This window comes from Henckelia pumila, chromosome 2 (assembly GCF_033568475.1).
Source record: "Henckelia pumila isolate YLH828 chromosome 2, ASM3356847v2, whole genome shotgun sequence".
Lineage (NCBI taxonomy): Eukaryota > Viridiplantae > Streptophyta > Magnoliopsida > Lamiales > Gesneriaceae > Henckelia > Henckelia pumila.
The window spans coordinates 195,899,885-196,044,063 of record NC_133121.1 but is presented as its reverse complement, the minus strand read 5'-3'; the positions used below and the strand labels follow the sequence as shown (position 1 = coordinate 196,044,063).

Here is a 144,179-nt window from a genome sequence, read left to right as displayed (position 1 = left end):
TTTTTTTTTTTTATTTTATTATTCTTTTTGTTTAGACTTTGATTATTGTCTAACATGGTTTAATAATGATTAATGAGATTAATGAGAGATTAGAACTCGGGTCATCACAAATAACGGCCGGATAAACACCTGGAATGCCTTTAACAAGGTCTTGGGGTTCTAACCCAACTAGAATGATCCTAAAACACGTCATGTGGACCGAGAACGAGCCAATCTCCCAACCTCGCTCAGCCTGCGTGATCTGCTGCGCATCAGAAGATATGGCTTCGGTTCCAGCCCTTTCCAACCCCAAACCCTAACCAGGCTCGACCCTAGGGACCCTAAGACACCCCTTTAACTTCGAGCCAGCAGCCCAGATCCTCACCATGTTAGAAAATGTGAGGTTCATGCAAGGAAACATGCAAACCGTGAGCATCCAAGGAAAATATGCAAGAACTTCATAAAATTTCGTGATGTAACATGCTAGATAAAAAGTTTCTGATGCATAGACAATTATATAGCTTATATGGTGTTAAAGAAGAGAATTCAACATGCCTTTGTTGAAGATTTAAACAAAACTAAAGCCTACGACGCGTGAACGACGCTCCGGAACGAACGGATCACCAAACCGATTTAAAAATCTCCAACTCACGGCTATGGAGGCTGTTTTTTTTATGGAAAACGATGAAGATGATGAAGGAGAGATGGGAGAGGCGGCTAAGGGAATGAAACGTGGGATTAGGGATGGATTTAGGGTAGAAGTTAATTAGAATAATACTAATTAATTAATTTAATTAGCATACCATAAAAATACAATTTAAAACTCATAAATACCATATAAATCTGATGGTAAGATGTAAATCTCGAAATATTGATTTAATGGATTTTTAAAAGCCCTTAAAAGTCAATAAAATGGCTTATTTTAGAGGAAAATGGAATACTATATATATAATTATAAATATTAAAATTTTCATGAAATAATGCCTTAAAATAATATTTTAAGGTCTATAAAAATCTCATAAAATATTTTGGATAAAAATCCAACATCTCGTTCGTCCATGGTCCCGTCTACGCGATAAAATAAGTTATTTCCTCAAAAATCTAAAATTTTCATAACTGCGGGTTAAATGCTGAAATAATTTTAAACTATGCACATAATTCACATAAGATCACATAAATATCATTTAACCCAAATTCTAAATTTTTAAATAATTATTTTTCTAATTATGCATGCGAATTTACGTATGAAAAATACCGGTGCTAAAATTTATTTGTGTATTTATGATTTGATTGCCTTTAAATTACTTGATCACTAATTGAAGTGTTATATTTATTTGAAATCTGGCATTCGGGAGAGACAATGTTGAATAGGATCATAGGAAAACACAACTTGGGATTTTTGTAGAGTTCGAGAGGCTACAATTTCTTTTGAGGTCATTGAAAGAGAACCATAAAACTTGATTAATTATTTTTATGTTTGATTTCGGATAGGGATATCGAAATTGACATCAGAATAATAAATTTACTCAGCACTCAGGAGAGGCAATAAATAACACTTAAAGGTTCTTGGCCTATAAATTGGAATAAGTGATATTATCAACTGATATGATTTACATGAATGAAAATTGAGTGATATCTTGTATCTACAATCCGTCTCAGATCGTGTTCCCTAAGCCGTCCTTGAAATTATGATTTATTTAATTTATTTTATTTTATTGAATTACAAACTTTGATTTTATAAATAAAGTTGAGATTATTTTAATTATAGGATTTGGTGTGAATATAAATTTTCAATTCTCGTGAGAACGATACTCTACTCATCATATATTAAAATTTGAGATCGTGCGCTTGCGAGCGAAATTCACACAACAAGTTTTTGGCACCATTTCCGGGGATTGATTTAATTTATTGTGCACTAAAACTGTTACCAAGTGATCTTGATTTTGATTTAGAATTATTTTTTTATTGTCTATTTATTATTACTATTAATTTTTGGATTAATTTATTTTGTTTTCTCTATATCTGTAGCTGATGCAAAGATCTAAATATTTTGAAAGTGCAGACATACTCGGGCTGAGTACTATAAACTAAGCGTTGTTTGGGAGGCAACAGAAGATTTTATAGTTTTATTTATTTAATTTGATTTTTATGTATTTGGGTCTTAAATTTTTTTCCATTTCCAATTTTTTTTTAGGATATGTGGAGATGAATTTTGGGGGTGTTACCCCTACTATACCCCTAATGCGCTGCAAATGACGATGAAAAGTACGATGATCACTGAAGGTCGTCGCCACAAATACGTGCATTGTCCCCAATTTAGAATAAACCAATAAAAAAACAGAGGAATGCACATACTTGTGGCAACGACCGTCAGTGATCATCGTCATTTGCAGCGCATTAGGGGTACAGTAGGGGTAACACCCCCAAACTTCATCTCCACACATCCTAAAAAGATTTGGAAAGGGACAAAAATTTAAGACGCAAATACATAAAAATCAAATCAAATATATAAAACTAGAAAATTTTGGGTTGCTTCCCAAGCAGCGCTTAGTTTATAGTCCTCAGCCCGACTATGTCTGCACTTTCAAAATATTAAGATTTTTGCATCAACTTGTTGCGTGAATTTCGCTCGCAAGCGCATGATATCAAGTTTTAATATATGATGATTAGAGTATCGTTCCCACTAAAATTGAAAATTTATATTCACACCAAATCTTGTAATTAAAATAATCTCAACTTAATTTAGAAATCAAAGTTTGTAATTCAATAAAATAAATTAAAATTAATAAACCAGAATTTCAAGGACGACTTTGGGTACACGATCTGAGATGGTTTCTAAATACAAGATATCACTCAATTTTTATTCATGTAAATCATATCAGTTGATAATATCACTTATTCCAATTAATAGGCCAAGAACCCTTAAGTGTTATTTACTGCCTCTCCCGAGTGCCGAGTAAATTTATTATTCCGATGTCAATTTCGATATCCTGTCAGAAATCAAACATAAAAATCATTTAATCAATTTTTATGGTTCTCTTTCAATGACCTCAAAGGAAATTGTAGGCCTCTCGAACTCTACAAAAATCCTAGCTTGTGTATTTCTATGATCCTATTCAAAATTTCCTCTTCCGAGTGCCAGATTTCAAATAAATATAACACTTCAATTAGTGATCAAGTAATTATAAGACAATCAAATCAGAAATACACAAATAAATTGTTAAGAAAAAATAATAGTAGGCAAAATAATAGTCAAAACATGAAACTCAAATCAAGATCCGTCAATCTCTAGAAACAACTAATAAGTTTATAATGAAATAATCAAACACATAGACATATCCAAAAATCTCATCATAAATCAAATAAGATAATAAAAATAATAGAGTAGACTTGATTTTCCGTTCCCAGATGAATGTCCTCTGTCTTGTGATTCGATTATCCCTATTTGTTCGCTCCCACATCTCAAATCCGTGTCTCAAGCCTCCTTGAATGCATAGTTGTGTGTGGTTTTGTTGTTTTGGTGTTCTTGGCTGTGCCGCTAATTATCCCTTGTATGCTGTGAGACTCCTCTCCTTTTCTCCCGTTGTGTGCGTTCATCTCCACCAAAATAGGTGAATAAATATTTTTAAAATCAAGAGTCCAACTTTCCAAAAATTCTGCACTCCATGTAGCATTGCGACGCTATGAAAATTGCGTAGGTGCACAGGTCTCCCAGATATTTGCGCGTAAAATGAGATAGAAAAGGCGCTGGGGCGCTGATGTATTGCGTGGGTGCACCTTAATCTCTATTTTGTTTCACGGTGTCAAGAGAAAGAGAAGTGCAGGGGCACGAGATATTGCGTGGGTGCACAGGTCTCTCTGCCAGTTTGGAGTGATCGAGGAATGGCTCGGGGCGCCTCTTTTCTGCGTGGGTGCACCGGAAGTTCTGCCTGGGTTTTTCTCCAGATTCTTTTTCTCCTTTGTTGCACTTTCCACCACCATTTTTGGTACTTTTATGCTCCATAAACACCTCATAATTTCCCTGCCTCCTAAAAACGACAAAAACAACATAAAACACATAATACCGCTCAAGAAGCAACAAAAATCCAATTTAAATATATGCAATAGAAGTGCAATAAATTGCACTAATCAAAGTACGTGTGTGATTTCTCAAAAATTTTCAAGAGATCTGCCCCATTCTCGATGTGCTTTTATGTATACAAGATAACACTCATTGAGCTTTTGTGAGTAAATATTTACAGTTGAATCATTTTTTAAGATTTATATATTTATAGTTTCTGATAAAAAAAATTTTAGTTTGTTTTGAAATTAAGACAAATGTGGCTATGCTAATCCACATCAGATTATGTTAATGATCTCTAACGTTGAAATTTTTACCTTTATATCAATTAGAAGAGGTTGATACTCTAACTTGACTTTAGTGGTAAAATGGTGAGTAATTTGATTTCATTTCAGTTTGAAGGTCGAAATATGCAATCTATGTTATATAATTATGATTAATGTGTTGAATGTCTTATTGTACAGCGAAAGACATATGTTGTTTTTGTTGGACGGAACTCTGGTGTTTATGACACTTGGGAAGAAACTCTTTTACAAGTTAATAGATATGGCGATGCTTCCCACAAATCGCATCAGACCAAGGAGGAAGCAGTGAGAGCTTTTAATGCTTATAAAGAGAAATAACACTCTTCATTCACCCCTACAAGCCAAAAAAGTTCGAGCTCAATGGGGTCAACCTTAGCTGCTACTTCAAGTTCCAGTCAAAAACTAAATAAAAGCAAAGAACTAGCAAAGTTAATAGATGCTTAGCTACATTTAGCTAAGGAGTATCAGAATAATGGGTTAAAGATATCTGAGATTTATGAAGAGATGAAAAAATGGGTTTTCTTCATGTTAATGATTAGTAGACTAGTTTTAGTTGGATGAATGTATTTAATTGAAAGCACTAGTTTTTTTTTTTTTGCTATGCAATTATTTTCATGAAAGTACTAGTTTCTTTTGTTGGATGATGGAGTTTATTTACAATAGTGATGGATTTGTCTTAATTTTAATTTGTTTAGTTGGCATTAGTAGATGTTGATTTGAGTCGGTTAGTGTCATTGAAGTTCTAATATTTTTTCGTTTGGATAAGTATTTCGAAAGGGTTCTTATTTATACCCTTTAGTGTTTTTTTGCGAATTAATAATTTTTTAAACATAACACTATGATTTTTAATTTTGGTAAAGATCCAGTAGAAGGTTAACTCCATGTCTCCTGTTTTTATGCCAACAACTTTCATTAGCTTTAATGATTGATTTGAGAAGTCTCCCCCCTCCATTTCACAAAATGAGAAAAATCATCTTGCTATTGATCTTGCTATGTTTTTTAGGATGACACTGCCCTCCAGCTTTTAGCTCAAAAATACATACCACTATTCTCAAAATGAGGAAAACCATCTTGCTATTGATCTTGCTACAAAATTTCATTATGCCTACTGACTAAAATTCCAGCCCTCTTTTTTCTTACTCTGATTACTTCCATGTATCAAAAAATAAAAATGAAAAATACTAATTCATATCGAAGCAACAATACACATCCATGCCAACAATAAAAACTGAAAAAAAATACAGCAACAATAACATCCATGTTGAAACAGTACTAATTCATATCGAAGCATACATCAATGACAAGTATCTTACACCAAAATTGAAATACAAAAATAATCCAAATATAGTCACATATGACAATCCAATACCATAGTTAATCCAAAAGTAGCCACATGTGCAAAGACATTATGTTATGCCAGAAATTTGCATGTCCAATCAATAAGAAAAAATGTATGCTAAACCAAATTTCAGCTATTCATCGCATCTTGTGAAGTTGATCTTGTACTATTTCTTAGTATTGGAATATCCCTTGCTTTTTCTTGGACTGGATTTGAATGACTCTACTTCCTTTCTATTTATGCTATTAGTTTGGAAACTGTGACAAAGCACAACCCCCCCCCCCCCCCTTTCTCTCTCTTCACGAGTAAAGGATTTTCCATAAGCTGCAAAAAGAAATTATATACATTAAATTTAAATCATTGACAATGTGTGAAATTGTATGATATGGTAAATATGAATAAACCAATGACCGTGTGTGCAAAAACATTAGGTTATGGTAGAAATTGACTAACTATGCAATTAACTTGCATTTATGGTGCTCGACGTGCCTTGTCCTCCAATTTTCACACCATCATGTGAGGCTGACCTTCTCACCTATATTCCACTAAATAAAATTTATAATAATAATAGTAGAAATATGGTAATATAATAAATTCATGAGTTATAGATATATAGAACTTAGTTACCTTAAGTTTTTTTTCCTTTACAATGTTTTAGAAGCAATTGTTGCTCTTGATTGGCTTTGTTGTGTTGTAGTCTCATTCACACTCTCTCTTATTTCTTTGCATGTCATTTTATTATGTCCATCTCCTCCATAATTCCGCACTTAGTATTTCTTCTAGCTCCATAGAGATGTGTTCTGCTAGGCACTTAATCTCTTTCACTCCTTCTCAATTTAGCAGGCCTGCCCACGTTTTCTTTGTACACCGGTGGTAGTGGAGGTATCAACTCACATTCCGGCCATAGATAAGGACCATTAATTGGAAAAATAGCATTCTCATAGCATCTTTTGTATGCCTCGACACCATAATAAGAAATAACATATTGCAGTGGATCTTGATGCTTACACCAAAGGTCACACACCACATGCGCGCAAGGGATGCCAGTTATGTCCCATTTTCTATAGCTGCAAGAGTTTGTACCAAAGTCAACAGTGTGTTGACCAGATGGTCCATCAATCTGAAAGTGCATTTGATCAGCTTGTAGAGGGCTATGTTGTGATGCCTCCATGTAAACATTTGCCTAAAAATTTCTAATTTTAGGACAAATATCCTTGTCCCATTTCTTAGCATTCTCTCTGTTAAGATGAAAACGGACCATCAACAAACTCCTTATATTTTCAAACATCGGAATTATAGGTTTCTCTCGAGCATCCAATATGAGACTATTGAAACATTCTCACATATTATTTAAAAGTATGTCAAACTTGGGAGTAGTGGTGAAATGTGACTTAGACCAATACTCCACTGGTTTCTTGGACAACCAATCATCAGCCTTCTCATCCATCCGTTTCATATCATCCATACTTTGTCGAAAATCAGCAACTGTTGTTGCTCTTGAAGCTGTCCAAAGTGCATTTTTAATAGATGTGCCTTTGAAACCATCTCTTTTCATGTTTGAGCGTAAATGTCTAACACAAAAACGATTCCCGCAGCAAGAAATATACTTTCAAATGCTGGAATTAGATATTTTTGTTTGTCTGACACGAAAGTGCAGCCATATCCATCTCCAAATCCTATGTCAGAGTCCAATATCTGTAGGAACCACATCCAAGTGTACTTTGTCTCTCTTTCTACTATCGCATAACTAATGGGAAATATATTATTGTTGGGATCTAGCCCAACTGATGTTAAAAATTGTTCCCCATAATTAATCTTCAAAAAAGACCCATCAATACCTATTAAAGGTCTACATGCTTTCTTAAAACCTTCTTTGCATGTAGAAAATAGTTATACATGCGCTGAAATCTCGGGCCATCGTCATCCTCGGTCAATTTTAAGATCACTGTGGTACTTGGATAAACATTTTTCAACTAAAGACAGTAACTTCTAATCTTACCAAATTGTTGGGAAATGGTTCCCTGCACTAGCTCAAGAGCTTTTCTCTTAGCCAAATAATATTTCTTCCCTGAAATTTTTAATTTCAAGCTGGAGTAAACTTGTTCTATGAATGCTATGACCCCCAACTTTTCTCTTTAAACTTTTTGAAATTTTTTTTTCCCAACCAACTAGAACTCGCGGTTCTATTACCGATATCCCAAAAACAACCATTGTGTTCCGACTTAAAATTCTTTATCTGCCAAAAATTATCACGACACATTGGCGACATATAAATCACCCAATCACATCCTTCATTTCTGCACCGACCCCTAAGCCTCTTTTTATCAACTTTAACGAACCGAACAGGTCTCCCCGGTCTAATGTAGTTACTTTCAATGGCAAATTTAGCCTCATCTCTTGAGCTAAAAATAATTCCAACCTTCAAATCAGGATTCTTTGCATCCTTAATTGGGTCGAACAAGGGAAATTTATGGGATTTACGATAATCACTATCAGAATCCAAATTACTATCTAATTCACCATTGTCAACACAATTATCATCACCTTCTTCATCCTGCATTTGAGCTAAAACATCATTAGGAATACCTCCATGATCAACAATCATTGCATCATAATTCATTCCAACATCATGATCAACATGAGTATAAAAAATCCTATCATCTTCTTCAAAATCATAATCACTATCATGAAAATTATCTTCTTCCTCATAATCAGCATCCTCATCTGATCCACTTCCCTCTTCATTTGTGCCTGTTTCACCGTTGCTATCATTCTCATCATTACACTCCTATGCTATATAAATCTACACTTTATGGTTAGTTCGGATGTTATCTTTAATTGTTACTAAATGTGCACCAGCCTTCAGATATCTACCCTTGCTTGAATTATACCCCATTGTGTGCCAAAATCTAACCCTCTTCGGCTCTTGGAAGCCTAATTCCTCAGAAAATCCATACAAATAGAGCATTTTGATTTTATTGTTGTCTACCCAGTCATAATAATCAATATTTCCTCCAACATATTCTTTTGATGTACATGTGCCCTTCATTGTTCCATTGTAATACATTTTCAAACTTACAAATGAATCTTCTCCAACATTACCTATAAATAAATAAATAAATTTAGTCCAACAAACATTATACAACAAATTTATTCCCAATAGCAAATTAAACAACAAATCTATGATTTATTTTATCAAAGAAGAAGTAATATCATAGACTGGAGTGTCATTCAAGAAGCATATGCTTCTTCTAGCCATCAGAGGCCAACGCTAGTATCTTTCTTCACGTTACACTGTAATAAATAGAAAATTCAGTATTGAATTATGCTACAACTTAAATTGTAATTCACCTAAGTGTAGATTGTCTGCAAGTAATATATTCGTGAGTACGAGATCGATCCACGGAGATGATGCTGTAAGTTTAATTTTAGCAATGATATATTATAGATGGAAATATTATTATAAAACTTCAAATACACAAATTATAAAATTGTCAAGGCTTCAAAGGTTCATTGTTGGTTTATTTAAGATTGCTTAACAAAAATAAATAAAAGAAACTAAAATAAGAATAAACATAAAAGAACAATTAAATATTTAAACAAATATATCATATAATATAGTTCCCACTATATTAATATCAGATTAACCGTTATTTAATACATGATACCCATAATATATATATAGATGCATAAATATAAACATAAAAGAACAATTAAATATTTAAACAAATATATCATATAATATAGTTCCCACTATATTAATATCAGATTAACCGATAATTAATATATGGTACCCATAATATATATATATAAGTGCATAAATATAAACTGACATAAAATTAAATGTTAGATCAAATTACCATATTTCATTTAGAACAACCGGCAGTGCCACGCTATCGTCTAAATAAAATATATGACTTTTGTTTTATGTTAGTTGCGAGAAAGTAAATGTTAGTTGCGAAAAGTAAATGTTTGTAAGGCCCTGAAAATATGAATATTAATTACGGAATTAGAGATTTAAATTTCGTATTTGGAAAATATTCAATTTGGAATTTATGGAAATTAGAGATTCAATTTCCGAGCCGAAAATATTTAATTTTAGAATTTACGGGTTTTGAGAATTAAAATTCCGAGATTCTTAAATTAAAAGAATAAATATTCTAATTGAATATTTATGGGATTTAAGATTCAAATTCCATGTTCCGAGAATCAAAGGATTTAATTGGAAGAAGAAACTCGAGCAGGGACTGAACTGCAAATATCAAAGTTTCAGGGGCTAAACTGCAAAAATGGGATTTGACTTTTCAACAAGAGATTTATATTACACTTTGCATGTGTATATATTCCCTTCAGCAACAGTAATACCGAGAGAGAGATGGATGAAGGTTCCAAGGACCGATTTGCAATTATTAAGAAATTCAAGGACCAAAGGGCAAAATTCCAGTTGTTGGCAAGTGGATCACACGTGTAACTCCATATGAAATTGCATGTATTCCATCAGAGTTCCAACGAGAGAAGAGGCAGAAAACTTAGAGAATTGATTCCATGGCCGATTCTTGTCTTTCAAAAATTCATAGAAATCGATCCGGCTGGTAGAATTTCAAATTGATCGTATATTTGCGATCACGGCTTCGAGTTCTACACTTTGACGTAAGTTTGGCTAAATTATACCGTATTTTAATTTTAAGATGTTGTTAGAATTAAGATTTGATTGTATAAACGTGTTCTAGTATATACGACGATAACATATCTAAGTCGAATCGTGAAAAGATTGTTGTTCGGGCATGTTAATCATTTTTTGAATATTTTTTGAAATTTTGGAAATATTATGCTGCTGAATTCGTGTATGGCTGATGGGAATTGATATGAATATGTGTTTAGATGATTGAGAAGATGATGTTAATTCTTTTAGAATTTTCGATACCGGTCCGTTGTGCCGTCGGTAGAAGATTTTGAATTGATATGAAATTCTGAAATTATTGGGATGCTATTTTCGAATTATGGCTTATATATTGAGGTTGATATTAGATTTAGATCAATTTTTTTAGATGATGTGTAAGCCTTTGGATTTATCGAATTTGAATCGTTGCGCCGTCGGTTTAAATTCCGTTCAATCGATCAAGAATTGTAGTTGCTTCTTGATGAATTGTAATGATGTTTAGAAGCTGATGTTGAGTTTTAAACAATGTAATTCAGATTTAAGTTGGAAAGTATCGAAGTCGAGTCGACGAGTCCGGAATTGATTTGAAATGTGCTTCAAGTTGGACACAACTAAAGAAGAATGAACAAGAAGTGAAGTGAGAAGAATTTTAAGAAGCTTGTTGTTGTTCTTTAGAAGTTACAAGAGTTTTGAGAAGTAAAGATCAAGATCAAGGTATGATTTGACATTAATTCGACAGGTAGTATAACTTGAAGACGTGGTGGTTTTCGAGTTTATTAAATCACATACATGCATGATTAGGTGTTTTACTTAATCTTATATGATTCTATGAATTACTTGACTTAGTTGATTGAGTTAATTGATATATGAGTTGTTTGCTTTCAACATGATTTCTTGTTGAGATATATGATGGATAATTTATTTGAGATTGTTGGTTTAGATTATTTTAAAGTGTTGAGTTGTGGTAGATTGATTATAGAGTTGAGAGTAAACCCTTTGAGTCACAATTCTTTCGAAACCTTGAAAACAGAATCGAAAAGAAAATATTGGACGTAGTGAACTTATATGCGAGAGGCTAGGGATCTGACTTGATTTCTTTTGCCACGGTTCTCAATATAGTGTTCACAATCCAGGGAATATCAGATTTTACCACCCCGAGCGGGAGCGTAGGTGGGAGGCTGATTTTTTTATGGCCTGATTATATTCCCGGGATCCCAACGATATGAATTTTTAAATTATCGATTCTGTAAGACTTGAATCCTTTAACCTTCAACCGTATTCGAGTCTTTATGATATTGAATGAGTTTATTTGAAAGACATCCGGCAGGTAAGGTATAAGGAAATTGTTGATTGTAATAGTAAATTACTTGATTGAGTTATTTCTATTTGATTTATATAGATGTCTTTCATACTGAGATTTTTTCTCACCGGAGTTATCCGGCTGTTGTTTTGCTTATATGTGTGCATTGCATCAGGTTGAAGAATATTCGAGTCGGACTTGACGTGGAAACAAGATATTGAGAGATTAGGGTGGAGACTCGGGTTAAGAATAGAAGTTGCTGACAATTGATGTTTTGAGCTACCTGAATTTTGTATATATGTTGTCAAACCTTGTATAAGTTAGTTGTTGGAAGTTTAGTTTCAATACTTGTATGCAACTTATGAGTTTGATGTATTGCATTGTAGAAACTTGTACAAGTTAAGTTTTGAGTTTGTATGCATGTTATACTTTGTAGCTTGCCTTTAGATCATTCTAGTATGGAATTGTGATGCTTTGAATATTTCAAGCCCTTTATATCTTGCATAGGACAACAACAACAGATTCTGGATTTCTGCACAAAACCTTCTCGCTCGATCGATGGACTTTAACCGATCGAGTGAGGCCATGTGAATTGCGGGCAGAAAGTTTCTGAATTTGTGCTCGCTCGATCGGTGAACTTTTACCGATCGAGCGAGGCCTTGATTTTTTTTTAAAAAAATATATATTTTTTTATTGCTTTTGCTTTCAAGTTTAATTTGTTTGCTTGTAAGTTATTAGTTTAATTATCAGTGTAATTCTGATTGAATGTCGATAATTGAGATTAGCACCCGAGGTATTCACAACAGGTGGTATCAGAGCGTAAGTTCTTGGAATAAGATAGAAATTGAGCGGGGTAGATCGAGTCGCATGCATTTTTTTTTTAGTATGGCTTGATTGATGCTTTACTGAAATTGATAAAATGTATGTGAGTGTGATTTACTTCTTGGAAAAAAAAAATTATTTGAGTACATGCTTAAATATTTATGTGCTTACTTGATTATGTGAATTCACATGAATTTTGAATTCCTTGTAGGCATGTTTCTTTGAATAGCATGAAGAATTGTAAGCATGTGTATTATGACAAAGCATGAGATTATATGTATTATTTTTTTTAATGATTTGAATAGTATAATCTCTGTGTTGCTTATGAATTTTCTTTTCAAGTAAGTCAGGTTATTTGGGTGATGTAAGCACCCTAGATTGAACCGAACAGTACTCCGCAAGTGAAGGAATTACCTCCGATTGAACAGATCAGTATTGTAGTAACCTATCAGAATCGATGGATGCTACACTCACACCGATGGAGGTGCTATTTGAATGATTTCAGACTTATAATCCGCCAATTCTGAAAGGTACCGAAGATACGAATGTTTGTGAAGGTTGGTTAGAAGAGCTTGATCAATGGTTTGAATCTTTAGAATACTCTGATGAACGAAGAATCAAACTTGTTGTATACCAACTGCAAGATTTAGCAAGAAGCTGGTGGTTTGCGACGAAGCAATGTATGGAAAACAGAGGTATAGTAATTTCTTGGCAGGTATTTAAGACTGAATTTTGTCAACAATTTCTTCCGAGATCTTATAGAGAAGATAGAGCAGGAGAATTTGTTAATTTGCAACAGGGAAATTTGACTATCGATGGGTATGTTGCTAAATTCTCCAATTTGCTCCGATTTGTTCCTCACATAATTCAGGATGAAGAAGTCCAAACGAATTTGTTTATCAATGGACTGAATCCGGAAATTTATGCTTGGATAGATGTTGGGCGACCAAATAGATTGGTTGATGCTACTGACAGGGCTAAAAGAGCTGACGACAGTTTTATGAGACAGAAAGAAAGTTCAATCGTGCCTCAGAATTTTGAACAACCGCACTTTCAGTCACAATTGTCATCACAGAGCTGCTATGAGGCAGGAGGTAGTGTTAGTGGAAGTGAAAAGCGGTTACAGCATTTGAGGCAACAATTCAAGAAGTCTGAAAGTAGCTCTTCTAGCTCTAGCAGATTGAAGCAACTTCGTATAGGTCAGAAAGCAGAATTTGCCGGCGAATACTGTACTCATTGTGGAGGAAAACATGCTAGCGACGAATGCCGAGGAACTTTAGGAAAATGTCATCGTTGCTATGAAGTGGGACATTTTTAGAGAGTGTGTCCTAATCCTTGGGGAACGAGGAAAAACTTGAATGAAGATCCAACTCTGAGACAACAAGCATCTACCGATACTTTGGTTCAATATGCACCAGATGATGACATTACAGGTATATTTGAGTTTTGAGTAATTTTCCTGTATATTGATGAAACTGGGTGCATTGCATATAGATATAGTTGCATAATCTATTATGTTACATTAACGGTATGTTGAACCTTTATCTGAAATAGTTATTATGAACTAATCGTGATGAACGGCTAAGAAAGAAGATATCAGTACTTGTATCAGAAAAGCTGAATTAGAGTTTGATAGAAATCAGATTGAAAGGAAGTTGATTGTGTTACTTGAAATATTGCGAGAATTATCAAATTCAGGTTCCGCTTATTTTGGGTATTGAATAAGTTTTGGATCAATCATGATTATTTGGGAACAATTTAGAAATTTGATAAGATAAGTACAAAAATCAGTTACAGTTGAGTCTTCTTTTTGATTTTGCTGAATCTAGTATATCATGGAATCATGACTCTTGAATTTCTTGATATCGATTATGAGGTTTTGTATTCGACCTCGATTGGTTTTGATTGACTCTTATTCTTTGTTAGAGTCTGATTTGATTCACTCGCTTAAAGTCGAGATGCAAGTGAGTTGTTTTCACTTTGCAAATTTTGTCGTTCAGAATATTTGATCTTTGGATGACCTCTACTTGAGTGAGTTTCTTTGATTATGAATTGCAAGAGTCGTTGATCTTTTGGTATATAAATTCAGTATATTTTGATGATTTTGACTCGTAACAGATAGAAATTTGGAGTCAGAGTACCAGTAAGAATTTTGAATTGATTGTATGATTTTGCCAGAACTGGATATTAAGGCTTGATCGACTGATTAAAGACTTTGTTTGTACTTGAGTTTCTAGAAAAAATACTCAAATATTCAGGATTGTTGCAATCCAAACTATGTTAAATTTGTTTGGAGAGATTAAAGCAACATTGAGTATAAATTAAGCGATTAGAATTTAGAAACAAGAATGGATGTTGAAATGAATATTCGTTTGAGTGTGTCGGGTAATCTAGATATGAGATATCACATCCTGAAAAAGGCATACTACAACAGATTAAATATCCATTTAGCTGTTTGAAAAATGTATGAATTACTCGGAATTTAGTATTGATGAAAGAAAATGGAAACAGATACGACCGAATTGAAGTATCAATATCTAAATTTCCTGTAAAAGAAGCAGAAAAGAGGAGACTGAATGTGCTATGAAACGGTTTTATGATTTTTGAGTTGAAGTAAGATCAAATTTTCGAAATAATTTTAGTTGAAACTACTCGAGTTGTCAAGAGTTTGCGAATGGATTGAAGATAAGTTCCGACCAATTTAATAATATACTGTATTAGATGGAATACAGATATGATTAGATAGTTGTTAAGAAGATATTGATGTTATAAGATTACAAGAATCATTGAAATCTATTGTCGAGATAGAGACTTTAGAGTTATTTGAGAGAGTGTGGCATCGATTTTCAGAGATTCTGAGTGTTTGATTGGAGGTGATTGCACTATACCATCCTCTGATCGATGGATTGTCTGAGGCGACTATCCAGATTTTGTTTTTGAAATGCTCAGAATTATAGTATCTGATTCGGTATTATCTGATTTAATTTTGCCACTTGATGATTCTGATTCTTGTAACAGCTAACTAATGGATATAGAGATAGAGTTTTGATTATGAGATGATAACAGAATCAGGAATTTCTTTATTTTGAGAGAGTATTTCCGAAATATCGGCGATTAGACCGGATATGGTTTGTGAAAATAAAGAAAATGTAAAGATTGATCCGAACAGAATAAGAACAGTGCAGACTGGACCGAGTTGGAAATTGAATGACAGATATAAATTTTGAAGTTTGAACGGAATGATCAGTGAGAACTGTTCTGTTTGAAGCACCATTTGATTCAGAAAGAGAGAGCCCAGAAACGATCTAGATGTTTGTGAATAAATAAGACTTGTTTCTGGTGTATACGCGGAAGAACATCAATTAAACTCTTGTCTATGAATTCCAATTAGAGGAAATAGAACCTGATAAGGTTGTGAAATAATTGGAATGATCAATACAGATTTTGATCAGGAGTAAGAGCAGCTTAGAAGGGAGTTAACTCAGTGACTACGGAAGAATGAAATTGATATGATTGAATAAGTGATCAGAAAGGAAAAGATGAGAAGAGATATCAGAACAGATATCTGAATTCACAGAATAGAAGTAAGAATTACTTCAGGCAGCTTTTCAGTTTATGAGATTTTGTGGTAAGATTGAATGCGATTTCGAGGACGAAATCATTCCTTAGAGGGGAGGAATTGTAAGGCCCTGAAAATATGAATATTAATTACGGAATTAGAGATTTAAATTTCGTATTTGGAAAATATTCAATTTGGAATTTATGGAAATTAGAGATTCAATTTTCGAGCCGAAAATATTTAATTTTAGAATTTATGGGTTTTGAGAATTAAAATTCCGGGATTCTTAAATTAAAAGATTAAATATTCTAATTGAATATTTATGGGATTTAAGATTCAAATTCCATGTTCCAAGAATTAAAGGATTTAATTGGAAGAAGAAACTCGAGCAGGGACTGAACTGCAAATATCGAAGTTTCAAGGGCTAAACTACAAAAATGGGATTTGACTTGTCAACAAGAGATTAATATTACACTTTGCATGTGTATATATTCCCTTCAGCAACAGTAATACCGAGAGAGAGATGGATGAAGGTTCCAAGGACCGATTTGCAATTATTAAGAAATTCAAGGACTAAAGGGAAAAATTCCAATTGTTGGCAAGTGGATCACACATGTAACTCCATATGAAATTGCATGTATTCCATCAGAGTTCCAACGAGAGAAGAGGCAGAAAACTTAGAGAATTGATTCCATGGCCGATTCTTGTCTTTCAAAAATTCATAGAAATCGATCCGGCCGGTAGAATTTCAAATTGATCGTATATTTGCGATCACGGCTTCGAGTTCTACACTTTGACGTAAGTTTGGCTAAATTCTACCGTGTTTGAATTTTAAGATGTTGTTAGAATTAAGATTTGATTGTATAAACATGTTCTAGTATATACGACGATAGCATATCTAAGTCGAATCGTGAAAAGATCGTTGTTCGGGCATATTTATCAATTTTTGAATATTTTCTGAAATTCTGGAAATATTATGCTGCTGAATTCGTGTATGGCTGATGGGAATTGATATGAATATGTGTTTAGATGATTGAGAAGATGATGTTAATGCTTTTAGAATTTTCGATTCCGGTCCGTTGTGCCGTCGGTAGAAGATTTTGAATTGATATGAAATTCTAAAATTATTGGGATGCTATTTTCGAATTATGGATTATATATTGAGGTTGATATTAGATTTAGATCAATTTTTTTAGATGATGTGTAAGCCTTTGGATTTATCGAATTTGAATCGTTGCGCCGTCGGTTTAAATTCCGTTCAATCGATCAAGAATTGTAGTTGCTGCTTGATGAATTGTAATGATGTTTAGAAGCTGATGTTGAGTTTTAAACAATGTAATTCATATTTAATTTGGAAAGTATTGAAGTCGAGTCGACGAGTCCGGAATTGATTTGAAATGAGCTTCAATTTGGACACAACTAAAGAAGAATGAACAAGAAGTGAAGTGAGCAGAATTTTGAGAAGCTTGTTGTTGTTGTTTAGAAGTTACAAGAGTTTTGAGAAGTAAAGATCAAGATCAAGGTATGATTCGACATTAATTCGACAGGTAGTATAACTCAAAGACGTGGTGGTTTTCGAGTTTATTAAATCACATACATGCATGATTAGGTGTTTTACTTAATCTTATATGATTCTATGAATTACTTGACTTTGTTGATTGAGTTAATTGATATATGAGTTGTTTGCTTTCAACATGATTTCTTGTTGAGATATATGATGGATAATTTATTTGAGATTGTTGGTTTCGATTATTTTGAAGTGTTGAGTTGTGGTAGATTGATTATAGAGTTGAGAGTAAACTCTTTGAGCCACAATTCTTTCGAAACCTTGAAAACAGAATCGAAAAGAAAATATTGGACGTGGTGAACTTATATGCGAGAGGCTAGGGATCTGACTTGATTTCTTTTGCCACGGTTCTCAATATAGTGTTCACAGTCCAGGGAATATCAGATTTTACCACCCCGAGCGGGAGCGTAGGTGGGAGGCTGATTTTTTTATGGCCTGATTATATTCCCGGGATCCCAACGATATGAATTTTTAAATTATCGATTCTGTAAGACTTGAATCCTTTAACCTTCAACCGTATTCGAGTCTTTATGATATTGAATGAGTTTATTTGAAAGACATCCGGCAGGTAAGGTATAAGGAAATTGTTGATTGTAATAGTAAATTACTTGATTGATTTATTTCTATTTGATTTATATAGATGTCTTTCATACCGAGATTTATTCTCACCGGAGTTATCCGGCTGTTGTTTTTCTTGTATGTGTGCATTGCATCAGGTTGAAGAATATTCGAGTCGGACTTGACGTGGAAACGAGATATTGAGAGATTAGGGTGGAGACTCGGGTTAAGAATAGAAGTTGCTGTCAATTGATGTTTTGAGCTACCTGAATTTTGTATATATGTTGTCAAACCTTGTATAAGTTAGTTGTTGGAAGTTTAGTTTCAATACTTGTATGCAACTTATGAGTTTGATGTATTGCATTGTAGAAACTTGTACAAGTTAAGGTTTGAGTTTGTATGCATGTTATACTTTGTAGCTTGCCTTTAGATCATTCTAGTATGGAATTGTGATGCTTTGAATATTTCAAGCCCTTTATATATTGCATAGGACAGCAACAGCAGATTCTGGATTTCTGCACCAAACCTTTCGCTCGATCGGTGGACTTTAACCGATCGAGCGAGGCCATTTGAATTGCGGGCAGAAAGTTTCTGAATTTGTGCTCGCTCGATCGGTGAACTTTTACCGATCTAGCGAGGCCTTGATTTTTTTAAAAATAAAAATAAAATTTTTTATTGCTTTTGCTTTCAAGTTTAATTTGTTTGCTTGTAAGTTATTAGTTTAATTATCAGTGTAATTCTGATTGAATGTCGATAATTGAGATTAGCACCCGAGGTCTTCACAATGTTAGTTGCGAAAAAGTAAATGTTAGTTGCGGAAAATTAAATGTTAGTTCAAATCACAATATATTATTTAGAACAACCGGCAGAACCACGCTATTGTCTAAATAATATATATGACTTTATTATAAATTGATACATATATTTATAGTATATAATTATTGTAGTATTTATTGTATCATATTAGACAACAAATCAAGGTAACCACATTCAAAGTACCAAGTATTTGATGTAAATAGATAACAATAAATCATTCAAATTATACCTACAAATAAAGATCAATTAGTAAAAATAAAAATAGAAAAGGAAAGAATATACAAAATATAAAAAATCTTACTTGAACAACAATGAAACCTTTTCACCTTGACATAAAAGGATTTATCTTGCCATGAACATAAGACTCAAGAGTAAGGATAAAAGAAATTTCATACTTAAACTTGGAGAAATATGCACACTCAAACTCTTATTCTTACACACACAATATTTATTTTACAAGTGAGGAATTTCTCTACACTTTTGCACACTACAAAGCTTATACAACACATCTATTTATAGGCCAAATAAGAGCAAGAGTCCAAGGCTCATTAAATGTGGAATAGTAAAGTTGGTGGCTGCTTGTCTCCTTGAATGTCAATACCATAACCCAACATTAATTGGCATGTTTGATACTTTAGACTACCGATTCAGCCTTTTCATTCAACATAGAACACGTATGATATTTTGTGTAGATGTGTTTGGACATATAATTCACCTCTTTTGGGTAAAAGATGAAATAGTTATGATATTTTTACTACAAGCAGATCATAGTAAAAGTAAATCTGTCTTCATTTTGATTTTTGATTATTTTGATCATCTTAATGAGGTTTTTGGAATTTCTTGTATTCTACAAAGTTGAAGATACCTCTTTTTTCATTCTACAGGATTTGAGATTACTCCAATATAACCTTTGTAGCTTGAGTAATTTTATTTTTATCAAACCTGCGCAAAACATAAAATACAACATTTTTAGTAAAATATTTAAATATAAACACATAACAATAAAATAATACTTCATAATTTTAATGAAACTTTAATTTTAAAACACAATTTTTAACAGATAAATAATTACAAATTTTAAGTTTCATCACACCCCCAAACCGGCTAATTACTAGTCCCTTAGTAATAAAATATCATAAAATCACAAGTTAGATTTTTACTCCTTAATATATATATTCAAATTTGCAAACTTTGAAATTTTAAAACACACTTATAAGGTGATTATATGTTTATTTATAAATCTTGTTATCAACTAATATATCAATATATAATTGGATGGGTTATACATATATATTTCACACAATATCAAAATATTAAATATAAATAATTTTTTTATATAAATATTTTCTTAAAATTTTGAGAATAATATAATCAAAATGATAATAGAAATTATTTTCATAATATGTATAATATCAGAAATTTTAATGTAAAAGTCTCAACTTCATATTCTCTCGGGTTATGATATTTCATATATAGCTGTTTTTCACTCATGGAGTTGGAAGAAAATTATACACTCATTGAAAATGGCTAGTAAAGCAGACAATCAAATAACCTAATATTGAAAATAAGATAGGATAATTTACAAAGAATAAACCCATTTTGTTTTTTTTTTCAATTTTTTTTTCTTTTTTTTTTATGCACTTGGCTGCAAATTTGTTTTTACAAAACCAAATAACTACAATAAACTTTGAATATGTAACATTTTTTTTCTTTTTTTCTATTTTCAAAGTTTATTTATTTATTTATTTATGAGGTAAATCTATTAAAAATTTACCATGAGAATTATAATAGTAATATTAATACTCTACATCATTAAAATCAAACTTCAAACAACTTTGCAGCCAATTTTTATATGCACAATTTTTTTTTGTTTTGTTTTTTTTTTCAAAATGGGTTTAATCTAGTAATCAACCATTTCTTAATTATCAATAAAAGCTTATAAGTTTTTTTCTCAATTCTCACCTCTCACTCACAAAATTTATGTGAGTATAGATTGCACTTTTACAATTTAATTCCTTCAATTATACATGTTATTATTCATTCAATCAATATCACTTTAACTATATAATCATAAAAGTTTTAGAAAATATGTTATTTGAAAACACACAATTATATATTATTTATAACTTATATCCCATCAATTATATATTTTCTATTAAATTGATAAAAAGAAGTGTAAACAAACATATATACAAAAAGACTTCGTTTTCTTAGTAGTTTGCAATTTAAATATATACGGAATATTAAAATCTAATCTATTGTGATAATACAATAAATAAAAACTTACTCGTGTCAGGAGTTTTTGACTCCTTACTCTGCCGTTGAAAAAGAAAAATAAATATTATTATAGCAATTTTTTTTTTTTTTAAATTTTAATAATTTTTTTTAGAGATAAACCCTCCCCCAAACATGAATATGACATTGTTTTTAATTTTTTAAGAAAAATAAAGAGTACATGATGAAAGAGATATCACCTGAAATTTATTGAAGATGAGGAACAAACACAAACCATTTTGTGACACGTTAAATCAATGATCCAGATTCCTTTTCTTACTGGTTGTTTGAGACCAATTGATATTTGTTATAGCCGAATCAGGTTGATGAACAAAAGCTTTGAGATCATCAATTAATTGGTCGTCATTCGAAGCATAGATGAGCATCTTTCGTGAATTTTCTGAAATGAAATTTTGTTCCACAGCTACATCAAGAAAAGTCAACAAACCATCATAATAGTTATTGATATTCAACAATCCAACAAGTTTATTATGAATATTAAGTTGTGCCCAAGAAAAAACATGAAAAATTTCTTCTAAAGTACCAAAACCACCTGGTAAGGCAATAAAAGCATCATAACTATCTATCATTTTAGTTATTCTCTCGTGCATTGATGAAACTTTCAACTCTTCCCCAACCGTAACACCTGTAATATTTCCTTCAACTAAAGCTGTAGAAATAATACCCAAAACCTGGCTACCTCCAAGATGAGCTGCTGTTGAAATAGATCCCATTAACCCAATATTGCCTCCTCCGTATACCAAGTGAATTTTTCTCTCTGCTAAATTTTTTCCAAGATTAATTGCTGCATCAACAAATATTTCATTCTTTCCAGTATTAGAACCACAAAATACACAAATATTTTTCAATTTTTGTGAAGCAGATCCTGCCATGTTTTTTTCTTTTCTTAATTTCTCTCTCACACTCTTTTTTTTTTCAATATGTAAAGAAAATTCAAGCATGCATTTATAGAAAAACAATTGTACGAAAAGTCAAAATATGAATAGTAGAAAACATACACACATAAAAAGTGAAATATATACGTTACCATCGGGGGTAGTACCATCTATCTCTTCTCGTTGGAGTTGAAATACCCAATTCTTCTGATAGACGATATACGGATCCACATTAAATGCAAGACAATCTATATAATGATCCCTCTCATAAATAAATTTTGTCCACAGTTTAAGAAGTTCATTTTGCACGTATTCACTGGAATGCGTCTCAAGAGACATTGGAAGTGGATCCAATGGTTCTTTACTCAGCCCATTCCTAATGAATAATATTTTATCTTCTCTGTTTGTGGATGTCATTCCAAATTCCTACAATGTTCGTGACAAGTCCACCTAGCACATTTGTAACATCCACCTATATTTTTAGCTCCACGTTTTTTTGCATAAGTACTTTTTCCAAATCCAGGCATTTGTTTGATAATGATCTTACTTGATTCCCCATCAAGTGGAACCTTTGCTTCAATAGCAAAGCGAATATCATCACGAATATTATACGACATAAGTAAACGTAATCTCTCGCATCTAGCTTTATAAATATTTTTCAACTTATTATCAGCTATACCACGAAAATATTTACGAAGATTAAAAATACAAACATCCATATTAATATATATATATATATATATATATATTCAATTATTTTGGGAAATTGAAATAAAAACCGACTAAAAGTAGTCACGGAGTACCGTTATCCGCCACTTAACCGGGAAGTGAACTCAATTCTGCAAAAATAAAATGAAAATATAAGTAACAATTAATTTGGATCATATAAAGGCATAAACTCATCATTAAGAATTTCATTTTCTAAAAATGGTTTAAGTCTTTGTCCATTAACTTTAAACACATTATTATTTTTAGGATTTTCAACATCAACAGCACCATGAAGATAAACATTTTTTACAACATATGGACCTGTCCATCGTGATCTAAGTTTTCTTGGAAACAAATGCAAGCGAGAATTATAAAGTAAAACTTTTTGTCCAATTTCAAACGATTTTCTCATAATATTTTTATCATGAAAGGCTTTTGTTTTATCTTTATAAATATTTGCATTTTCATATGCATCATTTCTTAATTCTTCTAGTTCATTTAATTGCAATTTTCTTAATTTAGATGCATCATCTAAATTAGTATTAAATGCTTTAATTGCCCAATAAGCTTTATGTTCAATTTCAACAGGTAGACGACAATGCTTACCAAAAACTAATCTATATGGTGACATCCCTAATGATGTTTTAAATGCAATTCTATATGCCCATAATGCATCACTTAATCTTAAAGACCAATCTTTTCGATTTGGATTGACTGTTTTTTCCAAAATTTGTTTTATTTCTTCATTTGCAAGTTTAACCTGACCATTTGTTTGAGAGTGATATGGAGTAGAAACTTTATGTGTAATACCATATTTTCTTAACAACGAAGAAAATGATATATTTATAAAATGACTTCCCCCATCACTGATTATAGCTCTAGGTATTCCAAATCGGCTAAAAATATTTTCTTTCAAAAATTTTCTCACAACTTTATGATCATTAGTTCTACATGCAATTGCTTCAATCCATTTTGAAACATAATCGACAACCACTAAAATATAAGTAAATCCAAAAGATAATGGGAATGGACCCATAAAATCTATTCCCCAATGTCAAATATTTCAATAATCATGATTGGATTTAAAGGCATCATGTTTCGCTTTGAAATTGAACCCATTTTCTGACAATTTTCACAAGATTTGCAAAATGAATGCGTATCTTTGAATAAAGAAGGCCAATAAAATCCACATCGAAAGAATTTTGCAGCTGTTTTCTTTGACGAAAAATGACCTCCACATGCCTCAAAATGACAAAATTTAATGACACTACTTACCTCATTGTCGGATATGCATCGTCGAAAAATTTAATCAGGACAATACTTAAATAAATAAGGATTATCCCAATAAAATTTTTTTACCTCTTTCAAGAATTTATTTTATCTTGTGAACTCCAATGAGAAGATATTTTATTTGTCACAAGAAAATTTACAATATTAGCAAACAAAGGCATAGTAGTAGCATAAAATAGTTGATCATACGGAAAATTTTTATTTATTGGTATTTCATTTTGAGATGATTCACAAATTATTCTTGATAAATGATCGGCTACTACATTTTCTTCTTCAAGTTGATTGTTTTCTTCAAATAGTTTTGATTCAAAAATATTTTTCAAATCAAAATTTTCCACTAAAAAAACATCAGATTGTTGATTTAAGTTTTCTTTTTGACATTCTTCCATGATATTTTCTATTGCATTATCATCTTCATCTTCATTGATACTTGGTTATTTACTTAAATTGAACACATTAAGTTCTAAAGTCATATTTCCAAAAGACAATTTCATTATTCCATTTCGACAATTAATTAAAGCATTTGAAGTTGCTAGAAATGGACGTCCCAATATTATTGGAATTTCATTATTGAAAGAGTTGATGCCTCGCTAGCCAAGTTGTGGCTAAGGGCTTTGAGAGTCTCTTATTGTAAACAATCTTTGTTTAATATAATTTACATTCATTAATGGCATTTTCTTTATCTTTCTTCATAATGTTATATTGTGATATACTATTGTTGTTTTGATAAAGATCTTGAATATACTATAGTGTAAGTAAGATGAGATAGTGAATAAAGAGATATCACTATCATGAAACACATCTTATAGTCACTGTATATTTTAAACAGTTCCTTGTCAATTGAGTCGTCCGCAAATAAGGATAAGGATCGCTCGAGATCGAGACTAGCATTTGCGATGCCAAGTACCACGTTTCATTGGTATGGAACATAGAGATGTTCAAAACATGCAAATGGATATTCATATGATGAATGATCGAACTACCCTATTCGGACTTTCCAAGTGGTTATTATTAATTGAGTGGATAAGTCCGTGGTTTTGGTTGTACACTATTAGTCCTTACTACTTGAAACATCATGGAGACGCTATATGCTAAGTACTATACTTTTTGACTCGTTTACCGACTCTATGAGGGTCATCAGGTGTAACACCCAAAAATTTTAATACGTAAATTTGCATGCATAATTAAGGAAAATAATTATTTAAAATTTATATTTGGGTTAAATGACATTTATGTGTTATTATGTGAATTATATGCATGATTTAATTTATTTTAGCATTTAACCTGCTATTTTAGATTTTTAAGGAATTATTGGTTTTGATCGCGTAGACGGGACCGTGGACGAACGAGATACCAAAATTCTTAGCCAAAAATATTTTATGAGTTTTATTAGTCTTAAAATATTATTTTAAGATATTTTTGTCAAGAAAATTTTAGTATTTAATTATATACTTATTTAAGGGTTGATTTTTAGCCAAAATAAGTCATTTTATTGACTTTTATTAATTTTTAAAAATCCCTTAAGTCTTAATTTCGGGATTTGAGTTTTAGTATCAGATTATTATTATTATTAGGAGATTTAAATAAAGTTTTGTTGGTATATTATCTTTATGTTGATTATTGTTATTTATTTAAACCAATATCTACTCAAATTAAACCTAAAAATCAATCCCTATACCGATTAAAAAATCTTTAGCCGCCTCCCCCATATTTTTTCATCATCTTCCTCACGTTGCATCAGAAAGTTTCACACCATAGCCAAAGCCTTCTAGGTTTTCAAGAAATCAAGAAGATTCGTTCGTCCCGGAGCGCCGTACACGCGATTATTGTCTCGTTTTTTCGTTTATCTTCATCTAAGGCATGTCTATTCTTTCGTTTGAACACCATATAAGCTACTATTCACGCATGATGGTTTTTATTTCAGAATTTATCAGGAACTTTTTGTTTTATGCAAGAATGTATGATTTGATGCATGTTTGTTGATGGTTTCAGTCATGATTCATGTTTTCTTGTTGCATGGCTCGGTCCAGAGGCTAGGGCTTGGTCAAGGGGTGTCCCAGGGTGTCTTAGGATCGAGCAAGGTCAATTGGTTCAGGCTGGTTTGGGCTAAGTTCGAAGCTAGTTCAGTTGGGGGTCTTAGAGGCGCGCAGACTAGGGTTTTTGGAAGAGGGGATCGTCCAGGGCTAGGATCCATGGCTCGGGCTGAGGCATGGTGGGTTAGGACAGCCCAGATGTGGGCTACATCTGGGCGGCGGCGCTCCGGCCAGGGGTGGCCGAAGCTGGCCGGCAGCAGGCCAAGAAGGCCTGCTTCTCTCGGCCGAAGTGAGCTGGGCAAGGGGGATCGGGTTTTTGGGCTGAGCTGGGTTTGGGCCGGGGTATTGGGGTCCGGGTCAGGTCTGGTAGGTCTAGGGTCGGGTCATGTGGTCCGGGTCCGGGTTAGGTGGGCCGGGCTTGGGTATTTTAATTGTTAAGTATTTAATAGTTTTAAGTGTATTTTGGGCTTTAATAATTAGTTAGAAAATTATTTGGGCCTCCAAATAATTTTATTTGGGACTTAAATAATTTATTTATGTTAGCCCAATGATTTTTATGGTCTTGGGAGCCCATGAATATTTTTGGGCCAGTCAGTGATTTTATGGGTCAGTCAATGAATTTTTATGAATTAATTAGTTAATGGGCCAAAATATTTTTATTTAAGCCCAAAAATATTTAAGTATTTTATTTAGTAAAAAATATAATTTTTAAAATTATTTATTTAATTATGGGCTTTAAGTTAGTTAATGGGCTTTAAGTCAGTTATGGGGCTTATTAGAGAGACCAGCAGTCTGGACCAACCCATGAAAAATAAATAAGTCCGGAATATATGTTTAATTATTTTTATGCATGAAGTCTATTTTAAGTATATTATGAAAAATTAATTAAATATATATTACAGACATATTTTCAGTGCATGCATTCATGAAATTTCTTATGTATATAATTATGTAAATGATGAGCAATAAAATATTTTGGTAGAAATTGAAGTATGTGTGACATAGGGGTGGTTTTACACCATATGATTCGGTAGTTTTACTACCATAGGGGTGGTTATCCACCATATGATTCGGTAGTTTACTACCATAGAAGGTGATTTATCACCGCCATCGTACGTTGGTTCAGGAGACTGATCAGTCGACACATGAGCGTCACACTTATGGATAGGACCATCTTCAGGTTTCAAAATCATTGCTCAATTATGTTATATATGATGAAGAAATAATATGTTTATGATTATGGTTATGATTCAGTTTATGATTCAGCAGTTTTATTATGTGATGAAAATATTTCCATGCATGCTCAAGTACATGTATATGTATTAGTAATTATGTGATGCATTATTTTTAACCTTGTTATAAAGGATTAGACATGTTGAGCCCCTAGGCTCACTACGCTTATATGGTGCAGGTGAGCATGATGACGTTTATGTAGCTCCTACCGGTGGTGAGTACTTATGAGCTCACGAAGCAGTGGACCCCGTGACCGTCGCAGCTATTTAGTTTATTATGTTGAGTTTTGAAACATGTTTTATTTTATTATTGTTTCCGCATATGAGATTTTTTTCAACAGCATTGTTTATTATTTTAAATTGATGCATGAAACATTTTTAAGGATTTATTTATTTAATATTTTTTTCAGGTTATTTAAGAAAAAGTATGTTATTTTTATATACATATATGTATGGGCATGTATGTATAGTAGTATAAAAAAAAATTGCATTTATTAGTAGTAAGCGTTTCAATTGGTATCAGAGCGCGGTCCTTGGAGGGTGTCCTACTGCCACGTGAAGCTCAGAAATCCTACTGCCGGTCTGTAAGTTTTAAATGTTTTCTTATGAATTATAAGGAGCACATGTAATGATTTAAGATTTTCATGTTAGAAAAGTTTTAGAACCCTTAAGTTATGCATTGCGATTTACGTAAAGAAATATGTGGTGGTGCAGAATGCCTCCGAGACAGGTTAACAGATGCGGGGGACCTCCACCTCCACCTCCGCAGAATCCGCTTTCGTCATTGGAGCAGGCCAATGAGAATATGATGGTTGGGATTACTGCTCTGTTGGAGCAGCAGGCGGCACGTCCTAGGCTCACACATGATGAGGATGTTGCCTAAGGAGTTTGTCGGCACCAGTGATCCACTCATTGCTGAGGGATGGATTCGATCACTGGAGTCCATATTTGACTACATGGGGATCACTGATGCTGACAGGGTAAAGTGTGCAGTGTATATGATGAGAGGTGATGCAGCCTCTTGGTGGGAAGGTGCGGTTCGAGGTGTGAATCTACCTACATTGACTTGGATAGAGTTCAGACGCATGTTCTATGCCAAGTATTTCACTGAGGATGTGCGCAGTCGCATGATCCGGGAGTTTATGAGTCTCCGCCAGGGAGACAAGTCTGTGGTGGATTACATCACCCAATTCGAGAGAGGGTGTCGTTTCATTCCTCTTATTGCTGACAGTGCGCCGGATAAGTTGAGGCAATTTGTGGATGGTTTGCGGGCTGACATCAAGCATGACGTTCGCATGTTGGATGTCACTACTTATGAGGCGGCAGTTAGCATAGCATTACGTTCTGAGGAAGGGAGGCAAGAGATGCAGCGAGAGCAGCGAGAGCAGCAGAGTAAGAGGCAGTTTCAGCCAGGGTATCAGAGGGCGACTTCGCAGCCTCCTGCGAAGAAGCCGTATACTGGGCCGTCTAAGGGCCCGAATCAGCAGAGACAGCAGCAGAGGCCTCAGGGGCATCAGCCACAGCAGCAGCAGAGGGGCGGGGCCCCTAATACTGGAGGAGTTCCGTTCTGCCCGCAGTGTCAGAAGCCGCACACCGGGAAGTGTCTAGTGGGGTCCAATGTATGCTATGTTTGCAAGGAGCCAGGGCATGTTTCATATAACTGCCCGAAGAGGAAGAACACCACTGGGCGGGTGTTTGTCATGCAGGCTGAGGAGGCAGACCCAGATACCTCCTTAATCACCGGTATTTCCTAAACTTCTTCTTTTAAGAAATTTTTGGGAATTTACTTCATGATTTTAAATTGCATGAATTATCTGTTTGTTTGGTTAGAGTAGGATGTTCATTTTATTCGTGTTTAATTAAGAGAAATATTTTGTAACTTGTATTGGGAGAAAAGTAAGTTTAGTATGCGATTGTTAGGATTTTCTGCGTGCAGGGAGAATTCTAGTGGGAGGAAATTCCACGTTTGCGTTGCTAGATTCAGGAGCCACGCATTCGTTCATCTCCCTAGAGTTTATCAGGCGGGTAGGCATCAAGCCTGAGGTTGCTGTTACAGGTTATGATGTCACTATGCCGTCTGGTCAGATTCTTACTACCACTAGCATTTGCAGAGATTTGGAGATGGAGTTACAGGGACATACTATCAGAGCAGATTTTGTGGTTTTACCGTTGACTGGATTCGATCTGATTTTGGGTATGGATTGGTTGTCAGTCAACGGAGTAGTGATTGATTTTCGGCAGAGGACAGTGGCAGTGAAACCAGGGGTAGGTGACCAGTTTGTTTTCTATGCATCTCCGAGCAGTGAGATCTCGCCTGTTATCTCTTATACACGTGCGAGGAAGTTATTGAGACGTGGTTGCCAGGGTTTTCTCGCCAGTGTAGTCACTTCATCAGAACCACCTAGCAGATCATTGTCAGATATAGAGGTGGTTTGTGACTTTTCAGATGTCTTTTCGGAGGGCGTTTCGGGAGTCCCACCAGCTAGAGAGGTGGAGTTCAGTATTGATCTGATACCAGGTACTGTGCCTATCTCTAAGGCACCGTATTGACTTGCTCCTACTGAGATGAAAGAGTTGAAGGAGAAGATTCAAGAGTTGTTGGAGAACGGCTTTATTCGTCCTAGATTTTCTCCTTGGGGAGCTCCAGTGTTGTTTGTGAAGAAAAAGGATGGTAGCATGAGACTTTGCATCGATTACCGAGAGCTCAACTGGGTCACTGTGAAGAACAAGTATCCACTGCCGAGGATTGAAGATTTGTTTGATTAGTTACAGGGAGCTTCGGTGTTCTCTAAGATCGATCTGCGATCTGGCTATCATCAGTTGAGGATCAGAGATGCAGATGTGACCAAGACTGCTTTCCGGACACGCTATGGGCATTACAATTTCTTAGTAATGCCATTTGGATTGACCAATGCTCCAGCGGTCTTCATGGATATCATGAACCGCGTATTTCAGCCGTACTTAGATCAGTTTATCATAGTCTTCATTGATGATATCTTGATCTACTCGAGGAGCATTGAGGATCATAGACAGCACTTGCAGACAGCATTGCAGACTTTAAGGGAGCATCGAATGTATGAGAAATTCAGTAAGTGCGAGTTTTGGCTAGAGCAGGTGGCATTTCTTGGCCATATAGTTTTGAAAGATGGGATAGCGGTGGATCAGACGAAAGTGCAGGCAGTGCAGGATTGGGGAATTCCGAAGAATGCTTCAGAGATTCGCAGTTTCTTGGGTTTAGCAGGCTACTACCGGAAGTTCATCAAAGGTTTTTCTTCTATTGCAGTACCCTTGACTTCCTTGACCAAGAAAAATGCGAAGTTTATATGGAGTTCAGACTGTCAGAGGTGCTTCGATCGACTTAAGGAAGCACTCACATCTGCGCCAGTGTTGGCGATGCCTGTTCCACACGAGGAGTTAGTGGTTTACACGGACGCGTCTAAGCTTGGGTTGGGCGCCATATTGATGCAGAGTGACCGAGTCATTGCCTATGTGTCGAGACAGTTGAAGATTCATGAGCAGAACTATCCGACGCATGACTTGGAGCTAGCAGCAGTGGTTTTTGCTTTGAAAATCTGGAGGCACTATCTGTATGGTGAGAAGTGCAAGATTTTCACAGGCCACAAGAGTCTCAAGTACTTTTTCACACAGAAGGAGTTGAACATGAGACAGCGCCGATGGTTGGAATTAGTTAAGGATTATGACTGTGACATTAGCTACCATCCGGGTAAGGCTAATGTAGTGGCTGATGCATTGAGTCGGAAGACTTCAGTGGTATCTTGTGTGACAGTTCAGTTGCCACTTCAGGAGGAGATTCAGAGATTCGAGCTGGAGTTGTACTCGAGCGGTCAGGCACCGAGTTTGGTAGTGTTAGTGGTACAGCCGAATCTTCGAAATCGTATCAGAGTTGGACAACCTGCAAATGAGGAGTTGCAGCGATTGAGGCAGAGAGATGAAGCCAAGGGCGGGCTTCTCTATACAGTTGTTGATGGTATCGTTCAGTACCGTGGTCGTATGTGGGTACCGAACGTTGATCAGTTGAGGATTGAGATCTTGACAGAGGCTCATACATCTCTGTATTCCATTCACCCCGGAAGTACGAAGATGTATAGAGATTTGCAGTCATTGTATTGGTGGCCCGGCATGAAGAGAGATATTGGCCGATTTGTATCAGAGTGCTTGACTTGTCAGCAGGTCAAGGCAGAGCATCAGCGTCCTGCAGGGTTACTTAAGCCTCTACCCATTCCGGAGTGGAAGTGGGAGAACATCACGATGGACTTTGTAGTTGGCCTTCCGAGGAGTACTAGAGGATGTACAAATATTTGGGTGATCGTGGATAGACTCATCAAGTCAGCTCATTTCTTGTCGGTGAGGACTACTTACTCATTGACGCAGTATGCAGAGCTTTACATCAAGGAGATTGTTAGACTGCATGGCATACCAGTGTCGATAGTATCGGACAGAGATCCGAGATTTACGCCTGCATTCTGGAAGAGTTTGCACACAGCTTTGGGGACTCGTCTATTATTCAGTACAGCGTTCCATCCCCAGACAGATGGTCAATCGGAGAGGGTGATCCAGATTCTTGAGGATCTACTGAGAGCTTGTGTCATTGATTTTCAGGGCTTTTGGGAGGCTAGACTGTCATTAGTGGAGTTTACCTATAACAATAGTTTTCAGTCGTCTATAGGTATGGCTCCTTATGCAGCTCTCTACGGGAGGAGATGTAGATCGCCAGTGCATTGGGATGAGGTTGGCGAGAGGATTTTACTTGGTTCCGAGATTGTACAGTAGACTGTCGATATTGTGACACAAATACGGGATCGTATGAGGACAGCTCAGAGTCGTCAGAAGAGTTATGCTGATACTCGACGACGAGATCTTTGGTTTGTAGTAGGTGATCATGTTTTTTTTAAAGTATCACCTATGAAAGGGGTGATGAGATTTGGTCACAGAGGCAAGTTGAATCCGAGATATATTGGGCCATTTAAGATCTTGGAGAGAGTTGGCACTTTGGCATACCGTTTAGCACTACCGCCAGGGCTTGCAGCAGTGCACAATGTTTTCCATGTATCCATGCTTCGGAGATACATCTCTAATCCGACGCATGTGTTGGATTACGAGCCTTTGCAGTTAGCACCAGATCTAGCATTTGAGGAGAGGCTGTTCGTATCTTAGCCAGAGATGAGCGGAGATTGAGGACGCGGGTCATACCGATGGTCAAAGTCCAGTGGCAGAATCATTCCGAGGAGGAAGCCACTTGGGAGACCGAGGCAGACATGAGGACTCACTACCTGGAGTTATTCGAGTAAGCACTTTAATTTCGAGGACGAAATTCAATTTAAGGGGGGGGGGGGGAAAAAATTGTAACACCCGAAAATTTTAATACGTAAATTTACATACATAATTAAGGAAAATAATTATTTAAAATTTATATTTGGGTTAAATGACATTTATGTGTTATTATGTGAATTATACGCATGATTTAATTTATTTTAGCATTTAACCCGCTATTTTAGAATTTTTAGACTTTTAAGGAATTATTGGTTTTGATCACGTAGACGGGACCGTGGACGGACGAGATACCAAAATTCTTAGCCAAAAATATTTTATGAGTTTTATGAGTCTTAAAATATTATTTTAAGATATTTTTGTCAAGAAAATTTTAGTATTTAATTATATACTTATTTAAGGGTTGATTTTTAGCCAAAATAAGTCATTTTATTGACTTTTATTAATTTTTAAAAATCCCTTAAGTCTTAATTTCGGGATTTGAGTTTTAGTATCAAATTATTATTATTATTAGGAGTTTTAAATAAAGTTTTGTTGGTATATTATCTTTATGTTGATTATTATTATTTATTTAAACCAATATCTACTCAAATTAAACCTAAAAATTAATCCCTATACCGATTAAAAAATCTTTAGCCGCCTCCCCCATATTTTTTCATCTTCTTCCTCACGTTTCATCAGAAAGTTTCACACCATAGCCAAAGCCTTATAGCTTTTCAAGAAATCAAGAAGATCCGTTCGTCCTGGAGCGCCGTACACGCGATTATTGTCTCGTTTCTTCGTTTATCTTCGTCTAAGGCATGTCTATTCTTTCGTTTGAACACCATATAAGCTACTATTCACGCATGATGATTTTTATTTCAGAATTTATCAGGAACTTTTCGTTTTATGCAAGAATGTATGATTTGATGCATGTTTGTTGATGGTTTCAGTCATGATTCACGTTTTCTTGTTGCATGGATCGGTCCAGAGGCTAGGGCTCGGTCACGGGGTGTCCTAGGGTGTCTTAGGATCGAGCAAGGTCAATTGTTTCAGGCTGGTTTGGGCTAAGTTCGAAGCTGGTTCAGTTGGGGGTCTTAGAGGCGCGCAGACTAGGGTTTTTGGAAGAGGGGATCGGTCCAGGGCTAGGAGCCATGGATCAAGCTGAGCCATGGTGGGTTAGGACCGCCCAGATGTGGGCTACATCTGGGCGGTGGCGCTCCGGACAGGGGTGGCCGGAGCTGGCCGGCAGCAGGCCAAGAAGGCCTGCTGCTCTCGGCCGAAGTGAGCTGGCCAAGGGGGATTGGGTTTTTGGGCTGAGCTGGGTTTGGGCCGGGGTCTTGGGGTCCGGGTTGGGTCTGGTAGGCCTAGGGTCGGGTCAGGTGGTCCGGTCTGGGTCAGGTGGGCCGGTTTGGGTATTTTAATTGTTAAGTATTTAATAGTTTTAAGTGTATTTTGGGCTTTAATAATTAGTTAGAAAATTATTTGGGCCTCCAAATAATTTTATTTGGGCCTCCAAATAATTTTATTTGGGACTTAAATAATTTATTTAAGTTAGCCCAATGATTTTTATGGGCTTGGGAGCCCATGAATATTTTTGGGCCAGTCAGTGATTTTATGGGCCAGTCAATGAATTTTTATGAATTAATTAGTTAATGGGCCGAAATATTTTTATTTAAGCCCAAAAATATTTAAGTATTTTATTTTAGTAAAAATTATAATTTTTAAAATTATTTATTTAATTATGGGCTTTAAGTTAGTTAATGGGCTTTAAGTCAGTTAAGGGGCTTATTAGAGAGACCAGCAGTCTAGACCAACCCATGAAAAATAAATAAGTCCGGAATATATATTTAATTATTTTTATGCATGAAGTCTATTTTAAGTATATTATGAAAAATTAATTAAATATATATTACGGACATATTTTCAGTGCATGCATTCATGAAATTTCTTATGTATATAATTATGTAAATGATGAGCAATAAAATATTTTGGTAGAAATTGAAGTATGTGTGACATAGGGGTGGTTTTCCACCATATGATTCGGTAGTTTTACTACCATAGGGGTGGTTATCCACCATATGATTCGGTAGTTTACTACCATAGAAGGTGATTTATCACCGCCATCGTACGTTGGTTCAGGAGACTGATCAGTCGACACATGAGCGTCACACTTATGGATAGGACCATCTTCAGGTTTCAAAAGCATTGCTCAATTATGTTATATATGATGAAGAAATAATATGTTTATGATTATGGTTATGATTCAGTTTATGATTCAGCAGTTTTATTATGTGATGAAAATATTTCCATGCATGCTCAAGTACATGTATATGTATTAGTAATTATGTGATGCATTATTTTTAACCTTGTTATAAAGGATTAGACATGTTGAGCCCTAGGCTCACTACGCTTATATGGTGCAGGTGAGCATGATGACGTTTATGTAGCTCTTACCGGTGGTGAGGACTTATGAGCTCACGAAGCAGTGGACCCCGTGACCGTCGCAGCTATTTAGTTTATTATGTTGAGTTTTGAAACATGTTTTATTTTATTATTGTTTCCGCATATGAGATTTTTTTCAACAGCATTGTTTATTATTTTAAATTGATGCATGAAACATTTTTAAGGATTTATTTATTTAATATTTTTTTCAAGTTATTTAAGAAAAAGTATGTTATTTTTATATACATATATGTATGGGCATGTATGTATAGTAGTATAAAAAAAAATTCCGCATTTATTAGTAGTAGGCGTTTCATCAGGTGTCGGGATTGGGTACAGTTACGACACATATAGGAGTCGATGCTTTGTTGTCAAGGATTCACCACACGCTTGCGAGTGTGGATATCCTATGCGATCTGAGGTGATATTAGTGTGACAAATCTCTGGCCAGAGTACTCGATATGATTTAGGTTACTTGGTTTTCTAGTAGCACATGCGATATCACTATTTGATCTTCAAGATGCATTGCATAGTTATCGAATCTCGAATGACTATCGATGTACCAATGGTTGTTGATTCAATCGAGATATTTGGATGAAGGAACCGTACTGTACGCTAACCAAAATCTACTCGTTCTTGCAGGCACTTTCAGTGATACCTAGGGAATCATAAGACGATGTTGCTAGGCGCTCTTACCATGATTCGTTGGGTAAGTCGGAAATTGTTGTTCCGAGTCACAAGGAGTTGTGAGCCCACGGCTAGCTGTATCCCTGAACCATTGAGGGTTACACAAGTAATGGATTACTAATCCCCGTTGAGATAGTTAAATTTAAAGAGTTAAATTTTGCGGAAGAGAAGTTGGACTTCTTAACTAAAGGGAGTAGAATTTCCTAAAATGACATAGCGATGGGCATTTTTGGAAATCACTGAATTCAGATTCAGAAAAATTATCTTGACTTTAAAAGGTGCAGAAATGGTTTCTGTGCACATTGGTGAAATCAGTTTATCAATCAGAGTCATGATGAATTTTATATTAATTTCTATAATAACAGGCTTGGCTTGTTGGGCTTAAGTTATGGATTATGGGCCCTAAGGAGTTAGTGTCCTAATAGACATATAACTTAATCTAGTTTAGAAATTATATATATATATATATATATATATGCATGTGATTTTCGAAAATTTAAGTGATTCCAAGCTTGTATTTTTCGAAAATTACATAAAATAAAAGGAAGGAATTTTCGAAATTTCTTCTTCCCTTTTTGAGAGAATTCAGTCTGTGATTTTTATGAAAAATTACATTCTGAATTGACAGATCAAATCTGTTTAATCTCTTCGATAAACATCTGATTGATTTCTAGTGCAATCAATCAGAGGGTTTTAGTTTTCTGTTCGTGGACCTAATTCCGGAGATTGATCGAGCAAGTCATCAGTTCCTGGGATTTACAACAAGAGCAGATTTAATCTGTTGGAGTCCATAATCAATCCATAGCTTGAAGAGGTAAAATATTAACTGTTATTATTATTTTACTTGCATAATTTAATCGTTAGGATTTGATACCCACGATATGGAATCGTTCCATATAAAAATTTTTAAACTTCCGCTGCACCAGGTATCAGATCTATGATCTGAAAACGTGTTCTAACAGTGGTATCAGAGCCAGGTTGCTCTCAGATCAAACGATTAAAATTAATCGATTGTACAAAATTTTTAGCCTCGGTTTTTGAAACAAAACAAAATTTTAAATTAAAATTTTTGAAGGGCAACACGGGCAGCGATTGTCGCTGCCCGGGGCAGCGACGAGTTGCCCAGCTCCATGTGGGCAGCCCTGTCCCACGTGGAGGCGGGGTTGCACGTGAACTGCAACCAGACAACAAAAAAGTATTCCTTATATGGTAGGATAACATCCCCAAGCTGCAAAATTCGGGAAATACCATAAAATTAGAGGCAATGCTACTGTATATAAGCCACTTTGAAGGTTAAAATCTTGATATTCTAAAATATTGAGGGGCCAAAGGTCTCTCACACCCGGCAATGCTACTGTATATAAGTCACTCTAAAGGTAAAAATCTTGATATGCTAAAATCTTCAGGGGCCAAAGGTCTCTCACACCCTCAGTTCTTTTTTCTCAACTAAAATATTTAACCCAAGGTTTGCAGACAACTATCACTCAACTAGCATGAATAATAAAACACATCAAAAGTCTTGGGAGTTACCTCTCGGGCCTAGCAGAGGTTTCCTCCCTTCTTTTATAGCCTTCCTTATATCTGCCGATTTCCATGCTGCATACTTATGTTTCTGCTCAAGCTGTAGGAGAGGGGAAACAGAGAGAACAAGGGAAGAAAATTGAAAAACATACAGTAGAAAAAATCTGCACGATAAAGTGTCTGAAACACAATGCTTGTCAATAACTTATAATGTAGATTAAGGAATGCAGTGGGAAACTTACATATCGGACAATGGCGATGAATCCAATTCATTCCTTTTGCCTCTAATTTTTAGTGATGTATAGCTTTGGCTACTCTCCTATTTCACGTCGATTCCACGTTGGTTTTCGAACTCGAGTCACCAATTGTTGATTTATAACATCTTCAAAGCACACATTCAGAGCTTAGCCATATAACAACATAAATCATAATCGCTCAAACTTCCTAGAAACTTGCTTTCCTGGTTTCATTACTGTTGAGAAAAGCAGCTACGAGGAAGATCGATAGACTATGTTTAACGAGAGCAAGAGCAACAAGGCAGCAACAATAAGCAAAAATATTCTAAAAATTGTTGAAAAATGGAAAAGGACCAGAATCCTTGTAAGCCAGATGACTATTCCGGAGTGACAAGTGCACTAGTTTCCCATCATTAGTAGTAATAGTTGTAAAAAAAGAACAAGAGATTTGATAGTACCTTTAGTTTATCAACCTACACTGTGAAAACGAGAACGTTAGAGATAAAATTTGCGAGAAGCAAAAAATTTTATCGATACTTGAAAACCAACACAAAAAGCTTGAGGGGAGGAAGGAAACTACTGGACATGAGAATCTGCAAAGATGTTATTAAACTAGCAACAGATGTAAGTGCGGCCTTCCAACAGCTGAAGTAAAAAAAACCAACCAGGAAATATGGAGGAAACTCTAATACAAGGATAAAATGAAATACCGAAGGTGTTTCACCTGAGAAAGACTATAAAAATGCTATACAGAAAGCATACCTGGTCAGGCTGAGAAACATAAGAAATGGCAACGAGCATATGTATTTAGAATGATGTCTAGCATATTTAATCATGGGAATGTCATTAATTAATTCTCTTCTTAGCCATGATCACCAAATCCATATCACTCCTATGAGAAATTCTGCATCAGTATGGAAAGTGAAACTCCATTTCAAATGTACAATAGCTATTATGTTTTGAACTATTTCAAGAACCATATATCTCATTCTAAAAGGAAAAAAAAAAAACAAAAAACTTGTTTCGCATAATCATTGGCTAAAATCGAGGTATTATAGGAAAAGGAAAGTAATCTAGGCAATGGAACAAAACAAAGATAAAGGAGAGGTGAGGCCGGCCAACTTACAAAACATTATCAATTCCACAAAGAATGGATGTAGCCAGCTAGAATCGGAAATGATTCCAATTCCACACTCTGTACTCAGTCTATGTTCCATCTTCATTCTGAGCAAATAAACCAACAAAAAATACAAACATAAGTAAATATGAAAAAAAATTCAACCTTGAGCTGAGCCAATGATCACCACCAACAAAACATTTTAGAATAATTTGGAATCATAATTCATACATGTCTAGATCCCGGGATTCGTAATCACAATGTGTATAGAAGTCGTTCAGTGAAGTTGGATATCAGTAGAGGTACCTTTTCGCCTAGTTTAAAAGTTGGAAGACCCTTGTAAGGTCACGTACTTCATTGAAAAGCATCACCAATACCACACTGAATAGAAAACAATCATTAATGAGATTATATGGGTGAAAAACATAGTTCCTTATGCAAACAAGATCCACAGCCAATGCAGAAAGTGACAATGAAACTCGCAAGCACCAAACCAACATAAGAATTCATCATATTTTGAACTTGCTTTTCAAAGCCAAACATTAATTAAAAATGTTTGCATATTGCAGTCACTGTTAAAAGTGATATAGTGATCAGGTTGAAGAAAAATAAAACAACTAGCATATTAAAAAAATTCAGTAGTACCCTATCATTTTCAGCACGTCTGGCATTTATAAACCTAGATACCAAACATCATTTTAGAGTTGAATTGAACTCACATTTCCACAAGAAGATTGAGGATTATTCAGCTGGTCCATGGTAAGTCCAAGCTTCAGCACTTTTTCCTCTTCCTCAGCCCTTCCACAAGTGCAGTTTTACAGGCTTTCCTTCTACTTCCAACTTCACAATCACCTAGTAGGTGGCAATATTTTCAAAATTTTCACCTACCGATCATACACAAGACTATAAATAAACAATTGAACCGCAAACATAAGAACTAACCAAGTGGCAGCTGAGGTTTTTTTAGATCTTCTGTGAGGAGGCTATCCTCATCAATTAAATCCATATCATCGTAAAAATGGACTTTGGGTAGAACTAGGATGGATTTCTTAATGGAAAATGATAAACCAATATTCCATGAGGGCTTCTTACCCACCATCTGGCGGCAGCAGACAATCAGATCAATTTAGAAATCCCTAAAATTCAAACATCTAATGGCTCACAGCATATAAATAACAAGGGAATAAGACATAGAAATGACCAGATCAATAGAATGCAATGGCCATCAGTGAGGGGAAAAAACTCAGATCAAGAAACAAAAATACAGATCTATAAACAACATCTTTTGAGTGACAAAAACTCTTGGTAAAAAAAGAAAACATATCCACGTACGTGTATACCCAAGAAACAAAGAAAAAAATACGAAACATAATATACCATAATCACGGTTATAAAAACACCACAAAGGCAGAAGCCTCGTCCGTTGGTCAGTTTTCTTCAAGAAAATACACAAGAAATTTCCCAAGCACTTGATTTTCCAAAACCAAAAAAACAAATAGTAGATCCAAGTGCAATGAACACACACAGAAATTTAGAAAACAGAAGCAGAAGGGCAAAATAGAGAAAAACAAAGAAAACTAAAGATTTGGAAAGCAGAACGCATCTCACTTTTAACGACCTGTTATTGCTTGAAAAGGAGGCAAGGCAACCGTTTCTGCAAAATAAAAGAGCCCAGAAGTACGAAATAAACAAGAACTAAGGAATTTAATGCAAAAACTAAAATCAAAAATTCTCCAGCAGAAATTAGCCTCGGAATCGTGATGCTTCGCGGGACATAAAAAAGTCTGAGACATGAGATTCGAGGAATTGAGCGGAAATCCAAGCATTCCAGGTCGGAGGAGGAAATAACACAGGCATTCGGCGGAGCTGGAGGAAAAAGCAGTGGAAATGTCGTCGCAGCACTGAGGGGGATGAGATTCGGTGAGGTTGTTGGGGGAGACGAGGATGTAGGGGAGGCATGTCGTAAAGGTTACGAGAAAAAGGGAGACGATTTCATGAAGAAGCGGCAATGGAGACGGCGGAGGCAGAGGAGGACGATTTTGGGGGAATGAGATGTTACGAGAAAATGGTCTAGGGTTGTGGTAGGAGAATATTAATATATTTTTAATAAATTATACAAAGCACAAAGCTTTTTAATAAAAGCGTTGTTGTATATTGTAAAAAAAAAGAGGTTATAGACAACGCTTTTTAAAAAGTGTTGTCGTATATAATAAAAAAACGCTCAAAGACAATACTTTTTAAAAAGCGTTGTCGTATATAATAAAAAAACGCTCATAGACAACGCTTTTTTGCAAAAGCGTTGTCTTTTATTTATTAAAAAAAGAAATAGACAACACTTTTAGTTAAAAGCGTTGTCTATTAAAAAATAACAACGCTTTTTACAGCGTTGTCTTTTACGTGTTGTCTTTCACCTTTTTTCTTGTAGTGTGTTAACATAATTGGCTTGTTCATGGAGACATTCTTTAAATGAAGGCAAAGTAGGATAATTTTTTGTAAGATGATCTTGTGTATCACATATATGACAAACAATTTCTTGAACACTTTTTAATTGATCACTCTTTTTCATTTCTAATGACTCAATTTTTCTTGCTAAAGATGCAAGTTTGGCTTGAATATCTACATCATCTTTAAGATGATAAATACCAACCCCATTTGTTGAATTACTGGTTTTACTTGGTGGTTCAATTGAGCCTATATTATCCCAATTTTGAGCATTTTCTGCTAATGAATCCAAATATTCCATAGCTTCATTTGAGTTTTTATCTTCAAAAGTTCCATTACACATGAATTCTATCATTTGCCTATCTTTAGGTATTAAACCTTCATAAAAATGAGAAACTTTCCTTCATATTTCTAAACCATGATGTGGGCATGTATTAAGTAACTCTTTATATCTATCCCAACATTGATAAAATGGTTCCCCTTGTTTTTGAGAAAAAGTTGTAATTTGTCTTTTAAAAGAGTTTGTTCTATGTGAAGGGAAAAACTTTTTTAGAAATTGTTGTTGCATTTCTTCCCATGATCTTATTGAACTTGATCTCAAATTTTGCAACCATGTTTTAGCTTTATCTTTTAAAGAAAAAGGAAAAAGCTTTAATCGAACAATATCCATTCTACAATTTTGATCATTATAAGTGTTGCAAACCTACTCAAATTCTCTTAAATGCAAATATGGATTTTCAGAATCTAGGCCATGAAAATTTGGTAAAAGTTGAATGATTTGTGGCTTAAAATTGAAATTAGACGCATCAGGAGGAAAAACTAAACAAGATGGTGTACTAGTTCTTATTGGATTCATATGGTGCCTAAGTGTTCTTGGTTGTTCATGTTCTTGATTATTATTATTATTATTATCATCTTGATTATTTGAATTATCCTCCATGTTTAAAATATTTTCAGATACTCAAAAGAGTCTACCACTTTGTTTACGACTCCAAACAATCATACAATTAAAAACAACATACTATTTACATAAATAACATAAATAACAAAAATTAAACTTAATTTATACCTCCCCGGAATGGCGCCAAAAACTTGCCACAACTTAAATTGTAATTCACCCAAGTGTAGGTTGTCTACAAGTAATATACTCGAGAGTACGAGATCGATCCACGGAGAGGATGCTGTAAGTTAATTTTAGCAATGATATATTATAGATGGAAATATTATTATAAAACTTCAAATACACAAATTATAAAATTGTCAAGGCTTCAAAGGTTCATTGTTGGTTTATTTAAGATTGCTTAACAAAAATAAATAAAAGAAACTAAAATAAGAATAAACATAAAAGAACAATTAAATATTTAAACAAATATATCATATAATATAGTTCCCACTATATTAATATCAGATTAACCGATAATTAATATATGGTACCCATAATATATATATAAGTGCATAAATATAAATTGACATAAAATTAAATGTTAGATCAAATCATCATATTTCATTTAGAACAACCGGCAGAGCCACGCTATCGTCTAAATAAAATATATGACTTTTGTTTTATGTTAGTTGCGAGAAAGTAAATGTTAGTTGTGAGAAAGTAAATGTTAGTTGCGGAGAGTAAATGTTAGTTGCGGAAAAGTAAATGTTAGTTGCGGAAGTTAAATGTTAGTTCAAATCACAATATATTATTTAGAACAACCTTCCGAACCACGCTATTGTCTAAATAATATATATGACTTTATTATAAATTGATACATATATTTATAGTATATAATTATTGTAGTATTTATTGTATCATATTAGACAACAAATCAAGGTAACCAAATTCAAGGTACCAAGTATTTGATGTAAATAGATAACAATAAATCATCCAAATTATACCTACAAATAAAGATCAATTAGTAAAAATAAAAATAGAAAAGGAAAGAATATACAAAATATAAACAATCTTACTTGACCAACAATGAAACCTTTTCACCTTGACATAAAAGGATTTATCTTGCCATGAACATAAGACTCAAGAGTAAGGATAAAAGAAATTTCATACTTAAACTTGGAGAAATATGCACACTCAAACTCTTATTCTTACACACACAATATTTATTTTACAAGTGAGCAATTTTTCTACACTTTTGCACACTACAAAGCTCATACAACACATCTATTTATAGGTCAAATGAGATCAAGAGTTCAAGGCTCATTAAATGTGGAATAGTAAAGTTGGTGGGTGTTTGTCTCCTTGAATGTCAATACCATGACCCAACTTTAATTGGCATGTTTGATGCCTTAGACCAACGATTCAGCCTTTCCATTCAACATAGAACACGTAGGATATTTTGTGTAGATGTGTTTGGACATATAATTCCCTCTTTTGGGTAAAAGATGAAATAGTTATGATATTTTTACAAAAGGAGATCATAGTAAAAGTAAATCTGTCTCTATTTTGATGTTTGATTATTTTGATCATCTTAATGAGGTTTTTGGAATTTCTTGTCTTCTACAAAGTTGAAGATGCCTCTTTTGTGATTCTACAAGATTTGAGATTACTCCAATATGACCTTTGTAGCTTGAGTAATTTTATTTTTACCAAACCAGCGCAAAACATAAAATACAACATTTTTAGTAAAATATTTAAATATAAACACATAACACTAAAATAATACAACTTCATAATTTTAATGAAACTTTAATTTTAAAACATAATTTTTAACATATAAATAATTGCAAATTTAAAGTTTTATCAAATTACCCCACTAAGCCTTGTTGATACAGAGAAAAAAACTATAAGCAACGCATTGTTCAATGCACACACGTCTTTGATATAAAAAAAACAGAGCTATAAGTAACGAAATTTTAATGTCCACATGTATGATGAATTAAAAAATTAAAGAAATCAAAGAAAAGAAATTTATCCAAATATTTTTTATCAATAATATGCACATTTACAGAGGGAAATGTCGGTTTATGTTGTCTCCTTGCTTTTTTCGGCTGAAATCGGAGGGAAACCGTCAGCCGCGGGTGGAAATGTAAAGAAGGGAAGATTTGATTTGGAGAGCTAGGGCTTGATTACGCTTGAGAATGAGGATTGAGTTCTAATTGGGGTTTTTCAAGAGTCACGTGCTCATCACATGTGAATTCCTTATGATATTCACAACGTACATAACAGGAGGGATATAATTTGAAACAAAACTTACAAATGAGGGACATAAATGGGAATGAAAACATTTGAGGGTAGATGGTAAAACCGGGAAAGAAGAGGGATATAATAATGTATTTGCCCGATTTTCTATGGTGATATTTGCTCGATCAAGTTTTTGGCGCCGTTGCCTGGGACTTTAATCACGTATAATTTCTCTTATACATTTTTTTAGACCTAATTGATTACTATTGTTACAATTAAAGTTATTAATTGCAGGAACACTGTCTCGTGAATGCCATGATCTTCCAACTCGAATCTTGTTCTATTTGATCCTGAAATCGAGTTAAATTTTCGTAGGAGAATAAGGCAACCAAGAGTTGTTTTGGCAGAAAATGAACCACCGCGCATCGAAGGAGTCGGTGAGGACAATAATGAGGCACCCGCTTATAAATCCATTCTGGAATGTGCCCAACCATCTATCAAAGGAAGCTAGACCAAGCATCATTAATCCAACAGTGGTAGCAAACCATTTTGAGATAAAGTCTGCCATAATTCAAATGATCTAAAACCCAGTCCAATTCGTTGGAACCCCAATTGACGATACAATTGCCCACATTGAAAATTTCCTAGAAATTTGTGATACTTTAAACATCAGGGAGTTTTTGATGACGTTATTTGTCTGCATTTTTTCCTTCTTCACTTAGAGATAAATCTAAAGCATGGCTGAATTGTTTATCTTAAGTTTCTATCACAACATGGGAGGATATGGCGAAAACATTTCTCACCAAATATTTCCCTCCTTCAAAGTCGATGAAGCTTAGAACCGACATTACCACTTTTGCTTGAGATGAGCAAGAATCACTGTATGAGGCATGGGAGCGTTACAAGGACCTGCTAAGGAGATGCCCACATCATAAATTACCCGACTGGCTTGTGGTACAAACTTTTTACTATGACTTATTGTCTTCTAATTGCACTATGTTAGATGCAGCCGCAGGTGGAAATCTCTTGCGCAAATCACGTGAAGAGAGATATGAATTATTTGAAGAAATGGCTTCTTGCAGCTACCATCCTCAATCTGAGAGGAATATGCCATGAAATCTGCGGAATCCATCAAGTAGGCGTGTTCACTGTGATGGCAGCTTAGTTGGAGGCTATGAATAAGAAAATTTATAGTTTGAGTGTAGGAAATTCTACGATGAACATTCAAGAGGTGTTCTGTGACACAATTGGAGGTGAGAATTTCACCAAAGATTGTCAAAATGGGAATCCTTTCTATGTACCAGATGGAGCGCTAGTGAACCATGTAGGGAGCCAAAATCTCCCTATGAATAGCCCATATTCGAATACATATAATCTTGGGGTGGCCAGAATAATCAATCTCAACCACATGAAAAACAAATTTATGGAAAGAAACCTCATGGGAAAATACTCACCCGGGATAGACTTGGTTCGTGGACAACAAAATTTGTCCATTATGCCAGAATTTGGATGAATCAAATGCACATTTATTTTTTCAATGTAGGGTGTCCAGCGGTTTATGGAACCGAGTTCGAGTGTGGCTTGGCATGAAGAAGATGACGAGTTCACAACATTCTATCTTGCAAGCGTATAGGAGGCAGTACAGGGGATCTTCGAAAATAGCAAAGATGAGAATGGTGGAATTAGCAGCATCTATGTACCAGGTGTGGACGATACGTAATAGAGCAGCGTTTGAGGGCATTAGCCCAGTAATAGATGAAATGTTCTTTAGAGTTCAGATTTTAGTATTTAGTTGTATTCCTTATATACCTCAAATAGACTGTGATTGATTGTATTACTGCCTCATCAAGGTTGTTGTCTATTTGAGCTTGTGTATCTCCTGGGGATACCCAGTGTATCTTGTATTTTTACCCTATTTTAATGAAGCTATTTTCATTAAAAAAAAATGCAAAACCAAGATGCGACTATAAGAGGATTGGAGAACCAGATAGTGCAGCTAGAGAAAATGATATCAAATAGAGAGCCTGGGATCTTGCCCAGTGACACTGAAAAAAATCCAAAGGAGCAAGTCAAGGCAATTGAGCTGCGGAGTGAGAAGAAATTAGAAACCAAGGTGACCGAACCAAAAGAGAACCCGGATTATGGATCACCAGAAGCATCAAAAGGTAAGTTATCTGACCCTACACAAACACCCACATTACAGTCAAATATTATTATACCACCCCTTTTTCCTGCAGAACTTAAGAAAGCAAAGCTTGACACACAATTTTCAAAATTTCTTGAGGTGTTAAAAAAGTTACATATCAATATTTATTTTTTTCAATTCTTTGATGCAAATGCCCAACTATGCGAAATTCTTGAAGGAGATTCTCTCCGACAAGAGGAAGTTAAGAGAAACATGATTTGGTAATCTTGACGGAAAACTGTTCTGCACTGGTTCAGAATAAGATACCTCCAAAGCTAAAGGATCCAGGGAGTTTCTCTATCCCTTGCATGATCGGTGATATTCATTTTCGTGACGCCCTTTGTGACCTAGGTTCTAGCATTAATTTGATGTCATATTTTTTTCTTAGGAAACTGGGGCTAGGAGAACCAAAGACGACAAGAATATCATTGCAATTGGCGGATCCATCTATAAAAAATCCAAGGGAGATAATAGAAGGTGTGCTCATGAAAGTAGACAAATTCATATTTCCGGTGGATTTCGCAGTACTTGACATGGAAGAGGATTTGGACATGCCGCTTATCTTTGGAAGATCATTCCTGGCGACATGCAAAGAATTCATAGATATACAAAAAAGAGAGTTTTTGCTGAGAGTGGGGGAAGAAAAAATTTCTTTTGATGTTTTAATGCACTTAAATATTCACAGTTTGATGAATAATATTTTAAGATTGATATCATTGAGTTTCTTGTTAACAGCTTTGCACATGGTGCATTGACAAACCCGTTGGAATCTGCACTCATAAACACCCTGCAAGGAAGATGAAATTGACAAGGGCAAGGAAGACATCGTAGCTTATTTGGAGGAAAAACCACTATTGAAGAGGGGAGCTTGGCTTAGGCTAGGAGATCTAAGAAAGATGTAGGATTTGGTCCTTCCAAAATCAAGAATTGAGGAGCCACCGACGCTTGAACTTAAACCTTTACCTTCACATTTTAAGTACATATTTTTGGTTGAAAACAATAACTTAACTGTTATCATATATTCATCTCTGACAGATAGAATGGAAGCAAAGCTGTTGAACGTTCCAAAGGATCACAAGAATGCTTTCACTTGGAAGGTTGTAGATATTAAAAGATACACCCCTCAATATGTACGCACAAAATCTTGATGGAAGAGAGATTTAATCCTGTGGTCCAGCCCCAGAGAAGTCTCAACCCAAAAATTCAAGAGGTAGAAAAAGCTGAAATCATCAAACTTCTGGATGCAAGTATCATCTATCCTATCTCTGACAGTGCTTGGGTAAGTCCTATTCAGTGTGTACCAAAAAGGGTGGCATAACAGTGGTGAAAAATTATCAAAATGAATTAATACCAACTAAGACGATCACGGGTTGGCAGGTTTGTATTGACTATAGGAAATTGAATGATGCAACCCGTAAGGATCATTTCCCTCTCTCATTCATTGATCAAATATTAGAGAGGCTTGTCGGTCATGAATTCTACTACTTTTTAGATGGGTACTAGGGGTATAACCAAATCGCAATTGTACCAAAGGATCAAGATGAAACTACATTCACGTGTCCATATGATACTTTTGCTTGTAGGCCCTTGCCTTTTTGCTTATGCAATGCCCCTGCCACTTTTCAGAGATGCATGACCACAATATTTCATGATATGATTGAAAATTTTCTGGAAATATTTATGGATGATTTCTTTATTTTAGGTCCTTATTTTGACGCATGTTTGAATAACTTGAACACTGTCTTGTTGCGATGCGAGGAGAGAAAATTAGTGCTGAACTAGGAGAAGTGTCATTTATGGTGCAAGAAGGAATCGTGCTGGTCATTCAGAACCTACATCCACCGACATCAGTAAAGGGAGTTCGAAGTTTTTTAGGCCATGTCAATTTTTATTGGCGTTTTACAAGGTTTTTAAAAAATTGCAAAACCTCTATCTTCTTTATTGATGAAAGGTGTACCATTTTGACTTTATGCGAATTGTGTGGAGGCATTTGAGACCCTGAGGGAACGACTGGTGACTGCACCAGTATTGACAGCACCAGATTAGAACTTACCCTTCGAGGTAATGTGTGATGTCAGCGACACTACGGTGAGAGCTATGTTGGGACAATGGGTAAACAAGTTATTTCATACTATTTACTATGCCAGCAAAACTTTGAATGAAGCTCAACTGAATTATGTTACCATAGATAAAGAATTTCTAGCCATAGTTTTTGCTTTTGATAAATTTCATGCATACCTTATTTGTCCAAAGTAATTGTGTATACCAATCACTCGGAACTGAGATATTTACTTGCCAAAAAAATGCCAAATCGAGATTGATTCGGTGGATTTTACTTTTACAAGAGTTTGATTTAGATATAAGTGATAAGAAAGGAGTGGAGAATGTAGTTGCAAATCATTTGTCTCGATTAGATTGTGTTCATGATAATCCACAAAACTTGACTAATGATATTGATGACTGGCTCCCAGATGAACAACTGTTTGGACTTTGGAGTAGAAAATTCTCCATGATATGCGAATTATATATGTTAATTATCTCTTCACTGGAACACTCTCACCTAATATTTTTTTTCATCAAAAGAAAAAGTTTTTATCATATGTTAAGCATTACTTTTGGGAGGAGCCATTTATGTTCAAAATTTGTACTGATTCTATGATACGATACGGAGATGCATGGCAGAAATGGAGATGAGGAACATTTTGAGTTATTGTCATGATTGTGAGGTAGGAGGTCACTTTGGGCCAATCAAAACAACAGCAAAGGTACTCGAAAGTGGTTTTCTATTGTCCTAGTCTTTTTAAGGATGCACACACATTTATTGTTGCTTGTGATAGGTGTCAGCGTACAGGTAATATCTCTAACCAAAATGAAATGATATTGAATAACATTATTGAGTGTGAGATATTTGATGTTTGGGAATTCGACTTCATGGGACCATTTCCAAACTCATTTACAAAAAAAAAAAAAAAAATTTGGTCGCGGTCGATTATGTTTCAAAATGGGTTGAGGCGGAAGCTTGTGTAAAAAATGATGCAGGAGTTGTAACAAAATTTTTAAAAAAAATATTTTAACAGATTTGGTACACCCCGTGCAATCATTAGTGATGGTGGCACCCACTTTGGCAATAAGCTCTTTGAAAAACTTTTGAACAAATATGGTGTCATGCATAAAGTTTCCACCCCTTACCATTCTCAAACGAGTGGGCAAGTGGAAGTTTCCAATTGAGAAATCAAGAGAATTTTTGAGAAAATGGTGAGTGTAAATATGAAGGACTGTGCAATTCGTTTGGATGATGCTCTGTGGGCATATCAGACAACCTTTAAAACACCTAAAGACACTATACCTTATAGATTGCCTTTTGGTAAGGCGTGTCATTTACTAGTTGAATTAGAGCAAAAAATGTACTGGGCAATAAAAGCTCAAAACTTTGAATTTGTTTGTGCAAGTGAAAAGGGGTTGTTGGAGCTGAATAAGTTAGAACAGTGTCGAGGTCATGCATATGATATGGCACTGTCGTATAAAGAGCAAACAAAGAGGATACATGACAAACGTATACGACATAGAGAATTCAAGGAAGGTTATGCGGTTCTCGTATTCAATTCGCGCTTGCGATTATTTCCCAGAAAGCTCAAGTCTAGATGGTCTGGACCCTTTGTGATCACCAAAGTATACCCTTCGAATACAGTCGTTTTGAAGGATGCCAAGGATGGGATGTTCCCAGTCAACGCCAAACGTTTAAAGAACTACATGGGTGGCGAAATCAATCCAATGATTGACATCACCACATTCAATGACCAGGCATAATGATGATGATCAAAGTCGAGCTCTAGACTATAAAATGAGAATTAATTCTTCACCCTTTTTTCTCATTTTTTGTGTGTTTTATTTTTTTTATCCTGCTGAAAAAAATTAATTTTGGCAGAATTTTTCTCGCTCGAGCGGAAAAAACTCTTCGCTAGAGCGCGGAGAGTTCTGCCTCGAGACTTTTCAAAATAAAAAGTCACGCTAGGGCGTGTGAAAGTTACACGCCCCAGTGCGATGGGAAACGTAGATCCCCTTCTTATTTCCCACTTTCACAAGCCCAAATTTTCGATCCCCTCTCAACTCACTCTCAAATTTGGCCGCTCTCACCCCTTGTTCCTTCTTCAATTTACAAGAGATTCAAGAGCTTAAGCCCGGTTCCGCCATTCTCAACCTATGCCGCCCAAATGCTCCAAGATAACACAAGATTCCTCTTATTCGTCATCGATTATTGGGGGAAAATTTGTGTCTATTGAAGCCAAGAAAATATACGAGTATGCTAAAATTCATAGACGCCCTATTCCCGAGCGTGGGTTTGATTTTTCCCCTCGCCAAATGGGTATTCAATTTTATGTTATAGAGAGAAGTTGGGAAAATGTTTTTGCGCAACCGAAAGAGACCGTGGTGGGGGTGGTGCGTGAATTTTATGCCAATGCGACAAATAGGGAGGATAATAAGGCATTTTTAAGGGGAAAGATGGTGTCGTTTGATGAAGACACGTTGAATAGATTCTTAAAAACCCCACCAGTCGATGATATAGTGTATCAAGACTTGAAGGATAATCTGGATTACTTTGAGATTATCAACTATATATGTCATGAGGGTGCGGAGTGGAAAGATCCTAACAAGTTTTTGAACTTGCTCGAGTAGTTTTTGAAAGTTGAACCGGAACTTTGGTATGCATTTCTGGCCAAGCGCTTGATGCATGTTTTCCACACGAGTGATGTTCACACATAGCGACCGGTACTAGTCTATGCTCTCATGAAAAATTACCCGATCATTGTTGGTTGGCTGATCAATGCTTAGATTCGTCAGTCCATCCACGATTCCATTGTCCGATTGTCCTTCCCCACTATTATTTCTAAGTTATGCGCACAAGCTGGGGTCGTGTTTTGTGATGATGATGAATGGCTTAAGCCTATGAAACCCGTTGATGTCTTCAATATTAAAAGTAAGAGAGGTAAGAGAGCTCAAGATTTCCCACCATCCGATACAGAGGCGGGTGGTTCCAGTCAACCGAGGCCATTTGCACAATATGGAGTCGAGGAAAGCCAATGAAAAATTTGGCGATGCACACAACAATATGGACTACTTTTACTCCTTTCTTTGCCAATATCGTCTTTATCTATGAAAGCAAACTAAAGATTTATGTCATTTGTGAAAAATTTTGTGGGATTTGTGTTTGATACGTGTAATTAGGAGGAATGAGTTGCATGAGAGGTATATTTACACCGAATTGGTAAGTAAACCATCTTACACTCTTGAACGGATTCTACTTGAAGTGCATGACACTGGAAATAACATCACACACACACACACACACGTTCATGTACAATTTAGAAATGTCTTGTGAAAACTCCAAGTAGTATGCGACAACAATCTTTGAGAGTGTGTCTCAATTTCGCCGAGGCCTGAATGTGATCCATGAAATCATCCGCAAATCAGTCATTTATCATTATGTGTCTTAATTGTTTTCTTTTTGTAACCTATTTTTCTCGAGTGCGAGCAAAAAGTTCGTATGGGGAGGTTTATAGGTGTTTTTTTTACGTATTTTTTGTGCATCATATCGAGTCTGTTTTGCATGATTTTTTGTTGATTAAGTTGTCTAATCATAGAGTATATTGTACATTCGGAACACTCATCACGATGTTTGATGGGATAATTCATTAAAATGTCCCTAATATTTCAACCCTGTCCCAATTATGTCCCTAAAGAATTCATGGGGCTGAAATCGTCCCTCACATTTTAAAATGTGTCTCAAACATATCCTCCCGTTAACTCTCTCAGTTTGAACTAACGGAATAAACACGTGCTTGTCACGTGCTTGAGAAATTTCAGTTAAATACATCTCTTCATTCGTAACACAGCACTAATTCCCAAATCCATTATTACTGATATCTTTGCCCTAATACCCAAATCCATCTTTTTGATTTGTCTCCAAGCCAATGACTTCCCTCCGGTTTGGGCTTTGGCGGTGTCGGGACGATTTCGCCTTCGCAGCACCTCTATAAGTGATGTTTTTTTATGGAGCTGAGATGAATGCATTCAACCGATTTATTTTCTTTTTTTGGTTATATGTGAAAATCGATGCTTGCTTGTTTATGTTTTTTTTCTCGCAATGTTCTTACTTTTTCCAGCTACTAGTTGACTCTTCGTAATACAAATTGTTTTTCCCACTATCATCTTATTTAAAATGAAAATCCTTACACGGTAATTTCATAAAATGGCTTTAATCTATTTTTTTATGTAATTACTTAAAGTAATTCAGATTCACCATGAGTCGGTATGATTCAAATTATTCAAGTGCACCAAACTTTGAAGACATTTGTTTTAGATCAAGACCGATGTTATGTACTTGTGGTGTTGAACTCCCTTTAAAGACATCATGGACGCTGAATAACCCACGGAGGAGGTTTCGTGCATGCTCTAATTATGGTGTAATTGTCTATCATTTTTTTGTAATATAATTTAAATGATAAGGATATGTAATTTCAAGTTAAAAAATGTAATTTTTTTTCCCGCGCAGACACCTGCATACTGTGGTGCATTTCAATGGTGGGATCCAGATATGTGCAGTAGATCGAAACAAATAATACCTGGACTATAGAAAGAAATTACTGACTTGAAGGACGATAATGTTACATTAATGAAACATGTGAGAAATCTGTAAGATGAAGTTCGCAAGAAATAAGGAAAAATCAAAAGCTTAACAGCTACGAATGAATCTGCCAAGAAATTGAAGAGAATATTGTTCTGATTATTGCTGGACTTGTTTTGGTGTTGGTTTTGAGAAAATAAGTGTGAAGATGTTGGTAGCTAAAATTTTGGATGCACAACTGGTTTAAATGTTGCTAAAGATGATGCTAAGTAGTAGCTTGTTTCTTATGTAATGAACGAAGATGCAAAGTAGTTGTTTTTTTGTACCGTAGTGAATGTTGTTATGTATTACAAGCTTCTGCTACTGTTATGAATGATGTTCAACCATTCTTTAGTAACATGGTCTCATTTAATTAGTAGATGTGTTTTTAATGCTTGGGCAAATGTTGGAAGTGTGTCCGAGTTGTGTTATTCCAAGCTTCTGCATCTGTGTTGTAAATGCTTGGGCCAACGTATTCTAAGCTTATGCTACTGTTACGAATGTGATTTAGATCATGGGTATTGTGAATTCAATTTGGTGGAATTATTCAATGATGTTCATTCCACCACTGTCTATGTATCTAATCACAAAGGGGAAATGGAATTGAAAACAATACATAACACCAACATAGTCTCAAGACAATACTTCAACAAAGAAGTCTGGAAAACACCAATCCATGGTCCCAAAATAAGTATGCAAAAGAACTACTGAAACCCCCCAGCTTACAATAAAATTCTCACAAAAAACACAGATGGTCCATTACATCAACCACAACTCATCAACTACCAAGTTCAATCCTTCCCAGTTGAATGCTTTGAAGCACATGCAGATGATTGAGTATTGGAAACACGCCTCGCAGTCTCATGGACTTGGCTTGAGTGTCGCTTCTTTCGTTGATCATCTAATGATGCTCTGAGTTGCAAAACTGACAAAGTTTTTCCCCCTTTCATGAAGACAGGATTTTGCATATATTTGAACTGAGTGACATTGAAAACAAATTATTAGAGTAATGCTCTGAAGCATATTTTACTCACATGTACATATGAATTACATTATACTAACTTACATTGATAGTTTAACCCCCTCCTGCTCCAGTTTAACTCCCACCTACTCCACGAGATATCCCTCCAGCTCCAGTTGAGCCACGTCCTGCTCCGGTCGATCTACCTCCTGCTCCAGTTGAACTCCCACATACTCTATTAGATTTCCCTCCAGCTCCAGTTGAGCTCTGTCCTGCTCCGATCGATCTACCTCCTGCTCTAGTTGAACTCCCTCCTACTAACCTTCTCACCTGTGTCAAGAAAACCATCAACATTACTGATTGAAATCGAGAGTAAATAAAAGAAAGTTTAATCCAATTTACCGGCAATTTCTTCCTTTTACTCTGGGTTTCATCAACTGTATGTGTTGTTTGAATTTGTTGTGTTGGTTGTTCTTTTTGGACATTTTTGGGTTCTTTGCATGTCCTTTGGTTATGTCCAAATTCTCCACACCTTCTGCATTTACTAATTCTTCTTGCACCACACAGATGAGTTTGGCTAGAACTAGGAGGTTCATCTCGTTCCCTCCTTCGCAATTTAGCTGGTCTACCCACTTTTTCTTTAAACACCGGAAGAAACGGAGATGACAATGAAGTTTCAGGCCATAAATCAGGACCAGTGATTGGAAAAATCTATTTCTCATAGCATTTCTTATATGCATCAATCCCATAATATGAATGCACGTAATCAATTGGATCTTGATACTTGTACCAAATTGCACAAACTGCATGCTGGCAAGGGATGCCAGTCAAGTCCCACCTCCTACAACTGCACGAATTTGTACCAAAGTCGACTGTGTGTTAACAGGTAGTCCTTTAACCTGGAAATGTGTATGATCAGCTTGTATTGGACTGTGTTGTGATGCGTCATAGCAAATTTGCTCCAAAACCTTTTTAATCTTCTGACAAATCTTCTTATCCCATTTCTCAGCCTTCTCTCGGTTAAGCTAAAATCAAACCATGAGCAAATTTCTTATAGCCTCAAACATTGGAATAATTGGCTTCTCTCTGGACTCCAAGATGAAACTGTTGAAGCACTCACACATATTATTCAAAAGTGCATCACATTTGGAGGTTGGCCTAAAATGTAACTTGGACCACTGCTCCACGGGTTTCTTAGCCAACCACTCGTACGCTTTCACATCAATTTCTTTCATCTCTTCCATCCTCAGACAAAATTCTGCAATTTTTGTTGCTTTGTCTACTGCCCAAAGTGAATTTCTAATAGACATACCTGGAAACCATCTCTTTTCATGTTAGTATGAAAATGCCTAACACAAAAGCGATTGTCAGCATCAGGAAACAAGCTTTCAAATGTTGGAATCAGGCCATTTTGTTTGTCTGGAATGAATGTCCATCCATGTCCATCTCCAAAGCCTAGATCAATGTCCAACAATTGCAGAAACCACATCCAACTATCTTTTGTTTCTCTTTCAACCAAGGCATAGGAAATAGGGAAGATATTATTATTGGGATCTAGCCCAACCGCCGCTTACAATTGTCCATCATTCTTACTTTTAAGAAAGCATCAATCAACACCAACCAGAGGTCTACATGAATTTTTAAATCCTTCTTTGCATGCTGAAAAACATATGTGCATACGCTAAAACCTTGGTCCATCTGCATCCTCAGTCACTTTTAAAATTACTATAGAATTCGGATCTACCCTCACCAACTCTGCACAATAATTTTTGATCTTGCTAAATTGTTGGCTAATAGAACCCTCGACCATTTCATGAGCTTTCTTCTTGGCAAGGTAAGCCATTTTCCTAGAAACACACAACATTAAGCTGTCGAAAATATCATCTTTGAAAGTTGTAGTCCCCAAATTTGAGTTCGATTTAAACTTGTTGACAAAAGTCTTTTCCAGCCAAGTTGAGGTTGCAGTTCTATTACCATTATCCCAAAAACAATTCTTGTGGTTTGGTTGAAAAGTCTTTATCTGGCAACAACTATCATGGCCCATTGGTTACACATGAATCACTCAATCACAACTTTCATTTATGCACTTTCCCTACAATCGCTTCTTATCGACTTTAACGAAACTAACAAACCTTCCTCGTCTGATGCAATGACTTTCAATGGCAAATTTAGCCTCATCTCTTGAACTAAAAATCATACCAACCTGCAAGTCAGGGTTATCTGCATCCTTAATGAGGTTGAACAAAGGAAATATCTGGGCTTCAGAATCTTCATCATCAGAACCCAAGTCACTGACCAATTCATCGATATCAACACAATTAGCATCACCTTCTACATCCTGCAAAAATATTGATATACTTATTCAGCATTAAAGACTAAAAACTTAAAAAATGATTAATCTAAGAATATATATTTAATTAACCAAGATGCGCAATAAACCAACCTGCATCCGAGATAGAACCTCATTTCTCACCACACCATTATCAATAGCCGCTCTGTTGTCTAGAATTTCAACATCATGATCAATGTGACTAAAAAAAATTCTATCATCTTCATCAAACTCGTACCCACTGTCTTGAAAATCTTCATCGTCCTCATCATCATCTGATCCACTCCCATCAAGATCTGATCCACTTCCATCAATATTTGAATCACTTCCATCAGCATTTGATTCACTTCCAATCTCATGTGATCGATCGGATACTATAATTACTTTACTAACGTCTTATACATGTATCTCCACTTCAAAGTTATCTGGGATGTACTGTGTAACGGCCAATAAATCCTCGTCATTATCCAAATATCGACCTTTCTTAGAATTAGGTCCCAATTTGTGCCAGAATCGAAACTTCTTTTTATCTCCTAGACCTAATTCTTCCACAACTCCCAATAAATGCAGCATCCGGATCTTCTGCTTGTTGAGGAAGTCAATATACTCAATACTCCCTCCTAAATATTCCTTCCATGCACTTGTCCCCTTTGTTGTTCCATTGAAATACAATTTTCAGTAAAGCTGTCATGTTCTCCAAGATAATCTTAAAATAAAAACAAATAAACAAATACAAGTTTATGAGTGTCGTTTACAAAGTAATTAAAAAATAATTATATAACTTAAATATTGAAAATGGACATAAAATACCATAGTCTGAGGTTGAATTCAAAGCAATTTTACTTCGTCTAGCCATCACAGCTAAATACAGAATGTATCTTCACTGTTCATTATAACAACAAGTGCTAAAATGAGTTTTCAACAAAAAAAATAGTATGATACTTAAACAAATGCAATTGTTAGGGAATTTTAAGCCAAATTAAAGTTAATAATATCTCCGAATCTCGCAGGTGAGTATAAAAGAAAAATTCAAGCTTCACTCTGAGAAAGAAGAGAATAATAGGCAGAAACAAACTTACAGTAATTGATTGTTGAAGATGCAGCTCCAGGCGACGTCTTGCATCCCACCACTGGAGCAAAGGCGACGACTTGGAGAGAAATCGAGAGCCAAAGATTTGGGAATTAGGGTTCACATATAATAGGAACGAGAAATCGAGAGCAAAAGTAAAAAAAAAATTAAAATTTATTTCCTTCCATGCTTGGTTGATGATAAGGATTTAATTATGTTTAACTTATAATTTCCCTTTAAGATGAGATTAGCACCCGAAGTCTCCCGTCAGAATTTCAAAGCTTTATAGAAGTTGGAAAAATGAAAATGGCGTGAATGTGTATATTATGATATCTTCCCCTCAAGATACTGATGTCCAAGTGAAAGGGCTAGAAAAGAGGTGAAAAATAATATAAATATAATCCTATTTGCATTTTAGTCCCTGTGCTTTGGAATATTTTCAAATTAGTCCCCGGACAAGCGATTTAATTCAATTTCAATCCTAAATAATTTAAGAATATTAGAATTTAATTATAAACTCTAAATATTCTCAAATTAAATATTCTTGGATTAAAATTAAATAATCTAGTCTTACAAAAGGATTTGGAATTAGGGTTCACATAGATAAGGAACGTGTGGATTCGGGGCTTTTAATTGGGGGTGCAATATCACGTGACAAACACGTGTTGATTCCGTTAGTTCAAACCGAGAGAGTTAACGGGAGGATATGTTTGAGACACATTTTAAAATGTGAGGGACGATTTCAGCCCCATGAATTCTTTAGGGACATAATTGGGACATGGTTTAAACATTAGGGACATTTTAATGAATTATCCCATGTTTGATCATTTGTAGGAAAAAAAAAAGAGTGAATTGAGGCAGTACAGGGCGCGGCCCAGCCCGCCTGTTTATATTTGTGGCAAAAGTCAAAACCCCGCGCGCTCTAGCGCTACAATTTGCAGGCATTCCAAGGTGCAAAACAGAACTTTGTGCGCTCTAGCCGGCAATTCTGCAAGGTCTAGCGCATCCAGCCGCGCCACAGTGGTACATTTTGCATGCTCCAGCGCGCCCGGATGAAAAATGTTCAGCAAAAACATAACTTTGTGCGCTCCATCCAGCAAATTAGTGCGCCCCAGCGTGCTCGGGGTTAAGAAAACTTTTACGCGGATTTTAAAAAGGAAAGAAAGAAAGGGAGGACTCTAGGATGCGTAAAAGACGAAAAACAAAGTCAGTGAAAAAAAAGTGTTGAACACGTAACAAAGGAGAGAGAGAGGCGGCCGAACAACAAGCGAAGGAAAATGAAGAATACTCGAGATTTCACAGCGTTTTCGAACTTCTTCTTTATTTTACTAGTCTATCATTATTGCTTTTGGAAACAACTTGTTTTGGTTGAATTTTATGATGAATTTCAATAATTAAAATTCATCTTTGTTGGAATTTAGGGGATCCTACCCCGAAACACACATGTGTGATTGAGATTTGGACCATTTATTTCTTCTATTCTATGAACATTGATTGTGTCATTGTATTTATTTTTTATATTGGAGCATAGCTAATTTCTTCATAAATCTATGTTTTGTGAATGACATCAAAAGGTGGATTCATAATGAGAGCGAGTGACATAATCCGTGGATTTACAACACACACAGATATATGGTGTTGAATATATGTTGATGGCTATAGTCCAATAGGTCGAAAGTTATGAGATTTCAAGGAGCGCAATGCAATCAATAGTGATAAATAGTCAAATACATTTGGCTATTTTATTAAACTAGTAAACAACACGTGCGATGCACGTGGTGAGACTTTGATTATACAATATATTTATTTATTATATTTTATAATTATTGACATTTTCACGGCCTCATAATAAAAATCAATTAAACTTTAATTATTAATTATGAAAATCACTGAAATAATACAATGATTTTTTTTCACGTTTAGTCATGTTAATGGTAAATTTGTATTTTCAATACTGTAACTTGAATATTTTCACTTTTAGTCATATTACGATGCATTTCCATTTTTAATCATGTCACTTATATATTATTTTTATTCTGATCATTTAACTCGCATGTTTTTTTTTGGTTCTGTTGTAGTATATATATTTTCATTTACAGTCATTAAAATATTATCCAAATATTGTGTGTGAAATTTTATATTATATAGTATACATAGTTTATCAATAATTTTTACCAATAGTTTGTGTATCAAAATGAATATTTTTGTTATTTTATTCACTTTTAGTTTTTGTCATTTTATTCACACTTTTATGGTATAATAAATTAAATACATATTTTTTGAAGTTATATATATTCAGCTGCCCAACCAATGATGCCCAGCTCATACCCGACAACTAAAATCCGGTAGTGGGTTTTAGTGATATGAAATTTTTTTTAAAAAAACAACTAAAACCCGGTATCGGGTTTTAGTGGTCGGGGGCGAGTTGGGCAGGAATGGTTGGGCAGCTGAAAATTAATATAAATATATATATATATATATATTATCTATTACTAATATATATAAAAGTATGAATGGTGGACAAAGTTTTTGCATTGTGTATTTACCACTACTAATATATATAAAAGTATGAATGGTGGACAAAGTTTTTGCATTGTGTATTTACCACATTTTGGTGGAAAAATTGTGTAAAAATTAGGGTCAAATTTGGGATATTTAATTTGTGAAGAATCAATGTGTTGCTTATTCATTAAATTGATGCATTTATTTTTTGAATCATTCAATACAACATTTTAATTGATTTTCATCATATTCTCATAAAACATGAGAAGAAAATTATAGATATAAAATATTTCTATCATCTATATATATTTATATATATATATAAATCATTTAGGAATAAAATAACAAAAAATTGTGTTGTAAATTTGGTACTATTTCCTTAAATTGTGTATAGTTTTGATTAATTTTATGGACATCGTCTTCATAATTCTTTGAAAATCTTTAAAAAATTATATATAAAAGTGAATATTTGTTTGACAAGGTAAAAAAGTCTTTTTCATTGAAATTATGAAAAAGGAATGTGTATTTAATCGATTCTATCTATAAAAATGTAGATAGAAATAAAAAAAATTTATTTGAGAAATAACATTTAAGACTCGAGCATATTTTTGTAATTTTATTCACTTTTACTTTTTGTCATTTATTCACACTTTAATGGTATAATATAATAAATTAAATATATATATATTTTTTAAGTAAGTTTACTCTAATTTTACCATAAATATTTATTTATTTTTCAAAACTTTTTAATATAATTTTTCGATTACAATAATTTATTCCTTGATCGAATATTATTACAAAATTTTATATTGGAATATTGAAAATACATGAATGAAATGAAAAAAAAAAACATATAATAACATATGAAATTTATGTGTAGTAAATTTTGTGAAAATTTGGCACAATTAATAGTAGAAAGGGAGTAAAGTGGAAGTTATAGGCTAATGAATAAATTTAAAATGTGAAAAAAATTAAAAGAAAATAGGCTAATGAACAAATTAATTAAAAAAATAAATCTTAATTATTCTCATTACTAATTTAAATAAAACTAATTTATATTTAATTTTTAACAATATTGCTGCTCAATTTTTATGGTGTGTAACCGTTAGACATCCGATTTGTGTAATTTAGTATTCAATAAACATTTGGATTTTTTTTCACCTTCCAAAAGTAGAATAGTTTACATTATAAAAATATTAGCCAAATATTGTGTGTGAAATTTTATATTATATAGTATATGATCGAGCAAATACTAACACTTAATTTCAATATAATTATCTCTCTTTTATGCCCAAAATTATCTCAAGTGCACGACTCAAGTTATAGAAAAGTGTACTGAGTACGAGTATCGTCCTCAGGCACTACGTCACAATAATTCAATTATTCAATTTCTCTACCCAAAGTAACGAAAATTTGATCATTGATTATTCTAAAATTATAAAGTAAAGAATTTAATTTAAAAATTACTTGAATGAAAATAAAATAAACCACAGCAATGCTTAGCGCAGAAAAATATAATATGAGGAAATTTTGTTAGAATCTCGGTTCACCTTCCCCTTAATTGAATTTGGACGATTGAAATTACTTTTACACTCATAAATTTGACAAGATCTCCTGAAATATCGACACTCTCTCTCGAGTTTATGCCAATCTAATTCAAGTTAATGAAACAATCAAATCTCTTTGATTATTTATCATTACTGATTGCTTTGCGTTCATTGAATTCCTACAACTTTCAACTTGGTGGTCTATGGTTATCAACATGTACTAAATATCATATCTCTATGCATATTTTAAGTCCATGGATTTTATCACTCGTCCTAATCATGAATCTATCTCTCGACAGTAATTCACAATCTACGAATCTATATTAAAGTTAGCTACTCCTCAACATAGAATAATAAACCATGATAAAATCAAATACTCATATAAAACTCAATCAATTCGTCCAACGATTCAATCACAACAACATGTTTCGGGGTTAGGATCCCCTAAATTCCAACAAAATAGAGTTTAGCTACTACAACTCATAATAACATTCAAACTAATAAAGTTTTCAACATAAAATTTCTGAAAAATTGAAGAAGAAAAACTCCCAACGAGAAGAAGAAGAAGAATCGATCTTCAGAGCCGCCTCCGCCTTGCTTTGCTGTGTTTTTCCAACCCTAAAAACATCTGAAAATCTTTTATATATATTACCCTCAGAGTCCTTTCCATCTAAAATTCACGAAATAAAGTTCTCCAAAAATCACGCGCCGGCGCTCGGTCTGCACAATGTCACCGACCAAGCGCTCAAAATTCTTCAACTCACTGCCTGACCACAATATGCCAGCGCTCGGTCTCCTCTTTTCTGCAGACCGAGCGCACCTCCTTCTGAAGCCAGAAAAAATGATTTTTTTCCGTTTTCCTGCCAATTTAACTATGAATCAATAGGAGTAAACAAAACACATAAAACTACACTAAATGCAAACAAAATTAGAAAAATACTAACAAGACCACAAGGAACTAATGCAAAACATCAAGAAAACGAACAATAAAACACGAAAAAACGACTTTTATCAACCTCCCCAAACTAACCTTTTGCTTGCCCTCAAGAAAAATAGGTGACAAAATAGAATGCAAACACAAACACAACAACACGACACGACACAACGATAAAGGTGGATGAACTCAAACTTTCCAAGCCTCAGAATTTCTTCCAAAAGATTACAAAATCATGTCAATCTACTAACATTTTGAAAATAAAAATAAAAAAAAAAAAAACTGGAAAACCTTGTAAACTCCTAAATCCCGCAACTCGCGTTTCAACATGCCTTCCTGCAAATTCAATTCACACATTCAAAGATCATGAAGACTTTTTAGGTATTACAGGCTCAAAGATGAGAGAAATTCAATGATACACACTTCACATTGGTTTAACTCAAAGAATTACAGTGTGTGCGTGTTTTGATCAAAAATCCATACTCATTAAAAGTGTCTATCAACTATCCATAGGCTAAATTCTCGCAACTCTTCTCCACTAGTATATTGGGCAACTGTGACTCGGTCAATAGGTCTTAAAAAGTTTATAATATTAGGCCTGGTTTATTACTACAAACGAAGGATATCGATTCAAATAAGGAAATAAGTTACAACCAACTATTCATTTTCATTTCCTTCTTCTTTCTCCTTCTAATTCACTTCATCAATCCATTGACTTCACTACTTTTGCATATTTGTCTTTTCATTTCAACTCTTTTTTTTTTCAAACACACCATTTCACTTTGCAGTTACAATTCCGGAGCATATACAATTCTCACATTCAACTTACTCCCTTTAGGGTGGAAAATAGTGTTTAGGATATTCTATGGTAGTGAGTGTATGACTATGAAAAAAATAACGAATGGGGTTTATCACACGTTTTCACGCATGTCATTCGATTTCAATAAAGATCAAAGAAGGTACTAGAGATAGAATGTATCGGATGGGTAGCTTGAAAGGCTCAAACGATTCACATAAAGATTGCCTAAATCATTCCTAATCATAGTTATGCTCGTATTGCGCCTCGAAGAGTGTCCGAACTAGTTCTAGACAAGTCTCAATTCACAATTAAATCATACAAATTTCAACCAGTGCAGAAATGAACAATCATCAGCAGTAAACGATGATTTTCAACAGATTACCGATTTTCGTACCTCATGTACTCATAAACATTGTGAAGGCTCAACAGGGCAATTAAGGATAAAGTTAATTCAAGAGAAACTAGGCCCAAAAATTCAAACAATGCCTCAATCCCATCCAAGTTTGTACGTTTCAAATTCAGACTCGAGCATATATCACAAAGTATATAAAGATCTATTTATCTACTTGGTTCTACCAGTAAAAAAAAAATTCAGAAGAAGAAGATACTCATGGATTTCAGCTACCAAACACAAAAAAAATTTTCATCACTGGCTTTTATGATTTCATCCACAAATGCATGCATAACTCAACACAAAACAAAAGATAACGACAAAATGCTTGAAAACATAAAAGACACCCTCCCCAAACTAACATCTAACAGTGTCCCCAATGCTAGACAAACGAAACAAAACAAACAAACCGATAATGCAAAACACACAAAACATAAAATAAAAAAAAAAGAAAACAAAAACTCCCTTGATTATTGGTCCTCATCGTCGTCAGCGGCCTCGTCATCTGAATCCTCAGGAAAATTTTCTCGAAGAGCAGTGTATTGGAAATGGAACGAAAGGGGATATGGTGGCGGAGTAGGGTAGGCAGCAGGATCCATCCCGACATTAGAGATTAACGCTCGGAGCATAGCATCTTGGGACTCCAAGTGGGCAGCATTGACTTTCTGGTACTCATTCTGGTACTGAGCCCAAGCATACAGTTCATTGGTAGTCTCGGTAGCAGGGCGACAACTTGGCATTGGTTTTGGTACACGGCTCGTAGAGGTACTGGCCCCGGAACTTGGCTTCCCCTGCGATGTGAACTCTCGTAATCTGAAATTTTTCTTTGTCTTCACTAGTGAATTGTCCACATCCTGCATTGGATGTTGTCATTCCTCGTCGTCTCGCACGACAACTCCAGCTTGCACACACAGTGCGGAAACAATAGACGGAAAGAAAATGCCAATATTCGGTGAACGGATGGACGTGTACAACTCCTTGTTGATGAGTGTTCCGACATTGATTGGCCATTTTTTATGTAGAGCAAACAACAACAATGCTCTACTCATCACCACAACGTGTGTGTGGGTTACCGGCATCATCCTATGGGTGAGAAATGCATACCACAAAGCCAATTCCATTTCAAAAGTATTTTTCTCAAATGAAACAAACTTGACCGAGTCCTTCCAAACATTACCATCATAACACAGTTAAGCAGATACGAGATTATAATCCAGGTTAGCCTTAAATTCTTGGAATTGGCTATCGTCGACTGCCGGAGTTTGAAATAAAGAATTAATAGTGTCAGGGTCGAAAGAGACGAACTTACCCTGCACAAAAGCTTTGTTATCAGTGCGTTCAGGGGCATTGTCATAGAATTCCCGTACCAACGGTATGATGGCCGCTTGAGGTTGGCGGCAGAACTCGGTCCATCCACGCTCAGTGATGCCGAGGGTGTGAGTGAGGTTCTCAGATAGATCTATGTCTCTCTCAGGAATCAGAGTCCGGTTGATCTTGGCGGCTTCATATTGTGATTTCGCCTCCATTGAAATAAACTTGCCATCAATAATGGTGGAGGACGAAGAAGAGGCACGAGAGGTGGCAATCTTGGCTCTCTTAGGACCCATCTTGATCGAAATCATAGAAATCAGAGAGAGTACCAGCGAATTTGATGGGAAACAGTGAGAAATATGAGGGAGAGGAGGCGTCTAGGGTTTAGAGTGAGAGAGAGATCGAGAGAGAATGAAAGGGGAAAGGGGATCGGGTCTTTTAATTGCTGATTTTGCGCGATGCGCTCGGTCTGCTCTTTTTAGCAGACCGAGCGCATACCCGATTTAAGAAAACAGAGAGTTAGGGGAGTTTTGGGCGCTCGGTCTGCTCTTTTTAGCAGACCGAGCGCACCCCCGTTTTAGCAAAATAGTAAGTTTGAGTATTTTTGGGCGCTCGGTCTGCTGAATTTAGTAGACCGAGCGCAACCCCTTTTGAATTTTTTTTTCACAAAAGTAAACGAAATTTGAACTTGCTAAAACTTAAAAGAACGGAAAATTAAAAAGTTCAAAGCAAAATAAAATAAATTAAAACAAAAAGAGAGTTAAGAGAGTAGTTCTCAATTTAGAGTCTAGAGCTCGACTGTTCTCCTCCCCAAACTAGTCTTGGTCAGTCAGTGTGGTAATGACTGGCGTGGAGTCGACATCACCCCCTACATAGTGTTTCTGGCTCTGAGAATTGACCGTGAAAGACTCATTTCTTGCATCCTTTATTTCAATGTCCCCCGATGGATACACCTTAGTGATTTTGTAAGGGCCGGACCACCGAGACTTCAAATTTCCAGGAAAGAGCCTCAACCTGGAGTTAAACAATAGAACTGCTTCTCCTTCCTTAAATTCTCTTTGACGAATGTGTCTGTCATGTATTCTCTTGGTCCTTTCTTTGTAGGACACCGCCATATCGTATGCTTGATCTCGAAATTCCTCAAAGTGGTTTAACTCAAGCAATCTCTTTTCTCCTGCAGCAGCAAATTCAAAATTCAATGATTTGATAGCCCAATATGCTCTATGCTCCAACTCAACTGGCAAATGACATGCCTTTCCAAACAACAGTCTATAAGGGGAGGTGCCTATAGGCGTTTTGAAAGCAGTCCTATAGGCCCATAATGCATCGTCAAGTCTAAGTGTCCAATCCTTTCTATTTGTACTCACACTTTTTTTTCCAAAATTTGCTTAATTTCTCGATTGGACACTTCTATTTGGCCACTTGTTTGGGGATGATAAGGAGTAGAAATTTTGTGCTTGACACCATATTTTTCAAAATTTTTTCAAAGAGTTTGTTACAAAAGTGGGTGCCACCATCACTAATAATTGCACGGGGTGTACCAAACCAGTTAAAAATATTTTTCTTCAAAAATTTTAGGACCACCTGTGCATCATTAGTTGCAAAAGCTTCAGCTTCTACCCGTTTAGAAACATAATTGACGGCGACCAAAATGTTTTTTTTTTTGTAAAAGAGTTTGGAAATGGTCTCATGAAGTCGATTTCCCACACATCAAATATCCCACACTCAATAATATTATTCAAAGACATTTCATGACGGTTTGAGATATTACCTATTCGCTAATATCTATCACACTCAATGACATAAGCACGTGCATCTTTAAAAAGATTGGGCCAATAAAACCCGCATTCAAGTACCTTAGCTGCCGTCTTGATAGGCCCAGCATGGCCACCTACCTCATGGTCATGACAATGACTAAGGATGCTTTTCATTTATCCTTCCGCCACATATCTCCGAATCGTAGAGTCAGCACAGATTTTAAACAAGAAAGGTTCTTCCCAAAAATAATGCTTTACATCTGACAGAAACTTTTTCTTTTGATGAAAAGACAAGTTATGTGGGAGTGTGCCCGTGACCAAATAATTTGCAAAATTAGCATACCACGGCGATTGTTCTATGGCAAACAACTTTTCATTAGGAAAACAATCATCTATGTCCTCAGTATCATTCTGTGCACAATCAGGAATGCATTCTAGTCTAGATAGGTGATCAGCGACAACATTTTCTACTCTTTTTTTTATCCTTTATCTCTATGTCAAATTCTTGCAAGAGTAGAATCCACCTAATCAACCTAGGTTTTGCATCTTTCTTAGCCAAAAGGTGTTTAATTGCAGAATGATCAGTGTATATAGTGATTTTTGAAAGTACAAGGTATGAATGAAACTTGTCTAGTGCAAAAACTACAGCTAGCAACTCCTTTTCAGTGGTAGCATAATTGAATTGAGCCTCATTCAAGGTTTTTCTAGCATAGTAAATAGCACGGAATACCTTGTCTATCCTCTGGCCAAGTACAGCTCCGACAGCCGAGTCGCTGGCATCACACATTACCTCAAATGGAAGATCCCAATCCGGTGAAGTCAGCACTGGTGCAGTCACCAATATTTCTCTCATAAATTCAAATGCCTGCAAACAAGTGGAATCAAAATTAAAAGGTGTATCTTTCATCAATAACGAAGACAGAGGTTTTGCAATTTTTGAAAAATCTTTAATGAACCGCCGATAAAAACCAGCATGGCCTAGAAAACTTCTGACTCCCTTGATCGTCGTCGGTGGAGGTAGATTCTGAATGACTTGCACCTTGGCCCTGTCCTCCTCGATTCCCTGCTCAGATATTCGGTGCCCTAATACAATACCTTCGGTCACCATGAAGTGACAATTCTCCCAATTGAGTACCAAGTTTGTTTCCTCACATCTCATCAAAACATTATTCAGACATGCATCAAAAGACTGACCAAAAATGGAAAAATCATCCATGAATATTTCTAGAAAATTTTCAACCATATTATGAAATATAGCATTCATGCATCTCTGAAAAGTTGCAGGAGCATTACAAAGACCAAAAGGCATGTGTCTATAGGCAAACGTACCATACGGGCAAGTGAAAGTTTTTTTATCCTGATCTTCAGGTGCAATCGCAATTTGATTGTATCCTGAATACCCATCTAAAAAACAATAAAATTCATACCCAGCAAGACTTTATTTGGTCAATGAAGGGGAGGGGAAAATGGTCTTTACGGGTTGCGTCATTTAATTTTCTATAGTCTATACACACGCCACCCTGTAACTGTCCTAGTAGGTATCAACTCATTTTGTTCATTCTTAATGACAGTTATCCCCCCTTTTTTCGGTACACATTGAACCGGACTCACCCATGCACTATCAAAAATGGGATAAATGATACCTGCATCCATAAGTTTTATCGTTTCAGCCTTTACTACTTCTTGCATCTTGGGATTTAATCTCCTATGTGGTTGGATCATGGGGTTGATGTTCTCTTCCATTAATATCTTGTGCATGCAGATAGATGGATTAATGCCTTTGATATCTGCGTCCTTCCAAGAAAACACACTCTTATGACTTTTGAGAAACCAGCAGTCTGGTCTTCATCTCACCTGTCAAAGAAGAAGAAATTATGACAGGTAAATTTCCATTCTCACCTAAAAATACATATTTGAGATGGGTATGTAATGGTTTCAATTCCACAGTTGGTGGTTCTTCAATGCTTGGTTTCTGGAAGACTAAATCCTTCCAGTCACCAAGATCTTCGAGTCTGAGCTTTCCACCTTTTCGCCATGACTGGTTATCATTCAAGTACGCCGTCATCTTTTCTATCTCGACATTGATTAAATCATCATGAGGAGTCGATAAAAGTGCAGCTTCTAATGGTTCCTGAAATGTATCCTGCACATAATCATATAAAAGTGAGTCCACAACATCAATCTGAAAACACTCTTCATTATTTTGTGAAAATTTAAGTGCATTAAACACATCAAAGGAGATTTTCTCCTCTCCCACTCTCAGATGTAGCTCTCCCTTTTGGACATCGATTAGTTCTTTCCTTGTTGCCAGGAAAGGTCTTCCCATAATAAGTGGCATGTCCAAATCTTCCTCCATATCAAGCACCACAAAATCCATCGGAAAGATGAATTTGTCGACTTTCACCAGCACATCTTCTATTATCCCTCTTGGATATTTGATAGACCTGTCCGCCAATTGCAATGACATCCTGGTGGATTTCGGCTCTCCCAAGCTCAGTTTCCTGAAGACATAATAGGGCATTAAGTTTATACTCGCACCCAAATCACACAAATCCTTATGAAATTGCACATCATTAATAACACAAGGGATAGAGAAACTCCCTGGATCTTTTTGCTTCGGTGGAATCTTGTTCTGAACTAGCGCAGAACAATTTTCTGTTAGACTGGTCATTTCATGCTCCTCCAATTTTTTCTTGTTGGAGAGAATTTCCTTCAAGAATTTCGCGTAACTGGGCATTTGCATCAATGCATCAACGAAGGGGATGTTTATATTCAATTTCTTGAATACTTCTAGGAATTTCGCAAATTGAGAATCTAGTTTGGCCTTCTTGAGAGCTGCAGGAAAATGTGGTGGAATAACAATATTTGACTGTGATGTGGGTGGTTATGTAGAATCAGAAGACTTGCCTACAGTTTTCCTTGGTGTAGCTGGTTCTGATTCTTTCTCGCCTTGTTTCTCACCTTCAATTATCTTCCCACTTCTCAATTCAACTGCTTTGACCTGCTCTTTTGGATTCTTTTCTGTGTCACTTGGTAAAGTGACCAGCTCTCTGCTGGACATCGCTTTAGCTAACTGCCCTATTTGATTTTCCAAGTTCTTAATCGATGCATCCTGATTCTGCATTCGGGTCTCAGTGGATGATATGAACTTCTGCATCATCTGTTCCATGCTTGAGTTCTCTTCTTGAGGTTGTCTTCCGTAGTTCTGATTCCCATATGACCTATTATTCTGTCCTCCCCACGAAAAGTTCGGATGCTGTTTCCACCCTGGATTATATGTGCTAGAGAATGGATCATTCCTAGGGCGGTTCTGATTTCCCACATGGTTCACCATTCCTCCTTCTGGCTGATATGAAGGATTTACTGTCTGACAATCTTTTGTGAAGTGTTTAGCACCACATTTCTCACACCACACTTCTTGAATACGCATCGCAGACTGCCCTAGAGTTAGCTCTTCAATTCTCTTATTCATGACTTCAAGCTGAGCTGCTACTGAGGTGAATGCATCAACTTGATGCATTCCTGTGGGTCTCCTGGCTGCATTCCTCTCTGATTGAGGATGATAGCTACTGGAAGCCATCTCTTCAATTAACTCATATCCGTCCTCTGGTGATTTTCGTAACAAATTTCCCCCTGCAGCTGCATCTAACATGGTGCGATTTGAGTGAGGAAGACCATAATAAAAAGTTTGTACCACAAGACCGTCTGGTAGTTGGTGATGTGGGCATCTCCTCATTAGATCTTTGTAATGCTCCCATGCTTCATATAGCGTTTCATGTTCTCCTTGAGCAAAGGTTGTGATGTCAGCTCTTAGCTTCATCGATTTAGATGGTGGAAAGTATTTGGTGAGGAACGCTTTGGCGAGATCATCCCAAGTGGTGATGGACCTGCAGGTAAATTCGTTAGCCATGCTTTAGCTTTATCTCGTAACGAAAAAGGGAATAAACGCAAACGAATAGCATCATCAGAAACTCCCTGCATCTTGAAAGTGTCACAGATTTCTAGAAAATTTTTCAGGTGAGCATATGGGTCATCTATTGTCATCCCACCAAACTGGACTGTGTTTTGCACTATTTGAATGATAGCAGGCTTTATTTCAAATTGATTTGCTGCTATGGCTGGCCTGATGATGCTTGGTCTGGAATTTTCGATGGATGGCAACGCACTATCCATCATGGATCTGTAGATAGGTGGTGTATTATTCTCTGCTTCTCCATCTCCACGAAGTCGTTCTTGTTCTGCCATTGCTTCTTTTTGTTGCCTTCTTCTTCTGCGAAAAGTTCTTTCAATTTCTGGATCAAAAGGCAAGAGTTCTGCTTCGGGTGAATGTTGCATGCACTGCAAGAAAATCCTGCAGTTCACAGATGAAAATAGTGATTAAAATTGAAGTAGAGAAAAATTAAATAAAAAAATCAAAGTAATCAATAGTCCCCGGCAACGGCGCCAAAAAGTTGATCGAGCAAATACTAACACTTAATTTCAATATAATTATCTCTCTTTTATGCTCAAAATTATCGAAAGTGCACGACTCAAGTTAAAAAAAAAGTGTACTGAGTACGAGTATCGTCCTCAAGGACTACGTCACAATAATTCAATTATTTAATTTCTCTACCCAAAGTAACGAAAATTTGTTCATTGATTATTCTAAAATTATAAAGTAAAGAATTTAATTTAAAAATTACTTGAATGAAAATAAAATAAACCACAACAATGCTTAGCGCAGAAAAATATAATATAAGGAAATTTTGTTGGAATCTTGGTTCACCTTCCCCTTAATTGAATTTGGACGATTGAAATTACTTTTACACTCATAAATTTGACAAGATCTCCTGAAATATCGACACTCTCTCTTGAGTTTATGCCAATCTAATTCAAGTTAATGAAACAATCAAATCTCTTTGATTATTTATCATTACTGATTGCTTTGCGTTCATTGAATTCCTACAACTTTCAACCTGGTGGTCTATGGTTATCAACATGTACTAAATATCATATCTCTATGCATATTTTAAGTCCATGGATTTTATCACTCGTCCTAATCATGAATCTATCTCTCGACAGCAATTCACAATCTATGAATCTATATTAAAGTTAGCTACTCCTCAACATAGAATAATAAACCATGATAAAATCAAATACTCGTATAAAAACTCAATCAATTCATCCAACGATTCAATCACAACAACATGTTTCGGGGTTAGGATCCCCTAAATTCCAACAAAATAGAGTTTAACTACTACAACTCATAATAAAATTCAAACTAATAAAGTTTTCAACATAAAATTTCAAAAAAATTGAAGAAGAAAAACTCCCAACGAGAAGAAGAAGAATCGATCTTCAGAGCCGCCTCCGCCTTGCTTTGCTGTGTTTTTCCAACCCTAAAAACATCTGAAAATCTTCAATATATATTACCCTCAGATTCCTTTCCATATAAAACTCACGAAATAAAGTTTTCCAAAAATCACGCGCCGGCGCTCGGTGTGCACAATTTCACCGACGGAGCACTAGAAATTTCTTCAACTCACTGCCCGTCTTTATTCAGCACGCGCTCGGTCTGCACAATTTCACCGACCGAGCGCTCAAAATTCTTCAACTCACTGCCTGACCACAATATGCCAGCGCTCGGTCTTCTCTTTTCTGCAGACCGAGCGCACCTCTTTCTGAAGCCAGAAAAAATGATTTTTTTCCGTTTTCCTGCCAATTTAACCATAAATCAATAGGAGTAAACAAGACACATAAAACTACACTAAATGCAAACAAAATTAGAAAATTACTAACAAGACCACAAGGAACTAATGCAAAACATCAAGAAAACGAACAATAAAACACGAAAAAACGACTCCTATCAGTATACATAGTTTATCAATAATTAACTTTGAGGTAATAATTAGATATAAATGAAAAGTTAAATCCATATTCATTACTATGCAATAAATCACCTCCTAAGGTTTGACTAAATTTTTAATCTTTTTTTGCCCTTGTTTTTTACCTCTTTTTTTCATAATTGTCCATAAATATTTTTTGATTCCTACATAATTAGGGGACAAAGTTATAAATTCACAATGAAAAACTTTGCCCACCATTCATAGTTTTATAGTAGAAATAGATAGAATTAGGTCGACACAACTCGAGAGAGAATGCCAATAATTTAGGGTATCTTGTCAAAAGTGGGAATAGAATTTGAAGTTTAATTGTTAAAAACCAATTACGCGGTAGGTGAACCGAATTCCAACAAACTTTCTCATCATATTAATTTTAGAATTTTATTTAATAGCAATTTTTGAGTGATTAAATCTTTGCTGAATTTATTAATTTTCTTTAGTATAAAAATTTCTCAAATACTTCGTGAACCTCGGACAGAGAATTTGTATAAGTAAATTAGTGTGTGATACAGTTTCTGAGGACGATACTCATACTATCGTATATTATATTATTACTCGTGCATTTGCGATTTATTCGAGCTCAATTGACATATATTTGTATTGATTTTCTACGGTGATATTTGCTCGATCATTCACCATGATAGAACCAAACATGTTGAAGTTGATCAACACTTCATTAAAGAAAAACTTGAGAAAGGAAGTCTAAAGGTTGAGTATGTGTCCACTTCTCATCAACTAACTGATCTACTCACAAAAGGACTTTCAAAGCATACTCATAAATTTCTCCTTGGCAAGCTTGGACTAATCAACATCTATAATCAAAGCCTGAGAAGAGTGTAGATTACGAGAGTATTTTAGAGAGCTTTTACTTATTTAAAAGTGATTCTAGTAGAGATTATTTTGAAGTTGGTGAGAAGCTAAAATATGGAGTGTTTGAAAATAGAAGTTGAAAACTAATACAAGTTAAAGTTTAGTGTTTGAAGAATAATTACTTCCAAGCTTAATTTTTTAACTAAATGACAACAATACCTTTATTTGATTATTTAATTTTTGATACTCATATTATAAAAAATGAGTTTATATATTATTTTAGATTATGAATTTTGTATCAAAAATATTTTATTTTTTTATAAGATGAATACTTGAAAAAATATATGATTAATAAAAATAAAAATATTAAAAATGAAAAAATGTGTATAAATATACAAGATATGTACAAAAAATGTATGAAAATACAATATATATATATATATATATATATATATATACATATATATATTTAAATAAATGCTCGTAATAATAATGTAAAATTTTTAAAAAATATTTTTTAAAAAAATGCTTGTAATAATAATGTAAAATTAAAAAAATATTTTTTTAAAAAAATACTTAATAATAATGTAAAATTAAAAAAATATTTTAAAAAAGCACTTTGTAGAAGCTCTACCAAACACTCCCTACGATAAACCTAATGGGATTTTAAATTGATATCAATCAGTTGTATTGAGTAATAAGATAGTGTAATCTTATAAATTTAGTAGGATGATATTTTCAGTGAGGAATATATAAGTTTTTCTCATATTTCTACAAATAAACTCGCCAAATTTTCCGAGCATAAATAGGAATATGAAATTTCTATAAAATGGAGTATAGACATAGCACCTGAAGCATCAATTTTTCCCTCCCTAAAGAGAGAATGAAACTAGTATGTGTATGTGGTTATTATGAATTATCTACATTTAATAAAATAGAAAGAGATGTAAAAAGTAATTATCATATTGTCTGTACTTTACAAAATAACCACAAAAAATTATAAATATAACAAAAAAGGAGATTTTTTTAAATGCAATTCTATCTTTTGTTCAAATTCAATGTCAATTTTTTTTTTAATTAAGAGAGTAGCTTATACCTTAAAAAAAAAAAAAAGAAGCTAAATTAGACCAATATAAACTAATATATGTATAGATAGTTCACATTGTTTCAAGTGCTGAGAAAGAGAGATAGTTGCCTAATCCAACTAGCCAGGAAAGTAATCACTGCATGACATGATAATTGCTTGTTTTGGTCGAGGCCTTTGCCAAGGTTGGGCACGATTCATGATGCAATATAAGTTTCTACTTTTACCTCTCCGATTTTAGAGAGCAGCTTAGCCCGTCGCTCTTCGTAAGAAGCTGGAAGGTACAAGAAATTTCAGACAACCAAATATCAACAGCGTTTCATGGCTCAATAAAATTTGTAAATAAACACCAAAGCAAAGGAAGTCTCCTTTAGGAAAGAGCGACCCAAGTTGAGTCGTGTGATTTGAACGAGTTGAATTGAGTAGTGTTAGGGACAGAGCCTAGTCAGTAATCACTTGACAGAAGGTGATAAAAAAAGCTAATGAATCTATCAAGAAAAGGAGGCAGTAGAGAAAACATGGACTCACGCTCTGTTGGTCGTAATATTAGGGGAACGTGAGCAGATTCCTTCTTTTTTGGCGTATGATTTGGTTGACTGTAATCTACACTTACATCTTCCATAAGAGAATAGTAGTAGCAGAAGAGGAAGTAAAGTTGCTGTAAATAAAAGTTTCGGTACCGCTGAAAATGCCAGAACAACATCGCAATGCCTCATAAAATATTGCTGCTTGCAGTTGGTAACTCTGGCATTCTTTCTTTAAGTGAGTGAGAAGAGATTGCCTAGCGACTGTACGTCAAACCATGAAAAAGTTTTGAAGAAGTCAGAACAATTAAAATTTTCCTACCGTGTTAGCAACCTTTCTGGAATTTAAGCAAAGAATTACTAGTCTACAGAACAGTGCCACTAGTCAGAATTCTAGTAAAACAAAGATCAATGCCTTGACACTTTTATCAGACAGATAGTTTTGACATAAAGCTTCGGTGCTGCACAGTGATGAGATAAAAAGGCAGAAATGGTAGTCCGCCGCCATTAAAGAGCACAGACCACAAGTACAGATGTTCGTAAAAAGAGAAAACAGTGTAATGCAATCCAAAAAAGTAAGCAGCATCTTAGGTGTTGCCTCTGAGTGCCAGGATCTGATGTAAAACAAGGAATAAAGCATGCAATGGCAACCGTCCCTTCCAGCTTATAAAGAAAGACACAAGCAAGTACAACTCTTTTTCTTCGAATCAACAGCGAAGCTGGCAATGACAGAATAAACAGCAATAATCAGAGTAAGAAATATTAACCTCAGAATGGCAATACCTGAAGAGCAAACGAACTTCAGAACTTCGAATTCACATGACTGAAGAACAAGTGGAATCTCTGGAGCCATTGTGTATTGAGGTTTCCTTGGTGTTCTTTTAATATCCAATAGAACCTCTACCACCTAAATGTTACACATGATTTTTTAACAGACATAATATTCACCTGAATATGGCAAAATCTATAATAGAACTTAACAATAAACTCATAAAATTTGCTCCAGAAAAGTTAATATACTAAGTGTATATCAATGAGAAAAAATGTTTACATTCAGGGATGCACACATATATAACGCATACATACGTCTGAGCAATAATTTTTTCTGCTCATCCAAAGATCATTTCAAAGTAATGGATAACTGAGAATGCCATGAATCTAATGATTTTGTGTGGTGGTAGAAATAAATTCAAAGTTTTGAATATAGAGGACTTTAAAGGCAGAAGATTCGAGATTGCAAAAGCTGCTAGATATCATGTTGCCCTAAGGCATTAAAAGGTCACCAGTTCATCATAGGCCTTATTGAGAACACAAGAGCACAGTTATAAGTAAATAAAGAAAATGCACCAAAACGATAGTTTGCTTATATCTACAGGCTACAGCATGGCACTAAGTTTTGGCTGTCATTCATACAATTCACAGACATAATCAAAACAAACATTTGGTAGCTTCAGGGGACACTCAAATACGATTAACCATGTTTTCATTGCTCTGGAAAAGCTGATGATTGGATAATGGAATTAATGTTGAGAAAGAAATATCAAAATTGTTTGGTAAGTTAAGTCAAATTCCTAACTGCAAACCATTTATTGAGGTAGCATAGTCACGTACATTAGGAGACTCAAGACCCTGACCAATCAAAAATAGCACAGCAACCATGCATCGGATCTGGTGCCACAGAAAAGCACTACCTTTGATTTTCACCACCCAGAGTTGATCATCTTCAAACCTTTAGAAATGAAAAAATATCGATATTTAACTTTACCAAGACATCTATCAATAAGGGACTCTACAAAACGATTTCATAACGCGAACCGATTGCTTAACATTTTATTTTTGACAGAACCGTTCCAAGCAGTAGAAAGATTGAGGCCCCACCCCAACATGTAGAATATACAATAAAGTCATACATCGAGTGGGTCGAGCCTAAGCAAAAAAGAGAGAAGTAACCAGCATAGTAGCTAAATTTAAAGCTAAGAAAGTAAAGACACAAGTACAGGGGGGAAAAAGGCAAGAGTAGGGTGCGATAGCATTATGATTGTAACAATAGACTACTACGCCAAAACCCAAAAAGTTAAAGCACCACTAAGACAAGCCAATCAACAAAGAATGAGCAAACGAACAAAGGAATTTGGGTTGAACATTGGCCACTAGGCCACTATCAACTTACATGTCACTGCAAACCACATCTGCCTTGATATTCAAAAACCTAAAGTCTACAACCATGAGGCAAAAGTCAAAAAGGGGAGAGGCCACCCATTGTGTAAGTCTTCATCACATACCCCAAATAGGATCATATGAAAAGTAGTTATCCAGTGAAACAGATCCGGACAACTGCCTAGTTGGACTTAACTAATTTCCGGAAGTGATGTGCTCAGACCATATAAATTCAAGAATTGCTTACGTCATTCTCCTGTCCCTAAGACAGCGAAATGTTGACATTCCAGAGAATCTTCCATTGGCAATAGGTTTGAAATACGGAAGAATGTTGGCTACATCCAAGGGTACTTAAGGCATTCAAAAGCGACTGGAGATTGAAATTGGAGTAAGACTAAAGGTAGAAACCTCTGAGTCAAGGCAGGCATCCTAAGAAATCATCAATAAGTTGACTGCTCAACAGTTCTAACATATTTCTTGTTGCTAGCGCAATCTTCCAATACCGTACTTCAACCCATTCACCAATCTCATATACAAATAATTCCCAAAACTCTCAACTCCCAGAAACAAATATCGTATCTAATATATTATTCTAATACCATAGATTAGAGCAATTTTATGTCATCAGCTGGGAATTACAAGTTCTCACAACAGTTGAGAGGAGATTCTGGAAAATATATCATATTCTTTCTTGTGGAGAGATAGAACAAAATTGATTAAAGACCTAAAATACTCAACCACATCTGAAAAGAAAAACTAAGGAATTGATTTTACACCTTTCATCACAAGGAGAAATCTCAAACGATGTGATATTGCGCCTATAATTGTGGACATTAGCTGCATCCATCTTACAAAAATTTCTGAAATCATGTTCCCCAATAAATTTCTTACCAGCTGTCTCCATGGCCTGATCAAGAATCGCCAAGTAATTACGAGCCAACAGGATAAAACGGTCACATAAGTCGAAAAATACACAAGAGATGTATACCATAATGTTCAAATTTGCTCCCCAGAAGAAGTATTTGTACTCCCGGCTCAAACAACTGAACCTGCATGTTTTTAGTTAGTTCAGAAGAAAAGTATCAGCAAGAGAAATAACTTTATACCATTTAATTTAATTGTGGATCTCAAAGAAAGACACCTACGCAATATAAAAAAGTTCTAGACCCAATTATTAATTTAAATAATAATATATTGTCTCCCATTAACTTTCTTAATTTTAATGATGGTGCCAAGTAAAAACAGATAACTAGTTGCCTTTGGGACATTACCCTGGTCAGTAAGAATCTAAATATCATAGTTGCATTGATGCGGGATTAAAAAGAACTAAAGACATTGAGGAGGGTACACCACTGGCTACCTTCAAAAGGAAAAGATCGTGTCAACCAAGAGTCCTTTCCCCTCTTCCAAGTTACATCAACCAAGAGTTGATGTTTGAACATGAGAACGAGAAGACCACTCAGTCCAAAAATGATTTTTATGTTAATTTTCCGCTGCCTAGTCTAGAAGGTGCAAATCCATCTATTCAAGGTGATCAAAACAGCAACCCAAACATGAATATAAGTGAGACTAATCTGAAAATCCAGGTATGATTGACTTGTCAATTGCTCTTAGGAAAGGAACTAGAGCCTGTACCCAATAACCCCTTTCAAATTTTGTTTCATATAACCATCAGTCCCCATCATATTTTGCTTTTATCTCACATTTGTCAAGTGTGGACATACCAAAGTCTATACAGGATGGTCTAAAAGTTCCTGAATGGAAGAAAGCTGTTCTTGAGGAGATGAAGACTTTAACAAAGAATCAAACATGGGAGCTGGTACATTTACCCAAAATTAAACTGTTGGTTGGTTGCAAGTGGGTATTTACAGTCAAGTATAACTCAGATGGAACCCTAGAAAGATACAAAGCGAGATTAGTAGCAAAGGGATTCACACAAACTTATGGAATTGATTACCAGGAAACGTTTGCACCTGGTGCGAAATTAAACACCATACGAATCCTGTCAAGATTTGATAGATTTTTTCCTCTATTTTAAGGAACTACAATAAATTAGGAGCAATTAGAGTTCTTTACATTTATATATGATATGATTTGATTAGGCAAATATTTATTCCATAATTACTCCTTTTATTTTCTATTTATTTGTACCTCTTTACAAAGGAATAAAATACGTCTTTATCAGTACTTTTACTTTCTCTATGGGATGCTCTCTTTAACGATATGGTATCAGAGACGTAAGGTAGAGCCATGACTACAAAACAGCCATGATGGGCTCTAGATCGGAATTACCCATCACCGACAGCACCCTACAAATCACCATTCACAAGCTAAACGGCAGAAATTACTTGGAATGGGCCCAATTGGTGCGACTAGTAATCGATGGGAAGGGAAAGCTCGGTTATTTGACTGGGGAAAACAAAACCCCAGCCACTACCGATCCAAAATACGCTCAATGGCGATCAGAGAATTCCATGGTTACTGCTTGGCTTATTAATTCCATGGAACCTACTGTTGGAAAACCATTCCTGTTCTTACCCACTGCCTGCGATGTATGGGAAGCAGTCAAAGAGACCTATTCAGATCTTGAAAACCACTCTCAACTCTTTGAATTGAATACAAAGATGTGGCGGATGCACCAAGGTATAAAAAATGTAACCACTTATTACAATGATATGATGATTCTATGCCAGGAATTGGATCTGTTTGAAGAAGAACAGTGGGAGAACCAGAATGACAGTAAGTGCTACAAGCAAAAGGTTGAAAGAAGCAGGGTATTTGTATTTTTGGCAGACCTAAACAAAGACCTTGATAAGGTTAGAGGCAGAATTCTGGGCCGTAAACCTCTGCCCTCTCTCAGAGAGGTATTCTCGGAAGTTCGCAGAGAAGAGGCATGAAGGTTAGTTATGCTAAAAGATTATGTGAATCAAAAGACTGACATCGATAGTTCAGCTCTTGTAGCCCGTGGAAATGAGCAGCGGGGAGATTGGAGAGGTGGCAAACAAAGAATGGGATGTGACTTTTGTAAAAAACCGAATCACACTCGAGAAACTTGCTGGAGAATCCATGGAAGACCTGAAAATTGGAAGAAAAAACATGAATCTCGACCTGAAGGGAATTCTCATGCCTTCCAGGCCAAAGCTACTAATCCAGAACAACCACCATCCTCAGAATCGTCTCCTTTCACTAAGGAACAGATGGAGCAACTGTACAAAATGTTCCAGCCTCAACTCTTAGAAAATTCTAGTCCATCCTGTTCTATAGTCCAGTCAGGTAAATCTTTTACCAAACTCCAAAGCTTTCACCAGTATACTTTCAAACACAACCTGGATATTGGATCCAGGCGCAATTGATCACATGACCGGATCCTCGAAGTTGTTTTCCTCCTATATACCTTGTGCTGGCAATCAAAAAGTCAAAATTGCAGATGGTTCTTTTGCAACCGTTGCTGGAAAAGGGAAAATTGTTATATCCCCTACTCTCATTTTAAAAGATGTCCTTCATGTCCCTCATTTGTCCTATAATCTGTTGTCAGTTGGAAAATTAACTAATGATCATCATTGTCAAGTTAATTTTTGGTCTTCTCATTGTACATTTCAGGATTTAACCTCGGGGAAGATGATTGGACTTGCTAAGCAAGATGGGGCCTCTATCTCTTTGATGGATGCACTTTGAAGGACAAAACCAACTTAACTGTTTCAATTCTGTCTCTCTTCCTAGCAGTGAAATTATGTTATGGCATTTTCGGTTAGGACATCCTAATTTTTAGTATTTAAAGAAATTGTTACCTCACTTGTTTATGAATAAAAATGTTTTCACTCTTCAATGTGAATTTTGTGAAATGGCTAAACATTGTCGTAGTGTGTTTTCTCCACAACCGTATATTAAATCGAAACCATTTGCCATGATTCACGGTGATGTATGGGGTCCTTCCAAAGTAGAAACTTTTTCTGGAAAACGCTGGTTCGTTACATTTATTGATGATCATACCATGGTCACTTGGGTTTTCTTGCTAAAAAATAAATCTGAGGTTGAAATTGTGTTCAAAAAATTTATAATATGATACAGACACAATTCCAAACTCAGATTAAAATTTTTCGAAGTGATAATGGCAGAGAATATTTTAATCATGCATTAGGAACATTTTTTGGAGAGAAAGGAATTATACATCAAAGTTCTTGTGTCAATACACCTCAACAAAATGGGGTGGCTGAACGAAAAAACAAGCATCTCCTTGAAGTTGCAAGGGCTTTGAGCTTTACAACAAAAATTCCCAAGTATCTTTGGTGAGAAGCTATTTTGACACCCACATTTTTAATCAATAGATTGCCCACAAGGATTTTGGGGTTTAAGACACCAGTAGATCTCTTCAAAGAACATTTCCCCACTACACGATTGATTACAAATGTTCCCTTGAAAATATTTGGCAGCACTGCTTTCGTGCATAACCATGACCCTGGAAGGACAAAACTTGATCCAAAAGCACATAATTGCATTTTTGTTGGCTATCCTACACATCAGAAGGGTTATAAATGCTTTGATCCAGTCCTTAAAAAAGTGTTTATTTCTATGGATTTTATTTTTTTGAGGGACAATCATACTATCACAATAATCCTCTTCAGGGGGCGAAGGAAACTAGTGAAGATGATACGTTTTTAAATAACTCTGACTTAACAATTGGATTTGATTACACGACTGAAGTGGGGGATAGGGATAAAATCAATTTAGGATCTCCTGTGATAATACCATCTCAAAATCAAATTGTTGAAACTTCAGAAACATGTGGGAAACGGTTTCAAGGAGTTGTCTATTCAAAGGAGCACCTAGCAAAAAGGAAAAAGGGGAACACTGTCTTCCAGCAAGGCCAAGATTCTAACCAGAGGGGAGATCATGAAATCAATGCTTCAGTAGAGAGTCCAGCTTCAGGTAATCCTAACTCTGATGAAAGTGACCTCCCTGTTGCTCTCAGGAAAGGTGTTAGATCTTGTACTAAACATCCTTTGTCCAATTTTATTTCTTATAACAATGTGTCAGCACCTTTTCAAGCTTTCATCTCACAAATATCCAGTGTTATCATTCCTAAAACTGTACAGGAAGCTCTAAATGTTCCTGAATGGTGGGAAGCTATTGCTGAGGAGATGAGAGCTCTGGAAAAAAACGCTACCTGGGACGAAACTGATTTGCCTCAAGGAAAAACAGTTGTTGGCTGTAAGTGGGTGTTCACGCTGAAATATAATTCAGATGGGCCTTTAGAAAGATATAAAGCTCGGTTGGTGGCGAAAGGATACACTCAAACCTATGGAATAGATTTTTCAGAGACGTTTTCTCCAGTTGCGACACTAAATACTGTTCGTGTTCTCTTGTCTATTGCTGCGAACCTTGACTGGTCCCTGAATCAGTTGGATGTGAAGAATGCCTTCCTAAATGGAGAACTTGACGAAGAAATTTACATGGAAGCTCCATCTGGTTTTACCCAGAAGTTTGGATCCAAAGTGTGTCGACTTAAAAAATCTCTATATGGTCTCAAACAGTCTCCGAGAGCATGGTTTGAAAGATTCACAAAATTTGTAAAGAGTATGGGCTATAGTCAAGGGCAGGCCGATCATACACTATTTACAAAGTTATCTGTTAGCAACAAAATTTCAGTCCTAATTGTCTATGTCAATGACATCATTTGGACAGGAGATGATAATGATGAAATGAGCAGATTGAAGCAAAATTTAGCCAAGGAATTTGAAATTAAGGATTTAGGACAATTAAGATACTTTCTGGGAATGGAGATCGCTCGATCAAAAAAGGGTATTGTTGTGTCACAACGAAAGTACATCCTGGATCTTCTTAAAGAAACAGGCATGAGTGGTTGCAAGCCCGCTGATACTCCTTTAGAAGTCAATGTGAAGCCTGGAGAGATGAAAAACGGAGTTCCCGTGGATACCTATAGATATCAAAAACTAGTTGGGAAGTTAATTTATTTATCGCACACGCGAGCAGATATAGCTTTCGCTGTAAGTATGGTAAGTCAGTTTATGCATTCTCCGTGTGAGGAACATTTTGAAGCTGTGTTTCGAATTCTTCGATATATAAAGGCAACACCAGGGAAAGGGTTGTTTTTCAAAAAGAACGAGACTAGAGGAGTTGAAGTCTATACTGATGCAGACTGGGCTGGATCAGTTAGTGATAGAAGATCTACCTCCGGTTATTGCACGTTTGTGTGGGGTAACTTAGTTACTTGGAGAAGTAAGAAGCAAAGTGTTGTCTCCAGAAGTAGCGCAGAGGCTGAACTACGATCAATGACCGAGGGAGTATGTGAAGTATTATGGTTGAAAAGAGTTCTCAAAGAGCTTGAACAGACAATTAGTCATCCTATAAGATTATATTGTGATAACAAGTCAGCAATTAACATTGCTCACAACCCAGTGCTACATGACAGAACAAAACATGTTGAAGTTGAGAGACATTTCATAAAGGAAAAGCTTGAAGAAGGAATACTTTGTATTCCTTTCGTTCCTACATTGGAGCAGTTTGCAGATATCTTCACCAAGAGTTTGATGAGACAGTCATTCGAAAGTCAAGTTAGCAAGTTGGGCATGATCAATATCTTTGCACCAACTTGAGGGGAGTGTCAAGATTTGATAGATTTTTTCATCTATTTTAAGGAACTACAATAAATTAGGAGCAATTAGAGTTCTTTACATTTATATATGATATGATTTGATTAGGCAAATATTTATTCCATAATTACTCCTTTTATTTTCTATTTATTTGTACCTCTTTACAAAGGAATAAAATACGTCTTTATCCGTACTTTTACTTTCTCTATGGGATGCTCTCTTTAACGATAAATCCTAATCTCTCTGGCTGTAAATTTGGAGTGGTCATTATACCAATTGGATGTGAAAAACCCTTTTCTCAATGGAGATTTGGAAGAAGAAGTCTACATGACTGCTCCACCGGGATTTGAAGAAAAATTTGGAGATAAAGTCTGTAAGCTTAAAAAATTTCGCTATGGATTAAAGCAATCTCCACGTGCCAGGTTCGAAAAATTCACAAAGTTTGTTAAGAAAGAAGGATACAAACAAGGGCAGTCAGACCATACAATGTTTTTAAAACATAGAAATGGTGGTAAAGTTGTTGTCTTAATTGTTTGTGTGGATGACATAATACTCACTAGGAATGATTGTGAGGAGATCAGAAGGTTGAAAAAAAGTCTTGCAACTGAATTCGAAATTAAGGACTTAGGATCCTTACGTTATTTATTGGGAATGGAGGTAGCCAGATCCAAAAGGGGAATTTCAGTGTCACAAAGAAAGTAAGTCTTCGATATACCGGGCGAAACTGGAATGAGTGGTTTCAAGCCAAGTGATACACCCATGGATCCTAATAAAAAATTATCAGAAATTACAGGGGGAGTTCCAACAGATAAGGGTCGATATCAGCGTCTTGAAGGAAAACTCATTTATCCATCTCATACAAGACCTGATATTGCTTATGTTGTAAGTGTCGTTAGCCAATTCATGCATGCTCCTTACGAGGAACATATGGAAGTCGTGTATAAGATTTCGAGATATTTGAAAAGGTCTCCAGGTAAGGGGTTATTGTTCAAGAAGAGTGATCAAAGAAGTGTGGACGGTTTCCTTGATGAAGATTGGGTTGGGTCTGCCTCTGATAAGAGATCCACCACTGGTTATTGTACATTTGTTTGGGAAAATGTCGTCACATGGCGAAGTGAAAAACAGAATGTTGTGGCACGAAGTAGTACAAGAGTTAAACCAGGAGCTCAATGCTCCAATTATGTTGTATTGTGATAACAATCTGCCATTAGTATCGCAAATAGGACTAAGCATATTTGTTAAAACCTAATGGGGGATTTAGGTTTTATTGTCAACTTTAAGCGATTATGCAAGCGGAAGACTTAAAGCAATCAAAATAAATGCGGTAAATAAATGCGTAAAGTAAATAAAACGATAAAAAAGATAGGATGTGTTTATGGAAGTTCGACGATAAATCGTTTACGTCTCCCCTTCTTGGTTAAGGTCGATTAACTAAGGATCCACTAGCACTTCAAACGTCTTGGCCTTGATGGCTCCAAGGATAGCTGTACAACAACACGATCACCGCGCCGATACAACTCGATACATTTGGCCTTAAGGGCTCCAAGGATAGCTTCAACAATCACACAACACATTTGGCTTCACACTCAAGTGTTTACAATGATCGCACAACCAACTCACAAATGATTTTTACAAACAACTCTCGATATTTGAATATATCGCACAAATCTTGATCGAACACTTTGATAGAGAGAAGATTGCTTGCAAAGGAGAGAAGAGTGAATTGTGATACTTCAAATGCCTTGAAATGACCTCTATTTATAGTTGCAAACTCGGGCAAGTTCGTTGCGTCCGTTCGGCGCGCATTCAATTTTTTCGGCGCCAGTGCAGAACATTGCGTCCGTTCTATGGTTCATTGCGTCCGTTCGGCGCATTGCAGCTTTGGTCGGACGAATTTTTTCCTTAAATTTTGGATCATGTTTTTGACTCAGAATGTTGCATCCGTTCATGAGATCGTTGCGTCCGTTCTGCATAGTGCAAACTGCGCGACAATTTTCAAAAAATCATATCTCACAATCTAACCGTCGGATCAACATGAAATTTGGACAACAACTTTCAAACATCCTAAACTTCATTGTGAACAGTGGAGATTGGATTTGGATGACTCGAAAATTCCATGTAATTTTCGCAAGTTTCTGCTCCATAATTTTGCTTGCTACTTTTACTCAAATCCATTGTTAGAATATTCCGCACATGAATTTATTTGTTTATAAGAATCTAATTTGCAAAGTCTAACTTTAAACGATTAGAAATAATAACCTAGTTTTGTAATCATCAAAAAAAGATAAGTTATCGCATTAAAAACATTAATCTTGTCTATGAGATTTGTATGCTTTTAAGGCATAACAATCTACCCTTTTTGATAATCACAAAACTTGGCTATATAAGAAATAAATATGCAATATTTTTAAACAAATTAATATACTCATAAAAGTTCTCTCAAGATAAAAACAAGTTAATAACAATTTTAACAAATTGTTTATCACATAATCAAGTTTTATTCTCCCCCTTTTTATTTGATTAAAATCATTAAATATTAAACCAAATTAAATCTCCCACTTTTTGTGATAATAAAAAAGCTAATAAATGAACAACACATCATTAATAGAGAAATTTCTAATACAATTTTAATTACAACAAAGATATAAAACTAAGAAGCGTCATTCGAAGGGTCTTGATAATAGTAGTTTTCTAGCACGGTGAGTCTGTCGTTGACATCATCAAAGGAGTTTCGCATCTCTGAAGACAAGTTCACGATAGATGTCTGAATAGACTGAATGGCAAAGAAATTGCGATCCATATTGATTTCTAGACGCTGAGGATACTCAAAAAGACGATCGGAAGATGGAGGTGGTGTAGGCAGAGGCTGAGGCATCATAGGTGGAGAAAAAAGTAGAACATTAAGAATTGAAAAAAATATGTGAAAATTTGTATCAGGATGATAACGAGAGAAAATATGACCTGGGTCATGCACCCATCGAGACAGTACAGGATTCCATGGCAACTCATTTTAATAATGGAGGTATGGTCAAGAGTATAAGTCTCAGTGATAGGTGTGGTGTCTTCTCCAAATCATCGAAAACTATGTCAAAATGAGTCAGAATTCGGTTAATAAACCAAGCAAAAGGAAGACTGACTTTCTTTGAATTTTTAGCAGTATGGTGCATAATCAGAATGATAAAACGAGAAAGGTTAAAAGGTCGCTGAGCAACAATATGAAAAAGGACATGAAGGTCCAAATATTTGCATTTGGAGTGGTCTCCAGCGCGAGGAACGATTGAGGAAGTGATAAGTTTTTGAATAATTTGAAAATCTGGACTGAGCATTTTGAGAGTTGGTCGATCATCACCAGCATGAGGTGGTCGACCGAGAATGACAGAAAGAGCTTCTTCACGAATAAAATCAGGACTATCCTCAGGCCATTTTAGCGCAAAGAACTCACTAGGTCCATTTCTAGGAAGAGAGAACCACGCAGAGAGATCACCTGAAGGAAAACGAATATACCGATTTTGAACAATTGTAACAGCATAAATCCCATCGCTGCACAATTCAATTTCAAAATTGGCGTAGAACTCATGAATGAGGGAGGTATAAATGAAATCTGGATAAGAAGGCCGGAAAAACGCTCCTCATTGTTGGAAATCAATAAAGTCCAACACACGAAGATGAGATTTCGCTAAATAAGGGCAGTCAAGGATACAACCCGGAAGAATCTGCCAATCACGATAGTCGACAAGTATAGGTAGAGATATAGCGTCCGTTGACGGAACGTTGCGTGAGTTCGTTCCCCTCCTAGACACGAAGGCGATCCCGTCAATCCGAGGTGACATACTCGTGCTCGTACCCAACCCTTTGTCCACAATCTTAACCTGCCCGCTATATCTTGACCTATACTTGCCAACTATCGTGATAGGCAGATTCTTCCGGGTCGTATCCTTGACCGCCCTTATTTAGCGAAATCTCATCTTCGTGTGTTGGACTTTATTGATTTCCAACAATGGGGAGCGTTTTTCCAGCCTTCTTATCCAGATTTCATTTATACCTCCCTCATTCATGAGTTCTACGCCAATTTTGAACTTGAATTGTGCAGCGATACATTTATGCTGTTACAATTGTTCAAAATGGGTATATTCGTTTTTATTCAGGCGATCTCTCTACGTGGTTCTCTCTTCCTGGAGATGGACCTAGCGAGTTCTTTGCGCTAAAATGGCATGAGGATAGTCCTGATTTTAGTCGTGAAGAAGCTCTTTCTGTCATTCTCGGTCGACCACCTCATGCTAGTGATGATCGACCAACTCTCAAAATGTTCTGTCCAAATTTTCAAATTATTAAAAAACTTATCACTTCCTCAATCATTCCTCGCACTGGAGACCACTCCAAGTGCAAATATTTGGACCTTTATGTCCTTTTTCATATTGTTGCTCAGCGACCTTTTAACCTTCCCCGTTTTATCATTCTGCTTATGCACCATACTGCTAAAAATTCAAAGAAAGTAAGTTTTCCTTTTGCTCGGTTTATTAACCGAATTCTGACTCATTTTGACATAGTTTTCGATGATTTGGAGAAAACACCTATCATTGACACTTATACTCTTGACCATACCTCCATTATTAAAAATGAAGTTGTCATGGAATCCTGTACTGTCTCGATGGGTGCATGACCCAGGTCATATTTTCTCTCGTTATCATCCTAATACAAATTTTCACATTTCTTTTTCAAATCTTCCTCCGTCCATTCAAGAGCAAGATTTTCTGGTGGTTTCACTGACACCGATATTCCTTCCTCTTCTGTGTTTCCTCCATCTTCTTCCCCTATGTTTGATTATGGTGATCTACCTTTTTCTCCACCTATGATGCCTCAGCCTCCACCTACACCAGCTCCATCTTCCGATCGTCTTTTTGAATATCTTCAACGGCTATAAGTCAATATGGATCGCAATTTCTCTGTCATTCAGTCTATTCAGACATCTATCGCGAACTTGTCTTCAGAGATGCGAAACTCCTTTGATGATGTCAACGACAGACTCACCGTGCTAGAAAACTACTATTATCAAAACCCTTCGGATGAGGCTTCTTAGTTTTATATCTTTGTTGTAATTAAAATTGTATTAGAAATTTCTCTATTAATGAAAATTTTTTTTACTACATTGTGTTGTTCATTTATTAGCTTTTTGATTATCACAAAAAGGGGGAGATTTAATTTAGTTTAATATTTAATGATTTTAATCAAATAAAAACGGGGAGAATAAAACTTGATTATGTGAAACAATTTGTTAAAATTGTTATTAATTTGTTTTTAACTTAGGAGAACTTTTATGTGTATATTAATTTGTTTAAAAATATTGCATATTTATTTCCTATATAACCAAGTTTTGTGATTATCAAAAAGGGGGAGATTGTTACGCCTTAAAAGCATACAAATCTCATAGATAAGATTAATGTTTTTAATGCAATAGCTTATCTTGTTTTGATAATTACAAAACTAGGTTATTATTTCTAATCGTTTAAAGTGAGACTTTGCAGATTAGATTCTTATGAACAAATAAATTCATGTGCTGAATATTCTAACAATGGATTTGAGTAAAAGTAGCAAGCAAAATTATGTAGCAGAAACTTGCGAAAATTACTGGGAATTTTCGAGTCATCCAAATCCGAATCTCCACTGTTCACAATGAAGTTTAGGATGTTTTAAAGTTGTTGTCCAAATTTCAGGTCGATCCGACGGTTAGATTGTGAGATATGATTTTTTTAAGATTGTCGCGCATTTTGCACTGTGCAGAACGAACGCAACGATCTCATGAACGGATGCAATGTTCTGAGTCAAAAACATGATCCAAAATTTAAGGAAAAAATTCGTCCGACCAAAGCTGCAATGCGCCGAACGGACGCAACGAATCATAGAACGGACGCAACGTTCTGCACTGGCGCCGGAAGAATTGAATTTGCGCCGAACGGACGCAACGAATTGACCCGAATTTTCAACTATAAATAGAGGTCATTCCAAGTCATTTGAAGCATCCCAAGTCACTCCCCTCTCCTTTGCAAGCAATCTTCTCTCTATCAAAGTGTTCGATCAAGATTTGGGCGATATATTCAAATATCGAGAGTTGTTTGTAAAAATCATTTGTGAGTTGGTTGTGCGATCATTGTAAACACATGAGTGTGAAGCAAAGTGTGTTGTGTGATTGTTGAGGCTATCCTTGGAGCATTTAAGGCCAAGTGTATCGAGTTGTATCGGCGCGGTGATCGTGTTGTTGTTGTACGGCTATCCTTGGAGCCATCAAGGCCAGACGTTTGAAGTGCTAGTAGATCTTCGGTTAATCGACCTTAACAAAAAAGGGGAGACTAGACAATTTATCATCGAACTTCCATAAACATATTCTATCTTTTTTATCGCTTTATTTACTTTACGCATTTATTTACCGCATTTATTTTGATTGCTTTAATTCTTACGCTTGCATAATCGCTTTAAATTGCTAAAGTTGTCAATAGAACCTAAATCCGCCATTAGGTTCCAACACAATGGTAGGAGGATATACCACAAATTTAAGGTAGGTGATGTAGTGTTGCTATGCCTTCAACCTTATTAGCAATCCTTTGTACAGATACAAATTACACCGACCGGGAGCAAATGCCTTATGGGAAGACTAACAAGAACTAAGCAAATGCCTTATGGGAAGACTAACAAGAACTAAAATTGTTTTTTCCTAATATAGAAATCGAGGAAAAGATCAATAAGGGTGAGTAATGAGAATTAAAGACATGTAGGATAGGATATTGTCGGTTGATCAAAAGTAGAAGATCATGTTGACCAAGGGGAGATAATCAAGCTGGAAATCCGCTATGCTGATCAGGAGGACGATTATGCTATCAAGCTGAAAATCTATTGGGGATCATTGCAAGATTGCTAGAATATTGCTGGAGGCCAGTTCAGGGCTGGATATCATCAACGAATTCAGTTAGTTCTACACTGGTATAAGTATAAATAGGAAAGGTGTGTTCGGGGAACCACATTCTAATTTTCACAATATTAAATTGCAATTTTGTTCTCTAATTCCCAAGGAAGTTGAGTACCGAGTTTCAGGTGGATATCTCAATCCGTGGTTTGAGTGTTGTCCTCCTACCAGTAAAGCTTTGATAATTTATTTACACTCAATCTCAATTACGCCCTCATTTATTTAAGCATACACTTGAAATGAGGGAAAATATATAGAATAACCACTTACCAAGTTGCAGAGCTAAAGAAGTTGCAGAGCTAAAGAACAATAAGGTTTTTCTAAAAAATAAAAAAAAATAAAAAAGTTACTTTATCAATGTCCAATCCTAGATGGCTTTATTGTTTGGTGCGCTGCAGTTTCAACCAACATGTTTCATGGCAAATATGTTTATTAAAAATCTACTCAATCCTAAAGATAATTCTCTACTATTTCCTGTTCTTCAAATCAATTTTACATCGCAGTACTGTTCAAAGACTGAAACAGGAGTTTGTTCTCTTGTTGCTGGATTAGACAACTCCAATAATGCTATTGTCAACAAAAGAAAAGATGAATGAGCTCATACCTGGCACTGAAATCAGTTGGAGCAGGAGACCACCCAATAATTCGAATATCTTTTGGAAGGACGCGGTTTAGAATATTCACATAGTCAATTTCTCCCTCTGTTGAGAAGAGCATATAAACCGAACAGAATAGATAAATGAATCCACAAGAAATCATAGCAAACAAAAGTTAGAACTAGCATTTCTAAAATCAGTATGCGATGAAAGAAACTTTTAAATCAAATCTGGGAAATATAATAATAGCACTGTACTAGTTCCAATTGTTTAATGGTAAAATCTGACGTTCATTTATGTTCCAAGATTTAGAACATTTTTGGCCAAAAATTAAAAGTATGCAGCACTTTTCGGTGCCCTCGTCCAGATATGTCAGCATATTTAGTTAGGTTCACCATTTTTGTAAAGCCCATAACATTCTACATAAGCACTGCAATTGGGATAAATATTCATCAAAAATATGAAGCTTCTTTGTTATGAATACCTAATGTAAAAATGCTGGTAACATAATATGAATAAATGGCAATTATGAAGGGTCAAAGTCAAACCGCATGAATCTTTAGCAAAACTTTCTCCAGAATATCTACTGCCTCCTGCTGTTGCTTTAAGATTGGATCGTAGAAATAGAGAGATTACCTGCATCAATCACTTTAGTTTTTCAAGTTCTAATTACATCAAAAATGAAAACACATAACTTACAGCAATCACCATTAGGCCATCTCCAACTAAAAACTTCATTTAAAGCAGCTCTACTCTATAATAGTGCAATTTCTGCACCAAATATAACATTCATCTCCAACCCACTTACTTCAAATCTTACTCTAAAAAAAATATTCTCGGAATATTCCTTTTACTTACTTTTTTATATTACTTTTTATTATTTATAAACATATATATTTAAAAATTTTCATTAATTAATTATATTACATTAAATTTTTATTATATTAATATTATAATATTAATAATAAAAATAATATTACTAAAATGATAAATATATTAATTTCGAATTATTATAATAATATATTATAAGAAATTAAACATAATTTATTCCAAATGATGAAATAAAATAAAAGTACATGTTATAAATTAGAACAAAACAATACACTTCAAATATTTGAATGACCATATTCATCCCATAAATGGTCAATTAAAGCATTTCGCAATGCATAATGGGCGTCTTTGTTTTTTATTTTTTTATAGCGACCGAGAAATTCTTGAAATCTGACATGATCATTGGCAGCAATTTCTACAACTGGAGTTGGTGTTTCCCTCGCATCTTGAATTGGTGCACTGAGATCTCGTTCATCTTCAATGATCATATTGTGCATTATAATACATGATTTCATTATATCATGCAAATGATTTTTCTTCCAACCACGTGCTGGAGATGCCACAATCGCAAACCGTGATTGAAGAACGCCAAATGCACGCTCCACATCTTTTCTGCACGACTCTTGTTTCATCGCAAAATACTGCTTCTTTGGACCACGTGGATCATGGATAGTTTGTACAATAGTTGACCATTTAGGATAGATACCATCAGCTAAATAATACCCAGTTTCATATTCTTTGCCTCCAATAGTATAGTGAGCTGGGGGAGCAATTCCATCTGCAAGATTAGAAAATAGACTGGATGACTCTAAAACATTTATATCATTATTGGAGTCAGCCATACCAAAATATGCATGTCATATCCAAAGATCGTAATCAGCGACAGCTTCTAAAATTATTGTTGGATAACCACTACGGCATGCATATTGTCTAGCCCAAGCGGTGGGACAATTTTTCCACTTCCAATGCATACAGTCGAGACTTCCCAACATTCCAGGAAAACCTCTTTGTTTTCCAATATAGAGAAGTCTGGCAACATCATTGGCAGTAGGCGATCTCAAGTACTGCTCTGAAAAAACGTTCACTATAGCCTGACAAAAACGTTTCATACACTGAATTGCAGTAGATTCACCTATTTAGATGTATTCATCAGTAGCATCAGCAGGTAAGGCATATGCTAACATTCTCAATGCAGCTGTAGCTTTTTGATTAGTCGATAACCCGAGCCGTCCGACATTATCACTTCGTTGTACGAAGTAAGTATCGTGATTTTTTACTGCATCCACTATCCGGAGGAACAGATTTCGAGACATTCGAAATCGTCGTCGGAACATTGCTTCATTATATACTGGATTCTCGGAAAAATAATCTTTGAACAACCTTTGGTCAGCAATTTCTCGGTCACGTCGGATTACTATGTGACCTGGAATTGACCCTCCATGTGTGACTTCTTGGTCTTGTTGTATCACGTAGGCAGCAACTAAATCTCTTTCTCGAATTATACTACTCAGTACTACTTTTCTATTATCCGAAAATAGAATATCATCCTCATTTTCAGACGATGAGCTAGAGTACATTGCATTATTGATAAAAGATGTACTCATTTAAATTTAGAGTGAATCGATATAAAATTTGTATGAAAATATGAGATATCGCGAGCTTATATAGTGGTATGGTGAGGTGAATGGGGTAGGTGATGCAAGAGAGTTATGTGATATGAGTGTTAGGTGAGGAGGTAGGTGAGTGAGGGGTAGGTGAGGTAAGGGGTAGGTGAGGTGAGTGTTTGGTGAAGTGGGGTGGTAGGTGAGATGTGTGGTAGGTGATACATATTTCACTATAAATAGATCATATGTGTTTGGTTAACATCACACAATACAACTTCAATCAAATAATCTATTTGTTCATAGTCTCTCGATGGATTCCAGTATCCGATCAACAAATTATGCTATTGAAGAAGATAAATTGTTGTGTCATGTTTATCTTGACGTGTCACAAAATCCTATCATCGGTATAAATCAATCAAAAGATCGGTTTTGGAGTCGCATTGAAGAAGCTTACAATGTTGGCAAATCAGATAGAATGCAAGAACGCAATAAAAGATCAATGCAATGTCGCATGCAAGTTATCCTTCGGGCAGTTAGAAAGTTGTGTGGCTGTGTTAGTATTATTGAGAAACTCAACCCAAGTGGCGCATCTGAAGAAGATATTGTAAGTATTTTTTATTTAAATAGCACTGGATATTATACGCTAATTTATACGAGTTGGATATTATGTGCAGTTGAACCGCGCAAAAGATTTAATGATGCAAGATAAAAATTATACAAAAGGATTCAAATTTGATCATGTGTGGCCTATCTTGAAAGAAATGGAGAAATTCTCGGCCGAAGACAGTGCACCGAAGGCAATACCCAGACAACAAGTCACAAATTTGGATTCATCACAGTCGGATACTCAAAGACCAGAATCTCCGATATCAGGTTCCCAAGCAATCAATTCATTTGAAATTAATTTAAGTAATGATGAAAATGCAGGTGGCACTTCTCAACGACCTCTTGGAGTGAAAAAATCCAAATTAAAGAAAAAAAGACAAGAATATGTTTCAGAATTAATTTCTTCGATAAAGGAATGACATCGCGAGCTTCTCAGTGTACTACAACAGGGATCTAGCGATGCTCGTGAGATGATGATGCTAGCATTGCAAAATGAGCAGAAAAAAATATCACTTCGTCAAGAACAATTAGCATTGGCTTAACTTCAAGAGGAAAACAAAATTTTATACATGGATGTTAGCACAATTGGAGATCCTGTGTTGCGCCAAATTGTTGAGAATGATCGAGCAAGAATTATGCAGAAAAGAGAAGAAGAACGTCGTCAACAAGAAGGCAACTCATTTGGAAGATATTTTGGTGATATTGGAGGGTCTGGTTCTGAATCAGATTTTCCAAATTATTAATGATTTAGTTTGTTTCTGGTTTATCATCTTTGCATTTATTCAGTATTTGATTCTGTATTTTAATTTCAGTTGTGTGTTTCAATGCTTAGTTATGTATTTGAATTTGTATTTTTATTATAAATTTATGTTGAATGTTTAATTCAATCATATAATTCGTATTATTTATTTACATTGTCTAATATTCTCCCAAATTATTAAATATTTTAATTATTATAACACAAAATATTTATTCCATAAATAATACCTTAATTACAAATCAATATTAATATTTAAATTTTTTTTAAAATTATTATTAATTTATATTAATTTAATAAAATTATTTATTATATAAATAATAAATAACAATAAAAAAATTAAAAAAAAAAGTAAAAGACCCCTGCGAATTACAAATCTTTATTAATATTTAAAATTTTATTTTTAAATTATTATTATTTTATATTAATTTAATAAAATTATTTATTATATAAATAATAAATAACAATAAAAAATTTAAAAAAAAAGTAAAAGACCCCTGCGCCAAATGTGGCGCAGGGGTCTCCTTGCGTCAAATCTGACGCAGGGCTAAAAACCATTGGACGCTACTTTAAAGTAGCGTCCAGGGTTGGAGAAGAAACCCTGCTTACGCCATTTTGAAGCAGGGTTGGAGATGCCCTTACAGTAACGGAAATGAAACAGAACCCAACTGGAAAAACAGAGGTTTTCATTATGTCAGTGCAATACAGGAATAAAGATCAATCTCAAATATCAACTTCATTTCATAGTACTTTGGGAAAGAATAAACAAAAAGTACTTTAATTTAGCTGGAAGCCAAAGAGGTTTCATTTACGATGAGAAGAGATTTTATGAGTGCTGCTCATGAAAAGCTAGGGGATAGCAAAAACCTATCTCAACCGTAAACTTACTTGCACGGTAACTTTGCATTTATTCGACACAAAAACTCATCTCTTGGACAATATTACAGGGATGTTTGGACATTTTTCCTTTTCATTACAGGTAATATGGCCTAAAAAAACAAATCAATCTTAAAGGCTATCATATATAAATAAATTTAATCAACAAAAATTCGTTATTTAATTGCCTTTTACATGTCATATAGTCAGATAATTCAACAGAACTTTTTCATAACTCATACCCAAGTAAAATTCAGTCGTGGAAGACTTTTGAATACAGTGACTTGATGACTTGGTTTTTTACGACTATCAAACCTAGTAAAAACTCGTATACAGATATTTCTAGCCTCCAAAAATGAGAAAATTGGGTCAAATACCCATGTGAAATTATCAATGAGCTAATACCCCTTGTGTAACAAATTTGAGCATTTCAGTCCCTCTCTTATATTTTTTTTGTGCTCACTTTCCACAAAAAGAATTTTGGCTCAAAAATTTAACAAAAGACGAAAAAGCCCTCAAAATAAAATAATCTATCATCTCAATTCTAGAACATAAACATGATTTATTTAGATGCCTTAGCTTAAATAATTTACTCTCTTGGGCTTGTCTTTAAACTTTAGTCCTTGGCTCAGTTAGGAAACAAAAACTAAATATGCTAATGCCGATTGCCTAAGCTTTCATCATTCTCTTCTTTCTTCTTCCGAAAATCCCATTTGCCTACTGCATGCCCTAGCTTTTGAATAGGAGAAAACCAAAACCAATGGACCAAAAATCGAAACTTGTGAATCTGAGAGAGTTAAATCTTATTCTCAATTATTGTACATCGAATAAATTTTCTCTATAGCGGATGGGTTTTATATGATTTTATTTTTTCATGGTTGTTCCGAAAGTTTTGATAATTTCGATATAAGTTTCTCTCTTTTAAGGTTTTGACTTGGCTAAAAACATATTTTTGAACACTAAACCTTTTCAGTTGATTCGGTACTCACCTCTAGTTATTCTTGTGTTTAGGTTAATGGGTTTTAGTTAACCTAAACTATTGATTTATTAATCTGTTTTTCTTTTATCTTTTTTTATGATAGGTGATATTATCTTGATGGATTTGACAATCTGTATTGAACTGTGGATTGGTGGTGTTTTTGTGAAGAATGAGGCATTACAATATATTGGTGGACAAATTTTAAATTTCCATATGTTGAGTTTGGAAAGCTTAATTATAAAGATCTATTTGGAATGTATTGTTTGTATGGAGATAGAAGCTTCAATGTTGACACAATATAGACAGGTTTTAGCAGATTGGGCATTTAGACACGGTATAGAAATTACATTTAAGAAGAATGAAAAAACTTGAGTGAGACAGTTATGTGCAAGAACGGATGTGATTGGAGACTTCATGCATCGGTCATCATGGGAGGCTCATTATTTCAAGTGAAGACAGTGACAGGAAAGCACACTTGTGCAAAAGCTCCATCCAACAAGCTTGCAACATATAAATATTTGGCTAAGAGGATTGAAAATACCATTAGAGACAACCCAAAGATCGCCGTGGATAAACTGAAAAAGACAATTTTGAGAAGATGCAAAGTTAAGACTAGTAAGTACAAGGTGTACAGGGCAAAAAAGCAGCTGTGAAAAACCTTAGAGGGCAAGAGAGTGCCCAATATTTGTCTCTATGGGATATTGCGAGACGGTGAGAAAATTCAACCCCGGTAGCAAGTTGATACTTAAAAGAGACCATTCCTTCGAGCAACCAACATTTGGGAGAATGTATTTCTGTCTTCAAGCAATGAGGTTGGGTTTTGTAAATGGTTGTAGACCTTTAATTGCTGTTGTAGCTGTTTTTTAAGACACCACATGACGGGCAACTCTTGGTAGCTGTAGGAAAAGATGGAAATGATAACCTATTTCCTATAGCATTGGCTGTGGTGAAAGTAGAAAATAGAGAAAATTGGTCCTGGTTTTTAAGCGAATTGTTGGAGGATATTGGAGGGGATGTTGAGGGAAAATGGACATTTCGGATAGACTAAAAGGTTTGATCGAGACACTAAAGGAGCAAGCACCAAACTGTGAACATAGGTATTGTGTTCGACATATGTACCAAAATATGAGTTTGCAGTATAAAGGAATGAGTTACGAAAGTTGTTGCGGAGAGCTGCTAGTACAGGTAATAAAAATGAGTTCGCAAGTTGGACGAAGAAGATTGAGGCAGGTATGCTTAATTTTTTAAATATCTTATCATTTTTAATGATATCAGTTTTTTAATTTAATGTGCATTTAATTGTTAGGTAAAATTCCTCCGGTCCATTGGGCGAGATCTCATTTTTCCAGCTCTTGTTTGTGTGATGTTATTGTCAATAACATGGCTGAATCATTTAACAATTATGTTTTGGAAGCTCGGGATATGCAAATTATTTCTATGTATGATTAGATTAGAAGAAAATTAGTGGTTAGAATGCAGGAAAAAAGAATAGGCATGCTGAAATATGATGGGGATATCTGCCCCAATATTCTGGCAAAAATCATGAAAAATCAGGACTAGGGTAGGGACTGTTCTACATTGTATTGTGGTCTGATGGAGTACGAGGTAGAAACTGGGACTGAACAATATATTGTTGACCTGGAGAAAAGAGTATACACGTGTGGAATATTCCAGTTATGTCAGCCCATGTTACAAAAAAGATGCTTGCTTGAGAACTTATGCCTACATAATTCATGGAGTTCTAGGTGAAAGTGATTATATTGAGGCAGATTTTGAGCCTCTTCAACCACCTCCTATCGTTAAAGCAAAGGGCAGACCCCAAAAGAAAAGGAGGAAGGGGCTGATGAGATCGAAGGAAGTTTGACAAGGCGAGGTCTAACATACACTTGCTCCAAATGTTTGCAACAAGGACACAACAAAAAAACTTGTACGAAACAAACAAATCCAAGATCAAAATTCTACATGGTACTGAAATTAATTTAATTCAGTTTTATGATAGGTGGAATACATATAATATATTCATCAATGTTGCAAATGGCAGGAGGCGGTGGCGGTGGCGGCATGCAATGTAACTACCAATGTTCTAAAAAGCGCTAGGCGGTAGGCGGGCGGTGACCCACCGCCTAGCGCCTAGGCGGTTTTTTTTAAGCTTAAATAATAAATATTTTAAGATATTCATGAGTTTTATTATAAAAATATAATAATATGTCTTATGTTTTGTATGAAATTCTTATAAAATTGTAATTATAAAAAATTATAATAATAATAATAAAAAATATATCTAAATCCAATCTACATATAAATAATAAATAGTATATATTGGTTTAAAAAAAAATAAAATAAATAGTATATATATTATAAAGACAAAAAGCTCCATATTGTACTCATCGTTATCAATAAAAATATCTTATCACAACATAAGAATTGAAATCGAGTGAATGCTCATGTTAAAAAAAAAAAGGAAATCGAGTGAATGCATTGGATTTGAGAAGGCACCTCTACTTTCATCCCGGAAAGGTAAAATAAAGAACAGGGAAAATGGCTGACAAAATGGTTGTCCCACATCGTTTCTGAGAAACTAGAAAAACGGGATCTTGAATATAAATATAGACCGAGGGTGCTTATGCTTCACACTTACCTGGAAGGGATTATTAAGGCTTAGGCGGATTAAGTGCATTTGGACCCGCCTAGGCGGCGCCCGACCCGCCTAGGCGGGCGATTAATATGGCGACGCCCTTGAAGAAAACGGGGCGGTGGGTGGGTCGGCGCCTTTTAGAACACTGGTAACTACAAATAGTCATAATATTTTATGTAATATATGTAATTAAATAATATTTATGCATAAAGAAGCTTCATACAAAGTGAAAATAAATATATAAATACAAACTAACAAGTTAATTAAGGTGGTGACTGATGGCGGCGGCTGTAGTAGCTAAATGGTGGAGGGCACTTGAAATAAAAAGTAAATACAAAAGAGAGTGAGAAGTGCTTCATTATATATAGGGTTTTTTGAATTGATTGATTTTGGCTGGTTTTTAAAATTATTTGACTGGGATTTTAAAATCATTGACCGCCTCAGCAGCCTCGACCGCCTGCTCGTCTGCCTCCGCCACCTCGCCCGCCGGATAGCCTCAGACCACCTATAGAGACCGCCTTAGACAAAGGCGGGGCGGTCGAGGGCCGCCTACTGCCTAGGTGGCAGTCTCGACCGCCATTTAGAACACTGATATTCATGATTTTGTATTATGAGTTTTCACGGACTGATGGAGGGCAAGGTAAGAAGAAAAAATCACTATCAGTTACATTGCAGCAACAAACATCGATTGTGGTTGGTACCTAGGGTCCAACTCAAGCAAGCTAAAGAGAAAGCTCACACACTAGAGCATCATCAATTGTGGTTAGAATCTTTTGGTGTTTTGGTGTTGTGGTATTTTGATAGCTGCGAATTTTGCCATATTTCATGCAAGCTAGTACTAGCGAATCTAGACGTTAATGCAACTATATTTTTGTAATGTTTGGATGGTTAATTAGTGATCCAAGAATTTGGTTTATGTTTTTGTCACTTTATTATTAATACATCATTTTCTCAATTGATATATTATATATTTGTTCCCATAGAGTTAATTGTGCATGGATTTATTTCTCTTTTTTATCACTTGGAATCATACAAATGTGAAATGATACAAATCTCGTCGATTGAATTCTTTATTATTATTATTATTATTATTATTATTATATTATATCATTAACTACATGAAAACAAATGTGAATTTTTTTTTACAAAAAATGCAATGATGAAACATGTATTGTGCAATTACTGACACACAAATGAATGTTTTTTAGTTAGATTACAATTAATTATTAATTTAATATATTCTCCTTATAAAAGTGTGGATAGAAGGGAAAAAAATTACAAGAGAAATCATTTTGTCAAACATAATTCTTAAAAAATCTAAAAATAATGATTAAAAAATGCATGTTTCATAATAAAAATATATTTTTCATTAAAAATATTAAAAGAGAATATACATTTAATCTCTTTTACCTATAAATGTGAATAAAAGAACAAAATTTTTCATTGTGCCTTAAATTATTTTTTAGATTAAATTCATGGACATTTGATGAAAATTGGTGACAAAAATGAAGGGGAGAAGGGCTTTTTTGGGATTGTACTTGTTAAAAACATGAATGACTTGCACATTTAGGAACGTGGACTCACAATTACAAGAGTAGGGGTTTGTCATGCTCAAAAAAATATAAGAGAGGGACGGAAATGCTTGAAATCGTTATACATTGAGGTATTAGCTCATCGATAATTTCACGGGGGCATGTGGTACAATTTTCTCCTCCAAAATTCTATAGGTATTCGGTCTTAACATCGAGGAATTAAGAAAAGTAATGGGGACCAAAAATCTGGCCGCTAATTTAACAATCACTCGAGGCCAGAAATTTCTGCAGCACATGAAAAATTATTATGACTATGGGGCATTATCAGCCGAGTTCCCATGGCCCTTCCTCCATTGAGATTAGTTCTGGGAGTGCACAAATTATCAATTCCCGACCCTTAAAAAATTATTGCTAAAGGACAATATTGCACACAATTTGTTGATCAGACAGTAAAGTGGCTGTAAGTACAACAAACTTACTTGCCCAACAGAGGAAACTCCCTTGTCAGTTCTGCCACATCTAGAATATTGCAATTCCTTCTTATCACCAAATATCAACCTTGTCTTTCTAAGAGCCTTAAAAATTTCTGACTGCACTAATTTATAAAAAAGAAAGTCAACTTCATATTTCTATCTGCATACAATGCTCTGATACAAAGTTGACTAAGAATCCTGTCCTTAAATAAATAAACAAGCTCCTATTTTGCGCAATTTGTAGATCAAACAACCAACGGATATTCTATCTATCCAAAAGGCAGTAGCACAGGTGAAAATTCTATCTCAGAGTTGCATGGTCCATCTTAATTATAAATTAATAAATTAAAGATATAAAAGTATGTTGAATGATTGTAAATGAATTGAATACAAAATAATTATTCCTTTCGAATAGCATGAAGCGTGATGTTTTAGGTCATTTATTAAACTATTTACATCTGGTTTGTCTCCAAAGATAGAGTCAAATCTAAAACTTCTACCAGTCATTTAGTTTTGAATCTTTATCTGAAAATTGATTATATCACATTTGAATGAAAAGCAATCTTCAGCGCGAAAATACGTGAATCAAACAAGATTTCTCACTTACAATTTAATGAAGAAAGAAGATAAAGCAAAGGTCAATAAGCACAATAAGAGTTATATACCACACTATAGATGTCCGTTGAACGCAAATCTTTCATTCACAAAAATCTGACTATCTAGAATTTTACTAAACCAGCGAAAACACAAAAAAGCCACCATGGTTACAGTCCTACATTAGAAGTTGAAGCTATAGAAAAGAAACTAAGTTATGGTAGGACTCGACATAAACAGAAAACTTCAACAATTCCCCACACTGGTACACCCAGAAAAAATAAAAAAATTACAATTAATTAAAAACGCACCATAAGGCATTATTTTTTCTCAATTTCAAAAATAAAGTTTTACACATTAAGGTATATGCAGGCCTTATACGCAATTTGCATGAGTGAATGAGAAAAATGAGGTGACTGAACAATACCTCCACGGTTGGATCCAACTGTGCTTCTGAAGCAAAACCATAAAACCTACAGAATACAGCAGGCTATCAGAGGATAGATAAACAACTATCAGAGAAAAATAATGGTTATGTGAGAATTTTTCACAAAAATGCACCCGCTTTTCATAACTTTAGCAAGCTCAGTTCAAACACACTAACCTTATGTGGTTGCCCATTCTTGGTAATCCACTAAAAGAACCAGGGAATAATATGTAAAGCCCAAAGCCTATGCAGTCAATTTGGTGATCTTTTTAAAAGAATTACGCTAAGGTACAATTAAGACATTGAGTGGAAATCAAAAAATTTGAAAGAACAGAGTTTGTATGGCTCCAGACACAAATAGAAAGTTAGAGAACTGGTTAGCCTAAAGTCCATCATTCGAGATACAGAAGAACACAAAGCACAACAAAAGATTGAAATAAAACTGCAACACTACCATGAACAGTAAACCTCACCTCATGCATCCGGTATTATAAACACATCATAATTTGTTGAAAACGATATCTTTTTATCACTATCTCCTTTAACCCCCAGGAACATAGTCAATTCAACAAGCATCAACAATTTCTCAAAGTGATTACTTCATACCCCTTAAGAAAGGCAGGGGAAAATTTCATTAATCTATTCTATTAAGTGTAAAGGTCATCCCATATCTCTGTCTCTCAAAAAGGAATGGCTGTAGATCTCTCAACTAAAAATAGTGGGAAAGTGCTCATGAAAGAACCCTTCTTGCCACTTGCACTAGTTTTCTGTAACTCCTTTTACATGGTAAAACAAGTTGGAAATAAGGATGTGAATATATAGGAAAGCAATTCCGAAATTGTACCTCTGACCAAAATACATAACTTTCAGAGCAACATATCGCTTTGGTAAATTATGCATATTCCTTGAATAGCAACCTGCATCCAACAAAAAGAACCATCAACAAAAACTCCAAAAATGTATGAAATACATTAAACTACTGTTTCAAAAAAATTGATCCAAACGCAAAGATGTGAGAAAAACCTTGCACAGCCTCCTTCAATCTATTGTTGGCGTCATTGTTATCTACTTTATGCCTCTCCACTTCCTCAGCGGAATGACGGCTGTCTAAAGCATGGGTATTGTCACTTTCTGCACTCTGCACCCAAAAAAACTAAGTATTAAGGTGCATGAAGCCATGAACAAGCCAATGACCACCAAAAACATCAACAATACCTACACTGAACATCAAGACAACGGTAACCACGCCTGATCTTTATTCTCAAGCTGTAAAGCTTTTTCATAAACAACAGCAATATAGTATTTCTCCACAAAAAAAAAACGTAGTTCAATTTGAAAAAAAAAAAAAAAAAAAAGTTGTCACATCTGACGAAACAACGCCGAATTGACTCTGAACTTGATTCGATTAAAAAAAAAACATTTTGACCCAAAAACAATGTGTATCTCACCTTGTGGCATACGCAGTTGGAGAGGCGAGTAGAAAGGTAGGCATTCTCAGCCTCCAACGCCTGGGAGAAACAATAATCTCACTCAGGAAAAGGAATTCAAAGAGAGTTGGCTCGAAATTTTATGTTTACCTGAATCCTCTTCTGAAGAGACTCCACCTGTGATTGCACCGAATCTATTATGTTTCCATCATTCTCCATGCTCACCAACTGTTCGACTGTTTAATTTACCAATGGTTACACAAAATTTAATGAAAACGGAACCCAATAATGTAGGCTTTTTTAAAATCATTATTATTATTATTATAAATTTTAACAAAATTTAAACAACTAATATTGTTATTTATTATTTAAAAATCTATATCTATCTATGCCATACCACCAATACCACCAATTATAAAAATGTGAACCAAGGTCAAAGTTTTTCATTGTGTATTTTCAACTTTGTCCTTGGTTAGTAAACACTTGATAAATTTTATGAGGATACTTTTGTAAAATCAATTATTATGATAAGGTCGAAATTGACAATGTGTACATATTAGATAAGGTTTCAGTTTTCAAAAAGATTGAAATAGTAAAATACTTTAGTTTTTATTTTTTTATAGATAAAGTGAACATATTTTTTTCACAAAATTTTAATTAAATTAAATACTTATACAGTTTCCTAAAATATTTAAATACCAAAATATTTTAGTTTTTATTTGTTTGTAGATGGAATGACATATTTTTTCAAAAAAAAATTTTATGTATTTTAATTTGCGTAAGAACCTATTGAACTATTATATCATGAGTTCATAAATATAATAAAATATCATATTTTTAAACATTATTAATATATATATATATATAATAAATTGCACATCGGTGCTGAAATAAATTAATTCATGTGAAGTCAAGTTTTAATCCAAAATAATAAATAAAAAACAAACCAACACACAATTATCATATATGTAAAATTTGAAATTTTAAAAAATTAACTCTTTTTCCTCCTCAAAAAATCTAAATACTATAACAATTGTTTTATGAGATAATGTTACTATTATCGAAGGAATATTTTTACAAGAGTTGGACATGAATATCTTCAATTGTTTTTAGCAAAACTATAAGATTGATATTATTTAAATATTATTATTGAAGTCTGTAAATATATTTATGTTAATCAATCTACTACGGGTTAGTTAATAAATCAAAAAAGAAGTCTAAAAAAATTATGGATGACACGTCTCACATTAAATTAAATATCCTGTAAAAATTACATTAGTGAAAATTTCAATCAGATGAATAAATAAAGAAAAATATGCAACAAAACGGTTGAGATAAAATATGGAATGTTAACATTTGTAATTAAAGACATTCAAAATTCAATCAAAAATTTCAGCAATGAGAGCATTGTAAGTAAAAAGAGATCAGTAGATTTCGAAAAACGAGAAATCAAAAAGAAAAGAGGATGTCCAACAAATACATTGATCATTAACGATACTGACATACAAGTAATGGAAGACGATAACATACCAGAATGCAGATGAGAATGATGAAATTATTGTTATTTTTTGCAAGTAAATATTTTTAGCATAAAAAAGAGACCATATGATTAAATAATAACGAAATAAAAATGTAAATGATTGATGAAGATAATATCACAAGAATTGTTATTAAAGATGATGATAATAATGATTCTTTCATGGAGAATAAAAAACACATGATATGAAACCACGTTAAAGAGAGAAAAATCCCAAATATAAAATAAAAAAAATATTTGATGCAAGAATTTAAATTAAGGTTTAGAATGCATTATCTATACCAATTTTTTTTTTCATGAATCAATAGTGATCAACATATAACATAAAAAATTACAAAATCATATTTAATATAATTTGATTAACATATCTCACTTATTAATAAATAAAAAATAAATCATACATACATGAGATAGAAAATAAGACGAATTCATGGTACGAAGCATGTCATAATTTCATAAGATTAATAAAAAAATAGAAAATTTGATCGAGCTGTAATAATTACATAAGTTTCAATATCAGTATTGTGTTAATGTAAAACTACAATAAACGTAACACTTATATCTATAAGCTTACATGAATTATTGATAATGTCTATGGATTTTGTCACGAGACTACCAAGATCCTCTAGAGAATGCTATGCAATCTGGGTAGTCGTTGACAGACTAACTAAGTCTGCATGCTTTATTCCTTATCATATGACATACCGACATGATCAGATTACCAGAATTTATATCTGAGACGTAGTGAGATTACACGGTGTGCCAAAATCTATCTTTCAAATCGAAACCCTAGATTCACTTCATACTTTTAGCACAGTTTGCAAGAAGCTCTTGGTACTCGTTTGCACTTGAGTACAAATTATCATCCTCAGACAGACGGGCAGTCAAAGCGGACTATCCAGACTTTAGAGGATATGCCGAGAGCTGTGGTACTAGATTTTGGTACCCGTTGGCAAGATTCGTTGCCACTTGTTGAATTTTCCTATAATAACAGCCATCAAGCAAGCATTGAGATGAATTATTTTGAAGCATTATATGGTAATAAATGTAGATCTCTGTTGTTTTGGGATGATCTTTTAGACGTACCAGTGACTGGGCCAGATATGATTAGGAAATGTCAGATAAGGTAAAGTTGATTATGTCAAGAATAAGAGCAGCACGGGACAGACAAACCAAGTATGCTAATGTCAGACGCAGACCCTTGAGTTTTGAATAAGGTGACCGTGTATTCTTGAAGATATCTCCTTTCAGAGGTACAGTCCGTTTTGGAAAGGAAGATAAGTTATCAACAAGATACATTGGGCCATGTGAGATTCTAGATAGATTTGGTGACCTAGCATACAGACTAGCTCTTTCTCCAGCTCTATTAGGCATTCATGACGTATTCCATGTGTCCATGTTGAAGAAGTATCAACTAGATCATTCCCACGCACTTCAACCAGATGAGGCAAAACTGGATGAGACTTTGAGCTACTTTGAATGACCGATAAAGATTATGTACAGAAAGATAAGCAGCTCGAAAATAAGTTGATTTCTTTGGTTAAAGTACAGTGGAGCAGACACGGCGTGGAAGAAGCAACTTGGGAATTAGAGCAAGATATGAGATAGAAATATCCCAAGCTTTTTGTTTGAATTTATTGCATTGTAATTTCAGTTCAATGTAATTTATTGGGATATTCTTGAGATTTCGAGGACGAAATCTTTTATTAGAGAGGAGGAATTGTAATGCCCAAAAAAAAATACCCAATTAAATAATTTATGAGAATTGGAATTAAATGTCTAAGTTTCATAAATTAAAGAACTGAAATTGAAGTTTACAGATGATCAGGGACCGAATTGCAATTTTGGGGAAGTTCAGGGACTAACATGTAAAAAGTTGAATGGGACCCCATGAAATAAATAATTAGGGGAGAGTTGTCTCCCTAATCATTCTCCCATTATCTTCTTCCTCATTCATCCAAGAGGAGAGAAGGAAGACTCTCATCTCCATTTTTGTTCTCCAAGCTTCGATCCAACTCGATCCAACCAGTAGAATTTTGATTCGAGCACGGTTTTGGATTCCTTGAGATAAGGGCTACGTTTCTACGTAAGTATGATTAAATTCTACCAAGTTCTAATTTTGAGATGTTGTTCGATTCTAATTTTAGTTGGATAAATATGTTCTTGAGATAATAGAGATGGTATATTTAAGACGGTTTGAGAAAATACCATCGTTTGAACATGTTTTTGATTTTCGAAGAATTTTTGGAATTTTTGGATAATGATTTTCGAAAATTAGAGATGATATTGATGATGATATTGTATTGGAATTGTAAAAATATTGGTGTTGAGAATTTTTGGAAATATCGATTTTTAGACGTTATGCTGTCGAATTGAATTTTGAAGAAATTGTTGAATATTCGGCTTGACGAGAATTATAAGGAATGATATCGAGAAATAATGTTGTCTATTTTAGATTTTGAATTGGAATTTATTGAATTGGAATCGAAAGAAATTGAGTTGTTTAGAGTTCGGTCAAGATTGAGATTGATTATTGTTCGAAATGCGATTTTTGGATCGAACAAGAAATTGATATGAATTTCATATGAATGTAGCTTTCAAGACTTGAACATTCCGGACTTGGAATTGAGGTATGAATAGACAATGAAAAGCTTGGGATTGAATCCTCGAGAAGATTTGAGATTCTCTAGCCCAATAAATCACACACTTATTTCCTATATTATTTGAATTATATGAATTGATTGAATAACATAAAATTATGAATTTGATTTTATTCGATGATTATCGATATATGATTCATGCTAATGATTTGATATATGAGATGAGATTCTCAGATTGAGCAGAGATTTTGATATATTGAATTGCATCATCTCATTCATATTGAGCCAGAATTTGTTCAAATTTGATGGCAGACTTGCTTAGATTGCAGCGGACGTTTGGTCTATATTTGAGTGGCATGGAATGTAGAGCAACTTCCATGACCAGAATACTCTATATAGTAGTGCCGAAGTCCGGGGTTGAGAAGCTCAACGTCCACCCCGATTGGGAGAGTATGTGGCAACGTTGTGTTTTCTTTTCACTTGGGATCCCTAAGACCGAGATTCAGACTGAATCAGAGAATTGATAACCCCAGATTTCTTGAGCATGCATTTCACCCATGCATTATCCATTTGAGATTATTTATGAATTTATATTGATATCATTGAAATGTTTAAATGCTCATTTGTTTCTGTCATTCATACTGGGTTTTTATACTCACCGGTTTTTCGGCTGTTGCTTTGTCTTGTGTGTGTGCATTGCAACAGGAGGTTCGGTGTCAAGCTTTAGAGGACCTTAAAGATTTGAAATGAGAGTAGAAGTGGAGCTCGGGTCTAGCAATCGAATGATTTTAAATAAATGTTGAAAACTTGTTGAATATTTGAAAGTTTCAAGCTTGTTGCATTTTATACTCATTCGAATGATTTTCGGACATCTTTTTATTGTATATTGTGATCAAGACTTTGAGAGGTCACAATTCCGGGTCTTTGGAGCAAGAAAAGAAGAAAAAAATAGAGATTTTCAAAGCCCCAGTGCGCTTGCGCATCTGGTGCGCAATTTTGCGCAACGGAGGCGCGCCCGCGCCTCCTACTAAAAAAAAAAAATTCTTTCCGCAACGCGTTTTTGCTTCGCTGAATGTAAGGTATGCGTCGCCAAATGTCTTATTGATTTTTTTTTAAAATATTTGCACCCGAGGTCTCCACAGGAAGCGTTTTCTCCCTGAGCAAGTCTCTCTAACTTTTGCATCTCCATATCAGAAAACTGCAATTGTTGGATGCGGGCAAACAAAGATGGCTCATCTAGCACTGAAAACACTCGAATCCCCTTTTATCCTTTTTTGTGCCGGAATAGGGGTGCAAACAAAATGAATCGAGCCGAATAATGGTAAAATTTTAAGGCTCAAATTCGGCTCGTTATAAGTATATTCGATTTCGAGCTCGATTCAAAGCTCAATAATTTCAAATATTTTGGCTTGATCTCAGCTCGAAATAAAGTTCGAGTTTGAGCTCGGATCGAAATATTCGAACCTATTTGTGAACTATTGCTAGGATATTATGGTTCAAAAAGCTTGAAATATTCGAAATGTATATATATTTATTATATAATTATATTATATAAGTCTCGCAAACTATTCTCTAACTATCGAACAAAATAATTTTGGCTCGATCTCGGCTCGAAAAAGAGTTCGAACATGTTCGAATTCGGCTTAAGTTCGACAAGTTTGAATACAAATCAAATATTTATCGAGTAGGCTTGAAAAGCTTGTGAACCTGTTTGGTTCGATTGCACCCTATGCTAGAACATGAAGTTCAAAGAACAACACTCCTAAACTGTACTAGCTACTACACTAATGCGGAGAGCACTAACACTTTACCTTACGACTAAGTTTATCTGCTACTGGATTCGCAGAATCTGGATGGTACTGAATCTCACAATCATAGTTGTGATGACCCGAGTTCTAATCTCTCATTAATCTCATTAATCATTATTAAACCATGTTAGACAATAATCAAAGTCTAAACAAAAAGAATAATAAAATAAAAAAAAAAATTTAAATAAGTTGCACTGCGCACGCGCGGGCATCACCCTCGCGCGCGCGCCGGCCAATGGGACCGAGGTCCCCTAGCTTGGCTCGCGCGCGCGCGAGCAGGAGCTCGCCCGTGCGCCAGCCAAACCAACAGAAAAAAAATAATGGCTCAGCTGCTGTCAAAAACGAGATCATGCCTATGATTGATTCAAGATCATGTCCTACCAAAGTCTAGACATGATGAAATCAAGCATAACAACTACCATGCATTCTAACATGCTTTTAATGCTAGGAATAAACCATTCCAAGGCTTTACAACATAATCATAATTCTCATAACATGCAATAACATTGTCATATATCCAGATCAAGACACGTTATGTTGATTCAAGGATTTACAACATATTTCCAATCCTATAAACATCAACAAAACCACAATTCAATCATCTACAAAGTCTTGGTACAAGTATCCTTAAACATGATCATGATTAAGACTCATTAAACTTCATGACAGCACACATAACTCCTAACTCGGATCCTCACGCTATATCGATTTCATCCCTTGTTCTTTAAGTCCGCCTTTGCCCGGTTCCACTTCCTCCTATTGCAATGACACATACAACAAAACAATAGCCGGATAACTCCGGTGAGAAATAGATTTCCCAGTAAAAGCAACTAAACATGCATAATCAATATCACAATCATGATATAGAAATAAATACAATGCATGCTTTCGAAACAAGGTTCTTTTCATCATTCATCAATTGGGATCCCGAGAAGAAGATATCATAGCTAATCCACCGACACACCCTATCGAGGTGGGGCTACTATCTTGCTCCTCTAGACTTTGAAGCCATTATATATGTAGCTCAGACGCTAGGCTCAAACAACCACCCAGGCCATACATATATAATCCCTCAAATCGTCTATTCGAACGTGTCCGTTCATTTCAAACTCAAAGGAATAAATCATCAAGATGAATGCAACATGTAACATAATCAGGGCATTCATTATATCAAGAACTTATTCAAGTAATCAAAAGAAAGCACATAAGAGCACTTAAACAAACAAGTATGTGAATTGAGGGAACTCGATACAAACCATCTCGAGTTGTAATCCCAATCAAATTGTAGTCCACTTTTACCTTTCAAATATGATGTCTAGGAGGTCTTCAAACTTGTCAAAAGCTGTACCATATCAAGCACCAAGCACAACTCAAAATCTGCTCAAGATCAACCCCAAACTTCAACAAGAATGCCAAAGGAAACTCTACCAACCTTGTGCTATCGTCTATCGGTTTCGAAGTCAAGATTAATCAATTGAAATGTCCTGTTCAAGCACTGAAATCATAGCATAACAAACAAGGAATCATCAGCTAATAGTTCAACAACTTCAGATTCCAAGAACAATAGCAAATCATTTCGATTCAAGAGTTCGACGGCATTTCGGTATTACTTCGGCGATCCCGAACAACTCTAAATCATTTCTAACATTCATATCAGATGTTCAACAACTCAACTCAACATATCAGCAAGTATATATATCAATCGAAACATATCTGGGAATCATAAGGACATGATATACACATCACTCTTTAACCAAACTTCAAGAACATCAAAGCTAGAAGATCAAAACCATCAAATTCATTCCAACTTCTGATCCCTGTCCATTTCGAATTCTCAAACCAACATGAAAGACAGAAAAACTTACATCAAATCGAAGGTCTTGTCGAGAGGATTCCAAAACATCTTTCGGAATCGAATTCGGATAACCGTAGCTCAAGATATGAAGATTTGAAGATGAGTGAAAGCTTGGAAATTCTCCAGAAACTTGCTCTCGGTTTCTTGGCTTGGAAATCTGATGAAATGTGTTGATTGACACGTGCACATGCTGATACCTTACTCCAATTCTGATAAGTTTAGTCATTATTGCACTTTAGTCCCTCAAGAGTCCAATAATTGCAATTCAGTCCTCAATTACTCAATTCATTCAATTTCAATCCTAATCAATTTAAGAATATTAGAATTTAAATCAAAACTCCAAATATTCCCAAATTAACTATTCTCAGATTAAAATTAAATAATTCCGGGCGTTACAATTCTCCCCCACTAAGACTCGATTTCGTCCTCGAAATCTTAGCAATATCAACAAATCATATCACAGATATCAGATAACAGAAAACTAAAGGAGACTCACATCAAGAAAATAACTCTGGAAATCGTTGTCTCATATCTGATTCAGTCTCCCAAGTCGCTTCTGCAATACCATGACGACTCCACTGAACCTTCACAAGCGGAATAGTCTTCGTACGAAGTTGCTTCTCTTTACGATCAAGAATCTGAATCGGCTTTTCAAAATAACTCAAAGTCTCGTCAAGTTCAGCTTCATCAGATTGAAGTACATGAGATTCATCAGAAAGATACTTTCGAAGCATTGATACATGAAAGACATCATGTATTCCAGATAACGCCGGAGGAAGAGCTAATCGATAGGCGAGATTGCCTATTTTCTCCAAAATCTCATAAGGACCAATATATCGTGGAGACAACTTCCCTCGCTTGCCAAATCTGACAGTGCCTCTGAAAGGAGAAATCTTCAGGAATACTCGATCCCCCTGATCAAAAGACAAAGGTCGACGTCGAATGTTAGCATATTTCGCTTGTCTATCTTGAGCTGTCTTCATTCTTGTCTGAATAAGCTTCACTTGATCAGTCAGATCACGTATCATATCAGGGCCAGTGTCAGGTACTTCTGAAATATCATCCCAGTACAAAGGAGATCGACATTTTCTTCCGTATAAAGCTTCAAAAGGAGCCATTCCAATACTCGATTGATAGCTATTGTTGTACGAGAATTCACAAAGAGGTAATGAATCTTGCCAACTCGTGCCAAAATCAAGCACTACAGCTCTTAACATGTCCTCCAATGTCTGAATAGTACGCTCAGACTGCCCGTCTGTTTGTGGATGATAAGCTGTGCTCAAACGAAGTTGAGTACCCAAAGCACTCTGTAAGCTATGCCAGAAGTGAGATGTAAATCGAGGATCACGATCTGATACAATAGACTTCGGCACACCATGTAATCTAACAACTTCACGGACATAAATTTCTGCCATCTGATCATGTCTGTACGTCATACGATAAGGTATAAAATTCGCAGACTTCGTCAATCTATCGATAATCACCCATATAGCATCATAACCTCTAGAAGATCGAGGTAATCTCGTCACGAAATCCATGGAAATATGATCCCATTTCCATTCAGGCACGGATAAACTCTGTAACAAGCCAGGCGGTTTCTTCCTTTCAGCCTTCACCTGTTGGCAGTTCAGACACCGAGATACAAAATCAGTGATATCAGACTTCATTGGTTTCCACCAGTATCGAGTCTTCAGATCATTATACATCTTCCTACCTCCAGGATGAATACTATAACGACTACAATGCGCCTCTGTCAGTAGTTGTTGTCGCACATCAGAAATATCAGGCACTACAAGGCGATTGTGAACATAAAGAAGATCATCTCGAACCCGGTATTCAGATACATGCCCTGATCTGACTTTCTCAATCGAATTCTGTATATTCTGATCAAGTTTCTGAGCATCTCGAATTCTTACCAATAAAGCTGGTTCAGCTTTCATTTGATAGAGTCGAAGAGGTTGATAATTCGTATCAAATACTAACCCAGACAGACAACAGTCTTCAATCAAATTTGATACACCAATCGTCGATAAGGACAAAGAACATACCTTTCGACTGAGTGCATCTGCTGCCGCATTCGATTTCCCTGGATAGTACTTAATCTCACAATCAAAGTCTTTAAGCAAATCAAGCCACCTCCGCTGTCTCATATTCAATTCTGACTGTGAAAATAGATACTTCAGACTCTTGTGATCAGAATAAATCTCAAACTGCTCTCCATACAGATAATGTCGCCAAATCTTCAAAGCAAATACGATGGCGGCCAATTCAAGATCATGAATCGGATATCTGGTTTCGTGAGACTTCAACTGTCTTGAGGCATAAGCAATCACATGTCCTCGCTGCATCAAGACACACCCTAATCCTCGATGAGATGCATCACAGTAAACAGTGAAACCACCAGTACCTGAAGGAATCGTCAAGACTGGTGCACTGGTCAGTCGTGTCTTCAACTCAAGAAAACTAGATTCACAAGCTTCAGACCAGACAAAAGGAGCATTTTTCTGAGTTAACTGAGTAATTGGCTTCGCAATACTAGAAAAATCTTTGATGAATCGACGATAATACCCAGCCAATCCCATAAAACTCCGGATCTCAGGAACAGATGTCGGTCTAGCCCAATTGATCACTGCTTCAACTTTACTTGGATCCACAGAAATACCATTTCCAGATATAATATGTCCAAGAAAGACAACCTGTTTCAGCCAAAACTCACATTTCGAAAGTTTAGCATACAATTTCTCGACTCGTAAGGTTTTAAAAACTGTTCTCAGATGTTCAGCATGATCAATCAGATTCTTGGAATAGATCAGAATATCATCAATAAATATAATCACGAAATCATCGAGATACTTCTGAAACACACGGTTCATCAAAGCCATGAATACAGCTGGAGCATTCGTCAAACCAAACGGCATAACTATAAACTCATAATGGCCATACCTGGTTCTGAACGCAGTCTTAGGAATATCAGAATCCCTAACTCTCAGCTGATGGTATCCAGATCTCAGATCGATCTTGGAATACACCGAAGAACCCTGCAACTGATCAAACAAATCATCAATACGAGGCAAAAGGTATTTGTTCTTTACCGTAGCCTTGTTCAGTTGCCGGTAGTCAATGCACAATCTCATTGAACCGTCTTTCTTTCTAACAAACAGTACTGGAGCTCCCCAAGGAGAAACACTGGGTCGAATGTATCCCTTGGCCAGTAAATCTTCTAACTGTTCCTTCAATTCTTTCAGTTCAACTGGTGCCATTCGATAAGGTGCTTTCGAAATCGGTGCAGTTCCAGGCATCAGTTCAATGTTGAAGTCAATCTCACGATACGGAGGTAATCCTGGAATCTCATCCGGAAAGACGTCCGCAAATTCACTAACCACTGGCAAGTCAGCCAGGTTCAGGCTAGGTTTCAACAAATCCACTGCATAAACAAGAAATCCCTCCGCTCCTTTCTGCAAAAGTCGGGTCATAGATAATACCGAAATAAGAGGAATCTTAGCACGTGAACCCTTACCATAGAACTTCCATTCTCCAGCCATCTCAGGTCTGAATCTCACTACCTTCTGAAAGCAATCGACGGTAGCTCTGTACTTATTCAGCATATCAATCCCAATAATACAATCAAAATCAAACATACCAAGTACAAAACAATCAATCTCAATCTCATTACCCTCATACTGTAGTACACAATTCTTTACTATCTGAATCGAGATAAGACCCCTCCCCAAAGGAGAAGAAACAGATACTACAACTGGTAATGACTCAACAGGAAAAGAATGCAATGTAACAAATTTGGCAGATAGAAACGTATGGGATGCACCGGTATCAAACAACACATAAGCAGAATAACCAGAAATAGAACAGTTACCTGCAATCACATCATCAGGTGCTCCCTGTGCCTGCTCCTCAGTCAAAGCAAAGACATGAGCCTGCTGTCTCTGAGGCTGATTGCCTGCCTGACTTCCACCTGGTCGAGTCTGCTGCTGTGTATGTGCTGGCTGGAAAGAATGAACAGAAGAGGCCTGTCTTCCAGGTTGAGCCACTGATCATGATGACTCTGCACCTCTTGCCTGTCCAGTATTTCTCTGAGGACACACCCTTGCAAAATGACCTGTCTGTTGGCATATATGGCACCTCCCAGATACACCTCGGCACTGATCGGTTGGATGATTTCCACCACAACTGTTGCAGAACACTCCTGACTTCTGCTTCGTACTACTGGAACTCGAAGAACTGCTCCCAGACTTCTTAAACTGTTTTCCTCTTGCTTGCAAAAACCTTTTCTTTCCACTGCTACTACCACCTTCAAATCGAAAAGGTTGCTGTTGCGGAGTTGGAGCTGCAGGTTGTGACTGTCTTGGAGGTTGTGCGGTATACAAAGTTCCTCGCTGCTGTATCAAACCAGCTTCCGCTCCCTTGGCACTGTTCAAGGCATCAACAAAGGTATTCGGTCGCCTTGTATTCACCAGTGTAAAAACATCCGAACTCAGGCCATTGATAAACTGATCAGCCATAGCCTCGTCACTGTCAGCAACATGTGGAGCAAAACGTAGTAATGTAGAGAATTTTGCAACGTAGTCTTCAATATTCAAATTCCCCTGTTTCAGATTTGCAAACTCAGCCCCTTTATCCTTGCGGTAAGACACAGGAAAGAAGCGTTGGTAGAACTCAGTTTTGAAGACATTCCAAGTCAGTGCAGTTCCTCTACGCTCCAAAGCTCTTTTTGTAGTGAACCACCAGCTCTTCGCAACTTCATGCAACTGGTGCCCAATCAATCTAACTCTTCGTTCATCCCCGTAGTCAAGTGAATCAAATAGCATCTCCATATCATCAAGCCATCCCTCGCATTCAACAGCATTTTCTGTACCTTTCAAAGTAGGCGGCTTGTAGGATTGGAAACGTTTCAGAAGTGTTTCCATAGGAGTTGCTGTCATATCAGTCATATCTCTTGACGTACTTCCCTGTTCATTACTCGGCACGGCAGTAGCTTGAGGCACTATCGGTGTAACAACTGTCGGTGGAGTATGAACTGTCTGTTCTGGTAGAGAAATAGGAACATGGGGTCTCAGAGGAGGTCGGCCTGGTCTTCGAGACATATCTGATTATCAAAATGGTTAGGATACCAAATCATCAAATTATCTCAGTCCTCCTCTGATCATCTTACCTCTGATCAAGACTCGGTTCTGATTCAATCTTAAATAAATAATTATACTCTTCAAATAAAACATGCTTCCAATCAATTCAGATAATCTGGTAGCATGTCATAATTCATCAGGATACATGCCTCTATCAGTTCAGATAGTCCAATAAGCATGCATCTTTAATCATCGTAATCATACTTTCAAATAAAATAAATACAACATCTTGTAATAAAATACATGAAAGTAAATCATGCTAGAATTTAAAACATGTAATTCAATCACGTAATTAAATCATAGCATGATAAAAAAAACATAAATAAGTAAAGCAGATGACTCGATCTACCCCACTCATTCTCTATCTAAGTCCAGAATTTTCTTGCTCTGATACCACCTGTTGTGATGACCCGAGTTCTAATCTCTCATTAATCTCATTAATCATTATTAAACCATGTTAGACAATAATCAAAGTCTAAACAAAAAGAATAATAAAATAAAAAAAAAAATTTAAATAAGTTGCACTGCGCACGCGCGGGCATCACCCTCGCGCGCGCGCCGGCCAATGGGACCGAGGTCCCCTGGCTTGGCTCGCGCGCGCGCGAGCAGGAGCTCGCCCGTGCGCCAGCCAAACCAACAGAAAAAAAATAATGGCTCAGCTGCTGTCAAAAACGAGATCATGCCTATGATTGATTCAAGATCATGTCCTACCAAAGTCTAGACATGATGAAATCAAGCATAACAACTACCATGCATTCTAACATGCTTTTAATGCTAGGAATAAACCATTCCAAGGCTTTACAACATAATCATAATTCTCATAACATGCAATAACATTGTCATATATCCAGATCAAGACACCTTATGTTGATTCAAGGATTTACAACATATTTCCAATCCTATAAACATCAACAAAACCACAATTCAATCATCTACAAAGTCTTGGTACAAGTATCCTTAAACATGATCATGATTAAGACTCATTAAACTTCATGACAGCACACATAACTCCTAACTCGGATCCTCACGCTATATCGATTTCATCCCTTGTTCTTTAAGTCCGCCTTTGCCCGGTTCCACTTCCTCCTATTGCAATGACACATACAACAAAACAATAGCCGGATAACTCCGGTGAGAAATAGATTTCCCAGTAAAAGCAACTAAACATGCATAATCAATATCACAATCATGATATAGAAATAAATACAATGCATGCTTTCGAAACAAGGTTCTTTTCATCATTCATCAATTGGGATCCCGAGAAGAAGATATCATAGCTAATCCACCGACACACCCTATCGAGGTGGGGCTACTATCTTGCTCCTCTAGACTTTGAAGCCATTATATATGTAGCTCAGACGCTAGGCTCAAACAACCACCCAGGCCATACATATACAATCCCTCAAATCGTCTATTCGAACGTGTCCGTTCATTTCAAACTCAAAGGAATAAATCATCAAGATGAATGCAACATGTAACATAATCAGGGCATTCATTATATCAAGAACTTATTCAAGTAATCAAAAGAAAGCACATAAGAGCACTTAAACAAACAAGTATGTGAATTGAGGGAACTCGATACAAACCATCTCGAGTTGTAATCCCAATCAAATTGTAGTCCACTTTTACCTTTCAAATATGATGTCTAGGAGGTCTTCAAACTTGTCAAAAGCTGTACCATATCAAGCACCAAGCACAACTCAAAATCTGCTCAAGATCAACCCCAAACTTCAACAAGAATGCCAAAGGAAACTCTACCAACCTTGTGCTATCGTCTATCGGTTTCGAAGTCAAGATTAATCAATTGAAATGTCCTGTTCAAGCACTGAAATCATAGCATAACAAACAAGGAATCATCAGCTAATAGTTCAACAACTTCAGATTCCAAGAACAATAGCAAATCATTTCGATTCAAGAGTTCGACGGCATTTCGGTATTACTTCGGCGATCCCGAACAACTCTAAATCATTTCTAACATTCATATCAGATGTTCAACAACTCAACTCAACATATCAGCAAGTATATATATCAATCGAAACATATCTGGGAATCATAAGGACATGATATACACATCACTCTTTAACCAAACTTCAAGAACATCAAAGCTAGAAGATCAAAACCATCAAATTCATTCCAACTTCTGATCCCTGTCCATTTCGAATTCTCAAACCAACATGAAAGACAGAAAAACTTACATCAAATCGAAGGTCTTGTCGAGAGGATTCCAAAACATCTTTCGGAATCGAATTCGGATAACCGTAGCTCAAGATATGAAGATTTGAAGATGAGTGAAAGCTTGGAAATTCTCCAGAAACTTGCTCTCGGTTTCTTGGCTTGGAAATCTGATGAAATGTGTTGATTGACACGTGCACATGCTGATACCTTACTCCAATTCTGATAAGTTTAGTCATTATTGCACTTTAGTCCCTCAAGAGTCCAATAATTGCAATTCAGTCCTCAATTACTCAATTCATTCAATTTCAATCCTAATCAATTTAAGAATATTAGAATTTAAATCAAAACTCCAAATATTCCCAAATTAACTATTCTCAGATTAAAATTAAATAATTCCGGGCGTTACAATTCTCCCCCACTAAGACTCGATTTCGTCCTCGAAATCTTAGCAATATCAACAAATCATATCACAGATATCAGATAACAGAAAACTAAAGGAGACTCACATCAAGAAAATAACTCTGGAAATCGTTGTCTCATATCTGATTCAGTCTCCCAAGTCGCTTCTGCAATACCATGACGACTCCACTGAACCTTCACAAGCGGAATAGTCTTCGTACGAAGTTGCTTCTCTTTACGATCAAGAATCTGAATCGGCTTTTCAAAATAACTCAAAGTCTCGTCAAGTTCAGCTTCATCAGATTGAAGTACATGAGATTCATCAGAAAGATACTTTCGAAGCATTGATACATGAAAGACATCATGTATTCCAGATAACGCCGGAGGAAGAGCTAATCGATAGGCGAGATTGCCTATTTTCTCCAAAATCTCATAAGGACCAATATATCGTGGAGACAACTTCCCTCGCTTGCCAAATCTGACAGTGCCTCTGAAAGGAGAAATCTTCAGGAATACTCGATCCCCCTGATCAAAAGACAAAGGTCGACGTCGAATGTTAGCATATTTCGCTTGTCTATCTTGAGCTGTCTTCATTCTTGTCTGAATAAGCTTCACTTGATCAGTCAGATCACGTATCATATCAGGGCCAGTGTCAGGTACTTCTGAAATATCATCCCAGTACAAAGGAGATCGACATTTTCTTCCGTATAAAGCTTCAAAAGGAGCCATTCCAATACTCGATTGATAGCTATTGTTGTACGAGAATTCACAAAGAGGTAATGAATCTTGCCAACTCGTGCCAAAATCAAGCACTACAGCTCTTAACATGTCCTCCAATGTCTGAATAGTACGCTCAGACTGCCCGTCTGTTTGTGGATGATAAGCTGTGCTCAAACGAAGTTGAGTACCCAAAGCACTCTGTAAGCTATGCCAGAAGTGAGATGTAAATCGAGGATCACGATCTGATACAATAGACTTCGGCACACCATGTAATCTAACAACTTCACGGACATAAATTTCTGCCATCTGATCATGTCTGTACGTCATACGATAAGGTATAAAATTCGCAGACTTCGTCAATCTATCGATAATCACCCATATAGCATCATAACCTCTAGAAGATCGAGGTAATCTCGTCACGAAATCCATGGAAATATGATCCCATTTCCATTCAGGCACGGATAAACTCTGTAACAAGCCAGGCGGTTTCTTCCTTTCAGCCTTCACCTGTTGGCAGTTCAGACACCGAGATACAAAATCAGTGATATCAGACTTCATTGGTTTCCACCAGTATCGAGTCTTCAGATCATTATACATCTTCCTACCTCCAGGATGAATACTATAACGACTACAATGCGCCTCTGTCAGTAGTTGTTGTCGCACATCAGAAATATCAGGCACTACAAGGCGATTGTGAACATAAAGAAGATCATCTCGAACCCGGTATTCAGATACATGCCCTGATCTGACTTTCTCAATCGAATTCTGTATATTCTGATCAAGTTTCTGAGCATCTCGAATTCTTACCAATAAAGCTGGTTCAGCTTTCATTTGATAGAGTCGAAGAGGTTGATAATTCGTATCAAATACTAACCCAGACAGACAACAGTCTTCAATCAAATTTGATACACCAATCGTCGATAAGGACAAAGAACATACCTTTCGACTGAGTGCATCTGCTGCCGCATTCGATTTCCCTGGATAGTACTTAATCTCACAATCAAAGTCTTTAAGCAAATCAAGCCACCTCCGCTGTCTCATATTCAATTCTGACTGTGAAAATAGATACTTCAGACTCTTGTGATCAGAATAAATCTCAAACTGCTCTCCATACAGATAATGTCGCCAAATCTTCAAAGCAAATACGATGGCGGCCAATTCAAGATCATGAATCGGATATCTGGTTTCGTGAGACTTCAACTGTCTTGAGGCATAAGCAATCACATGTCCTCGCTGCATCAAGACACACCCTAATCCTCGATGAGATGCATCACAGTAAACAGTGAAACCACCAGTACCTGAAGGAATCGTCAAGACTGGTGCACTGGTCAGTCGTGTCTTCAACTCAAGAAAACTAGATTCACAAGCTTCAGACCAGACAAAAGGAGCATTTTTCTGAGTTAACTGAGTAATTGGCTTCGCAATACTAGAAAAATCTTTGATGAATCGACGATAATACCCAGCCAATCCCATAAAACTCCGGATCTCAGGAACAGATGTCGGTCTAGCCCAATTGATCACTGCTTCAACTTTACTTGGATCCACAGAAATACCATTTCCAGATATAATATGTCCAAGAAAGACAACCTGTTTCAGCCAAAACTCACATTTCGAAAGTTTAGCATACAATTTCTCGACTCGTAAGGTTTTAAAAACTGTTCTCAGATGTTCAGCATGATCAATCAGATTCTTGGAATAGATCAGAATATCATCAATAAATATAATCACGAAATCATCGAGATACTTCTGAAACACACGGTTCATCAAAGCCATGAATACAGCTGGAGCATTCGTCAAACCAAACGGCATAACTATAAACTCATAATGGCCATACCTGGTTCTGAACGCAGTCTTAGGAATATCAGAATCCCTAACTCTCAGCTGATGGTATCCAGATCTCAGATCGATCTTGGAATACACCGAAGAACCCTGCAACTGATCAAACAAATCATCAATACGAGGCAAAAGGTATTTGTTCTTTACCGTAGCCTTGTTCAGTTGCCGGTAGTCAATGCACAATCTCATTGAACCGTCTTTCTTTCTAACAAACAGTACTGGAGCTCCCCAAGGAGAAACACTGGGTCGAATGTATCCCTTGGCCAGTAAATCTTCTAACTGTTCCTTCAATTCTTTCAGTTCAACTGGTGCCATTCGATAAGGTGCTTTCGAAATCGGTGCAGTTCCAGGCATCAGTTCAATGTTGAAGTCAATCTCACGATACGGAGGTAATCCTGGAATCTCATCCGGAAAGACGTCCGCAAATTCACTAACCACTGGCAAGTCAGCCAGGTTCAGGCTAGGTTTCAACAAATCCACTGCATAAACAAGAAATCCCTCCGCTCCTTTCTGCAAAAGTCGGGTCATAGATAATACCGAAATAAGAGGAATCTTAGCACGTGAACCCTTACCATAGAACTTCCATTCTCCAGCCATCTCAGGTCTGAATCTCACTACCTTCTGAAAGCAATCGACGGTAGCTCTGTACTTATTCAGCATATCAATCCCAATAATACAATCAAAATCAAACATACCAAGTACAAAACAATCAATCTCAATCTCATTACCCTCATACTGTAGTACACAATTCTTTACTATCTGAATCGAGATAAGACCCCTCCCCAAAGGAGAAGAAACAGATACTACAACTGGTAATGACTCAACAGGCAAAGAATGCAATGCAACAAATTTGGCAGATAGAAACGTATGGGATGCACCGGTATCAAACAACACATAAGCAGAATAACCAGAAATAGAACAGTTACCTGCAATCACATCATCAGGTGCTCCCTGTGCCTGCTCCTCAGTCAAAGCAAAGACATGAGCCTGCTGTCTCTGAGGCTGATTGCCTGCCTGACTTCCACCTGGTCGAGTCTGCTGCTGTGTATGTGCTGGCTGGAAAGAATGAACAGAAGAGGCCTGTCTTCCAGGTTGAGCCACTGATCATGATGACTCTGCACCTCTTGCCTGTCCAGTATTTCTCTGAGGACACACCCTTGCAAAATGACCTGTCTGTTGGCATATATGGCACCTCCCAGATACACCTCGGCACTGATCGGTTGGATGATTTCCACCACAACTGTTGCAGAACACTCCTGACTTCTGCTTCGTACTACTGGAACTCGAAGAACTGCTCCCAGACTTCTTAAACTGTTTTCCTCTTGCTTGCAAAAACCTTTTCTTTCCACTGCTACTACCACCTTCAAATCGAAAAGGTTGCTGTTGCGGAGTTGGAGCTGCAGGTTGTGACTGTCTTGGAGGTTGTGCGGTATACAAAGTTCCTCGCTGCTGTATCAAACCAGCTTCCGCTCCCTTGGCACTGTTCAAGGCATCAGCAAAGGTATTCGGTCGCCTTGTATTCACCAGTGTAAAAACATCCGGACTCAGGCCATTGATAAACTGATCAGCCATAACCTCGTCACTGTCAGCAACATGTGGAGCAAAACGTAGTAATGTAGAGAATTTTGCAACGTAGTCTTCAATATTCAAATTCCCCTGTTTCAGATTTGCAAACTCAGCCCCTTTATCCTTGCGGTAAGACACAGGAAAGAAGCGTTGGTAGAACTCAGTTTTGAAGACATTCCAAGTCAGTGCAGTTCCTCTACGCTCCAAAGCTCTTTTTGTAGTGAACCACCAGCTCTTCGCAACTTCATGCAACTGGTGCCCAATCAATCTAACTCTTCGTTCATCCCCATAGTCAAGTGAATCAAATAGCATCTCCATATCATCAAGCCATCCCTCGCATTCAACAGCATTTTCTGTACCTTTCAAAGTAGGCGGCTTGTAGGATTGGAAACGTTTCAGAAGTGTTTCCATAGGAGTTGCTGTCTGAAAGAGTGGGTGCCCAGTGAGCCAACTTGTGGCTATGGGCTTTGATGACTCTTTGTACAAACGATCTTTTGTTTAATGTAATTTACACTTTTATTAATGGCAATGACTTTATCTTTCTTCATATTGTTATATTGTGATATACTATTGTTGTTTTGATAAAGACCTTGAATATACTATAGTGTATGTAAGATGTGGTAGAACATGGGGATGTCTATCATGAAATACATCTTATAGTCACTGTATATTCTAAACTGTTCCTAGTCGATTGAGCCGTCCGATAATAAGGATATGGATCGCTCGAGTTTGAGACTAGCATTTGCGATGCGGAGTACCACGTTTCATTGGTAGGGAACATGGAGATGTTCGAAGCATGCAAATGGATATTCATAGGATGAATAATCGAACTACCCTATCCGGACTTTCCAAGTGGTTATCACTTATCGAGTGGATAAAGTCCGCGGTTTTGGTTGTACACCATTAGTCCTTACTACTTGAAACATCATGGAGACTCTATATGCTAGTACTGTGCTTTGACTCGTTTACCGACTCTATGGGGGTCATCAGGTGTCGGGATTGGGTACAGTTACAACACATATAGGAGTCGATGCATTGTTGTCAAGGATTCACCACATACTTGCGAGTGTGGATATCCTATGCGATCTGAGGAGATATTAGTGTGACGAATCTCTGGCCAGAGTACTTGATGTGATTTAAGAAATGGTTTCTTAGTAGCACATGCGATGTCACTAATTTGATCTTCAAGATGTATTGCATAGTTATCGAATCTTGAGCGACTCTCGATATACCAATGGTTGTTGATTCGATCGGGATATATGGATGAAGGGACCGTACTGTACGCTAACCAAAATCTACTGGTTCTTGTAGGCACTATCAGTGATACCTAGGGAATCATGGGGCGATGTTGCTAGGCGCTTTACCATGATTCGTTGGGCAAGTCGGAAATCGTTGTTCCGAGTCACAAGGAGTTGTGAGCCCACGGCTAGCTGTATCCCTGAACCATTGAGGGTCACACAGTGTAATGGAGTTTTTAATCCCCGTTGAGATAGTTAAATTTAAAGAGTTAAATTTAATGAATAAAGAAGTTGGACTTCTTAAATAAGAGTAAGGGAGTAGGATTTCCTAAAATGACATAGGGATGGACATTTTTGGAAACCACTGAATTCGGATTCAGGAAAATTTATCTTGACTTTAAAATGTGCAGAAATGGTTTCTGTGCACATTGGTAAAATCGGTTTATCAATCGGAGTCACGATGAATTTTATATTAATTTCTGAACATGCGGGCTTTGCTTGTCGGGCCTCAACTTATGACTAATGGGCCCTAAGGTGTTAGTGGCCTGCATTATAAATAAGTTATTGCAGTACAGAAATTACATAACAGGTCATAATTTTGAGACAGAGTTTTCGAAAAAAACCCTAGCCTCTCTCAATAATTCGGCCGATCACCCCTCCCTCTCTGTCAGAGAAAATTCCGGTCTGTGATTTTGAATTGCAGTCAGGAATAACGAATCAGATTCGTTTAAATCTCTTCGCAGAAAAACTTCTGATAGATTTTCTAGTGCAATCTATCAGAGGGATTAAAACCTCATTCGTGGACCTGATTGAAGGAGTTCATCAGTTCCTGGGAGATACAAGAAGCGCAGAGAAATCTGTGTGGTGTCCAATAATCTCGCTTCGAGATTGAAGGTAAAATTTAATTAATTGTTATTTGAATTTTACACACACAATATAATTTAATCGTTGAATGGTTGATACCCACACCATGGAATTGTTCCATGATAAAATTTTTAAACTTCCGCTGCACCGGGTATCAATCGTGATTGATCTGAGAGCCGCGTTTTCCAACAGTGGTATCAAAGCCAGGTTGCTCAGATCAAATGATTAAATTAATCGATTGTACAAAAATTTTTTGAGTCTCGGTTTTTGAAACAAAATAAATATTTTTAAATAAAAATTTTTCCGGGGCAAAACCCGGGCAGCGATTGGATCGCTGCCCGGTGGGGCAGCAATTGTTGCTGCCCCGGGCGGCGCACGGCGCCGCCCAAAGGGGGCGCACGGCGCCGCCCACGGTGGCGCACGGCGTCGCCCACGGCGGCGCACGGCGCCGCCCACGGCGGCGCACGACGTCGCCCACGGCGGCGCACGACGTCGCCCAGGGGCGACGCTCGGCGCCGCCAGGGCAGCGCTCGGCGCTGCCCAGCGCAGCGCAGTGCGCAGCGCAGGGCAGTTCTGGGCGCTGCCCAGGGCGGTGCACGGCGCCGCCAGGGCAGCAACTGTTGCTGCCCTAAAGGGGCAGCCGGGCTGCCCCGGCCCGCGCCCACGGGTGCGGGCCGGCCCGGGAGTGTCCCGGGCGGCCCGCGGGAAAAATTAAATTTTTTATTTAAAATTAATTTTAATGTGTTAAAATTTTATTTTTGGTCCGGTCAAAAATTGTTTTTGATTGGTTCACGAGATTTCGGATCGAATTGTTCGAGTCCGTAAATTTTAAAATTGATTTTTGGATAAATTTGAATTTTTGGAAAATTTTAATATTTTATCCTTAAATTGAATTTTGAAATCAATTATTTTGGTACAATTGATGATAAGATTTGATCTTATGATATATTAAGTAAAATATGATTTTATCTATAAAATTGGATTTTGTAGATAAAATATGATTTTATTTGATAAAGAGATAAAATATGATTTTATATGTGAAATGAGATTTTATATGTAAAATATGATTTTATCTTGTTTAAATTTGAATTGCCACTGCATGTTATCCAATAAATTAATTTTGAATTAAAAGTTATTGGATAAGGATGATCGATTGCCATGACCAATTTTGTAGGTGTATGTTAGGAATTTACATTTGTTTTTATTGTTGTTGGTTTTATTAATGGACCTGGTTTATGGCCCAGTATGAATGTCATATGTAATAAAAGTGGGCTTGGTTTATGGCCCGTTCCCACCCCTAAAATGTATCCCCTACTTGTAATTGCTATTTATTGTAAATACATTAGATTTAGTGGGAGATCAAGATTTGAAGATGGTGGGCCCAGCAGACAATAAGACGAAGAAATGTAAATTGGAAGCTAATGTAATAGGATTGCATTGCATACTGCATATTACCTAGGATTGGACTAAGACTCGTGATTGGCAACCACGGGTCAATTAGAAATGGAATCGATCATCCTATATAATATATGATATTATGATTGTATGCATGTTTAGACATAATTGCGTGAATCCGGCAAGCATGCAATAAATTGAATATGATGAGACAAATATTTTATAATTAAAAATCCCTCATTTTAAATATGATTTAAAATTGATATCAAGATAAATAAAGGAAATTTAAATTTGTTTAAATATTCCTACCTTCCATCAACGGTCAATGTATGTGATGCTACCCGCGGATACGGTCCGGCTCATATTATTGGGGGGGCCCGTCCGTCGGAAAGCTGTACATTGGATCGACAAATGTTGTAAGTTGGGTGGAACTCCCATGGGATCGGCTCATATTATTGGGGGATCCACATGGCGACCGTCCATCACAACTTAATATTGATGGGTCATCTTGACATGTCACTTTAAACGGCGTCATATTATTGGGCCCTTATTGGACATGAGGTAAATACATGGGGGTTGCTTTGGAAGCAATTGGGCTCTACCTTTTGAGAATTATGGTTGGCTGATATTATTCGGGACCATAAGTTTGTCAATTGGACTCCATGTTCTCACTAAGGAAAACAGTTTCCCGTTTTCACTAGAGGGTAGTGAAATCGTTAAAATAGTGGGAGTGAGATTCATAGAATAAATTTCGCCTATTTTATGTCTTAGTAAATTGCTTAAACAATCATCGATAATTGTCTGTTTCATCTCAGTAATCCACATGTTTCTATTCTCCAACAAAACAAACTTATTGGCGCAAACAATACAGAATGATTCCATAAGTTAAGATTGTCCTAAGTTCGGAAAAGATTTTCTAAAGTGTTAGAAAAGGCTTCTCCGAAAACAGCCCCGGCTGATGTAACTGCCGAAAGGTTGGCCGAACTAGAGAAATGGTTGGACCATGATCTCAAGACCAAATGTTACATGCAAAATTGGACAAGTCTAAACAAGTTTGCCATCACTGCAAGAAACCCGGTCATTGGAAACGTAACTGCAAGGAATACCTCAAGCAGTTGCGAACTGCAAAGGGTATGTTTTACATTAAAATGTTTTTCTTAATACTACTTCTTGGGTATTGGATACCAGATGTAGATCTCATATTTGCAATGAGTTGCAAATGATGACAAGAAGTAATAGGCTAAGGATGGGTGAGACCCAGTCAAGGCTCGGGAATGGTTCCAGAGATAAATCCAAAGCTATAGGAGACATTTTTGCAGAACAATTTTAAGTTTTTTGAGAGATGTTTTATTTGTTCCAGATTTGATTAAAAACATTATTTCTGTTTCTATGCTTGATAGAGATAGTTATTCTTGCAATTTTGTGAATGGGATTTGCAATATTTACAAGAATGAATGTTTGATTGGAAATGGACAACTTGAAAACGATCTATACAACTTAAAACTAAAAGACGTTCCAATAAATTATATTGATAAACCGGCAACAACAAACAAAAAAAAAAATCGATAGTCAAAACCCGGCGAACCTTTGGCATGCTAGGCTAGGTCATATTTCCTCAAGGAGGATGAACAAGCTAGTGGGAGAGGGCATGTTTGATATGTCTGATATTAACTCTCTACCTACTTGTGAAACCTGTCTAAAAGGGAAAATGACTAAATCTCCTTTTAAGGGGAAGCCTGAGCGTAGTCAAAATTTGTTGGCTTTGATCCATACAGATGTTTGTGGACCATTTAGAGTTGGGACTCAATATGGCCACACCTACTTCATTACCTTTACTGACGATTATTCAAGGTATGGGTATTTATATTTAATGAAATATAAGTCTGAAGCATTTGAAAAGTTCAAAGAATTCAAGGCTGAAGTAGAAAACAAGCTAGGTAAAAGTATTAAAGCACTTCGATCGGATCGAGGTGGAGAATACTTAAGTACCGAGTTTTTGGACTATCTAAAAGAGAATGGGATTCTCTCTCAGTGGACTCCTCCTATGACACCACAGCTGAATGGTGTATCGGAGCGTCGTAATCGAACTTTGTTGGACATGGTTCGATCCATGATGAGCTTCACTGAGCTTCCACCTTCGTTTTGGGGCTATGCGCTTGAAACGGCGGTATTGTTGTTGAACAACGTCCACACTAAAGCAGTGGACAAAACACCATACGAGTTATGGAATGGCAAAGCTCCTAAGTATTCGTACTTGAGGATTTGGGGATGTCCTGCTTACGTGAAGCGGACAGTGGGAGATAAGTTGGATAGTCGATCCAGCTTATGTTATTTTGTAGGGTATCCGAAGAATTCGATCGGATATTATTTCTATTATCCTGCTGAAACAAAGGTGTTTGTTTCTAGGAATTCCACCTTCTTGGAGAAGGAGTTCTTATTGGATAAGAAAGGCGAGATGATGGAACTCGAAGAAGTTCGAGAAGAACCCGAAATACAAAATAACGATCCTACGCCTCAGGAACCATTACTGGACACGCCTGAACCTAGAAGATCCGAGAGGACTTCTAGACCTCCTATTCGATATGGTCTTCTTCTTGAAGGGGATCAAGATGAACCCGACATTGGATGTGATCCAAGAAACTTCAAGGAAGCAATTTCTGATGCGGATTCAAATTTATGGCTTGAAGCTATGCAGTCTGAATTGGATTCAATGCATACAAACCAAGTTTGGTCTTTAGTAGATCCTCCTGATGGAATTGTTCCAACAGGGTGTAAATGGATCTACAAGAGAAAGCTTGGGCCTGATGGTAAGGTATTGACCTACAAGGCGCGATTGGTGGCGAAAGGTTACACTCAAAGACAAGGAGTTGACTATGATGAAACCTTTTCACCAGTTGCAATGTTCAAGTCCATAAGAATCCTTATTGCCATAGCTGCATGGTATGACTATGAGATATGGCAAATGGATGTGAAGACTGCTTTTCTTAATGGAGACATTAAGGAAGAAATCTATATGAAGCAGCCAGAGGGGTTCACATCCATGGGAAGCGAGCATAAGGTATGCAAGCTTCAGAGATCAATTTATGGTCTAAAACAAGCATCAAGAAGTTGGAACCAGAAATTTGATGAAACAATAAAAGATTTTGGTTTCATCAAGAACCCGGAGGAACCGTGCGTGTACAAGAAAGTAGTTAAGGATGCTGTGACATTCTTAGTACTTTATGTTGATGACATCCTACTCATTGGGAATGATGTAGGGATGTTACAGTCAACAAAGATATGGTTATCAGGTAGATTTTCGATGAAGGATTTGGGTGAGGCATCCTACATTCTTGGGATACAGATCTATAGAGATAGATCTAAGAGAATGATAGGACTCACTCAATCAACCTACATCGACACCATATTGAAACGGTTTTCAATGGATGGGTCCAAGAGAGGACATCTACCCATGTGTCATGGAGTTTCTTTATCCAAGTCTATGTGTCCCAAGACTGATGCAGAGATAGAGAATATGACACATGTACCATATGCGTCAGCTATAGGTAGTATCATGTATGGGATGATATCTACCAGACCGGATGTAGCATTTGCTCTGAGTGTCACGAGCAGATATCAAGCTAATCCCGGTCAAATGCATTGGAAAGCCGTGAAGGACATTCTTAAGTACTTACGAAGGACTAAGAATATGTTCATGGTATATGGAGGACGAGATCTGAAATTGGAAGGCTATACCGACTCTAGCTTCCAAAGTGACGTGGATGACTCGAAGTCAACCTCTGGATTTGTGTTCATGCTCAATGGCGGTGCTGTCTCTTGGAAGAGTTCCAAGCAGGACACCACAGCGGATTCCACCACTGAGGCTGAATACATTGCAGCATCAGCTGCTGCTAAAGAGGCCGTTTGGATGAGGAAGTTTGTCCAAGAGTTGGGCGTCATTCCTGAATTTGTTGGTCCAGTCCCGGTGTACTGTGACAACACGGGTGCCGTTGCTCAAGCAAAGGAACCAAGGTCTCATCAAAGATCCAAACACGTACTGAGGAAATACCACATCATCCGGGAGATTGTGGAAAGAGGAGACATCACTGTCGAACGAGTGGCCTCTGCAGACAATATCGCTGATCCGCTTACTAAGCCCTTGCCAGGACCATTGTTTGACAAACATCGCGAAGCAATGGGTCTACGTAGTATGACTAGTTGGCTATAGGGCAAGTGGGAGATTGAAAGAGTGGGTGCCCAGTGAGCCAACTTGTGGCTATGGGCTTTGATGACTCTTTGTACAAACGATCTTTTGTTTAATGTAATTTACACTTTTATTAATGGCAATGACTTTATCTTTCTTCATATTGTTATATTGTGATATACTATTGTTGTTTTGATAAAGACCTTGAATATACTATAGTGTATGTAAGATGTGGTAGAACATGGGGATGTCTATCATGAAATACATCTTATAGTCACTGTATATTCTAAACTGTTCCTAGTCGATTGAGCCGTCCGATAATAAGGATAAGGATCGCTCGAGTTTGAGACTAGCATTTGCGATGCGGAGTACCACGTTTCATTGGTAGGGAACATGGAGATGTTCGAAGCATGCAAATGGATATTCATAGGATGAATAATCGAACTACCCTATCCGGACTTTCCAAGTGGTTATCACTTATCGAGTGGATAAAGTCCGCGGTTTTGGTTGTACACCATTAGTCCTTACTACTTGAAACATCATGGAGACTCTATATGCTAGTACTGTGCTTTGACTCGTTTACCGACTCTATGGGGGTCATCAGGTGTCGGGATTGGGTACAGTTACAACACATATAGGAGTCGATGCATTGTTGTCAAGGATTCACCACATACTTGCGAGTGTGGATATCCTATGCGATCTGAGGAGATATTAGTGTGACGAATCTCTGGCCAGAGTACTTGATGTGATTTAAGAAATGGTTTCTTAGTAGCACATGCGATGTCACTAATTTGATCTTCAAGATGTATTGCATAGTTATCGAATCTTGAGCGACTCTCGATATACCAATGGTTGTTGATTCGATCGGGATATATGGATGAAGGGACCGTACTGTACGCTAACCAAAATCTACTGGTTCTTGTAGGCACTATCAGTGATACCTAGGGAATCATGGGGCGATGTTGCTAGGCGCTTTACCATGATTCGTTGGGCAAGTCGGAAATCGTTGTTCCGAGTCACAAGGAGTTGTGAGCCCACGGCTAGCTGTATCCCTGAACCATTGAGGGTCACACAGTGTAATGGAGTTTTTAATCCCCGTTGAGATAGTTAAATTTAAAGAGTTAAATTTAATGAATAAAGAAGTTGGACTTCTTAAATAAGAGTAAGGGAGTAGGATTTCCTAAAATGACATAGGGATGGACATTTTTGGAAACCACTGAATTCGGATTCAGGAAAATTTATCTTGACTTTAAAATGTGCAGAAATGGTTTCTGTGCACATTGGTAAAATCGGTTTATCAATCGGAGTCACGATGAATTTTATATTAATTTCTGAACATGCGGGCTTTGCTTGTCGGGCCTCAACTTATGACTAATGGGCCCTAAGGTGTTAGTGGCCTGCATTATAAATAAGTTATTGCAGTACAGAAATTACATAACAGGTCATAATTTTGAGACAGAGTTTTCGAAAAAAACCCTAGCCTCTCTCAATAATTCGGCCGATCACCCCTCCCTCTCTGTCAGAGAAAATTCCGGCCTGTGATTTTGAATTGCAGTCAGGAATAACGAATCAGATTCGTTTAAATCTCTTCGCAGAAAAACTTCTGATAGATTTTCTAGTGCAATCTATCAGAGGGATTAAAACCTCATTCGTGGACCTGATTGAAGGAGTTCATCAGTTCCTGGGAGATACAAGAAGCGCAGAGAAATCTGTGTGGTGTCCAATAATCTCGCTTCGAGATTGAAGGTAAAATTTAATTAATTGTTATTTGAATTTTACACACACAATATAATTTAATCGTTGAATGGTTGATACCCACACCATGGAATTGTTCCATGATAAAATTTTTAAACTTCCGCTGCACCGGGTATCAATCGTGATTGATCTGAGAGCCGCGTTTTCCAACACTGTCATATCAGTCATATCTCTTGACGTACTTCCCTGTTCATTACTCGGCACGGCAGTAGCTTGAGGCACTATCGGTGTAACAACTGTCGGTGGAGTATGAACTGTCTGTTCTGGTAGAGAAATAGGAACATGGGGTCTCAGAGGAGGTCGGCCTGGTCTTCGAGACATATCTGATTATCAAAATGGTTAGGATACCAAATCATCAAATTATCTCAGTCCTCCTCTGATCATCTTACCTCTGATCAAGACTCGGTTCTGATTCAATCTTAAATAAATAATTATACTCTTCAAATAAAACATGCTTCCAATCAATTCAGATAATCTGGTAGCATGTCATAATTCATCAGGATACATGCCTCTATCAGTTCAGATAGTCCAATAAGCATGCATCTTTAATCATCGTAATCATACTTTCAAATAAAATAAATACAACATCTTGTAATAAAATACATGAAAGTAAATCATGCTAGAATTTAAAACATGTAATTCAATCACGTAATTAAATCATAGCATGATAAAAAAAACATAAATAAGTAAAGCAGATGACTCGATCTACCCCACTCATTGTCTATCTAAGTCCAGAATTTTCTTGCTCTGATACCACCTGTTGTGATGACCCGAGTTCTAATCTCTCATTAATCTCATTAATCATTATTAAACCATGTTAGACAATAATCAAAGTCTAAACAAAAAGAATAATAAAATAAAAAAAAAAATTTTTTAAATAAGTTGCACTGCGCACGCGCGGGCATCACCCTCGCGCGCGCGCCGGCCAATGGGACCGAGGTCCCCTGGCTTGGCTCGCGCGCGCGCGAGCAGGAGCTCGCCCGTGCGCCAGCCAAACCAACAGAAAAAAAATAATGGCTCAGCTGCTGTCAAAAACGAGATCATGCCTATGATTGATTCAAGATCATGTCCTACCAAAGTCTAGACATGATGAAATCAAGCATAACAACTACCATGCATTCTAACATGCTTTTAATGCTAGGAATAAACCATTCCAAGGCTTTACAACATAATCATAATTCTCATAACATGCAATAACATTGTCATATATCCAGATCAAGACACCTTATGTTGATTCAAGGATTTACAACATATTTCCAATCCTATAAACATCAACAAAACCACAATTCAATCATCTACAAAGTCTTGGTACAAGTATCCTTAAACATGATCATGATTAAGACTCATTAAACTTCATGACAGCACACATAACTCCTAACTCGGATCCTCACGCTATATCGATTTCATCCCTTGTTCTTTAAGTCCGCCTTTGCCCGGTTCCACTTCCTCCTATTGCAATGACACATACAACAAAACAATAGCCGGATAACTCCGGTGAGAAATAGATTTCCCAGTAAAAGCAACTAAACATGCATAATCAATATCACAATCATGATATAGAAATAAATACAATGCATGCTTTCGAAACAAGGTTCTTTTCATCATTCATCAATTGGGATCCCGAGAAGAAGATATCATAGCTAATCCACCGACACACCCTATCGAGGTGGGGCTACTATCTTGCTCCTCTAGACTTTGAAGCCATTATATATGTAGCTCAGACGCTAGGCTCAAACAACCACCCAGGCCATACATATACAATCCCTCAAATCGTCTATTCGAACGTGTCCGTTCATTTCAAACTCAAAGGAATAAATCATCAAGATGAATGCAACATGTAACATAATCAGGGCATTCATTATATCAAGAACTTATTCAAGTAATCAAAAGAAAGCACATAAGAGCACTTAAACAAACAAGTATGTGAATTGAGGGAACTCGATACAAACCATCTCGAGTTGTAATCCCAATCAAATTGTAGTCCACTTTTACCTTTCAAATATGATGTCTAGGAGGTCTTCAAACTTGTCAAAAGCTGTACCATATCAAGCACCAAGCACAACTCAAAATCTGCTCAAGATCAACCCCAAACTTCAACAAGAATGCCAAAGGAAACTCTACCAACCTTGTGCTATCGTCTATCGGTTTCGAAGTCAAGATTAATCAATTGAAATGTCCTGTTCAAGCACTGAAATCATAGCATAACAAACAAGGAATCATCAGCTAATAGTTCAACAACTTCAGATTCCAAGAACAATAGCAAATCATTTCGATTCAAGAGTTCGACGGCATTTCGGTATTACTTCGGCGATCCCGAACAACTCTAAATCATTTCTAACATTCATATCAGATGTTCAACAACTCAACTCAACATATCAGCAAGTATATATATCAATCGAAACATATCTGGGAATCATAAGGACATGATATACATACCACTCTTTAACCAAACTTCAAGAACATCAAAGCTAGAAGATCAAAACCATCAAATTCATTCCAACTTCTGATCCCTGTCCATTTCGAATTCTCAAACCAACATGAAAGACAGAAAAACTTACATCAAATCGAAGGTCTTGTCGAGAGGATTCCAAAACATCTTTCGGAATCAAATTCGGATAACCGTAGCTCAAGATATGAAGATTTGAAGATGAGTGAAAGCTTGGAAATTCTCCAGAAACTTGCTCTCGGTTTCTTGGCTTGGAAATCTGATGAAATGTGTTGATTGACACGTGCACATGCTGATACCTTACTCCAATTCTGATAAGTTTAGTCATTATTGCACTTTAGTCCCTCAAGAGTCCAATAATTGCAATTCAGTCCTCAATTACTCAATTCATTCAATTTCAATCCTAATCAATTTAAGAATATTAGAATTTAAATCAAAACTCCAAATATTCCCAAATTAACTATTCTCAGATTAAAATTAAATAATTCCGGGCGTTACAATAGTCCTTAAGAAGATCCATCCAATGACATTGCCGCATGTTCAACTCTGGGCGAGAAAAAAAATACTTCAAACTCTTGTGGTCTAAAAATATCTCGAACCGCTTGCCATACAGACAATGCGCCAAATCTTTAGTGCAAATACGATCGCTGCAAGCTCTAGATTGTGTACTGGTAGTTCCCTTTGTGAGTTTTCAACAGTATGGAAGTATAGGAAATCACATGCCCAATATGTGTCAGCACACAACCCAATCTTTGAAGTGATGCATCTGTGTAAACCACATAGCCTCCGGGTCTAGATGGTAACACAAGAACATGCGCGGTAGTGAGTCGACTTCTCAATTCGTCGAAGCTCTGCTCACACTCGCTCGACCAAACAAAAGGAACATCCTTCCTTGTCAACTGTATCAGTGTCCTATAAATTTGTGAGAAATTCTCGATGAATTGTTGGTAATAGCCCGCTAAACCAAAAAATCTATGAATCTTTAAAACTATCATAGGACGCGACCAGTTCAATATAGCTTCATCTTACTCGGGTCCATTGATACACCCTCCCGAGAAATGACATGAAAAAGGGATACCAATCGGTCAATCCAAAACTCACACTTACTGAATTTTACATATAACTTCTTCTGATGGAGGATTTGCAGGACAAGCATCAAGTGTTGCACATGCTTGTCAATACTACTAGAGTAGACCAAAATGTCGTAAATAAAAACTACGACAAACTTTTCCAAATAATTGAAAAAACTCTGTACATCAAGTCCATGAACATTGCAGCTGCGTTCGCCAGTCCAAAAGGTTTCTTCGTCAGTCCAAAAAGCATCACTAAAATTATCTGTTTGCCCAATGTAAAAGTTCTCTCGGCCCAATTCCTGGAATGGTGAAGCCCAACCAATTTAGCCCATTTCGAAAGTTGAAGTCCAAGCCCTTGAAAGTGAGCGACAGATCGGAAAGAAATAGAAATCAAACCATTCAAAGACCAAGTCAGAATAAGTTGTAATGCCCCAAATTTATATTAATTGAGTTTATTTGAGATAATCGGAGATTATAGAATTCGAGGATCGATTTGATTTTGATCAGGGACTATTTTGCAATTTTGGAATTTTCAGGGACTAGATGCAAATGTCAACTTTATTAGATATTTATAAGCTTCTAGACTCACTTCATCTCCTCCAACACGCCTTATTCTCCATTGTTGTGCCTCCAAACGTGAACTTCAACTTTTTGATCTCTCGGTTTGCTCGATCCGTCCGATAGAAATTTAATCCAAAGGCAGATTCACGATCCCGGCAACGAGAGCTTTGTTCTATCGTAAGTACTTCTCCGGTCAGTTACACTTCAATTTTTGGATGTTGTTAGAATCAAATGAGTTTTGGATATGATGTTCTTGAACTAGTTCTTATTGTTTATTCTAAGTCGGATTTGAAAAAGAACGTCGTTCGGAATTGTTATGATTTTTTGAGGCATATTTCGAAAATGGGGATTTGAGATTTGGTTGATTTGAGTTGTTTTGATGAGATTGGAGTTGTATGAGTTGAATGAGATATTATACTGATGTCTGTGATTTTCGAATAGTTGATTTTTAGCCGTTATGCCGCCGGTTTGAGATTTTAGATTTTGGGGAAATTGATGTGGTTTTGGAATGATTGATGTTGATGTTCTTAATTATCTCCTTTCAGACTGTTTGAACATCGTTGGACTCGGAATTCTTAAAGTTCTAATCATCAAAGAGTCGATCGAGGTTTGGTTTCGAGTTTACCTTTTTTGCTGAATTGATTTTCGTTTGGATTGTGATGGGAGTTCTTGTCTTTGTAGCAATCCAGTTAGGAGCAACATTTGAATCGAGAAAGGTATAAAACGACATTGGGTGGAATAGGATGATTAACTCCAATCCGTATTGATTCGAGTGCCTTAGAGGAATCACATACTTTCATGTCTATGTGAATTACTTGAATTACATGATTGAATATTTTAGTTTTTCATATGCATTCATATTGAGCCGAACGATTCGTTTCATTTGAATTAAGACGATATGGGGATGATAGTCGAGTGGCACTGGTAGGCGATTTACTACAGTAGCCGATCAAATCTCTATTGAATGCTCTAGAGTATGGAGGATTGAAGTATACATCGTCCACCTCGAAAGGTGAAGTCGGTGTGATTGTTTTGATATTTCATCCTCGGGATCCCAACCAATGAATCGAGGAACCAATTTACCTTTTGATTATCCGGATTGATAATCTAGACTTTTGAAGTCATGCATTCATTTACACTCATTTTTTTTGAATATTTGGAATTTGATGTATTTCAATTTTGAGATGCCTATTTAATATAACATGTTTTTCTCTTTTACTAGGAATATTATTCTCTCTGGATTTATCCAGCTGTTGTCTTGTCTTTGTATGTGTGCTTGACAACAGGTGGGGCAGGACCAAGTTAGAGATCGCATGAATTATTGGGATGTGAAGATAGAGTGAGGACTTGGTGTTTTTAGAAGTCGATTATGTAATCGAACTTAGACTGTAGTTGAACTTGTTTTGAGTTGTATTGTATAACTTAGAACTGAAGCATGTTCTTCTAGATCGAATGTTTGTCAACTCTAAACTTCTATGTTTTGGATCTTGTTGTTTTGTGCTAATTACACTTGTTGGATGCATGTTGAGTTGATGTTGTATTGGAGGTTGAGCACAAGAATAAGTTCTGGATTTTGCTTCAGAATTTTGCCCGCTCGATCGGTAGTTTATTAACGATCGAGCGAGATGTCCCTTTTTGGCGAGACAAAATTTTCTCGCTCGATCGGTAGCTTTACACCGATCGAGCGAGAGGTCCGGGAAATCTTGGGCAGGGTTTTGCTCGCTCGATTGGTAAGAAATTACCGATCTAGCGAGGCCTGTAGCAGGAGAAAAATAATTTTTTTTATTTTGTTCTTCTTTATTTCTTTGGATCTTAATTATTGATATATGATTGTACTATTCGAGTTAAGATGATTAGAACTGAAGCCTCACATAAGTTGAGAGGAAAGTGGTGAACGTGGGCCTTGATATTAGTGGGAGAAGAAAGTTATGCAAAACATGAAGAAAAGCAATCAGAAGCAGATGGAAAGATCTCTTGCAAATTCTACACACTTCAGGCTCAAAAAGCTCTGAAAATCTTCAGTAATTTTTCTGCCAATTTTCGTATCTTCATCATTATAAAAAAGTTTCCAGAATTTTCAGTGTACTTATTTAGCACATTTTCATCAGTTTCTCGAGTCATTCAGCAACTTATTTTTCTGTTTTGATGGCAAATGTTTGTAATTTTTAAGTTTTTAGTAACAACGTCAAAATTTCATTTGTTATTAGAACTCTTTCTGTAACGTCCGGAAATTTTCTACGTAAACCCGCATGCATAACTAGGGGATTTAATAATTTTAAAAAAAGTAAAAAGGTGTAAAATGACTTTTATGTGTTATTATGTGAATTATGTGATTTATCTGCATGTTTTAAATGTTATTACAGCGTTTAAACCGCTATTATGGAATTTATGATTTCTTTGAGAAATGTTATTTTGCGACAGCGTAGTCGAGACCGTGGACGAATGAAATGTTGGACTTTCATCCAAAATATTTTATGGGATTTTATAGACTTTAAAATATTATTTTAAGGTATTATTTCATGAAAATTTTAGTATTTTTAAGTATATATTTATAGTATCCCATTTTGCCCCAAATTAAGCCATTTTAATGACTTTTAAGGACTTTTAAAAATCCATTTATTTATTACTTCGGGATTTTCAGCATGTTATCAGACTTATATTTTTATTTATGAGTTTTTAAATGTATTTTATAGTATAATTGTCATATTAACTTAATTAGTGTAATTAAGTTTATTTTAGCCTAAACTTAAACCTAAACTTCTCCTTAAACCCCATATCATTCCCCTTAGCCGCCTCCCTCATCTTCTTCACCACCTTCATCATTTTCCAACAGAGAGCACGACACACACAATTTTCTTGAGGTTTTTCGGCAAGGTTTTACGAGTCGTTCGTCCCGGCGAGCCCGATACGCGTCGATTTCTTTGTTTTGTCCAAATCTTCAATAAGGCATGTTTTGAATCCCTTATTGATCACCGTTTAAATCTTAGTACACTGATTTTAACATGATTGATCTGTTAATGCATGTATAATGTGGCGTGAATGAAAAATCTTACAAGATCATGCATGTGTTTCACGTTTTTCTACATAGGTCCAGATTGTCGGTTGTTTTCTGATTATGGACAGATCAAAGCTGCTAATCCATGTATTGGGGTCGTCCTAGGGTCCCTTAGGGTCAGGTTTGGTGGGTGTAAAGGGTCTAGAGTGGCTTGAATCAGGCATGAAAGCCGCTGGTATAGGGTTGTGCGCGTAGGATGAGCAGTTTTGGGAGATTGGCTCATTCTCGGTCCACAGGGCGTGTTTTAGGGTGATTTTAGTTGGGTTAGAACCCCAAGACCTTGGGAAAGCTAGTACAAGTGGTTTTCCGGCCAGTTATGGCCAGATATGGGCAGCCAAATGGCCTGAAGTCTGAGTTTGTGTTTTGCACGCAAGCAGATTATAGGTTGAGGAAGAAGGGGCTGGTTTCGTTGCCATAGGTTGAGTTAGGGGCTGGGGTTGGTCTTGTTGGAACTGTCTGGATGTGGGCTAGGTATGGGGGTGGTGCTCCGGCCGGTGGTGGCCGGAGCCGGGCGGCCAAAGCCCATATAAGGCTGCTGGTCGCTGGTCATGGGACAGCCCAACATTTTGGTGTTTTTCGGGCCAGGCTTGGGTTTGGGGAATGGTCAGGTCTAAAAATATGATGGGTTAAATTATTTTGGTCCGGGTTTGGGTTAGATCATTTGGGCTCGGTTATTTTTATTTTAATTAATTAAGAGTTTAAGTTGTTAATTAATGTGATTGGGCTTGGTTAAATAAATTATTTGGGCTGGTTTAATGGGCTTAAATAATTAATGAAGTGAGTTCACTAGTTTGTCATGGGTCGCGTGATCCATGAGAATTTATTGGGTCAAGTTGTGTTGGGTTTATTAATTTTAACGGTCTAATCTCTAAGTTAATAAACTAGTAATAATTTATTAGTTTAATTTTAAGTTAAATAGTTTAATGGACTTAATTAATGTTTTAAGTGAGCCCCTTAGTTCGTCATGGACCTGAAGGTCCATGAGAATTAATGAGCCAGATCATGTTGACCTTAATGCATATTGGGTCAGTTTAGGAATTTTTGGGTTTAAATCAAGTGGTCAGCAGCTCGAACAAGTCCTTGGAAAATAAAAGGTTCGTAAATATATATTTAATTCATGCATGTATTTTATAAGTTATATAAGGATTATTTTTAAGAAAATAAATTATATATATATTTACGGGCAAATTTTCATGAAGTAAAGGAATAAATGAGAATTTTAAGTTCATGCATCATTAAGAATTTTTATGATAAGTTTAAATGTATGTTAATAAAAATACATTTTTATGGGAGTTGAAGTGAAGGTGGAAAGTGATGTGGTTGGAGGCCGGGATACCTGGGCCCGGTGACCATCCTGATAATGTTTATGTATGATGAGCTTATGGATCCAGATGAGAGGGCTGGTGAAGTGGCAACATAGAGGAGGAAACCCCACCGCCGCGTACGTTGGTTTTAAGATTGATCAATCTCTTAGTATGAGGCCACTGACATGGATACAACTTGTTGAGAACTAAGAAATCATGATAAGTCATTGTTATGAGATTTATTAAGTATGATGATATATGTTATAGCATGATGATTAAGCAATATAATTATTTATTTCATATTTATATGCATATAAATTTAAGATCATGCACGTATAATTATTATTCACGTATTTTATATGATGTGTGCTTGTATGTGGTTTCATCTTGTTATTTAAGGATAGAACGTGCTGAGCCTCTAGGCTCACTAGATTTAAATGGTGCAGGTAAGCAGAATGTTAATAAAGTTAATATGTTTCCGACTGGTGGCGAGGGCGTATGAGTATCCAGGCGGCTAGTACCCGTGACCATCGCTCTATTATGATATTTATGTTGAGATTTAAAATACGTATTTCCGCACACGTTTCATTATTTAAGATTTTTGAGAGTATGCATGGATTTTAGATTTAAGTAATTATTTTCTAAGTTTGCATGGATTTTTGTGTATAATTATTATTTAGGAATTTTATTATGAAATTTTTATAAATTATTATTTAGTAATTAATTTTAAGTATTTAATTGCATGCGTGTACTTTTATTGTACTTATTGTGTTTATGTATATTAAATTAAGGAAAGTTATTTTTAAGTATGATGTATATATATGTATGAGCATATATATATATTTATATTCATTATTTTATAGTTAGAGAGTTTAATAAAAAAAATTCAGTAAAAGTTCTAGGACGTTTCACTTTCTTTGCAATTTCTTAATTTCTTCAACATATCACCTGTGGAATTGAGGCCGACGATGAAACCGAGGCTCATTTCGCTTGATTTTAGAAGATAAATTATTATTTTCAATTTTACTTTATTTTTCAGAACGTGAGTGCCTGACATGCCCGCAACACACCACTCGAGCCAATTTTGTGCACAAACATAATTTTGGCACGCCAAGTGGGACCTCATGCTGCATAGGAACCAAAGAGATCAGGAGAAAGGAGACGGGAATTCATTGCAGGATGGCATCATCGGAGACTCTGTTCCTCATGTTGATGCTGCCAAAATCATTGTTCAACCGGAGGTTGAGCGTGTTGAAAAACCTCCAAAAACTGGTGAAAGAGGATCTGGCGGAATTCCAAAAATGTTGGTGGTTCCTTCTGATCATTTTTTGATTCCATGGTCTCGAAAAAATTTGAAGACATGGATTTGATTGTTTCTGGTACAATGGAATGCATTGAGGAAGCACACAGGTTGATGATCTCGGCCATGAGCTATGTGCGAGGTGAGTTGAGCAAACTCAAATCCAGTGGAGGATCTTCATCGAAGATCAATGAAATATGTCAGGAGCAGACAGTTAAACTAAGGAAAACTGTCGGTGAGAGTCACAAATTCAACGAAGGTGGTGGATCTAGTGGATGTTCCCCTGCAGGTGATCACCACCCTTGAAACTCAAGCTTTGGTCATCAAAATGATAGGTGTACTCCTCCTCACAAGAGAGGGGATGAATCTTGGAAGAGGGTTCCTCCAAGTCAGAGGTCAGTGGTAAGTCACCTATTATTCAGGGTTTTGCAGTTACCAACCCTGGAGCACAGCCAGGCTTCTATGATGAACCACTTGTTCGTTCATATCCCATGTTTAACACTCGGGGGACAACCACTTATCATCATCCATTAACTGGACCACCAGCAGTGGATCATGAAACCATAAGGTAAATGGTGCAAGACCTGTATGGACCGGGGATTAGGCCAACGACTAGGAATGAGTTCCACAAGCCCTATCCAGAGATCATTGACATCAACAATCCTTATCCTAAGGGTTTCAAGGTACCAGATTTTACACTATTTTCAGGAGATGAAGGCCAATCATCCACTAAGCATGTAGCAAGGTTCACCATCCGATGTGTAACATTGTCCAACTATGAGAATTTTCCATTCTTCAAGATGAGGTTGTTCCCAAACACTATGACAGTAACAACATTCACATGGTACACTCAACTGCCAAGGAAGTCTATTTTCACTTGGCATGAACTGGAGGAATTATTTCATAGTTAGTTCTATCAAACTGAGTCAGAGACTAGCATTGTTGATTTGTCCAGGCTAACGTAGAATTCTAGGGAAACAACATGGTTATTCATTGAATGTTTCAAGAAGTTGAAGAGCCTATGTAAGGTGTTCCTGCTAGAACCTGAGTTTGTCAAGTTGGCACAAAGAGGATGGACTTTGAGTCAAGGAAGAAGCTCCAGGGAACCGAGTTTCATGATTTCTACGAAATCACCACGAAAATTGTTGATTATGAAAAACTCTTACAAGAGGAATCACGTAGAAATAAAAACACTGTTGGTTCCTACTATCAGGATATGGAAGACATGAAATTGACGGAATTTGGCAAATCCGGTTCCATCATATGTCGATCTCTGAAACGCAAAATTGGTGAACTTGCGAAATTAAATTCATCAGTGATGCAA

The 144,179-nt window shown here is 36.1% G+C and overlaps 3 protein-coding genes, 3 non-coding genes and 1 pseudogene across 7 annotated transcripts; 3 read left to right on the top strand and 4 right to left on the bottom strand.

Moving 5' to 3' along the window:
* The first annotated feature begins 41,527 nt into the window (after positions 1–41,527).
* LOC140885864 (small nucleolar RNA R71) lies at positions 41,528–41,638 on the top strand. Its single transcript, XR_012151277.1, has one exon. It is a non-coding gene; the product is annotated as a small nucleolar RNA R71 (small nucleolar RNA).
* A 3,434-nt stretch (positions 41,639–45,072) lies between these two features.
* LOC140885737 (small nucleolar RNA R71) lies at positions 45,073–45,179 on the bottom strand. The gene has a single exon (XR_012151154.1). It is a non-coding gene; the product is annotated as a small nucleolar RNA R71 (small nucleolar RNA).
* Positions 45,180–49,678: 4,499 nt separating this feature from the next.
* LOC140879311 (uncharacterized) lies at positions 49,679–50,233 on the top strand. The gene has a single exon (XM_073282987.1). It carries the CDS (start codon positions 49,679–49,681, stop codon positions 50,231–50,233), a length of 555 nt encoding a protein of 184 aa, XP_073139088.1.
* A 15,512-nt stretch (positions 50,234–65,745) lies between these two features.
* Positions 65,746–70,507, bottom strand: LOC140879310 (uncharacterized). Its single transcript, XM_073282986.1, has 5 exons — positions 69,595–70,507; positions 68,542–69,522; positions 67,928–68,091; positions 67,159–67,876; positions 65,746–66,104 (listed from the first exon to the last, which is right to left on the bottom strand). Exons 1-5 carry the CDS (start codon positions 70,505–70,507, stop codon positions 65,746–65,748), a joined length of 3,135 nt encoding a protein of 1,044 aa, XP_073139087.1.
* LOC140885833 (small nucleolar RNA R71) lies at positions 70,398–70,504 on the top strand. The gene has a single exon (XR_012151247.1). It is a non-coding gene; the product is annotated as a small nucleolar RNA R71 (small nucleolar RNA).
* Positions 70,508–71,900: 1,393 nt separating the features above from the next.
* LOC140882253 (uncharacterized) lies at positions 71,901–104,327 on the bottom strand. 2 transcript variants are annotated; one of them, XM_073288124.1, is made up of 16 exons: positions 104,198–104,327; positions 104,069–104,128; positions 103,644–103,758; positions 103,465–103,537; positions 102,621–102,666; positions 101,606–101,716; positions 91,855–91,942; positions 91,315–91,411; positions 78,133–78,193; positions 77,921–78,051; positions 76,599–76,716; positions 75,771–75,894; positions 75,144–75,251; positions 74,992–75,066; positions 74,691–74,737; positions 71,901–72,381 (listed from the first exon to the last, which is right to left on the bottom strand). In XM_073288124.1, the coding sequence occupies exons 1-16, from the start codon at positions 104,264–104,266 to the stop codon at positions 72,277–72,279; spliced, it is 1,428 nt and encodes a 475-aa protein (XP_073144225.1). In that variant the 5' UTR covers positions 104,267–104,327; the 3' UTR covers positions 71,901–72,276. The 2 variants fall into 2 exon arrangements, with proteins under 2 accessions (XP_073144225.1, XP_073144226.1); XM_073288125.1 differs by lacking the exons at positions 71,901–72,381; positions 74,992–75,066 and having other exon boundaries at positions 74,114–74,737.
* On the bottom strand, positions 92,413–93,714 carry LOC140882541 (uncharacterized; annotated as a pseudogene).
* Positions 104,328–144,179: the final 39,852 nt, after the last annotated feature.

Coding starts and splice junctions, on each gene's coding strand:
- LOC140882253 (XM_073288124.1), bottom strand. CDS start 104,266: ATGGAGAATGATGGAAACATAATAGATTCGGTGCAATCACAGGTGGAG. Junction 103,538..103,643: donor ATTGAAGGAGGCTGTGCAAG/GTTTTTCTCACA, acceptor TGTTGGATGCAG/GTTGCTATTCAAGGAATATG. Junction 102,667..103,464: donor GTTATGTATTTTGGTCAGAG/GTACAATTTCGG, acceptor TGTATTCTGTAG/GTTTTATGGTTTTGCTTCAG.
- LOC140879310 (XM_073282986.1), bottom strand. CDS start 70,507: ATGAAGCTAAGAGCTGACATCACAACCTTTGCTCAAGGAGAACATGAA. Junction 69,523..69,594: donor TACACCAAGGAAAACTGTAG/GCAAGTCTTCTG, acceptor ATTTTCCTGCAG/CTCTCAAGAAGGCCAAACTA. Junction 66,105..67,158: donor GATAAAGGATAAAAAAAAGA/GTAGAAAATGTT, acceptor TTGCTGCTGCAG/GAGAAAAGAGATTGCTTGAG.
- LOC140879311 (XM_073282987.1), top strand. CDS start 49,679: ATGGTGAGTGTAAATATGAAGGACTGTGCAATTCGTTTGGATGATGCT.